This window comes from Ranitomeya imitator, chromosome 8 (assembly GCF_032444005.1).
Source record: "Ranitomeya imitator isolate aRanImi1 chromosome 8, aRanImi1.pri, whole genome shotgun sequence".
Lineage (NCBI taxonomy): Eukaryota > Metazoa > Chordata > Amphibia > Anura > Dendrobatidae > Ranitomeya > Ranitomeya imitator.
In genome coordinates this window covers 41,549,876-41,694,054 of record NC_091289.1, presented here as the reverse complement: position 1 = coordinate 41,694,054, position 144,179 = coordinate 41,549,876, and the positions used below count along the sequence as shown (strand labels likewise).

Sequence of the window (144,179 nt, the reverse complement as noted above, 5' to 3'; positions counted from 1 at the left end):
GGATCAAAGCATTAGGTGGAGTTAAGTAGAGAAGCACCTAACGACCTCACCAGATCACCTGAGGGAGGAAACTCAGAAGCCGCAGTACCACTTCCCTCCACCAACAGAAGCTCACAGAGAGAATCAGCCGAAGTACCACTTGTGACCACAGGAGGGAGCTCTGCCACAGAATTCACAACAGCGGACCTTCTCAGGACATTCGGGGCCTATTCCCACTTTCCAGAAGGGGAAGCCGGACAGAGAACTGTGTCAAGGTGGGTCGGAACCCATGAAAGCTGCGGAGCCGGACAGAGTATCTCAGGGGTCAGGGGTGCCAGGCCAGAATGGGATAACTCAGGCTGAAAAAGACTTGACTGTAACATCGTATTGTGCTGTAGCTAAGATGGAGAGTGGACTGTTCAGTAAAGTTCATTTGATTGAAAAGGTTCAGTGTCTCCTGTTCGATGTGCGGCCGATCCAGGATCCGGAAGGGTGGAGTCAGTGACGACTTCCAGCAAAACCATGAGTGTAATCCAATTCACACAATGCACAAGGGAGATGGGACATTTTTTACTGGTGGGGTGCCGCAGTGTGGGAACACAGAAGCACCTCACACATGACTACCGCCCTGCACACCTTACAACTTGGTGTAGCCAGCAGGATCAAGAGTCCTCACTTACAGAAAGTGGAGGAACCCCTGAAAAAGCTAAGATGGCGATTGTCGAGGGACCTAAGATGGCGACCAAAGCCGCTAAAATCAGAGGGCGCTCTGCTCGTCGTGGGCATCCATGGAGCAAAATGGCGCAAAAGAGGAAGTATGCCTGGAGATTATGTCCCATTGTGAGCGGTGCCTGCCCCAGATGGGCTCGACGAAAGAAGATGAAACCTTGACCATTGCTGTGAGTGACTGGAGAACAGGCGGGGACTTGCACAAAGTGGGCAGGTCAGCCTGAAGGAGCCCTACCCTCAGAAGAGGCAGAGCAATGGAAGAGTATACCTCATGCAGATCTGCCCGGTGCCATTGTTGGTGAGACAGATGAATAGTGAGCAGGTAGAGATGGAGCATCACAGATTTCCTCTGCAGAGAGAACAGTAGCTGGGGGTCTGAGGGCACGAGGAGCACTTGCTGTTCTGCAAGTTGAACAACTGAATTTGCCTGAAGTTGCCAGTTACTGAAGTTGAACAACCAGAGACAGCATAGACCTGCTACCAAAATTTGAGTGTTACGCACCACACGCATAGCACAGGAGAATCGGGACATCGTTTACTGTATTTGTCAGGTGCCAGGGTGTGGGAACAAAGCAGCCCTTTGCCCATGAATACCACCCTGTGCACCTTACAGGGAAAGAACAATGTGTAGCAATTTGAGGCCCAGATGATCTGCTGGAGCGCCTCATGGAGCCTAACCATTTCAGCGACATTATTTTAAAGGCCCTGGTAGGATCGAAACGTGTTATGCAACTTTGTCCTATACACTCCCAGCACATTTGCCTTTTTACGTTTGTCTGCTTTCACGGAAAATAAAAATATATTGCATCACATAATACAAGAGTGTGCGGTGAATTTCTCCTGCCTTGTTGAAAAGGGTCACACACCCTGTTCCACCAGCACCTCACAAATACGACAATCATTTGATATCAAAAGTTAGTGGGGCAGCTTTCAGAACTTAAGGTGAGCCTGGGAACACGGACAGTAAGTATAAGTGGCAGTAAATCAGATAGCCACCCCTGATTAACATTGATCTATCTATTTATCTATCTATCTATCTATCTATCTATCTATCTATCTATCTATCTATCTATCTATCTATCTATTATCTATCTATTTATCTATCTATCTGTCTATCTATCTATCTATCTATCTATCTATCTATCATCTATCTATTATCTATCTATGTATCTATGTATCTATCTATCTATTATATTTATCTATCTATCTGTCTATCTATCTCGCTATCTCTTAAAGGATTTCCAGGCTTGTCATAAATTGTAGAAATCATTCTACGTGACTGCAGATTGTGAAATCCTTACAATGTGCAAAATGCACACTGTCAGGATACCCCTCTATTACCAACTTGAGCCAGCAGTCATGTGGCTACTATTATGTGGCTGGCATACTTGTGGTAACAAGTCAACTACGTCTTATCAGCAAATTCAGGGACGTGTATGGGAAGCTATCCGGCACGTGACCACAAGCATGCAAATTGCGGTCACGTGACACGTTAATCAAGCTGAAAGTAGATGAGAGCGCTGACAGTGCTCATATTACACACTGCCAATTCTGCAATAACATAGAGTGTTTGCAGAATTTTATGTTTAGCCCAGAAACCCCATTTGACATGCATTTACTTATTCAACTTATTGATAGATACAAGTACGGTGACAACTTCAAAATTAGATTTATTTTGAAATCATACCTCTTCAACATCTGCAACCCTTTAAGAAACTATCTTATGTTGCTAAAACAAAGTTACAGTACATTAAGCAACCTTTGGGCTCTACTGTTAATAAGGTACATCTCCCATAATGCTAATAATAAAAAGGCTTGCCAAAGGCCAACATTTCCTAACTATTACAGTGTTCATATAAATCATATCAATACAACAATATCGGGTATAAGACTTTGGGCCAAAAAGCTGAATGCACTTAGAATGTTACCTATGACAGAATATTGCATTGCCTTTTACTTGGTTGTTAACCTTTCCTATTGTAGAACCTGACAAGTGTTATTATATTTAAATTATGAGCTGCAGTAAAATGTAACTCTCATTTCAGGAGACTTTTGACATTCTAGAGACATTTCAAAATGTTTACTTGCTAAGATCCCACCAATAACTAAAACAAAGGGGAACAAGTAATCAACTGAGTGCTGCTCTACTCCGACCCTAAAGTGGTCTCCATTGACTTTTCATTGAGTCTGTCTTCAGTATTGGAGGAGACCAGAGGTTAGCTGCGTAATTCTGCTGTCTGATTTTAGCAATCGGTGGAGATCTCAGCAGTCTTTATGCCTTTCTAGCTCTCCAATAGTAATTTTGAACCACAGAAAGTAAGGCTCTTTTTATGGAGTCTGGCTGGGGTGCCAAGGGCCCAACAGTAACACTGATTCAGATGGCCCACTATACAGCTAAGTGCAAATTTTGTCTGATCTTTGTGTAATTGATGGACCCCCCACACATGACAATAGAGAATCCCAGAAGTGGCATTAATGGCAGGATTAATGATACATGTTCATACCCTGGGAGGTGGTCTGGCAGTTTATGGTGTACTGGCCAAGCACTGTTCATTTCATGGGATGGGGGACTGGAGGCCCACTTATGTATAGGAGCCTACATATTCTCTATTCCCCCATGGATATTCTCTATTCCCCCATGGGCCAGTGCAAACCTGAACCTTTGTATGCAATATTGCACATAACACAATCTTTATTTAAGGGGACTAGTAGCCCACCTTAATTACTAGGCTTCTGTAAAGCTAAATAAGTTGCACAATTGATGTGTCCACCAATGCGCAAAATGCACAACTCATGTTATGCATGCAACTCTATCAGTCTGTTATGACTCTGTTGTCGGATATCTCAGGACCAGGGGCTCCTTCCCTGCCCCTAGTGCTAGGGAGCCCTAACTATCCATGCTCCCTGGATTACTTCTAATGGTGAAGATGACGGGGCCACGTACCTTGCTGAGCTCCTGAATCCACCCTTAATCTGTTCCCTTCCCTACCCAGAGAAGTGGGTAGTAGTAGTGTATAAAAATACACAAACCAGACTACCAAGGGAAGACGTACAAAGATAAAGGAAAATACCAATCACACTATGTATTCTTGTATGTATACTGCAGATATCCCTTATTATGTACTGTCACTTTATAGTATAAGGTCTTGTCATATCACTTTCTCCTTATTTTGTTGCTTTTATCTTTTTGATATTTATTGTATACTAGATGGTGGCCCGATTCTAACGCATTGGGTATTCTAGAATATGCATGTCCACGTAGTATATTGCACAGTATATTGCACTATATTGCCCAGCCACGTAGTATATTGCCCAGTCACGTAGTATATTGCCCAGCCATGTAGTATATTGCCCAGTCACGTAGTATATTGCCCAGTCACGTAGTATATTGCCCAGCCACGTAGTATATTGCCCAGTGACGTAGTATATTGCCCAGCCACGTAGTATATTGCCCAGTCACATAGTATATTGCCCAGCCACGTAGTATATTGCCCAGTCACGTAGTATATTGCCCAGCCATGTAGTATATTGCCCAGTCACGTAGTATATTGCCCAGTGACGTAGTATATTGCCCAGCCACGTAGTATATTGCCCAGTCACATAGTATATTGCCCAGCCACGTAGTATATTGTCCAGTGACGTAGTATATTGCCCAGTCACGTAGTATATTGCCCAGCCACGTAGTATATTGCCCAGTGACGTAGTATATTGCCCAGTCACGTAGTATATTGCCCAGCCACATAGTATATTGCCCAGCCATGTAGTATATTGCCCAGTGACGTAGTATATTGCCCAGCCACATAGTATATTGCCCAGCCATGTAGTATATTGCCCAGTGACGTAGTATATTGCCCAGTCACGTAGTATATTGCCCAGCCACGTAGTATATTGCCCAGTCACGTAGTATATTGCCCAGTGACGTAGTATATTGCCCAGTCACGTAGTATATTGCCCAGCCACGTAGTATATTGCCCAGCCACGTAGTATATTGCCCAGTGATGTAGTATATTGCCCAGTCACGTAGAATATTGCCCAGCCACGTAGTATATTGCCCAGTCACGTAGTATATTGCCCAGTTACATAGTATATTGCCCAGTGACGTAGTATACAGCACAGAGCCACGTAGTATATTGCACAGCAACGTAGTATACAGCACAGAGCCACATAGTATATTGCCCAGTGACGTAGTATATTGGCCAGTCACGTAGTATATTGCCCAGCTATGTAGTATATTGCCCAGCCACGTATGTCACAGGTTAAAAAATAAAAAATAAACATATACTCACCTTCCGAAGGAGCCCTTGTAGTCATGTCGCCTGTGTGCGGTGCACTCGGCAGCTTCCGATCCCAGGGTTGGTAGCGCAGGACCCATGATGACGTCGCGGTCACATGACCGTGACATCATGGCAGGTCCTTGTCGCATACCATCCTTGGCACCAGAGCCTGCCACTTGCATGGAGCGGTTACCGTAGCGTGGCGAGGAGCGGGAAAGGCGGCAGAAGGTGAGTATATAATGATTTTTTATTTTTTAATTATTTTTAACATTAGATCCTTTTACTATTGACTCTGCATAGGCAGCATCAATAGTAAAAACTTGGTCACACAGGGTTAATGGCAGCGGTAACGGAGTGAGTTACCCGCGGCATAACGCGGTCCGTTACTGCCAGCATTAACCTTGTGTGAGCGGTGACCAGAGGGGAGTATGCGGGCACTGACTGCAGGGAGTAAGGAGCGGCCATTTTCTTCCGGACTGTGCCGTTGCTGATTGGTCGTGGCTGTTTTGCCGCGACCAATCAGCGACGTGGATTTCCTTGACAGACAGAGGCCGCGACCAATGAATATCCGTGACAGACAGAAGGACAGACAGACGGAAGTGACCCTTAGACAATTATATAGTAGATATCCTTATCTAGTCTTTGCCACCTTTATATAGTGTGGCAAAAAAGATATCACTCTATATTCATACATTCTTATGTATTATTAATGTTTATGAATTCTCCTCTTTTTGGTATCTTTTTCCTAATGCACTTTTCTTTTTCAGATGCACATCAGCAGTGCGCATGTGGGCTGTCCTCCCCCTGTTCTCATCCTTGGTCACGTCATCCAACGATGTTGCCCTGCACATGTGATCCAGTGCTCCACTCATGTTACCTACTTGGGTGGTCCTTCTAGGGCTTGAGTCACCTTGATGCTTCTGAAAATGTTGCTCGGGGTGGGCGGCGTCTGCTTACGCCAATGCATACTGGTGTATTTCCACTTTACTATCAGAGATGCTCTTTGATTGGTCACTGGTTTATATTTAAAGCTACTACTTTATGTGCGAAGCCAATCCCCCCCCCTCGAAGAAGGCAAGCACCAAGAGGCATGTAGGGGACTTGTCACACATCTCCTAGCTTTGGTATTTACAGTGCCTTGCAAAAGTATTCGGCCCCCTAGAACTTTTCAACCTTTTCCCACATATCAAGCTTCAAACATAAAGATACCAAATGTAAATTTGTGGTGAAGAATCAACAACAAGTGGAACACAATTGTGAAGTTGAACGAAATTTATTAGTTATTTTAAATTTTTGTGGAAATTCAAAAACTGAAAAGTGGGGCGTGCAATATTATTTGGCCTCTTTACTTTCAGTGCAGCAAACTCACTCCAGAAGTTCATTGTGGATCTCTGAATGATCCAATGTTGTCCTAAATGCCTAAAGATGATAAATATAATCCACCTGTGTGTGATCAAGTCTCCATATAAATGCACCTGGGTTCAGGGTTCTGTTTGAAGCACAGAGAGCATCATGAAGACCAAGGAACAAAACAGGCAGGTCCGTGATACTGTTGTGGATAAGTTTAAAGCTGGATTTGGATACAAAATGATTTCCAAAACTTTAAACATCCCAAGGAGCACTGTGCAAGCAATCATATTGAAATGGAAGGAGTATCATACCACTGCAAATCTACCAAGACCCGGCCGTCCCTCTAAACTTTCTTCTCAAACAAGGAGAAGACTAATCAGAGATGCAGCCAAGAGGTCCATGATCACTCTGGATGAACTGCAGAGATCTACAGCTGAGGTGGGACAGTCTGTCCATAGGACGACAATCAGTCATACACTGCACAAATCTGGCCTTTATGGAACGATATGTTTGGCGTAAAGGCAACACAGCTCATCACCCTGAACACACCATCCCCACTGTCAAACATGGTGGTGGTAGCATCATGGTTTGTGCCTGCTTTTCTTCAGCAGAGATAGGGAAGCTGGCTAAAATTGATGGTAAAGATGGATGGAGCCAAATACAGGACCATTCTAAAAGAAAACCTGTTGGAGTCTGCTAAAGACCTGAGACTGGGATGGAGATTTGTCTTCCAACAAGACAATGATCCCAAACATAAAGCAAAATCTACAATGGAATGGTTCACAAATAACCGTATCCAGGTGTTAGAATGGCCAAGTCAAAGTCCAGACTTCAATCCAATTGAGAATCTGTGGAAAGAGCTGAAATCTGCTGTTCACAAACGATCTCCATCAAACCTCACTGAGCTCGAACTGTTTGCCAAGGAAGAATGCGCAAGAATTTCAGTCTCTCGATGTACAAAACTGATAGAGACATACCCCAAGCGATTTGCAGCTATAATCACAGCAAAAGATGGCGCAACAAAGTATTAAGTTAAAGGGGCTGAATAATATTGCACGCCCCACTTTTGAATTTCCACAAAAATTTAAAATAACCAATAAATTTCGTTCAACTTCACAATTGTGTTCCACTTGTTGATTCTTCACCAAAAATTTACATTTGGTATCTTTATGTTTGAAGCATGATATGTGGGAAAAGGTTGAAAAGTTCCAGGGGGCGGAATACTTTCGCAAGGCACTGTATACTTTTCTCTATTTCATTTTGTCACTCTTTGCATGGCTATAGGATTTATGCACTTGTATTTACACTCATATTGTGGAGGTTTATTATTGAACTACTTTCTATGGAACTGAAATGATTGATCCCGCCATATTATCAGTGTTCATGTAATTTTTTTACCTATACATATTTTTTGAGTTACATATTACCATTTATTCATCTTACCAATTGCTGGGGATGCCGCCCCTTTTACATTTTTTGGTACAACTGTTTGTCAAATTTTTAATATAACTTAATAAAGATTTATTCTTTTATCATTGTTTTTATTATGTGGTCTTTCTGCACCTTTTGTTATATGATTTATGAACTTTGTGGAGCATAGCCCCACTAACAGTCCTATTCCTCTAAGTACATATATATATACATCATGCATTTTTAATGTACTTCTACAAATTGTTCACTTTTGCTTATCATAGACAACAAAGTGGAACACCGATGAGTGAAGGAAGGAAAAAACAAATAGCAGAGGATGAGGAAATGCACACAACCGAAAAACCAAGCAACAGTCTTTAGATAAACACTCCAAACGCCTCCTCAAACAACCAACTACTCTAGCTCCAGAGCCAGGCAGCAAGAAACTAACACTGGCATCCTTGATATCCAGAGGCAAGTATTTATAGGAGAGAGGAGTGGCCAACACTGAACAGCTGTAACCATCAACACTGGAAAGCTCTAGCAGCTCTAAACTGAACAGTTTAACTCCTGAACTGTTAGCAGAAACCTGCATGGTTTAATATGATAGTTAGGTGCTTTAATCAGTGCAGGAGTGTGGGAAATCAGACGCAGCGGTCTTCTGGCAAGGCTCTGTGGCAGTAAACCCGTGACACAGTAAAGCTGTGAATCCTATTGTGCTACTTGCTAGCAAAAATAGACAGACTGTACTGTATAATGATTGCACCCACTGAAAAGAGCCCACATTGCATAGTCTGCAGGTGGAGAGAGTAACTAACACGGGCTATTTATTACTATGGAGGAGAGCAACAGGACAAAATCTGCAGAGGTAGGGAGAGGTAATTCCTCACAATTAGCACGTGTGCAATGACTGAGCCACTGGCTGGGCTCACTATGGAGGGACATAACTAAGTGACTACAATGTATTCACAAGAGCCTCTGATGGTGAGGATGGGATTGGGCATTTAAGGTAGTCACAAGGTGCCACTCCAGCTCAGTCCCTAGCAATTGCCCGGCGGGTGAAAGGCAAAACATACGAAGCACAGAGGGCAAAGAAGAAATAATGGACAGACAGTCCAAGGACAGGGCAGGAAGCATGCACAGGTTCAAAAAATGAGGCTGTTATCAGGAGCAGAGAGCTTAGAGAAAACAAGTAAATGTGCCGGATCGGTAAACGAATAGTCAGAACAATAATACACCTTGACAGGAAATTAGTGATGAACTGCAGCTAGGTCCCAAGCTCAGACAATGTGCGTAGGGAGGTGCTGCCTAATATATACACTGCTGGCACGGGATAGGCCAGGGAAGCAAAATTCTTCAGAACATAATGGTTTAAAATTTCGACAGTATATATCCGTACCTCTCTGTAGCTGGTGGAGACTTTCCAGCAACAGGAAGATGTAGCAGTGCTGGATGTGTTGCACGAAGCAGCTCAGCGAGAAGGTCTGACAGCGGGAGAAGCAGAGCGGTGCACGCAGTGAGTGGGACGGCGCTTACAGCCAGTGCGTGTCACTAGCATGACAGTGTGTCACCTTATTGGCCGTGGAAAGGGAAACGGTAGAGGAATGAAGCTGTGCTGGTACATTAGAGTAAGTTAAGAAAACAGCATCCTGACCTTGGAGACCTCACATCCAGCAAGTATTTCTGGGAGCAACAGGTCTGAATAAGAAAAGTGGGTAGCTAGGAACAGGAGCAAACTAAATATCAGAGGGTTTAGAAATGAAGGGACGGTGATTGCAACTTTTTAAAATCATTTATTCCCATAAAATACACTGACAAAATGTGTCGACTTGCAATATTTTGATTCAGGAACTAACATCCATCATTGCGTACAATGTCCCTCGATGTCTTCCATTATCTTTCAGACAGACTGTAGGACTATGTGACCCCTTCCAATTGTTTCACAATGAATGGCGAGATGGCGACAGCACCAGGACATTTAGAAATACAATTATATTTATGAGCTGCATTTATCACAATGATAGCCTCTTTCCTCATCAAGGACAGGAGGAGATTCTGGAATCTGAACAGGGGAACATCTCTCCGGAGCGGCGTCTGCATCGTTTCTATTTAAAAGCAGATTCTGCTAAGCTTGGAAACGTCTGATTCCAAACCTGGCAGGACGCAGGAAGCTGAGATTTCACACTAACAAATTAACAATATAATGCTGACACCACAGATTGATTTAATCACAACTGCAACAAACAGGACAAGATCCAGTTGTTGGCTGCCAGCTCTTCCCAAAATGAGAACCAATAGTCTGTTCTGTTTCACTTCCCTCCCACGTCTCGGGGGGTTATGTAGTTATTGGGTCTTGTTGGGCAACACAAGAGAGTGAGTGCAACGAGTGATAGCACTCTCCACCAGCCAAGACCCAATGATAACACAACTTTATATCTTCCTCATATGGAGGGCATGTTTCAGAATATACTAGATATATCGGTCTATACTCGATTTATTATATACATTGAGGGTTAAAGAGTAAAACTATTATTTTACAAATTAAAGAGTCATTCATTGGTGAAATTCTTATATAATTCTGATATTTAACAATGGCTTTTCTTCAGTATAGCCTTCATACTGATATGGGGTGTCTTCCAGGGAGCTCCAGCAATAAGTTCTTATCAGTAAGGGAGCCCAGTAGCAAGAGTTTAATTCCCCATCAGTGTCACCCCAGGGAACATCAACCTGTATATGGCTTCTATGTACAGGTCCTTCTCAAAAAATTAGCATATAGTGTTAAATTTCATTATTTACCATAATGTAATGATTACAATTAAACTTTCATATATTACAGATTCATTATCCACCAACTGAAATTTGTCAGGTCTTTTATTGTTTTAATACTGATGATTTTGGCATACAACTCCTGATAACCCAAAAAACCTGTCTCAATAAATTAGCATATCAAGAAAAGGTTCTCTAAACGACCTATTACCCTAATCTTCTGAATCAACTAATTAACTCTAAACACATGCAAAAGATACCTGAGGCTTTTATAAACTCCCTGCCTGGTTCATTACTCAAAACCCCCATCATGGGTAAGACTAGCGACCTGACAGATGTCAAGAAGGCCATCATTGACACCCTCAAGCAAGAGCGTAAGACCCAGAAAGAAATTTCTCAACAAATAGGCTGTTCCCAGAGTGCTGTATCAAGGCACCTCAATGGTAAGTCTGTTGGAAGGAAACAATGTGGCTAATTTTTTGAGAAGGACCTGTATATCCATGAGATGTCTATGGAAGGTGTGAATATGTGGGGTCCTCCAGTGCAAGTAACACTCATTGTAATTACTCTATTCTACAGCTAATAGTGAATAGAAGACCAAGCATGAACGCATTGAGAATGTGTTTTTCTTTTAATCCAGGAAATCCCTTTATAGGGGTATTTCAAAAACTAAAGGGGATAACATGTGGATTGCTGTGGTCTGGCTGCTGGGACCTCCAGCAATCCTGAGATCAGGCCTCTGGATGCCAGAGAATGGGAATCTGTAGCCCTGTCCTGGATGGAGAGGATGTGCTAGATCTCCGTTACGAAGGAAAACCAAACAACTAAATAATTTGGAACCCTAGAGCAATAGAAAACCAAGCCAGAAAAAAACAAGGATCCCTAAAAAATAACTTTTAATCCCAATAGTTTAAAATAGAAGACTTTATATATCACATATAATAATTAAGTACAAAGTGTACCTAAAGAACCCTATAACGGACTACAATAAATCCTGCCTGTCAGTGGAGGTTGGCACCCTAATTTTCCGCGGTTGGCGCCCCCACTCCTCGACGGCTCACCCTTTTAAATCCCTAAAAAGGCCTGTGATACAAGAAACCTAGTGAGCCCTGAAGTACAATCCTATACTGTTGACTACCTAACAGTGGAGGTTGGCACCCTAATTTTCTGCAGTAGGCGCCCCCACTCCTCGGCGGCTGACCCTAGGGTCCCTGACAGTCCCTATAATAAGGATAGACAAAAGATAATGTCCCAAATACACCTCCGATACCCGTGAAAAAAACACAAAAAAATGGAAAAATGAAAAACAAAAAAATAATAAAAAGAAAAATCGATTGCTGTTACAACTTTATATAGCAACATATGGTGGGTGTAGCATAGCAATATATACCACCACAGAAATACCCTTACAGATAGCTATAGTTGTAACAGGGGTCGAGTTCCCGCTTCTGCACAGGGGAAATCTCGAGCCACCTCCGCTGCGGTCTCCCATTCTTGTCCAGCCGCAGTGGAGTCTGCTCAGCAAGGACGTCGGTCCCAGCGTCTTGCTCATTCTCACTCTGTTCTGAGAGTTACTGCTGCTTCTCCAGTCTCTGCTATTAAAGTCTGTGCTGGTCAGCAGCGAGCGGACTTCTCTGGGACTAAGTCCTTGTCTGCACGTACTGAGCATGCCCAGCGTAAGGTCTCCCGTTGGAGATCGAGGGTCATGTGCTCAGGCTCTGCAGCACATTCCATTGGTCCTCTTGGCAGGTCCTAGAAGGGCAAAAGTGCTGTGGCCACTTCCTGTGCTGCTGCTATATAAACTGCGCATGACCGCACGGCCATGCGCTAATATTGTCAAACAATTGCTAATGTGTGTATGTTGTGAGTGCAAGTCGTCCTTGGATACCCCTACCCTATAGTATGACTGTTCGCGGAAGGTGTATGGCTGCTACCTAGCGCCCGACTTATCCTACAGCACTAGTCACACATTATAGCGTCCAGTTGCTGTGACCGCCAGTACGGCGCCGTGCACTTCCTCTGTGCTTTCCTTACCCAAGCCTGGGTGGTTAGTGGCGTTCGTCAGTGCGGCACTGCATGCTCTTCTGTTTCATTTCACACCCAGTTGCGGTGTTGCGCCAGCAAGGGTCTAATCGGACTTCAATCCCAGTTGGGGTTGAGTTCGCTGACTACTTGCTCGCGCTTTAGGTGCGGTGCCGCGGTCCTGTGCCTTAACAGGATTGCTTCTTTCACGCTGGGTGAGGTTAACCCACGCGTGTATACTCTAGTGTACCGCCATATAGTCTGCTAATTGCTAGCAGCAGGTTTTCACCTGCACGGTGGACCCTGGACTGCGAACGCATCTATACCATCTGTTTTGGTGCGTTCCGCCAGTCCTAACAGAATACTAGCCCCAGGGTCTGGCTAGTAAAATGGCGGATGACCAGCGTTTACATCGGTACATCCAGCAGCTGGAGGGAAGGTTGGCGGCTCTTGAGCGTTCAACCTCAGCTGTGGATGTTACTGCTGTCGCTGTTCAGGCTGCAAGTGTGTCTCCTGTACCGACGCTATCTCGCCTCCCGCTACCAGAGAAATTTTCTGGTGACAGTAAGTCCTGTAGGGGTTTCGTGAGTCAGTGCTCAATACATCTCGAGCTTCTGGCCTCTCGTTTCCCTACAGAGCGGGCTAAGGTGGGCTTTATAATTTCCTTATTGTCGGACAGGGCGTTGCAGTGGGCTACGCCGCTGTGGGAGCGTGGCGATCATGTGGTGTAGAGTGCTCCGTTATTCCTGAGCACTCTGAAACAGGTCTTTCTAGGACCTCGTGTCACCCATGACACGGCGCTCCAACTGTTGGCACTGACTCAGGGCTCGTCCTTGGTCAGCCTTTTTGCCGTCCATTTCCGCACTCTGGCATCTGAGCTGGAGTGGTCGGATAAAGCCCTTATCCCTATATTTTGGAGGGGGCTGGCTGACCACGTTAAGGATGCTCTGGCCACTAGGGAGATTCCCGCCACACTGGAGGAGTTAATAGCAGTATCTACTCGCATTGACCTCCGTTTTCACGAGCGGAGGTTAGAGCGAGCCCAGTGTAGGCAGAGGTTTCGGCTGGCTCCCACCTTCGCCAAACCTTTGGAATCTCCAGTCCAGGCTCCTGAGTTCCAGGAACCTAAGGTGGTGTCACGAGCGGAATCTAAATCCCAGACCGCTCGTGCACTCCAGGGTTGCCATGTTTGCCAACAGTCAGGACATCTTGCCACCAGATGTCATCAGCGGTCGAGGAAACGTCAGCGTCTAGTGGTAGTAGGTGGAGGTGCACTAGACACTGCGACGTTTGCCTCCAAATTGTCCTTTAAGGTGACAATTACCTTTGGCTCATCCTCCCACTCGGTAGACCTCTGCGTGGATTCTGGGGCGGAGGGCAATTTTATGCCTTCTGCCTTCGCCCAACGTCACGCAATACCCCTGGTTATGCTATCTCAACCAGTAACGGTACGAGTGGTGAATGGGTCGACACTCCCCGCACAGATAACACATCAGACCATCCCTGTTACTCTGTCCCTGTCGCCATCCCATCAGGAGATTATTTCTCTACTCGTCATTCCTGAGGGTATTGATGAGGTCCTGTTGGGGATACCTTGGCTACGGTACCACTCTCCTCACATCGAGTGGTCCTCAGGCAGAATTCTGGGATGGGGTGAATCATGTGGGGGTAGGTGTCACCGAGAGTGCGTTCAGGTTGCTATTACTGAGGTACCCGCAGATCTATCATCTCTCCCCAAGCAATATTGGTCTTACACAGACGTGTTCTCCAAGAAGGCGGCGGAGACCCTTCCGCCCCATCGCCCCTATGACTGTCCTATCGATCTCTTGCCTGGTGCGGAGCCTCCCTGGGGTCGAGTTTATCCATTATCTCTCCCGGAGACGGAGGCCATGTCTCAGTACATTCAAGAGAATCTGGCAAGAGGGTTTATCAGGAAGTCAGTGTCACCTGCTGGGGCAGGGTTCTTCTTCGTGCAGAAGAAGAATGGGGAGCTACGTCCATGCATAGACTACAGGGGTCTTAACGCTATCACCGTTAAGAACAAGTATCCTTTGCCCTTGATATCTGAGCTCTTCGATAGGCTTCGGGGAGCAAGGGTATTTACTAAATTAGATCTGCGGGGTGCTTACAACCTGATTCGCATCCGTGAGGGGGACGAATGGAAAACGGCGTTTAACACCAGAGATGGGCACTATGAGTATCTGGTGATGCCCTTCGGGCTCTGTAATGCCCCAGCCGTTTTTCAAGACTTTGTCAACGACATCTTCCGGGATATGCTTTCCACCTCAGTTGTAGTCTATCTGGATGATATTTTCATCTTTTCTCCAGATATTGACTCCCACCGGAGAGATGTTGGCAGAGTCTTCGACCTCCTACGGGCAAACTCTCTTTACGCTAAGTTGGAGAAGTGTATGTTTGAGCAAGAGTCTTTGCCGTTCCTGGGCTATATCATCTCCGCCCAGGGATTGGCTATGGATCCTGCCAAACTACAGGCTGTGATGGACTGGCAAGAGCCCCATTCTCTTAAAGCGGTGCAGCGCTTTATGGGGTTCATTAACTATTACCGCCAGTTCATTCCCCACTTCTCAACTCTGGTAGCTCCCTTGGTAGCCCTCACCAAGAAGGGAGCGAATCCTAAATTGTGGTCGGAAGAGGTCTCCAAGGCCTTCACTTCTATTAAGTCCCACTTTGCTAGCGCTCCCATCTTACATCGTCCCGATGTGGATAAGCCATTCCTAATGGAGGTGGATGCCTCGTCCGTTGGTGCTGGAGCAGTCCTCTACCAGAAGGATGCTCAAGGTCGGAAGCATCCATGCTTCTTCTTCTCTAAGACTTTCTCACCAGCAGAGAGAAACTACTCCATCGGGGATAGGGAGCTGCTAGCAATGAAGTTGGCCTTTTCAGAGTGGAGACATCTTCTGGAAGGTGCGCGGTTTCCCTTCCAGGTTTACACTGACCACAAAAATTTGGTCTACTTACAGACAGCCCAGCGGCTAAATTCTCGCCAAGCCAGATGGTCCTTGTTCTTTTCCCGGTTCCACTTTTCTCTTCATTTTCTCGCCGGGGAGAAGAATATTCGTGCTGATGCTCTCTCTCGCTCCCTTATGTCAACTGAAGAGGAGGAAGAGGAGCCTCGGCTTATTGTTCCCTCTGAGAGCCTGAGAACCGTAGCACCGGTTTCGCTTGAGTCTGTGCCTCCGGGCAAGACTTTTGTGCCCATTAATTTGCGACCGGAGGTTCTCTCTTGGGCTCATTCGTCCAGAGTGGGTGGACACTTTGGGACAAAGAGGACATCTGAGCTACTGGCGAGGACGTACTGGTGGCCGCATATGGTCCGGGATGTCAGGGATTATATTCTGGCGTGTGTCTCCTGCGCCAAAAATAAATCTCCGCGTCAAAGGCCAGCTGGGTTGCTCTATCCCTTGCCGGTGGCAGATAGGCCCTGGGAGATGGTCGGGATGGACTTTGTCGTGGGTTTGCCCAAGTCTCGCGGCTGTACCATCATTTGGGTCATCACCGATCATTTCTCGAAAATGGTGCATTTGGTGCCGCTACCACGGTTACCTTCTGCACGGGCCTTGGCTGCGTTGTTCATTAAGCACATCTTCCGCCTACATGGTATGCCTGACAAAATTGTCAGTGACCGGGGTCCCCAGTTTGCGTCTCGGTTCTGGAGAGAGCTGTGTCGTCTTCTCAGTATTGAGTTGAATCTCTCTTCCGCTTATCATCCCGAGACGAATGGGTTGGTAGAGAGGGCCAACCAGACCTTGGTCACATACCTGCGACATTTTGTTTCAGCCAGGCAGGATGACTGGGCATCCTTGCTATCTTGGGCAGAGTTTGCACTGAACAACGCCGTAGCCGACTCCACTGGACAAACCCCATTCCTCCTCAACTATGGTCAGCATCCACGGGTACCTGTGCCTATGCCCGTGTCTTCCGCCGACTCCAGAGTGGCAGACTGGGCTGTGGAGGCACGGGATATTTGGGACCGCACTCAGGATGCCATTCGGGCCTCTAAGGAGAGAATGAGGTCCTCCGCCGATGCTCATCGGCGCCCCGCTCCGACCTTTGCTCCTGGCGACTTGGTGTGGCTCTCCGCCCGTAACATCAGGCTGCGAGTTGAGTCCACTAAATTTGCTCCTCGCTACTTGGGTCCTTTCAAGGTCCTCGAGCAGGTTAATCCTGTGGTCTATCGTTTGGCCCTTCCACCACGCCTGGGTATCACCGACACCTTTCATGTGTCCCTCTTGAAACCCGTGTATATGTCCCGGTTCTCCGAGTCATCTGCTGGGACATCGGGTTCGTCTTCGGACGATTATGAGGTGAACGCTATTTTGGGGTGCAAGGTGGTGCATGGTAAAAAAATTTATTTGGTGGACTGGAAGGGTTATGGCCCCGAGGACAGGTCCTGGGAGCCTGTTGAGCACATTCGGGCTCCGCAGCTCATTGCTGCCTTCGAACGTAGCGAGGCCCAAGGAGGGGGGCCCTAGGAGGGGGGGTAATGTTAGGGGTCGAGTTCCCGCTTCTGCACAGGGGGAATCTCGAGCCGCCTCCGCTGCGGTCTCCCATTCTTGTCCAGCCGCAGTGGAGTCTGCTCAGCAAGGACGTCGGTCCCAGCGTCTTGCTCATTCTCACTCTGTTCTGAGAGTTACTGCTGCTTCTCCAGTCTCTGCTATTAAAGTCTGTGCTGGTCAGCAGCGAGCGGACTTCTCTGGGACTAAGTCCTTGTCTGCACGTACTGAGCATGCCCAGCGTAAGGTCTCCCGTTGGAGATCGAGGGTCATGTGCTCAGGCTCTGCAGCACATTCCATTGGTCCTCTTGGCAGGTCCTAGAAGTGCTGTGGCCACTTCCTGTGCTGCTGCTATATAAACTGCGCATGACCGCACGGCCATGCGCTAGTATTGTCAAACAATTGCTAATGTGTGTATGTTGTGAGTGCAAGTCGTCCTTGGATACCCCTACCCTATAGTATGACTGTTCGCGGAAGGTGTATGGCTGCTACCTAGCGCCCGACTTATCCTACAGCACTAGTCACACATTATAGCGTCCAGTTGCTGTGACCGCCAGTACGGCGCCGTGCACTTCCTCTGTGCTTTCCTTACCCAAGCCTGGGTGGTTAGTGGCGTTCGTCAGTGCGGTACTGCATGCTCTTCTGTTTCATTTCACACCCAGTTGCGGTGTTGCGCCAGCAAGGGTCTAATCGGACTTCAATCCCAGTTGGGGTTGAGTTCGCTGACTACTTGCTCGCGCTTTAGGTGCGGTACCGCGGTCCTGTGCCTTAACAGGATTGCTTCTTTCACGCTGGGTGAGGTTAACCCACACGTGTATACTCTAGTGTACCGCCATATAGTCTGCTAATTGCTAGCAGCAGGTTTTCACCTGCACGGTGGACCCCGGACTGCGAACGCATCTATACCATCTGTTTTGGTGCGTTCCGCCAGTCCTAACATCGATTTCTCTTTTTTTCTTTTTATAATTTTTTGTTATTCATTTTTCCATTTTTTTGTGTTTTTTTCACGGGTATCGAAGGTGTATTTGGGACATTATCTTTTGTCTATCCTTATTATAGGGACTGTCAGGGACCCTAGGGTCAGCCGCCGAGGAGTGGGGGCGCCTACCGCAGAAAATCAGGGTGCCAACCTCCACTGTTAGGTAGTCAACAGTATAGGATTGTACTTCAGGGCTCACCAGGTTTCTTGTATCACAGGCCTTTTTAGGGATTTAAAAGGGTGAGCCGTCTAGGAGTGGGGGCGCCAACCGCGGAAAATTAGGGTGCCAACCTCCACTGACAGGCAGGATTTATTGTAGTCCGTTATAGGGTTCTTTAGGTACACTTTGTACTTTTATTTTAAACTATTGTGATTAAAAGTTATTTTTTAGGGATCCTTGTTTTTTTCTGGTTTGGTTTTCTATAGATCTCCGTTACATTCATTTTCTATGGGACAGTTGAGCATTTGCATAGATAATGAGTAAAGCAGAGGAGGAGCATGCACACGGATAGTGGTATATCGCTAATGGCGGAAGATCGCGTGGCTACTATGGGACCCGTAAGTTGTGGTCGCCTTGACTCCTACCTGACCAAAGTCTCAATTTTATCAGTATCTGCATACTCAATATGCAGATACAGTTGAATACAATGGTGCAACCTATGCCACCATTCAGCTTGGGCGTTTGAGGATAGATCTGCAGCAGGATCCCTGAAAGTCCCAGTAGTTGGACCACTAATTATCAGCAAATGAAGCCCTACCCAATGGATGGGCGGCAACTACATTTTTGGGGAATAACTCTTTAATACGCTTCTTTGAAAACTAGCAGCATTTACAAGAAATCATTTTGAACACTAAATATAATAATAGAAAGTGGCTTCTAACCATTTATTGTAAATGTCTATTTAATTTTTTAAGGTACTTCTCCCTCCAGATAATACGTCATAGACACAGATGTGTCAACGCTTCACGTTTTAAATCTATGTATAAAAAACCCCACCAAGAATAAAATCAGTTCCTGTACAAGATTTCCTGTATTTCTCTTCCTGCAATATAATAAATCTTATCTCCTGGAGTAATACAAATCTCCGGATCTCACTGTAATGAGCCTGAACCTCCGTCCCTAAGCTTTTGGCCAGAAATGTCTTCCTCTGAAGGCTCAATGACTTGGAAATCCTGACAGAGATGTTCCCCAATGACAGAAGTCTCCAGGGGTCACTTATTTAGAGTTTCTCTGATCACCTTTGTTTCAAGTCAGAATAAAACAGACTGGGACAATCCCTGCACAGCCGATTTTCCAGTAAGTTTGCAAAAGCGAAAACAGGGGATTATATGATAAAACATCTAGGTGGTGGGTCAATGTGACAAATAACATCTGTATACATGGACCTACAATAGGTCCTGCCATTTAGAGTTAGGCTACATTCACACATATCACGGGGTTACCGCGACAGTGTGGAGCCAGAAGACTGCAGCAGCTGATTGCTCCTACTGCAGTGCTGAGAAGAAGCACTTCTCCTTCGTTTTAAATAGTGTATATTACTTTTGGCAGAACAGAGGTTAATCGACCATGTTGGAAAACTCTGAGCTCGCAGTTGAGCTCAGTTAGCCATTCCCTTCCCCTTTATAATCTAAGCTCTGATGCAAATCCATGTCAGAGCTAGCATTTGCTGCATGGCTTCAGGAGGAAGAGGTGTTCATACGAGAAGGAGTGTTTGAGAAGTTATTTGTGACTGTTGCGTGGTTTGTAAATGTGGTAATTCCCTTTCCTTCTCTACTTTTGATTATTCCTTATCCTCCACTCCCCAGTGCATTCCTCTGTTATATGTGAGTTATTATTTTGTATGCCTGGAGTTTTCTGTTAACCCTTGTTTGTGTAGCTTTGTTTGTTGGGTTGGTTTACCGCAGTGCACAATAGCACCCCTCTTCCTACGGTGAGGGACGAGAACCGACGGAGCGCTAACTCAGTAAATAAGGCAAGGATGGCGGCCCCGGCATCTTTACCTTCAGAAGTATCCCAGGGAATAGGACAAGTTAGGGTGCCCCCTAGTGGTAGGTTCAGAGAAGGAGCCCCTGGTTCCGGGTCACCCGACATACATCTGTTGTGTACGTTCATGCGCTGTCTGTTTCTTTTCTCGGACACTGACCCATTGGTATTGCATTAATCATACTGACCAGCAAATAAAAGCTATGTCACATGGTAAATGCTGTGAAAAAAATAACCCTAACGGCAAAAATTTGTTTTTTCAATTTTTGTCATCTGCCATTCATTAATTTATTGAACACAGTTTTGGGGTCAAAATGGTCACTATAGCCCTTGATCGATGCCTTGATGGGGTATAATTTCCCAAATAGGGTAACTTCTGGGGAATTATCATTTTTATCATTACACTAATATGTCAAGTGCTCTATGATATTGCGACTAGAAACCATTCCAGAGCCTTGTTGTGTGCCCAAACAATAGTATACAACCACATATCGGGTATTGCCATGCTTGGGAGAAATTGTGCAATGTATTGGGGGTACATTTTGTCTTCCTTCTTCTTGTACAACATTGGTAATTTTGACCTAAACAGCATAATATTGTAACAAATGTGGTATTTCATTTTCACAGCCCACTGGTAATGTGTGAAACGAAGGTAGAGTAAAAATGTTCACTGCACCCCTAAATGAATTCCTTAAGGGGTGTGTTAGGCACCGAGATTCTCCCTCTGCACAGGAGGGATTCCAAGCCTTGTCTTCTCCTGCTATAGTAACTGGCTATTCTCAGCAGCGTGCAGTCACTCCTGAGACCAGATTTGGCTCTACTGAGCATGCTTGCTGGTCAACTTCTCATTGGTGGTCACGTGTCACATGCTCAGGTCCTGGTCTGGCTCCAGATTGGCCAGTGAGCAAGGTCCTGTCTGATTGACAGAAATTATAAAAGGATCTTTGGCGCACCTGTCAGTGCGCTAAGATCATTTCTGTTTGGTGTGTTTGTGGGACCTTTCGGTAGTGTGGACTCTGCTGCATGTGTTAGGGCAGGCTCAGTGCCTTTAGAATTCCAGCTTAACAGGAGAGGAGCTTGTGTATTTGTACTCAGAGCAGGCGCTAGTGTCTTTAGAATACCGGCCCCTCCGGTGAGGAGTTCTGTGTGTGTATGGAGTCCACTACCAGTTCCCTTACCTCAGAGTAAATGAACTCCTATGAAGTCAACTCAGTGCGAGTCTGTTTAGTTCGCTGCAAGTCTCTTCATTGACCTTTTAGCTGCAGTGTACCATCTCTGCATGGTGGACCTCGGGTGGCGAATACACTTCATTATTATAATTTATTTAGTGCGTTCCGCACACCGTAACAGGGTGTACATTCCAAAATGGAGTCACTAACGTGGGGTTTCCATAGTTTTGGTACCTCAAGGGTTCGGCAACCATTTCAGCAAAGTCCAAAAAGCAAATGTTCCTTCCTTCCTGAAGCCTGCTGTGCGTCCAAACAATAGTATACGGCCACATATAGATTATTACTGTATTCGGAAGAAATTTTGTAAAGAAAACTTTTTTCTCATTTTACCTTTTGAGAGAATAAAAGATACCTAAAACAAAATTTTTTAAACAATATGCTTTTTAATTTTCTCAGCTTAGTGCTGTAAAATTTAAGAAACACCCATGGGATCAAATGTTCCTCAACTCATAGGTTAATTCTTGAGAGGTCTAATTTCCAAAATGAGGTTATTGCTGTTTTGATACCTCAGAGGCTTGACAAATCCAACCTCAGGGGCTATTCTAACTATTTCAGCAAAATCTGTGCTTTAAAAGACAAATGGCGTTCCTTCCGTTCTGAACCCCACTGTGTGTGAAACCAGTGGTATACAGCTGTGGCAAAAATTAAGAGACCACTGCAAAATGCTCAGTTTCTCTGATTTTTCTCTTTATTGGTACATTTTTGAGTAAAATGTAAATTGTTCATTTATTCTATAAACTTCTGACAACATGTCTTCGAATTTCCAAGCAATAATTTTTGTATTTTTTTTCTGACAAAGAAAAATGGTCAAAATTTTTTAAAAAACCCAGTGCTTTCAGACCTCAAATAATGTAAAGAACACAAGTTCATAATCATTTAGAAACAACAATACTAATGTTTTAACTCAGGAAGAGTTCAGAAATTAATATTTTGTGGCATAACCATGATTTTTAATCACAGCTATGTGTCTTGACATGCTTACCACCAGTCTTTCACACTGCTTCTGGGGCAAAAATTTACGTAGTTCTTCTTTGTTTGATGGCTTGTGACCATCCATCATCCTCTTGATTACATTCCAGAGGTTTTCAATGGGGTTCAGGTCTGGAAATTGGGCTGCCCATGACAGGGTTTTTATGTGGTGGTTTCTTTATTTTTGCCAAACCCGTATAACCCCATAAATGGTATTGCAGTACGTGGGAGAAATTTTGTTAGAAATTGTGGGATTCTTTTTCTCCTGTTCTAGTGAAAATGAGAAATTTGGTATTAAAACTACAATTTAATGGGAAAAATAGAATTTTTAATTTTTTCATTTAATTTTACGCTAATTCTTGTGAAACACCTGAAGAGTTAACAGACTTCTGAAACAATATTTTAATTATTTTACCAAGTGCATTTTTTTCAAATGGGATGATTTGCTGGGGGTTTCAAAGTAACTTGAGAACTTAAACAGGCGCCAAAGAAAATAAGTTTTTGATAGTTTTTTGAAAATGTGAAAAATTGCTTATAAATGTATAAGCCATCTAATGCTCCCCCCAAAATAAAAATGATGCCAACATAAAGTAGACTATTTTGTGTGGCGTGACATGTTTTAAGGGCAGAAACATTAAAATGTGACAAGTGCAATTTTTTTTCAAAATTGTATTGCAAATTTCAGGTTTTTTTTTTCAATAATTTAAAAACATGTGGACCTCAATTTACTATTAACATAAAATACAAAGTGGAAAAAAAACACTGAGAGCCACAAGGACCTTCTTTAAAGCCACTTTTGAGCAATAAGCTACGTGATGCATTCAGTTTGATAGCGCACCCATCAAGAGGATACTTTATGGGCTTATGACTGAGTTTACTATCGACTCCAAGTATCCCGGGCAGCAATTCTAGTAAAATTGACAAGGCCTTTTAAAATTTCGACATAAAACTATAAAATGAAATAACTTATATAGAAACTGCAGGGATTGCCTTCAATCTCAGCGATTTAAATACGTATTGGTTTATAGGGAAAAAAACAAGTGGATAAAATTATTATATGACATGCAGCTGACGACACTACTGCGGGGTGTATTTTCTCTCGTTCATCATTTTATATGATGCAAACACCAAAGTCTTGTTCTGTCAGCTGCGGAAAACATGTTGTTCTGAGGTTCTGTACTTAATAACTACAGTAAGTCTTAACAAATGCCGAAAGCAAAACATATGTAGTTGTTTTGGTTCTAGAACCTTAAATTCTAATATGCCAAGCTAAAAGGTTAGTGGTTATACAAAAATGATGGCACAGATCTTGATGGTTACACTTCAACGTTGAGGCTTTGAGCTTGGCGGTTACACAATAACATGAAGATGTGAAGTGTGACGTGAAGCTGGAAAAAGTCAGAGAGTTTGAAAGTGCAAACAATTAACTTTTACAGTCTCTTTAACAAATACAGCAGGCACTGTCCACTGGTAAATAGCACAGCCCCAAAACAATGTTTTTGGGGGGCTGTTACATTGAGTACCTTGTAGTAGGCTACACTCAAATTAGGCCATTGATCCTTTCTCCCAAGCAATGTTTTCTTGCAGGTCACAACAGAATTTGTATACACATACTCCCCCAGCATGTGTCCTGGAGTCCTTGTTGTCTCAGACCACAAATTATATCAACTCCTGGTCACAGCTGACTACATGATCTGACCAAGGTGGAGCTCGTCATCACATGCCACAGTTCTTAACACTTTGTCGGACCATAGAACCACTTCTCATTCCAGATCATGGTCATTGTCGCTGTCTTAAGGTCTTAAGGCTCATCACAGGTGGTTGCAGGCAAGGCAAACCGCAGCAATCATAATAAGTGGTCACCTTAGGGCTTAGTTACCTCTGTCGCCATCACATTGGTCTATAGTTTTGGCCATGGCATTCAAGGAAGCCATCTATTATTGTATATAAATACCATTATATCGACCCTTGGCTGTTTCCGCCTCGTGATCTCAGCATGTTGCATCCAGACACCTGCATTACATTTATATACAGTGTCCTCCCTTAAACATAAAACATTGTTCCTTATAACTGTCCCTTTTTAATTTATACAATGTCAAGGTGTTATTATTATACTCCGTGTGGTTTGTATTTGTTTAGTGGGCATTATGTGTATTCATTTTCCTTGTGATGAATGGGGTATAAATACTATTTGTGAGTGAAATGCCCTAGGTTGGTCACAACATGAAAATGCAAAATTCTGGGTTGCCTAATATCTTTAGAATTTGCCAGATGTCCCTTTCCTTAAAGTTGCCAGGTATAGTTGCATGCCTAATCACCATGAAAATATAGCCTCACATCTTACATGGTGGTTTAGTGCAAAAATAAACTTTATATGACCAATGTAATAATTGCATTTGCTTGCACGCTAAACAAGCTTTATAAATTACATTGCACTCATCAAACTAGCAGTACTGATATTTCAGTCATTTCATAATTTGCTGAGTCTTGCAATAAATAGAGAGGTCACTCCTCGGAGGACTTGCTTGTTCCAGACAGTTTAGGCCATTGCTGCCATTGTTCTATCATAACTTTGCAATAATAGCCCTGGGAGACTTATTACAAAATTATCATTTATTACTATTTATTTATTCTCCGGGGGGGGGGGTTCTTGTGTGCTCATGTTGACATATCGCGTTGTAGTTTAATTGAGAAGATAACGCTGCCTTTCATTAACACAGCAAAAAATGCTGGAACCCTCATCCAGACTTGATATGGAGAAATCTCTGGAGGCAAAAAACAAACACTATGCTGCCTTGCAGTTTTGTTTCTACAGTATCACTATGCGGTAGGCATTTATACCAAGCTTGATCGTCAAAAGTGGCCATCAGTTTGTGACCTCACCATCCTCTATAGGATAGGTCACCAGGATCTGTGTCACTCCTGAATGGGAACCTGCTATGTCTGTGTCTTCTATCAGCCTAATTCACTTAATGTGCAAAAACTCAAATTGTTTTTTCGCGCCATGCTACATGATATAATGCTTAAAAAACAATGGTCTTTTATAATGGATCAGAACCTTATTAAAGGGAACCTGTCACCTGAATTTGGCGGGACTGGTTTTGGGTCATATGGGCGGAGTTTTCGGGTGTTTGATTCACCCTTTCCTTACCCGCTGGCTGCATGCTGGCCGCAATATTGGATTGAAGTTCATTCTCTGTCCTCCATTGTACACGCCTGTACTAGTAATCTTGCCTTGTGCAGGCATGTACTACGGAGGACAGAGAATGAACTTCAATCCAATATTGCGGCCAGCATGCAGCCAGCGGGTAAGGAAAGGGTGAATCAAACACCCGAAAACTCCGCCCATATGACCCAAAACCAGTCCCGCCAAATTCAGGTGACAGGTTCCCTTTAACTGTTATTATCACATTGGACACTTAAGGCCACCTAAACGTCAGATAAAAGTCTACCTAACCTATTGATTTTGGAGTGATCAGCCAAGCATCTAACATGAATAGTGACCTCCTGACTCTCCCCCGATAGATGATATCGAGACAGACGAATCAAGCCTGTTAAACTTCAACGTCCAATCCTTTTGTTGGGAGCAGAGATAAGCCGGTGCCAGATGAGTCTGGCAGCAGCTCTCTCACAGATAATACAAGAACACTTGGCCAAGCTGAGCACTCTTGTGTATGGGGGAGTCGGAAGAGAAGACAGTTGGCAGAACGGTCATTAGAACTCCAGCTCTCTAACATTGATGGCCAACTTCTTTAGGTTTATCTGCACTGATATAAAATATCTGATTTTGCTATATTTAAAATGAATGATATTCCATGAATCATATCACAAGGAAACTGAAGATTTTACACAAATATGTCAAGTACTGTCAGAAAAGAGTGAAATGGCTCTAGTGATATAAATAAGAGAAGGGGGCCAAGATACACAATTGCTAAAATGGATAAGAACACCAGAATCTTAGGGTACCGTCACACAGTGGCATTTTGATCGCTACGACGGCACGATCCGTGACGCTCCAGCATTGTAACAATATCGCTCCAGCGTTGTAGACTGCTGTCACACTTTGCAATGTAAGACGCTGGAGCGATAATTTCATGACGTATGTGCGATGTAGAAGCCGTTGGTTACTATGCGCACATCTTATACAATATCGTGCACACCTTTGTTACACCATGCGATCATGCCGCCACAGCGGGACACTAGACGACGAAAGAAAGTTTCAAATGATCTGCTACGACGTACGATTCTCAGCGGGGTCCCTGATCGCAGGAGCATGTCAGACACAGCGAGATCGCTGGAACGTCACGGATATATCGCTGGAACGTCACAAATCGTGCCGTCGTAGCGATCAAAATGCCACTGTGTGACGGTACCCTTATGGTTGAGAAACAGTCAAGGGTATAATTAAGGTTAAAGGTACCGTCACACTAGACGATATCGCTAGCGATCCGTGATGTTGCAGCGTCCTGGCTAGCGATATCGTCCAGTGTGACAGGCAGCAGCGATCAGGATCCTGCTGTGATATCGCTGGTCGGGGCAGAAAGTCCAGAACTTTATTTCGTCGCTGGACTCCCTGCAGACATCGCTGAATCGGCGTGTGTGACGCCGATTCAGCGATGTCTTCGCTGGTAACCAGGGGCCGCGCTTAGTAACCCGATGTTTACCCTGGTTACCATCGTTAAAGTAAAAAAAACAACCACTACATACTTACCTACCGCTGTCTGTCCTCGGCGCTCTGCTTCTCTGCTCTGGCTGTGAGCGCCGGGCAGCCGGAAAGCAGAGCGGTGACGTCACCGCTGTGCTTTCCGGCCGCTGTGCTCACAGCCAGAGCAGAGAAGCAGAGCGCCGGGGACAGACACGGAAGGTAAGTATGTAGCGGTTGTTTTTTTTACTTTAACGATGGTAACCAGGGTAAACATCGGGTTACTAAGCGCGGCCCTGTGCTTAGTAACCCAATGTTTACCCTGGTTACCGGCATCGTTGGTCGCTGGAGAGCGGTCTGTGTGACAGCTCTCCAGCGACCAAACAGCGACGCTGCAGCGATCCGGATCGTTGTCGGTATCGCTGCAGCGTCGCTTAGTGTGACGGTACCTTAAGTGGGCCCCATTGCAAAAATTTAAATGGGTCCACTTGCGCTTTAACACTTGCACTCCTAACCAGCTGGAAGATGACAACCTTATCATGTTTGTCTCCTTACCATGATATCTAGACTAAATCCCAATAGTTTTGTTTCTATGTGTAGAGGATCCATGCACAAAATGAAGCCAACACAGTAATCATCTAATAGCCCCAAGTCCTTCCAGCAATCAGCTACAAGAGACATGTAGTATTACATAATATATTATACATGCAGTGACAAAACCGACAGGAGAAGGAGTTAATGCTCACCAGCGGTTCTCCTGTCTGACTCAGAGACTGGATCATAGATGGGGAAACGCCTTTAAAATAAAGGCTGCAGTCATGTTGTTTGGGACCCCTTTTCTGGGGTCTCCATGTAAGTGTAGGCTTCCAGATTTTGGTTAAATGTTTCTGACACAGCAAGAAGTTGCTGCCTTTCAGCCATATTAGCTACTGTTACTGTTTGCCAGCCAAGCACAGAGCAAGCTAGACTAATTTTATATTTTAAGCAACATATGTACCAGTAATTTAAGTTTGTTTTGTCATGCAACTTTGCATAGTACCTGTTAGGCTCACTTGGTGAGGTGGATCCACTAAGCCTCAGGTCCAGGTGGGCACATGGGCCCAGGGCATGGGTGCAACTTTCCAGATGACACATGGAACCGTGAGGACTTGGAAATCGCAAATCTCTGGAGCAGTAGGGCAGATGAACAGGAATCCAGCAGAGCTGAATGAAAGTTGAAGCACAATTAAGTACAGAAGGTGAAGACCGCCAAACATAGGACTTTCGAGTCTCAATCCCAACACACATGTGTGTGTCTTGGTGGGCCTTATAGGTCTAGGGAGATAATGTCATTGAGCCATGTCAGGCAATTTCCAAAACCCGATGTGGAGCACATCAAGTAGGGTGGACCAAAGGGTAGGAAGGACACCTGGGACAAGTAAGTGACAGTACCACATAAATTACAGTATTTTCTAATTTTCCAAGATAAAAATACAAAATAATTTTGCAAATGGAGGACAACATGTCAATGCATATAGTACTTATTTTGCACATTTACACACACAAGTACATCTAGACCACAAATGTCAAACTCTGGCCGGCCGGGTGAGTATATTTGGTCTTGATGATGGGCGGGTCACCCAAGTATATTAGGCACACAACGCCGGACGAGTCCCACTCCCAACACTGCACTTTCAACTATATCAGCATCCTAGATGCCGATACAGTTGCAAGTAATGATAAAGGAGGGAGCCCGCTGTACCCATATGTGCAGAGGATCTGGAGACACCATGAAGAAATGTGTGTCCTATTATACTGTATGGAGCACTATATGGGGCCAATATACTGTATAGAGCACTATGTGGGGTCATTATACTGTATGGTTACAAGACCCTAACTAAAGACTATAATAAAACTTAACTTTTAATCAACTAATAATGACAATTAAAACCTGCTGAGTTAGTGTATATCCATCAGCAAGATATTTTGTAGTAGTCTAATATATTCAATTTATATCTGGTGTCTTTTGTAGTATTAATTAATTATGTGGGATTGGTGCGGCCACTACCTAAACCCTTAATCAGATTATTTGACACTGCTAACTCACTATTAAAAATCATTCCTATGCCAATATAGGGTCATGTTGCCTTATGGCAAATTGTTAATTATGTGCCTAACCCTATACTGATTATCGAACAGCAATTGTGTTAATAATTATACTGTATGGAGGACTATGTGAGCCAATTATACCATATGGAGCAATATATTGGGCCCATTATACTGTATTGAGCACTACATGGGGCCATCATACTGTATGGAGCACTATGTGGGGCCATTATACTTTATGGAGCACTATGTGGGGCCACTATATTGTATGGAGCACTATGTGGGGCCACTATATTGTATGGAGCACTATGTGGGGTCATTATAGTGTATGGTTACAAGACCCTAACTAAAGACTGTAATAAAACTTAACTTTTATTCAACTAATAAGGACAATGAAAACCTGCAGTATAATGACCACTTTTTGTGGTCATTATACTGCATGGAACATTATGTGGGGCCCATTATGCTGTATGGAGCACTTTTTGAGGCCATTATACTGTGTCGAGAACTATGTGGGGCCATTATACTGTATGGAGCACTTTTTGTGGCCGTTATACTGTATGCAGCACTATTTTCTAACAACATTTTTTTTTTCACAATTCTTTGAAAAAGCAGTGATGGTAATAAATAAGTGAAGCTATGCAATGCTTACTTGGACCTTGTCCTATGCGGTTGCCGCTTCACACAGGTAGTGCTTTTCTCTCTTTTTTCCTCTTACAGCATCAGGGAGTACATTGTTCTGGCAAGAGTGGCAACAATGTCACTGGTCTTAACTGTGAATCAAGCAGAAGCGCATCATCCCCTATCAAGCAGAAAACAACCCCTCTAAACCTGCCATCTAAGTAATTCGTCCTCATTAAGTAAGATATGACATGAGGTCTGTACCAGGACACTGCTACAGGTGTCATTCAAAATTATAGGAGAGGAGTTGGGGGGCGTTCAGTGCAGAGAGCCCCAGACTCAGTAAGGAAATGTCCAGTGGACACAAAGTCTAGTACAAACTTCATTTTCACGGTAACACAACTAATACAACCATCCACCTGACAAAACCGCTGATGGGCTCACTTAAAGGTAATAAGTCAGCAAGATTAACCTTCCTAAGCCATCTATATGGGCATGCAAGTCATAAAAATTTGAATTAAATGTTACCATGATGTCTGCGATCCAATGTGCTATTCCAGAGAAATCCACTTTTTTCTTTATATGTAAATGGGCTGCTAAGATCTCATTGATCTGCACAAGAATCTGCCTACAGAAATTATTTTGAATGAAAGGAGCATCACCCGTGTGAGACATGTAATAGCTATCTTTGCTGATCTCACTGCAAAGCTGTGTGGGATTATAACTAGCACTATACTGTAAAGCTGAATTTTGTCCCATTATAAACACATCTGCAGCTGCAGTTGTCCCCTCATGGTCCTTCAGCTTCCCTTTCACATGCATCCAGTGTGGAGTGAAGGGCAGTACAGCATAGCTGACAGCTCTATGAGAGGAGAGCTGCAGCCTTAAATGTGTTTGTAATGAGACAAAGTTTAGCTCTGCTGTACTGTATTTGTTGTAATCAGGCACAGCTCTGCAGTGAGATCAGGATAGCAGACTGACAGTCATTACATGTCTCACTCTAGTAATACCACCTTTAATTTAAAATAAGCACTGGATTAATGTTCTCAAGAAGATCGATCTATGTCCGGCCCATAGATCTTCAATGCTCACTTGCATGTAAGAAAAATGTGGATTTCTCTGGAACAAGACATCGGATCGTATATATCAAGATATAATTTTAACTTTCTTTGACCTGCATGCCCGTATAGACGGCTTGTTAGGGTTGATCCTTTTTTAAATATATCATATACCCTAATTCTAGATGCATGAATAAACCACTTGGGGAAGCATACTGATATATATCGCTATTATTAAAGAAGTTATCTACTACTAGGACAACTTCCTCTCATACCCCTCACTTGGCCCTCATAAAATAATGAAGCCTATACTCACCCTGTGCCACTGTGGTTCCCGCGGTGTTGGCACTCCATCTCCCAGGGCTCCCATGTTGTTGTTGTGACATGTGACACTGGCGCCCAGTCAGCGCTAGCGTTACTATCACCGCCTCCAGAAAAAGCAGAAAAAGGAAGCCCAAGATCAGCTCCAGCCAGGACTTCCTCTTCATGCTCGGGAGAGCGAGTGAGTACACCATGGGAGGTGAGTATAGGCTTTATTATTTTATCGGTGTCAAACATTTTTATTTAGAAGAGGTTGTCCTATTAGTGGACAAACCCTTTAAATGTAGTGGAAGCTGGATAAATTTGCATGAGGATCTTGCAGGCATCAGCAATTACAGTAGTTATACAAGGAGGGGAGGTAATTCAATACATTACACGGGAGTTATGTGCCCTGTCTCTATGATCGATATACCACAAGGTTCTATGACAAATCCTTATTCATCTGCACAGATATGTGAGTTTGACTCTATCGTGAACAGATTTATTGCAAAAACTAAATCCTAATTTAAAATTAACTAAAATTGAACACTCACTAAATGGTCTGATGAAAATTTTAGGTTAGCACGCTTCAAAATTTTCTACGCAGTCACCGCAGTTGATTTTAATCAGAAAAGAAGGACGCAGCAGCACTCTATAGAGACCAATATATATTTGCAAACACAAAATCCTACTATACAATTGTCTAATGGTCACTTTTGTCTGTCTTTCTGTCTGTCTTTCTGTCTGTCTGTCATGGATATTCATTGGTCGCGGCCTCTGTCTGTCATGGAATCCAAGTCGCTGATTGGTCGTGGCAAAATGCCCACAACCATTGCCATGACCAATCAGCGACGGCCACAGTCCAGCGGCAATATGGCCGCTCTTTCCTCCCCGCAGTCAGTGCCCGCTCCATACTCCCCTCCAGTCATCCAGTCAGCCCTCACACAGGGTTAATGCCAGCGTTACCGGAACGCGGTGTAACGCACTCCGGTTACGCAGCTATTAACCCTGTGTGACCAAGTTTTTACTATTGATGCTGCGTATGCAGCATCAATGGTAAAACGATCTAATGTTACAAATAATAATAATAAAAAAAGTTATTCTCACCCTCCGACGTCACGTCCAGTCCGCCGGCAGGTTCCAGTGCTAAGGATGCTATGGGAGAAGGACCTGCCATGATGCCACGGTCATGTGACCGCGATGTCATCACAGGTCCTGCGCGCCTGCGTGAGAAGGACCTGCCATGACGTCACGGTCATGTGACCGTGACTTCATCACAGGTCCTGCGCGCCTGCGCGAGAAGGACCTGCCATGACATCACGGTCATGTGACCGCAACGTCATCACAGGTCCTGCGCTCATAGTCATACCAACCCTGGGACCAGAAGCTGCCGCGTGCACCGTACACAGGACCCAGGACTAAGGTGAGTATATGTTTGTTTACTTTTTATTTTATGTCACTGGCCAATATACTACATTACTGGGCATGGGCAATATACTATGTGGCTGACCAATATACTACATACTACGTGGCTGTGCAATATACTACATGGCTGGGCAATATACTACGTTGCTGGGCAATATACTACATGGCTAACAATTAAAACACACTAGTGCGCACAGGGTAAAAAATAAAACCAAAAATATATATATATATATATATATATATATATATATATATATATATCTATATCAATATACCTTAATAGATAAATAAAACTACCCCAAGGACACCCAGTGTGTAAGTATCGTAGTGAGGCACTACATATAATGAAGGGGAAATTTCAAGCTCCACATAGAAAAAAATCCCATAAAAACAATCAAAGCAAGGATGTGGTCATAAAAAATGTTTTATTAGTTACATAAAACTCAGACTATACCATACAATAGAGCACCCCCTGGATAGTGACTGGTGGTCCCTGGAATCGGAGTTATATATATAGTAAGTGTCCCCTTATATTGCCCATTGGCTCATGCACTTTATTGTTTGTTGCCGCTAATGCGGTGTTTGGTTGCTTCACATGTATGCACTATTTGCACATTATATTGAGTAACGTTTACACCCCCACTCTCGCAGATTTCTGCTTTTATCCGACACTTTTTATTCATAGTTGGTTTTTATTCTCCCATTTTTTTTTGTATTTTTATGGGCCATATTGGCATGACATAACAGACACAGGATTTACATATATGGACACCATTTAACTACAGGCACTTATACATATATTTATATATAATTTTGATACATTTTTTTTTATATATATATATGCATTTTTTTGCTCTATTGTATGGTATAGTCTGAGTTTTATGTAACTAATAAAACATACTACGTGGCTGTGCAATATACTACGTGGCTGGGCAATATACTACATTGCTGGGCAATATACTACGTGGCTGGGCAATATACTACGTGGCTGGGCAATATACTACGTGACTGGGCAATATACTACGTTGCTGGGCAATATAATACGTTGCTGGGCAATATACTACGTGGCTGGGCAATATACTACGTGACTGGGCAATATACTACGTAGCTGGGCAATATACTACGTGGCTGGGCAATATACTACGTGGACATGCATATTCTAGAATACCCGATGCGTTAGAATCGGGCCACCATCTAGTCTAACATAATTGCTGAATAAATTGTACCAAAAATGTAAAAAAAAATTTAAAAAAAAAAAAAAAAAAAATACTTGCAAAAAAGCGCATAAATTGGCCAGTTCATGTGAGCCCATCAACCGCGACAAGGTGACACTTCTTTCTCTGATGGGTCCTGTCAGCCTAAATACGCCTTTTTGTTTTATGCAGTTGATTTCAATGTCACATTGGTCATAATTATTTCGTCCTGGAGATTATTGGCGATTCAGTATCATGGACTCACATCTATCGATATTAGAAAATTATTTTGATTGGATTACTTTTTTTCAAGGAGATTGTCTCACATTTTATAAATTTGTGAATGTTCTAAAGTAAAATAAGCATGACTTAATAGTTGATTCCATTTTCTCTTGTGGTCTCTGACATTCCATCCATCATTCACTGACCAGTGTAGCCCGTCAATGGCCGCAGTTGGGCAAACCTGTGAGGCTAGTGATTGTTGAGCATGATCAGATGAATAATGTGCGGGGGCACCATCACATTAGGCACAGCATGGGATTGATCTGGTAAGCATCGCCTTTTTTTTATTAGAACATTCACTACTTTTCTGAAAACTTTTTTAAACTTTGACAAAATTCCTTAAAAATTAACATCGGTCCATGATATGCCACAGTTGCAGGCTAGAAAGAAGAGTTTCATCTCTACCAAGTCCAAGAACAAATATGTTTTTCGGATTATAGACCTTATCTGATCCTGGAAGAAAGTTGCTGGTGGAAATGCTGCCATTATTATTCTGTATTTAAGGTACCGTCTTTCCATATAGTGCACACCTGATTAACTTTAATGTATGAAATTATAGTAGGGGGTTTTATATAGTCATGCTGTATAGGAGATTACAGTGCTTGGTACATTGCTACCTTATTTGACTCGTTTGCTATTTTTAAGTTGACCAGGGCAAACCACAAAATGCCCCTTATTTCAGTGTTTGCTTTACAATTTAGGGGAACAGGGAAATATTTTGGATCATTTATTCTTTTCAAACCAAGAAAATTCCACTGAGACTTTCACAATAAGGAAGGTTGTCGTGAACTGAAACGAAACATAAATACATTGGGTACGCAGCGAGAACTCAGCCTGTTTCGTCGTAAAAAAATGAATGGAATTAATCGAGGAGAGACATATTTTCGAGATTCCATTGTTGAATTTGGCAAGTGGAAGAGAGCAGTGGTGAACCACTGAGAAGATCTATGTCATTCCTGTGTGTGCGGGGGAATTTGTAGTCACCGCAGAAAGCTGGGGACTTTGGAGGGGGTCTGCGTCGCAGGTCCCCATAGACTGGAAAGCTCTAACCCTCTTCTCTTCACATACACTCACATTAAAATCCGTGACATCGACATTATATCTGACTAAAGCTTTGTTGGGGTATATTTACGGTCTGTATGCTTGGTCTTTCCAGCCTTAGTAAAATCAGCTGATGTTCTTGGGAAATGCATAATGAATTTCCCACAAGTTCTTCCAAAAAAAAAACCCCAGACCTATTATATATCAAGAGGTGCTTTGCTTTCATTCATTCATTCATTCATTCATTCATTCATTCATTCATTCATTCATTCTTTCTTATCTTTTCTTATATTTCTTTGCATACATGAGAGCCAATTTAATAAGAAGCCATTTTATTATTATTATTTATTGTTATAGCGCTATTTATTCCATGGCGCTTTACATGTAAGGAGGGGTATACATAAAAACAAGTACAATAATCTTAAACAATACAAGTCATAACTGGTACAGGAGGAGAGAGGACCCTGCCCGCAAGGGCTCACAATCTACAAGGGATGGGTGAGGATACAGTAGGTGAGGGTAGAGATGGTCATGCAGCGGTTTGGTCGATCGGTGGTTACTGCAGGTTGTAGGCTTGTCGGAAGAGGTGAGTCTTCAGGTTCTATTTGAAGGTTTCGATGGTAGGCGAGAGTCTGATGTGTTGTGGTAGAGGGTTCCAGAGTAGGGGTGATACGCGAGAGAAATCTTTATCCCATTAGTATGTTGGGAGGCTCTCGGACAGAAGGAAGATTCAACCTCTGCCTACTTAGTGCCAATGGTCTGATTTGACCTTGGCATCTCAGAAGCCTGAAGCAGTCAGCCTATGTAGGGCGGACTTCTCAAGTGATTCCTGGTCTATCTCATGAAATTCACTCCATGCCATGCTTGGCAAAGCGGCTCCAATGTTCAACACTTCAAAGCTACCCTGCATCTTAGCTCTGAAAATTAGCATAAGGTGAATTCTACACTTTGATTAGCTTGATGATATCTCAGAAAGATTGAGGTAGTTGAGGAGAAGTTAGAGGGGTGTGCAGTACCGAGGAGAAGCAAGTGCTGCTGGCAAATGTAGTTTTAGTGGTGTGAGAATAGAACCACCCATTCAGCTATGTGAACCTAAACAGACAATGGGACAGATAAAGATGAAAAAGGCACAAAAGTACAAGAAAGAAACGTTAGGTTGTCTGTACATTAGCAATACGTATGCATTTACTGTGCTATGTGAAAAATAATGTGGAGTCCTTCGAAGCACCCGCAATATATCCGCCCCCTGCTTTTTCCTTTTTCCTCCTGAGATTCTGTATTAAGAGGCATCTTTTCCTCTGCCGAATCAGAGGAGCGCACGGTCACTCTTGCTTTAGAACATCACTTACAAACTCTAATGGAAAGAGCTTGTCAGTGCTGCAATCTTTGCCTAAAAAAACAGCAAACCAGCCATCAATGTCGTCTAACCTAAGCATCGAGGAGTGCACGATAAAACTAAAGTCCCTACGTTCTTACAAGTAGTTTGCAATTTTACTCATGAACTGCCCTTTAAGTACTATAATCGAATCGTTAAAAGGATAAAACTAGTGCATCACCCACGCACTTTGCATCTTTTTTTTAAACTCCCCTGTTCTCACATACACGGTCTCCAGGTGGTCTTTGTTTTTTGGTCCATATCAATGGCATGACATATTTAACATGTGATCACAGCATGTGAACACTGACCTTAGAAGTGATGGGTCAGCCATGCTGATGTATCCACTGCAGGAACTGATTGGTTTTCTATGGCCACATGTGACTTATACCACTTCATTGCTACAGAAAAAATGTTATACTAGGGGGTTTTGAGAAAACTGTGGAAAAAAAAACATTTAAAACAAATTCCATGCATTCATATATGTAAACATTGCAAAGCCATTGAACCGATTTCACGACTGGGCATCATTCTATTGCTGGGCATTTTTCCCAAACCTATAAAACTTTTTTTTCCCACAGATCAGGGACTTTTAATTGAGATTTTTCACAAAGTTAATAGTTCAATTGCAAGACAAGAATGATATGAGATGATATGCTAGTGGTTGGTTTTGCTCTCGTACAGTAGTAAAGTCAGTAGCAGCTATGACCACAATATGCAGTTAGTATTTCATGACACAGAACCACAATAACTCCTCTGCCGTAAAACAGTTTTCTCATAAAAATGTTGATGCTCGAAATATTTTATGAAATGATCTTATGAGAATTGACAAAACAGAATTTTTATTAAAGGGCTGGTTTATTTAGCAGGATGCCACGACACCTGGATCAAGGGAGCAAAGGTGATTTTTTTTTGAAGATTCAGTAAATCAGATCAGAAAATGTTCAGAAAATAAGCAATTTAATATTGTCCTTGTCATATGTCACTTTGTTTGAGAACACTACTTTATAAAGCAATGGACAACTTACATATTAGAAAGTACTCTTGAACTACACACTATATGCCAGCTCGGACTGGCCAACAGGAGAACAGGAGAATCATCCGGTGGGCCCCTATGCAAGAATAAGCTATTTACCCCAAATATGAGCAGTAGTTGACCAATACATTAATTCACTATGTGCAGATAAAAGCAGTATGTCATCATTCATTAAACAAATGACCTAGTTTATTATTATATAGAAGCAGAAGTAAATTTGTGAAAGACGGTAATTTAATTTTTGCATTAGGATGAACAGTGGGTCCCCCAAGTCAATGTTACTGGTGGAACCTTGCCACCCTAGTCTGACACTGACTATGCAGCGCCCCAGAGACCTGGTCGTTGCAGTATGACGCTCTGCCGCAAAGGGGAGTAGCGGTACGTCTGATGGCACTAAAGGAGTTCTCCTGACCAGGTATCACCAGAACACATTACACTTCACACTCCGGCCACTAGGGGGAGAAAAAGGCTTTATTTATTGGGCCACTCCTCACACTGGTAAAACTAGGGGTTGGATAGGAAGTTAGTCAGAAGCTGACTGGGTTGGATTCAGGCAACATCCCGTGGCAGGGGGTGTTGCAGGGAGAAGACACAGGGGGGTCCCTGTCAGGCGTGGGAACCTGGCAGGTGCCTAGCGAACAGAGCAGAACGTAACAGAACCGCGCCTGCACTACCTTGCGGCGGTATCCTAAGAAAGAGACACGAAGGGAAGGATATTGTGGAACAGTGTAAATGAGATCAAGCAAAAAGGAGAGCCAGTAGGAGTCGTGCCGTGAAACTGAGGCAACATCCTACTGAGGCGCGTAGCCGGTGGCCGGAACACCGCGGGAGTAACTGACTCTAGGCCTTACTTCGAACTCCGCAGGACAGTTAATTATAGGTTGGCTGTCTACCTTAAATTTCCTACGAAGACATAGGGGGCAACATTGGGAGAGGGGCGTCTCTAGGGTCCCGGAAGACCTCCAGGCCTTCCCGTCATACGGGTGCGTCCTAGCCATAACATACCTGGGGGACGAGAAACTAGTAACATCTGGAACTAAAGAGAGAGAGAGCTGTAGAGAACGAACGAACGAGAACAGCAGTTGTGAGGACTATTCCGAATGCTCAGCAGGGTAGGACTACAACATACAGGCGCTAGTGGTAGGCAACAATTTCCATCTGCGAAGGAAACTCTGGAAGTGCCCATCGGACCGGCCGGTCTCCGATAGCCCTGTTAAGCGTGCTCTGGATTGAGGATCCTGAAGTCTTCAGTAAAGAGGTAAAGAGACTGCAACCTTGTGTCCTCGTTATTGTCTGCACCTCACAACATCACCATCCACCTTACTGGGAAACCCTGGGGACATACTTCACCTGTGGGAAGGTATACCATCCAGCTGCCATTCCATCACCCCAGAGGACCCCGCAGCAGCGTCGGTCACCCTGACCGAACACCACAGGTGGCGTCACGAACCCCTGACAGACTGCACCACCTTTATTGGACGCCCCTTAGCAGGGTCGCGGACCGGGTCTAGCCAACGTGACAGCCTCAGAATCGAACCAGAGAGGCCCGGTACCGAGAACTCGTGGCCCTGTGTCAGGGGGCGCTCCACTATATGGATAAAATTATAGGGACACAGTTTTGACGGCACATACAGATGAACCGCTGCACAATTGTGAAACAAAATCAGAAGTTTTGTCCACATGTGACCAGCCGCACAGTCTGGGTGATCTATAAAATCCGGCCTCTTGCCATGCAGTCTGCCTGTTAGGTGTCGAGTTCCCGCCTCTGCACAGGGGGAATCTCGGGCCATCTCTGCTGCGGTCTCCCATTCTTCTCCTGCCGCATTGGAGTCTGCTCAGCGCAGATGTCGGTGCCAGCGTCTTGCTCAGTCTCACTCTGTGCATAGGGTTACTGCTGCTTTTCCAGCTTCTACCATTGAAGCCAGTGCTGGGCAGCGGCGAGCAGATGATTCTGCCCAGGGCAAGATCTCTCAGTGGAGATCTAGGGTCACATGCTCTGGTACTGCAGCAATTCCATTGGTCCTTCTTTGAAGGGTCCTGTACGTGCTGCAGCTATTTAAGGCTCACATGGCCGCACGGCCATGCGCTAGTGTACATTTGTAAATGTGTGTGTGTTGTGAGTGAAAGTCGCTCTTTAAATAACCCTCCCTATGGGATGACTGTTCGCGGAAGGTGTATGTTTGCTATCTAGCGCCCGACTTATCCAACAGCACGATACACACTAATACAGCGTCTAGTTGCTGTGTCCGCCAGTGCGGCGCTGTGCGCTTTCACAGCGCTTTCCTGACCCAAGCCTGGGTGGTTAGTGGCATCCGCCAGTACGGCACCGCACGCACTCTCGTGCATTCCTTTGTTATTATTTTGGTTACGCTGACACCCTAGTTGCAGTGTCGACCGCAAGAAGTCTTCACAGACTCAGATCCCAAGTCTTTGGACTGAGCTCGGAGACTCCTTGCTTGTGCTCTTGTGTGCGGTACTGCGTCCCTGTGACTTAACAGGGTTCACTTCCTTCACACAGGGTGAAGTTAACCCGTGTGTATTCACATTGTACCGCCATATAGTCCGTCATTACTTGGCAGCAGGTTCCATCTCTGCACGGTGGACCCCGGGCTGCGAACGCACCTTATTCTACCTATCTTATTATTTGAAAAATCAAGCTCTTCCTATGGTAAAAAATCCAAAAACCAATCAGGACAAGGATATAATCATAAAATATAGTTTTATTAAATTCCACATATAAAATTACAAGAGAAAAAATAATAAAAAATAATTAATTATCAATATATATGTAACCAAATTATTACTACGGGCCCCAATACAACTGGCTATTTATAATCTAAATCAACATAAGGTCACTACTCAATCCTACCACCTATTGCTAATATCAAAAATATATATATCAAGAATTCTCAGTTGAATAAAAAGTGAAAAAAAGTGCAATGTGCCTCAGTGCAATAACACGCATGTAATGTAATGGGTATAATTGCAATAATTTGCAAGAAAAAATAAGGTGCTGTTATAAAAAGTGTAAACACAGGACGGGTAGGTAGAAGCGAGAAGACACTTACTCTGATTATTTCATATGTACTCCACTGTGGGTAGCCAGGACATTTAGGGGCACCCCGACGCGCGTTTCGGACGCACTTGCTCCTTCGTCAGGAGGACACCCCCTGACGAAGGAGCAAGTGCGTCCGAAACGCGCGTTGGGGTGCCCCTAAATGTCCTGGCTACCCACAGTGGAGTACATATGAAATAATCAGAGTAAGTGTCTTCTCGCTTCTACCTACCCGTCCTGTGTTTACACTTTTTATAACAGCACCTTATTTTTTCTTGCAAATTATTGCAATTATACCCATTACATTACATGTATGTTATTGCACTGAGGCACATTGCACTTTTTTTCACTTTTTTTTTCACATTTTATTCAACTGAGAATTCTTGATATATATATTTTTGATATTAGCAATAGGTGGTAGGATTGAGTAGTGACCTTATGTTGATTTAGATTATAAATAGCCAGTTGTATTGGGGCCCGTAGTAATAATTTGGTTACATATATATTGATAATTAATTATTTTTTATTATTTTTTCTCTTGTAATTTTATATGTGGAATTTAATAAAACTATATTTTATGATTATATCCTTGTCCTGATTGGTTTTTTGATTTTTTACCATAGGAAGAGCTTGATTTTTCTATACTTTTGGTAGTGGTTCACTACATCACTAATGCACTGGGTGTTCTCAGGGTCTTTATAGAAAAAATTGATTTTATTATACTTATACAGTGGGGCAAAAAAGTATTTAGTCAGTCAGCAATAGTGCAAGTTCCAACACTTAAAAAGATGAGAGGCGTCTGTAATTTACATCATAGGTAGACCTCAACTATGGGAGACAAACTGAGAAAAAAAAAATCCAGAAAATCACATTGTCTGTTTTTTTTATCATTTTTTTAGCATATTATGGTGGAAAATAAGTATTTGGTCAGAAACAAACAATCAAGATTTCTGGCTCTCACAGACCTGTAACTTCTTCTTTAAGAGTCTCCTCTTTCCTCCACTCATTACCTGTAGTAATGGCACCTGTTTAAACTTGTTATCAGTATAAAAAGACACCTGTGCACACCCTCAAACAGTCTGACTCCAAACTCCACTATGGTGAAGACCAAAGAGCTGTCAAAGGACACCAGAAACAAAATTGTAGCCCTGCACCAGGCTGGGAAGACTGAATCTGCAATAGCCAACCAGCTTGGAGTGAAGAAATCAACAGTGGGAGCAATAATTAGAAAATGGAAGACATACAAGACCACTGATAATCTCCCTCGATCTGGGGCTCCACGCAAAATCCCACCCCGTGGGGTCAGAATGATCACAAGAATGGTGAGCGAAAATCCCAGAACCACGCGGGGGGACCTAGTGAATGAACTGCAGAGAGCTGGGACCAATGTAACAAGGCCTACCATAAGTAACACACTACGCCACCATGGACTCAGATCCTGCAGTGCCAGACGTGTCCCACTGCTTAAGCCAGTACATGTCTGGGCCCGTCTGAAGTTTGCTAGAGAGCATTTGGATGATCTAGAGGAGTTTTGGGAGAATGTCCTATGGTCTGATGAAACCAAACTGGAACTGTTTGGTAGAAACACAACTTGTCGTGTTTGGAGGAAAAAGAATACTGAGTTGCATCCATCAAACACCATACCTACTGTAAAGCATGGTGGTGGAAACATCATGCTTTGGGGCTGTTTCTCTGCAAAGGGGCCAGGACGACTGATCCGGGTACATGAAAGAATGAATGGGGCCATGTATCGTGAGATTTTGAGTACAAACCTGCTTCCATCAGCAAGGGCATTGAAGATGAAACGTGGCTGGGTCTTTCAACATGACAATGATCCAAAGCACACCGCCAGGGCAACGAAGGAGTGGCTTCGTAAGAAGCATTTCAAGGTCCTGGAGTGGCCTAGCCAGTCTCCAGATCTCAACCCTATAGAAAACCTTTGGAGGGAGTTGAAAGTCCGTGTTGCCAAGAGAAAAGCCAAAAACATCACTGCTCTAGAGGAGATCTGCATGGAGGAATGGGCCAACATACCAACAACAGTGTGTGGCAACCTTGTGAAGACTTACAGAAAACGTTTGACCTCTGTCATTGCCAACAAAGGATATATTACAAAGTATTGAGATGAAATTTTGTTTCTGACCAAATACTTATTTTCCACCATAATATGCAAATAAAATGTTAAAAAAACAGACAATGTGATTTTCTGGATTTTTTTTTCTCAGTTTGTCTCCCATAGTTGAGGTCTACCTATGATGTAAATTACAGACGCCTCTCATCTTTTTAAGTGGTGGAACTTGCACTATTGCTGACTGACTAAATACTTTTTTGCCCCACTGTATATTATATATGATACAAATTTTACCTGAACAACATTTGTGTACTTTTACTATCTTATTATTTGGTGCGTTCCGCTAGCCCTAACACTGCCTTTACTAATATTTGTGAAAGAATAGGCCATTCTAAAGAGTTCACCAATACCATTTTCGGGGAAGGTCAGTTTGGAGCGCCCCGTCAGGGCAAGGGGGATACTCGGTACCGGGTCCTGCGGTTCACAGGGGGATGTCACGGTGGCTGACCCGGTCCGTGGCCATGGGACATCTGTATAAAAGGGAAAGGTCTTTAAAGGGATAAGGTTTATGTTCGTGATGGTTTGGAGGCAATTCCAGAGTCCCCTTGTCTAGGTGGAAATCAATAGCCTTCCCTTGCGCTGTAGTTGTGTAGTCCCTTACTGCATAAGCTTCAAATAAGGTCCTCACAGATGTTGTGTCTCTCTCTCTGTCCCCCGTAGTTGGATAGGACAAAACCCGTATGACTGGTGGCTTGAGGTGGTTTATATGGACTCTAGTATGCCCTAGCCTCTGAGGGGTGCCACTGTGCCTCCTGGGTGTAAGTGCAGACAGGTAACGTGCAATTAGCTGTCCTGTCGGTCTCTGAAGTAAGGCGTAGAGGTCCATACTACCTCGGTGTTCCTGCTACTGGTTATCTGCACCTCAGAAGGAGGCAGCCTTCTCAGGGCTGGTCCCCTTCTGGTATCCTCTCCTGTGCTTTGCTTTCCTGCACGCTCACTGCAACGTATTCTGCTTTCTGAAATGTCTCTTCTGGGAGCTGCAGCTCTTAGGGCATGCACAGCTCTGTGGACCCTCTGTCCTCCTCAGACGAATGTCTGGAACTTTCTAATATTCCCTACAGACTACCAGTTATATACAGTGGGGCAAAAAAGTATTTAGTCAGTCAGCAATAGTGCAAGTTCCACCACTTAAAAAGATGAGAGGCGTCTGTAATTTACATCATAGGTAGACCTCAACTATGGGAGACAAACTGAGAAAAAAAAATCCAGAAAATCACATTGTCTGTTTTTTTATAATTTTTTTTGCATATTATGGTGGAAAATAAGTATTTGGTCAGAAACAAACAATCACGATTTCTGGCTCTCACAGACCTGTAACTTCTTCTTTAAGAGTCTCCTCTTTCCTCCACTCATTACCTGTATTAATGGCACCTGTTTAAACTTGTTATCAGTATAAAAAGACACCTGTGCACACCCTCAAACAGTCTGACTCCAAACTCCACTATGGTGAAGACCAAAGAGCTGTCAAAGGACACCAGAAACAAAATTGTAGCCCTGCACCAGGCTGGGAAGACTGAATCTGCAATAGCCAACCAGCTTGGAGTGAAGAAATCAACAGTGGGAGCAATAATTAGAAAATGGAAGACATACAAGACCACTGATAATCTCCCTCGATCTGGGGCTCCACACAAAATCCCACCCCGTGGGGTCAGAATGATCACAAGAACGGTGAGCAAAAATCCCAGAACCACGAGGGGGGACCTAGTGAATGAACTGCAGAGAGCTGGGACCAATGTAACAAGGCCTACCATAAGTAACACACTACGCCACCATGGACTCAGATCCTGCAGTGCCAGACGTGTCCCACTGCTTAAGCCAGTACATGTCCGGGCCCGTCTGAAGTTTGATAGAGAGCATTTGGATGATCCAGAGGAGTTTTGGGAGAATGTCCTATGGTCTGATGAAACGAAACTGGAACTGTTTGGTAGAAACACAACTTGTCGTGTTTGGAGGAAAAAGAATACTGAGTTGCATCCATCAAACACCATACCTACTGTAAAGCATGGTGGTGGAAACATCATGCTTTGGGGCTGTTTCTCTGCAAAGGGGCCAGGACGACTGATCCGGGTACATGAAAGAATGAATGGGGCCATGTATCGTGAGATTTTGAGTGGAAACCTCCTTCCATCAGCAAGGGCATTGAAGATGAAACGTGGCTGGGTCTTTCAACATGACAATGATCCAAAGCACACCGCCAGGGCAACGAAGGAGTGGCTTCGTAAGAAGCATTTCAAGGTCCTGGAGTGGCCTAGCAAGTCTCCAGATCTCAACCCTATAGAAAACCTTTGGAGGGAGTTGAAAGTCCGTGTTGCCAAGCGAAAAGCCAAAAACATCACTGCTCTAGAGGAGATCTGCATGGAGGAATGGGCCAACATACCAACAACAGTGTGTGGCAACCTTGTGAAGACTTACAGAAAACGTTTGACCTCTGTCATTGCCAACAAAGGATATATTACAAAGTATTGAGATGAAATTTTGTTTCTGACCAAATACTTATTTTCCACCATAATATGCAAATAAAATGTTAAAAAAACAGACAATGTGATTTTCTGGATTTTTTTTTCTCAGTTTGTCTCCCATAGTTGAGGTCTACCTATGATGTAAATTACAGACGCCTCTCATCTTTTTAAGTGGTGGAACTTGCACTATTGCTGACTGACTAAATACTTTTTTGCCCCACTGTATATGGGGAGTCAACTAGTAAATAGGATCAAAAGCTCCCCCTGGTGGCCTGGAGTATGAATGTGTTGCATGCTTGTGGTACCTGGATGCAGTTATCCTTCCTTGCCTCCAAACGTAACATCACTCTCCACTGTGAGAACCAGGACCCTGGGGCACCACACTTTTCTTTTACAGCATGACTGTGTCCTTGGCAAAAAAGCAAGGTCCATAAAGGAATGTTTGGGGTGAAATTTCTGAGAAGAATATGACCGACCGCATAGAGCTCTCAATCCTATCGAACATCTTTGGGATGAACTAGATTGGAGATTGCAAGCCAGACCATCAAGAACATCCGTGTCTGACCTCACAAATGCTCTTCTGTGTCCCAAAGTCATCTCCAAAATTTAGCAAAAAGCCTTCCTAGAAGAGTGAAAGCTGTTGTAAAGAGGAACCAACTCCATATTACTATCTATAGATTTAAGTTTTGATGTCATAAAAGCTCATCTGGATTGTGAGCCCCAATGGGGACAGGGCTGATAATGTCTGAAAAGTGCTGTGGAATTAATAGCGCGATATAAGTGAGCAAAATAAATGTAAAAATGTAGTGTAACATGCATATGGTGTATTGCTGGCATGTCCCTAGTCTTACTAAATATTTTACTAAACGTACAGCTCTGGCAAAAAATAAGAGACCACTGCAAAATGTTCAGTTTGTCTGATTTTTCTCTTTATAGGTATATTTTTGAGTAAAATGTAAATTGTTCTTTTATTCTATAAACTTCTGACAACATGTCTCCGAAGTTCCAAGCAATAAATTTTGTATTTTTTTCTGACAAAGAAAAATGGTCAAAATAAAAAAAAAATCCCAGTGCTTTCAGACCTCAAATAATGCAAAGAAAACAAGTTCATAATCATTTAGAAACAACAATACTAATGTTTTAACTCAGGAAGAGTTCAGAAATCAATATTTTGTGGAATAACCATGATTTTTAATCACAGCATTCATGCGTCTTGGCAGGCTTTCCACCAGTCTTTCACACTGCTCCTGGGGCAAAAATGTAAGCCGATCTTCTTTGCTTGATGGCTTGGGACTATCCATCATCCTCTTGATTACATTACAGAGGTTTTCAAAGGGGTTCAGGTCTGGAGATTGGGCTGCCCATGACAGGGATTTGATGTGGTGGTCTCTCAATTTTTGCCAGAGCTGTATATACTGTATAAATACACTGTATATAAATATATGTGTGTTTAGGTTTATCGTCAGCCATTATACCATACTTTTTTTTATGGACTGCATATTGTGATTTATGTGCTTTAGTTTATGCATGCATTGTTACTGAATACTAGTTCATATTTACGGTATACACATTTTATTAGCTTTAATGTTTGCACTTTAATATGAGCATATATTTGCACCTTGCTTAAAGGAGTTGTCCGGTCTAAAATGAAGAGTCTGTGGTCACTCTGTGCGACTGCAGACTAGTAAACCCCTCCCAGCGCACGCACAATGTGCTGCGAGGATTCGCCAATGTCTGCCCCGAGGACAGTGGTTGAGTATGCGATATGCTAGAACCTGTCTAGTGGGCACGGCCCTCGCTCACTACAAGTATTACGAGGGAGGCCGTATCCATTAGACGGGTGCTGCCTAGGAGTGTGCATATTGCGTTCTTGACTGTCGTTTCCGGGGCACCGTCGGTACGCAGGCACGTCTGCCATGACTGCAGACTTGTTCAATTTAGACCGGACAGCCCCTTTAATATCTTGCACTATTCTCATATAAAACCTAAGATAGAAACAAAATGAACATATACCATATATTTCAATCTCCAAACGCGACTGATAAAGAAAAAATACTTTCTTTAGGTCTTCAAGTGGACGCCTTTCATAAAGAGAATATCCAAGATGTAAATGTATTTTCCCAAAGTATTGGATATAAATTAATAGGAAGACGTCACTCAGTGCCAGGCAGCTGCTGCCAAGGCAAGTAGAATGCACAAAATTAGAGTGTATAGAGTGCACTAAAACTATGAATGATCCCTGTGATACAAAAATGAAGCTAGAGGAACCGTACATGCAGATTGTATGCAATGGCAGAGGCTGATAACTAAATAGGAAATTGATTGGAAGGGAATGCAGTAAAAAGAAATATATCTATGGTTTACTGATCTTTCTGCACATGGGTATATACACTGTGGGAATATACAGTGGGGCAAAAAAGTATTTAGTCAGTCAGCAATAGTGCAAGTTCCACCACTTAAAAAGATGAGAGGCGTCTGTAATTTACATCATAGGTAGACCTCAACTATGGGAGACAAACTGAGAAAAAAAAATCCAGAAAATCACATTGTCTGTTTTTTTAAAATTTTATTTGCATATTATGGTGGAAAATAAGTATTTGGTCAGAAACAAACAATCAAGATTTCTGGCTCTCACAGACCTGTAACTTCTTCTTTAACAGTCTCCTCTTTCCTCCACTCATTACCTGTAGTAATGGCACCTGTTTAAACTTGTTATCAGTATAAAAAGACACCTGTGCACACCCTCAAACAGTCTGACTCCAAACTCCACTATGGTGAAGACCAAAGAGCTGTCAAAGGACACCAGAAACAAAATTGTAGCTCTGCACCAGGCTGGGAAGACTGAATCTGCAATAGCCAACAAGCTTGGAGTGAAGAAATCAACAGTGGGAGCAATAATTAGAAAATGGAAGACATACAAGACCACTGATAATCTCCCTCGATCTGGGGCTCCACGCAAAATCCCACCCCGTGGGGTCAGAATGATCACAAGAACGGTGAGCAAAAATCCCAGAACCACGCGGGGGGACCTAGTGAATGAACTGCAGAGAGCTGGGACCAATGTAACAAGGCCTACCATAAGTAACACACTACGCCACCATGGACTCAGATCCTGCAGTGCCAGACGTGTCCCACTGCTTAAGCCAGTACATGTCCGGGCCCGTCTGAAGTTTGCTAGAGAGCATTTGGATGATCCAGAGGAGTTTTGGGAGAATGTCCTATGGTCTGATGAAACCAAACTGGAACTGTTTGGTAGAAACACAACTTGTCGTGTTTGGAGGAAAAAGAATACTGAGTAACATCCATCAAACACCATACCTACTGTAAAGCATGGTGGTGGAAACATCATGCTTTGGGGTTGTTTCTCTGCAAAGAGGCCAGGACGACTGATCCGGGTACATGAAAGAATGAATGGGGCCATGTATCGTGAGATTTTGAGTGCAAACCTCCTTCCATCAGCAAGGGCATTGAAGATGAAACGTGGCTGGGTCTTTCAACATGACAAAGATCCAAAGCACACCGCCAGGGCAACGAAGGAGTGGCTTCGTAAGAAGCATTCCAAGGTCCTGGAGTGACCTAGCCAGTCTCCAGATCTCAACCCTATAGAAAACCTTTGGAGGGAGTTGAAAGTCCGTGTTGCCAAGAGAAAAGCCAAAAACATCACTGCTCTAGAGGAGATCTGCATGGAGGAATGGGCCAACATACCAACAACAGTGTGTGGCAACCTTGTGAAGACTTGCAGAAAACGTTTGACCTCTGTCATTGCCAACAAAGGATATATTACAAAGTATTGAGATGAAATTTTGTTTCTGACCAAATACTTATTTTCCACCATAATATGCAAATAAAATTTTAAAAAAACAGACAATGTGATTTTCTGGATTTTTTTTTCTCAGTTTGTCTCCCATAGTTGAGGTCTACCTATGATGTAAATTACAGACGCCTCTCATCTTTTTAAGTGGTGGAACTTGCACTATTGCTGACTGACTAAATACTTTTTTGCCCCACTGTAGCTCATCAGGGACCTCTGCTTTGGCCCAAGCAGGTGGCTATGGAGTCACAACGAACAATAGCAGGCTAGCGAGTTCCACACAGGTATGTGTCAGGTGTATTTATTGTACACATTTGCCGTACAATGTTACACGTGCCAAACATGAAATAAAATGTCTAAGGCCGTCTGGCCACTAACTAACAACAAGATACTAACTGCAAAATAAACCTATACAACAAGAAAGAAGTTTGTGCAACCTTACTGTGTCAGCTCCCAGACCAGCAGATGAGAGACTGAGATCCCAGCAGTTCCTTGATTATATCAGCTGAAGCAAAAGCTGGATCGTATGTGTGGAAGGGAAGCACCAGAGCTTTCAGGCTGATCACTAAAGAAACCAGGACCGGATTACAGAGAAATAAACAGCTTCACAATCAATACCGTGATACATATGAAATGAAACGGGGAGAAACATATCTGTTTTCTAGTACTTCTCCCCTTGGCACCTCACATACCCCCTTCCTTTGTTCGAGCCTGTAGGGTCGGACACGATGAGTCACTAAGCAGTGTGTTCTGGATAACGCATCTGCATTCCCGTGCGCTGCGCCTGCCCTGTGCTCAACGGAAAAGTTAAAAGGTTGTAATGCCAAGAACCAGCGTGTCACCCTCGCATTGCCCTCTTTTGCGCGGGCCATCCATGTTAGGGGTGAATGGTCCGTTACTAGCCTAAATTGGCGACCTAGTAAATAATAGCGTAAGGTGAATAGGGCCCATTTCACAGCCAGGGCTTCGCGCTCAACCACGCTATAATTCTCTTCTGCCCTGGTAAGCTTCCTACTCAGATAGCTTACTGGGTGTTCCTCGCCATTCACTTCCTGTGACAACACTGCACCGAGGCCGACACCAGAGGCGTCCGTTTGGACAATAAACTCCCGTTTAAAGTCAGGGGCAACCAACACTGGTTGGTCACAGAGGACCGTTTTCAAATACTGAACGGCCTTCTCTGCTTCTGCGTTCCACTTTATTGTGATAGATTTTGAGCCCTTGGTAAGCTCTGTGAGAGGGGCCGCGATGGTGGCAAAATTTTTAATGAAGCGCCTATAATAGCCAACGATCCCTAAAAAGGCTCCGACCTGTTTTTTGTTGACCGGTCGTGGCCAATTCTGAATAGCGTCCACTTTATTGGTCTGTGGCTTTACGACTCCTCGCCCTATGCTATATCCCAGATAGCGAGCCTCTTCCAATCCCAAGGTACATTTCTTAGGATTGGCAGTTAACCCAGCAGTTTTTATCGAGTCTAAGACGGCTTGTACTTTTGACAAATGTGTGTCCCAGTCATCACTAAAGACAATGATATCGTCCAAGTATGCGGACGCATACCGGACGTGGGGTTTAAGGACAATATCTATTAGACGTTGGAAGGTGGCTGCAGCACCATGCAACCCAAATGGCATATCACGGTACTGGAACAGTCCCTGGGGCGTTACAAAGGCCGTTTTCTCTTTGGCTGAATCCGTGAGGGGAATCTGCCAATAACCTTTTGTTAAGTCGATAGTAGATATGTACCTGGCCGAACCCAGTCTCTCTATAAGTTCATCAACTCTCGGCATCGGGTAGGCATCGAATTTTGATACCTCATTTAATTTCCGAAAATCATTACAAAACCTAATAGTCCCATCGGGTTTGGGCACTAGCACGATTGGGCTAGCCCAATCAATCCGGGACTCTTCAATGACTCCAAGTTCTAACATTTTCTCGACTTCCTGGGCAATGGCTTGTCTCGGAGCCTCCGGAATTCGATATGGTTTTAGTCGTACACGGACCTGTGGATCAGTAACAATATCATGTTTAATTAAGTGAGTACGACCAGGAAGCTCTGAAAAAACCTCTGCGTTTTTCTGTATAAATTCCTTAGTCTCTCGTTTCTGACTTTCGGATAGTGTCTCTGCAATACCCACCTCTGGCAATGCTACCTGGGGGTCATTTACCACAGATGGGGGTGCCCTACGAGGTCCATCATTAAGGGTGGCTTTTGTCATTAGACTCTCCCTATCCCGCCAGGCCTTAAGCAAGTTTATGTGGTAGATTTGTTCGGTTTTCCTCTTGTCTGGTTGATATATCTTATAATTCACTTCACCTATTCTCTCCAACACCTCGTATGGGCCCTGCCACTTCGCAAGAAATTTATTTTCTACAGTGGGTACTAATACTAACACCCTGTCTCCGGGTTGAAAGACTCGTGTTTTAGCCGCTCGGTTATATACCGTGCTTTGGGCCTGTTGCGCACGTTCTAAACATTCTTTAACTATTGGCATGACCGCCTCAATTCTATCTTGCATAAGCATTACGTGTTCAATTACACTGCGATAAGGAGTCACCTCTTGTTCCCAAGTCTCTTTAGCAATATCTAACAGGCCTCTAGGACATCGCCCGTAAACTAACTCAAAAGGCGAAAAGCCTGTGGAGGATTGGGGTACTTCCCGTATAGCGAACAGGAGATATGGTAGGAGAGCATCCCAATCCCTCCCGTCCTTATCTACCACCCTTTTCAACATTCCCTTCAGGGTTTTATTAAATCGCTCCACCAACCCGTCAGTCTGAGGGTGATATACTGAAGTACGCAAGTGGGAGATTTTTAGTAGCTTACACAAGTCCTTAAGTATTCGAGACATAAAGGGGGTTCCCTGATCTGTTAGTATTTCTTTCGGAATGCCGGTGCGAGAAAACATATTAACAAGCTCCTTTGAAATTGCTTTCGCATTGGCATTCCGCAGAGGCACTGCTTCAGGGTAACGAGTGGCATAATCTAGTACTACCAAAATGTACTGATGTCCCCTGGCAGATTTAACTAATGGACCCACTATATCCATTGCTATCCTCTCGAAGGGCACCTCTATTATTGGTAAGGGCACAAGGGGGCTTCTAAAATGTGACATAGGTGTGGTAAATTGACACGTAGGACAGGACTGACAATACCGGGTCACGTCCCCCCCTAGACCCGGCCAAAAGAAACGCTGCAGAATACGGTGTTTTGTTTTTTCTCCGGCCAGGTGTCCCCCCAAGGGATGTTTATGTGCCAGTTCCAAAACTACCTGGCGAAAGGACTTGGGCACCACTAGTTGCTCTACCGCCACCCCCCGCACTTTGTCTATATGATACAGCATACCCTGTTGCACAGCTAGGTGTGGGAACTCATTTTGAGCCCCTGGGTACAATGGTCTTCCCTCAGAGACCTTTACATTTTCCCATGCCCTTGCCAGAGTAGGGTCTTGGTGTTGAGCGGTCCCGAACTTACCACGGGCCACCTCAAGACCTGGCATTTCTATAGCCTCCTCTGGTTCACTTGCGTCGCCTGCATATACAGCCAGAGGTGAGTCTACAGATTCTGGAGTTACCTCTGAGATGGACTCCCCCCCCTCTTGCTGCAATAGCTCAAGGGTTAGCCCCACGGCACCCTCCTCAACTAGAGTGCTCATGCCATTTTTAAGGTTCCACAAGTCCCAAAATAAGGGAAAGTCTCTCCCCAATATTACATCATGTCCCATAGACTTTAGGACTGCCGCTTGATGTCTTTTGGTTCCTACTGGCGTGGCAAGGGTGACCCAGGCAGTGGGGTAGTTTTTTATATCGCCATGGATGCAACTAATGCCCAGGGTTGAGTTCGTTAGGGCTCTAGGGTCCACCAAACTGGCATGTACCAGAGTTACTTGACTGCCGGAATCCAAGACGGCATTCACACTATGGCCGTCGACCTCGAGGCAACACACGTGTCGTTCATTTCCTGTGAGGACCTCTGCAACACAGACTGACTGTACATATAACGAAAGACGTCTCATAGCGTTACAGTCCATTGGCTCTGTAGTCATTGGGCAGTTAGCTGCTACATGGCCAAGCCCGCGACATCGCCAACATTGTATAGGTCCTTGCTTCCTCGCCGGAGACGCCTGATAGGGTCTGCTGAATTGCTGTGAGACTGTACCGCCTCCATAGTTCTTTGTGGGTCTGCTACCCTTTATTGCAACGTTCTCTTCTTTTGAAGATGAAGTAGGTCTCGCAGTATTTTCTGGCGATTTCTTGGGAGCCCAGCGAGGTGATAACGTCCCTTGGAGTAGGCTTTCGGAAGCATTGTAGCGTTCGACCATATTCACCAACTGGTCGGCTGTATATGGGTCACCTTGTCCAACCCACCTCTGTAACTTAGGGGGCAAGGACCGCAGGTACTTGTCTAGAACAACACGTTCCACCATCTCTGCAGATGTCAAAATCTCTGGTTGCAGCCATTTTTTTACTAGATGGATAAGATCATGCATTTGTGAGCGGGCTGGCTGATCTTCCACAAAAGTCCATAAATGTACCCTCTGTGCTCGTACATATGTGTTTACTCCCAGCCTTGCCAGGATTTCGCTTTTTAATTTGGTATAGTCCATAGCATCCACTCCACTTAAATCGTAATAGGCCTTTTATGGATCTCCACTCAGAAATGGCGCAACCACTTCAGCCCACATGTCCACCGGTAAATGCTCACGTTCTGCAATACGTTCAAATACGGTGAGATACGCTTCTACATCATCGTCAGCAGTCATTTTAAGCAGGGTTTTTTGTATGGCTTTCCGTGCACCAGCAACACTTTGTGCATGATCCCTCTCATCTCGGGGCTGCCGAATCAAAGCCTGCTTCATTGCATTCAACTGCTCTTGCTGAATCTGGTTTTGCTGGTCCAGGGCTTGCTGGAAGTAAGTATTGGTCTGCTGTTGTTGCACATTTGCCTGCAATAACTGTTTCACTAGTTCCTCCATATTACTGGACTCTTGGCTCTTCAAAAGCACATGAGCTTTCAGCCAGGACATACACAGAGCACTTTATCTGCAGTCACAGTCCAACAGCCACTATGCCCGCATTCTCAAAACCATTTGTGGGAATATAGCTCATCAGGGATCTCTGCTTTGGCCCAAGCAGGTGGCTATGGAGTCACAACGAACAATAGCAGGCTAGCGAGTTCCACACAGGTATGTGTCAGGTGTATTTATTGTACACATTTGCCGTACAATGTTACACGTGCCAAACATGAAATAAAATGTCTAAGGCCGTCTGGCCACTAACTAACAACAAGATACTAACTGCAAAATAGACCTATACAACAAGAAAGAAGTTTGTGCAACCTTACTGTGTCAGCTCCCAGACCAGCAGATGAGAGACTGAGATCCCAGCAGTTCCTTGATTATATCAGCTGAAGCAAAAGCTGGATCGTATGTGTGGAAGGGAAGCACCAGAGCTTTCAGGCTGATCACTAAAGAAACCAGGACCGGATTACAGAGAAATAAACAGCTTCACAATCAATACCGTGATACATATGAAATGAAACGGGGAGAAACATATCTGTTTTCTAGTACTTCTCCCCTTGGCACCTCACAACACATAGAATAACATATTGAAGACACATAGAAGTAAGAAAATAAAAAGACTAATAAACACATAGAAAGGTGAATGGTTTTTAGAAGACCGGTGGAATTTTGGAACTTTTCGCCAAGTGACGGTATAATAGCTGACTCATTAAATTAGTTGGAGTTTGGATGCTTTAGTTGTAAAACATAATATATCGAGGTATCTGTTCTAGTTCAAAGGAGATGGGACTTTGATCAAAGGATTTCTTTTGCTTGCTATTTTTGAGTCAAAAAGCAAATTTTCTTTTCTCTTGTAATTGTCAGCTGTTTTTAGACTACATACATGCACATGGCGTCCTTAAGATGACAGCGCACCAACCGAATTTTCACACCTACAGCCACTTCAGGAAAACACTGATGGCTTTTCCTGTGGTTTCTCCATCGTTCTTGCAGAAACTCCATTCTTGCAGAGTATAGAGAGCAGGCGGCTTCCAAGTGAAAACTCGAAGAATGAGCATATCATTTATTTTTACCATTTCAGGGGCTACGAACCCTGAAGTGGTTAAAAGATGCTACATATGACTGAACATGTGCACAGTAATGTTGTCCTGACTTTGCTGTGCATTAAATCCATTTACGGGGTGCTTTTTCAGGTGGATTCCGCCTGAAAAATACTCTTTGTGCATTTACCCATAGGCTATGTGAAAACAATTTTTTGGTGAGTTTTGGTAACAGAAACTGAGTGGAAACTGTCGAGATCTTAAAACTCCTCAAAATCTTGCGTTTCCACTCAATCTGCAATTGCAGATTTGTGAATACTCACGTTGGGCACATTGCACGCTGTGAGAATCTCTGATGATGGAGTCAGGAGTGGCAGGCGCATGACCACAAGCATGTGATTTGCATATGTGCAGTCACGTGCCGACTAGATGGGCGCAGCCTAGCTCATTGCAAGTGTATTGAGCGAGGTCGGATACAGTCTAGTCTGAATGTGGCTTGAAGTATACCCGCTCTCAGTGCTGGCACCAGAGAATCCCCACAGCGAGAAGTGTGCCCGATGTGAGGATTCACAGTCTGCCGTCACATGACTGCAGACTTGTACCTTGAATGAATTCTCATTATGTTGCCTTATACTGTTTATCCCTTAAGATATTATTTTTTTAAATTTATCATGTAACCAGATTATATCATTATCACTACATTCATGGTTTATTATTATTATTATTATTATTTATTTATTTATATAGCACCATTGATTCCATGGTGCTGTGCATGAGAATGGGTTACATACAAATTACAGATATCACTTACAGTAAACAAACTAACAATGACAGACTGATACAGAGGGGCGAGGACCCTGCCCTTGCCTGCTTACAATCTACAGGATTATGGGGAAGGAGACAGTAGGTTGGGGGTTGCAGGAGCTGCGGTATTGGTGAGGCGGTAGCTACGGTAGTGATGAGGAGGCAGCGGGGTCAGTGCAGCCTGTAGGCTTTCCTGAAGAGATGGGTTTTCAGGTTCCGTCTGAAGGATCCGAATGTGGGTGATAGTCGGACGTGTTGGGGCAAAGAATTCCAGAGGATGAGGGATATTCGGGAGAAGTCTTGGAGGCGGTTGGGTGAGGAACGGATAAGTGTGGAGGAGAGAAGAATCTATAAATCCCTATATCAAATTTCAGAGCGGTCATATAGACAAAGGTGTATTAACTGAGGTCTGTACTTTTGGAACTTTACTAATACCCCAAGGACGAAATGCCAGGTATAGTACAATCTCTGGAATAAGACCTTAAGTGGATCTATCACCAAATTTCACAAATTGCATGCATTATCGCATAGATATGTTAGACCTCATGAGGCTGTTGTACTTTCTTAAACAAATCCATATAAAAATGATTCTATAATCCTTTTTTAAAACTCATATAAAGCCTGACAGCTTCTCAGTGTCCCTCCTCCCTGCTGCTGCTGAGGTCTCACACTGCTCAGTACAAGCTGCAGCTGTCAGGGAGGCTGGATGGGTAGAGACTGAATCAACAAAGGCTCATGAGCTCTTTCACTCTATAGCTGAACTCGCAAAATGCACATTTGAATATCAGGATGATACATTTATTCTGACATGGTTTTTCAAAGTAGCTACACCATCCTCCTCAGATCTAAGATCAATTTTCTTTTGTATGCAGTTCGTATTGTGAAATCTAGTAACAGATCGCCTTTATGAAAGTATAATATCTTGGTCTTGTTCCTTAAGACTCTCAAATATGGAACCGTTCACCACAATCTCCAAGTTACTTGTGCGACAGAGCTGATTCCTTTGAATGTTCTGTGGTTGTTCCTCAGCAGTACAATAATGGAAAATAGATGGAAAGCTTTCTATGCGTTGTGCAGGGTATCGGGGAATCACAGGCAGCTGTTCACAATTGCAGTGTGGCTGTTTCATGTGGATGCAGTCTAAGGGAATGTACATAATGAGTTTTTGGAGAAGTTTTTGGAACAGAAACTGAGTAAAAAGTCTCCAAATCCTCCTAAAAAATACAAAACTCATCCAAAGCTTGGAATTTCTGCTCAGATTACGCCCCAAAAACTCAACAAAAAGACTCAATGTGTACACAATATTCACGGATGTGAGGATAATTCTTATCTATTACTTTTGTGGTTGTTTTAACAATATACATTTTTTATTCCACTCCTTGTTTTGGCTTACAAATACGGATTCGGAACGTTTGAACATGACCTAAGCCAGTGATCTGAATTAAGTCTAAGTGTCAGCTCAACGTATCAAATTCTCTTGACTGCCACCTAAGACTATGTGCACGTGTTGGTCAGTATTTTTTACCTCAGTATTTGGTCAGTTATTTTTACCTCAGTATTTGTAAGCCAAAACCAGGAGTGGAACAATCAGAGGAAAAGTATAGTCGAAACACTTCACCACTTCTGAATTTATCACTCACTGCTCCTTTTGGCTTAGAAGTACTGAGGTAAAAAAAAATCATCAAATTCTCAACGTATGAATGTGGACTTAAAGACGGAAAAATGCAATATTTTTTTTTACCTTAGTATTTCTAAGCCAAAACCAGGAGTGGAACAATCAGAGGAAAAGTATAATAGAAACTAGAAATACATTATCACTTCTGTATTTATCACCCAATGCTGCTTTTGGCTGACAAATACTGAGGTAAAAAAATCATTAAATTCTTAACGTGTGAATGTGGCCTTAAAGACAGAAAACCCCCACAGGTTTTTCAAGAAGCGTCCACTTAAGGCTGGGATCAGACATGCGAGAAATACGTCTGAGTCTCGCAAGGTAATACCCGGCATTGCCGACGTCACTCAGGAGCGGAGAGTGCGGCCGCATATCAATACATGCGGCCTCACGCTCTGCCCCTGAGTGACGGCGGCAATGCTGGGCATTACCATGCGAGACTCGGACGTATTTCTCGCATGTGTGATCCCAGCCTTAGGCCAGTCTCACACGTCCAGATAATTCCGGTACCGGAAAAATCGGTACCAGAATTATCCGTGTCCGTGAGCTCACGTAGGCCATCCGTGTGGCACACGTGCGGCAGCCGTGTGCCGCCCGTGTGCTGGCTGGGTACCACACGGAGCGTGCAGGAGACAGCGCTAGAGATAAGCGCTGTCCCCTGCATCTGGTGCTGAAGCCGCCATTCATATCTTCTTTTTTTTTTTTTCGTGTTTAAAATTAAGATCCCTGTCCCCACCTCCCTCCCACCCCCTGTGCGCCCGCCCACTGTTACTAAAATACTCATCCGGCTCCCTTGAAGCGTCCTCTCTGCGCCGCACCTTCTCCTGTATGAGCGGTCACGTGGTGCCGCCCATTACAGTCATGAATATGCGGCTCCACCCCTATGGGAGGTGGAGCCGCATATTCATGACTGTAATCGGCGGCACCATGTGACCGCTCATACAGGAGAAGCTGGCGCTGAGAGGAAGCTGCGAGGGAGCCGGGTGAGTATTTTATTAACAGCGGGCGGGCGCACAGGGGGTGGGAGGGGGGGAGGGGACAGGGATCTTTATTTTAAACACTAAAAAAAAAGTTTTTTTATATCTTCTCTCCAGCAAACGCTGCTGCAGCGAAGATATGAGATGCTTCAGCAGCAGGCTGGGGGGACAGCGCTTACTGTAGCGCTGTCTCCTGCACGGCACACGGACTGCACACGGACAGCGTCCGTGTGCGGTACGTGTTTTACACGGACCCATTGACTTTAATGGGTCCGTGTAATCCGTGCGCTCCCACGAACACTGACATGTCTCCGTGTTTTGCACATGGACACACGGTCCGTGAAAACATGCTGACATGTGCAGAGACACATTGATTTCAATGTGTCTACGTGAGTCAGTGTCTCCGGTACGTGACGAAACTGTCACCTCACGTACCGGAGCCACTGACGTGTGAAACCGGTCTTAGGGATATGTCCACATGTTATCTTCTAAACGCTGGTTTACCCGCATGGGTTTTAAAGCAGAAGACTCTCTTCAGGAAAACGCTGGCGGTGTTTTTCCTTGAACGTTTTCTTTGTTGCCTGTGTAGCTGTCTTTGCGGGGGCGTTGCAGTTGGCATCTCTTTTTTATTTTCATATAATATACTGAAGAATGATCAGGTTATGTCTATTGGCCACTTCACAAATTTCAAAACCTGAAGTGCTTAAAAGAAGTGAAAAGAGGTGGAACATATGCACAGCAAGCCGTCTATTGCAGTACATATGTGCATTTAATTTTTAGGTTTTTAGCACTTTTTCAGGGTTCCGGGCAGAATACACCTGAAAAACATGTCATTTGCATTTACCTTTAGGAAACATTCGTTTTCCTTCAATATTCTCCTCAAAAACGTCTGTGTGAACTTATCCTTATTGAGAATTTTCAGGATTGGACAAGAAGGACCTGTTAGGCTATGTTCACACAAAGATTTGCAAAACCGATGAGATTTTTATTCTAGTTGGAATTGCTTCAGGAAACTTTTTGGAGAAGTTAATCTTTTCCTCCAGCTTTTTCTTGAAGTGGTTTTGAAGAGTTTTTGAAGAATTTTGGAAGAGTTTTTCTTTTCTAAAGTGTTTTTTTTTACAGCCTTTTACTTTGACACTGCCTAGTTTGGAGCAGATTTCACCATGATCCGTTACAAAGAAGTCAAATGCCCTTTTCTTTTCTAATGGGCATTTTTCTTGAAAAAAAAAAACAACTTTCAAAAACGATATATGGACAGCATAGTGCATTTTCTATAGAAATGACTAAGATGTTTCCATATTTTTTTAGGGGGATTGTACAACAGATCTGCTCCAAATAACTGCTCAAAAGAACTGTGAAAACATAGCCTTAGGGTGAGTTACATACACGTCTTTAAAGGGAACCTGTCAGCAGAATTGTGCTCAGTAACCTACAGACAGTGTCAGGTTGGTGTCGTTATACTGAATAAAATGATACCTTGGTTGATGAACTCCGTCTTGTGGTTGTTGTTTAATATTCATTTTCAGTTTTGAGTTAATGATATGCTCGTGCCCCGGGGCGGCCTGTAGGGGTCTTCATGTGGTGTTTTGATTAGGTATTCATGTGTATGGCTTCTGACAGGTCACTGATCCCTCACCGACTTGCCCCCTAGTTTATATAATGAATAGCGGGCAGCGTCATTTTCAAATTGATTTTTTTCTGGCTGAATAACACGAAGAACAGATATTATTTTTGGCACATGAAACATGTGATTATGCTGCAGAGCAGGTGCCACGGCTGGCGCCTGCCTGCGGAAGGTTTTTTTCTTTTAAATATGTACAGATATTCATTATGCAAATTAGGGGGAAGATCACTGAGGGATCAGTGACCTGTCAGCAGTCTGCATTATGAATATGTAATCAGAGCACCACATGAAACCCCCCATAGGCCACCTCTGGGCACAAGCATATCATTAACTCAAAACTGAAAATAAAGATTAAACAACAACCACAAGACGGATTTCATCACCAGATATAATTTTAATCAGTATAACAGCACCAACCTGACACTGTCTGTAGGTTACTCAGCACAATCCTGCTGATAGGTTCCCTTTAAGATACCAGAAGAACTGTTGCAGTTTCCTTAAAGGGGTATTCCCATCTCCAAGATCCTATTCCATGAGGAATCCACCTAAAACAGTTCCCGTTTGCACATATCCTAATAGGGACCTTTACTATTGCAGAACATAGGCTAGGTTACATTTTTTGGAGTATCATACTATGCGTTTTTTCGAACCAAAAGACTTGAGGGGGCAGATTAAAATAAAAATCAGAAGTCTAGATTATGATCGTGGATGGCAAAAATAACTAAGATCCGCTTTTTCGTAAAATATTTTAATATTAAAAGTCATTGTACATGTGCTTTATAAACCAGTTGCATAAAATAGACCAGTTATATGAAAGCTTTGCGTCTTTTAAGGCTCTATCACAGTAATTGTATCTGCTGTTACTGTTTCCCCTCATAAAAATAGTGCAAATTGTAAAAATACGTAATTGGAAAATAAAAAGGTTAGTTCGGTACAGGTCCCTATGGATCTCTTGCAGGAGTGGTGGAGGTTTAAGACGGGTTATTATAATTCTATTACAGATGCCGAGGTTTCCAAAAATACTTTGTCGAAGAGTTGTAGATCTTTGGCAGGTGTGGTTGGACATTTAGAACAAGTCCTTGCAGATCTCTCGGAGATTTGGGTGGAGATTTTGCACAAGTCTTTATTTTTTATTTTTTTTAGTTGGAATTGAATATATAGTAATAATGTATGTTACGTCTCTGTATATATCCTTATCAACTTCTTGTAGACTTGTGTGCAGACTCGGTACAAGTCCTTGCCAATCTCACTCGGATGTCGTTGAAGGCAGAGAAGTCTTCGTACTATTTCTATTTCAGCTCTAGGTGGAATTTTATCAATATAAATCCTTGTAGATCTCTTGCAGGAGTGGATGGAGACTAATTTCTCCTTCCGTTTTCCTTATAACTTGCCAGTACTGGACGTGCTCTGTCACTACTTGTCTAAGGTCCGTCATCTTTTGTAGAAGTTTAGCAAAGAGCTGAGAGGAGTCCGGGTGGTTCAACTTGAGCTGCAGTTCAAGGGCCTGTAGCAAAGTGTCCTGAATATCTTCTATGGGCTTCACATTCACTAATCCAGGGCGATCTGGCAAAGAAGAAGATGAAAAGAAATTAATCCAAGGTAAATGGTCTAATATTGATATTTGTGGCCATAAAAAAGTCATTATGCTGCACTGTAAAAGCAATAAAAGTGCAATGGAAAACAATGAAACCATTCACACAATCCATATACACAAGTACGTAAGTGATAATGACATGACTCGGACTTAACCCCTTAACGCTACATGATGTACACCACTGCATCTGCGAGATGAGTGGCAGGGGCGCGGAGCTACTGACTAGTCTAAGCTTCAGAATGAGATTTTCTTTCTACCTAGAGTTAGGTCTCATTCAGACATGTGATTTTTGCATACAAGTGCAATTCGTGTTTTTCACGGATAGCACTCGTACCAGTAATTAGTCTTTGGGAAATTCATGTGTCCGATTTTTTCCTTTGGACCGAGTGATTTGGAGGGCAGTATTGGGCAAGTCTGATTTTTATCCGAAAGTCATATCAAAATTGGTAATGCAATTCAATGACTCCGCAAAAAAAATCAGATGACATCTGAATGCAGTTTGATTTTTACGGACTCTCAAAATTTAGTAGGTGGAGATTTTTTAAAATTTCTCCACACTAAAGAATATCGGACCACACTCGGGCCACAATCGGACCATACTTGGACCACACTCTGACTACACTCGGACCACACTCCGACTACACTCAGACCGCTCTCGGACCATACTTGTACCACACTCAGGCCATACTTGGACCACACTCCGACTACACTCAGACCGCTCTCGGCCATAATCGGGCCACACTCGGACCATACTTGTACCACACTCCGACTACACTCAGACCACTCTTGGACCATACTTGTACCACACTCAGGCCATACTTGGACCACACTCCGACTATACTCAGACCACTCTCGGACCATACTTGTACCACACTTGGACCAAACTTGGACCACACTCTGACTACACTCAGACCATACTTGTACCACACTCTAAAGCCAATTAATGACATTAACGCCAGTGTTCACTGCCAGTGATATAGCGTTGACCCTGGTGCCAAGTTCTATTAATGCTAGTGCAAAATAGTATCTGCAGCGGCCAACAGCTGGCAAGCCACATGCTATGGGTCCGGATGGCTACATGTGGCCCAGAGTCACTGGTTGGGACATAATGGCTTAACTGGTTGCATCTGTTTGAGAATAATCTGGGGCAAACCTTTTATCTTAGAACATTTACTGTTTCTAAAGGGATTGTCCTCTTCAGGGGATATTTTTTTTTGACTGAGTATGTAGCCCGCCCCATACTCATCAGGTGATGGCTGAGTATTACAGCCAGGACCTGCTCCGTCCCGCGATTGTTAACCTGTTAAATGCCGCTGTCAATCTCTGACAGGGGCATTAACAACACGCCACTACGGGGGCACGTTATTCTATGCGTCTATCTATGTGATTGTGACGTAATCACCAATGGATTGCCATGACAGCAATTCCCTAATTACAATAAAGATAATAATTTTTTTTTTTAAATGTGGTATCATTGCGTTCATAAAAGTCCGATCAATCAGAAAATAACAATTATTAACCCAATCGGTAAACACTGTAAATAAAAAAAAAAGTCAAAAACGCCCAAATTACGCTTTTTGGGTCATTGCAATACCATATAAAAGCGACCAAAATGTCATATCTATGGCATAGTACTGCAAAGTACTGCAGTGCGCAGGCGCTGGGCCTCTCTGACCTTTCCGGCGCCTGCGCACTGCAGTACTTTCCTCTGCCCTCAGCAGGGCAGACAAAGTACGCCTGTGCCGGAGCCGCGGCGTGAAGACCAGAAGAGGACGTCATGGAATGAAGATGGGAGGCGCCGGAGCGGACCTGAGACACCCATCTGACCGGACCGCAGCGGGACCGCCCCTGGGTGAGTATAATCTAACGTCTTTTTCTCCTCTTTCAGGTAACATCGGGGGCTTATCTACAGCATTACAGAATGCTGTAGGTAAGCCCCTGATGACTGTGAGCTTACCTCACCATCGATTTTGGGGGTGACAGGTTCCCTTTAAAGCTGACCAGTGACATGGTCAAAAGAGGTCAGTTTGTGCTCTTATTTTATTTCTGCTACTCAACTGAATATCCCATTCTTTGTTTTTACTTAAATCTGCTACATGGTTCCAGAGATAATAGGCTTTTTATTTAAGGGCGGTACTCACAGGATCCTCTGGGGCGTATCTTTAGGCTCCTCTGCATAATTACCCAGTGAGCAACGGCCCTTTTGAAAAGACAAGAATAATTAGCCCTAAATAAAAAGGCCCATATCTCTGGAACTGTAGGTCGGATTTAAACAAAACAAAAACTGGAATACTCAGGGGTGTGGTGGTAATAAATTAGGAGCAAAAAGTGACTGGTAACTTTTTACGTGGTGACAGGCCCTCTTGAAATCAAATCTCTCATCATATGTAATAATATAAACTGCATACATTATCGAACAAGTCTCTTAGGCTACGTTCACATTTGCGTTCTGCCGGGCTGCATCGGGCGCAGCTGCGGCGACGCATGCGCCATGCGCCCCTATATTTAACATGGGGGCGCATGGACATGCGTTTGCATGCGTTTTGCGATGCATGCATCTTTTTTGCCACAAGCGTTAGGGCGCAGAGGACGCAGCAAGATGCATTTTTTTTGCGTCCAAAGTCCGGCCAAAAAAGGACGCATGCGCGCAAAACTATGCGTTTTGCATGCGTTCTTGTTTGCGTTGTGCGTTGCGTCGCCGACGCAGCAGCGCACAACGCAAATGTGAACGTAGCCTTAGACCTGATGTACTTTAATTTGAAAATGCATGTGAGAATAGCTGGATAATTCAGATATTAAAAGGAGTCTAGCAGGACTCAAAATGCCCATTGTAATATCAGACAGGGAAACTTTCAGAATAGATTATACAGCCATTCTGACATCAAATTTAAAAGTAAATACATAAGACTCATCAGGTCTGAGAGATTAATAATGTATTTGTATTTTGAAATCTGATGACAGATCTGCTTCAACAATAAATACTGAATTACAAAATATATTAACTTGAATAATTAGGCAAGAATCACTAGATGCATGGCCGGACAGAGACAGAAGAGGGCCCCTGTGTAAGACGAGAATGTGTGCCCTTCCCAGTCCAATAGTTCATCACCTTTTTAAGTAATGCTTGGGAGTTGGGCATGGACCATCTTACCTCTTTCCTTATTTTTATATTTCTGAGATCACAGTTGCAATTGATAACATTCTATTTGGAGGGACGGGGGAGAAAAGAGACAGAGGCAGAGCTCCCCTCTCCACCTGCATAAAATCTAATAGGCACCAACTGTCCTCCCCTATCTCAGTAATGTAAAAATCTGTCTTCATTGAAGACAGATTTTACCCGTAAATTTAGAGTTTTGGAAACTAAAAATGTGTCTTATAATAATACATATTGCTCTTGTAGCTTTCCGATATCTTACAAAGTTGCTTATCTTCATGTGAACTATTGATTTATAAAATAAAAATGGAAACAATGATTTATATAGCATGCTGGGCAGATTTGCAGGTCATCTTCATGTTCCCCACATGATTTTTACGTGGTCATATAAACTGTCCTTTTTCCTTAAAATACAAATAAAATATACCTCAAGTATTTTATGGCATATAATAAAATGTTAATATTTTATAGTCTATAATTTGAAAACACTCAACATTTCCTTCATCATCTACTTCTTCGTAGATGAGTCTGGTTTGAACTTGCTGATTGTATTCTTTCTACACCTGAAAAGAAGTACACCCAGTGAACTTATCCTGAAATGACATTGCTTTCATCTGACGCTTACTAGATGGTTACACTTTAACAAATTCTCCTTCTCTGCCTAACATTGATGTCATATCTCATAAAATCTACCAAGTAGAGCTGGGAACCATGCCATGCACGCAAACCACCCACTGGCACAAAACATGTCTTACCTCCACTAAGTATGATGACAGCTACGAAAATGGCCAAGTCACTGTCATCCAATTCTAGGGCGTTAAATCTTATGGCAAATTCAAACTTGGGCTCCATAAATTCACCAAATGGTTTCCTCAAGCTCTTGAGAAACTCTCGGGTCATGAATCCTTGGCCGTCGGCGATGAGAACCCCATCTTTATTCATGAGAGAGGCCAGCATTGTAAATATGATCTCATGGACACCATACTTTAGGAGAGTTACTTGGTCATTTAGGTCAAGACTGACAAATCCTGGAATGTTTTTGGCAAATTCAGTGATCTCCCGGACAGCTTCCACTGATCGAGATTGACATCTTTGGAAAATGCGAATTGCAACTTCCTTATTTTGCTCCATGTAAGGAGTCAAGTACTGACACTTGATTTGATCTTCTCCCATCATCAGTGAGTTCATATCATAGATCACCACAGGCTAAAAGAAGAAGCAAAGACATTAAAATGACTCTTGTGTCCTCTACTATTTCCCACAGATATGTTCTATTTAGATATATTGCTTTCCTAATCTCTATAGGCTGGCCCATTTTTGAAAACTAGCAAAATCTTCAATGATTTGGAGAAAATACTTGTGCGCATCATGGCCCCATGTCAAAGGCCGGATAAGGCTACTTTCACACTAGCGTCGGAATTCAGCCCGTCGCATTGCGTCGGGCCGAGATTCCAACGCTAGTGTTGTTAGCACCGCACAACGGGTGCAGCGGATGCATTCTCCGGCGCATCCGCTGCCCCATTGTGAGGTGTGGGGAGGTGGAGGCGGAGTTCCGGCCGCGCATGCGTGGTCGGAAAAAGTGGTCCGTCTGGAGCAAAAAACGTTACATTTAACGTTTTTTGCTCCCGGCGGTCCACCACAACATGGCGCAACCGTCGCACGACGGTTGTGACTTGTGTCAATACGTCGCAATGCGTCTGTAATGTTACGCTATGGGGCAAAAACGCATCCTGCAAACAACTTTGCAGGATGCGTTTTTTTCCCTAAACGACGCATTGCGACGTATTAAAAAAAACGCCAGTGTGAAAGTACCCTTAACCCTTTTAAGGACTGAACTCACAGTTGCCAATTTATTAAGAGTGGCATTATGCACATCAGCCTTAGTTAAGGTATTGCTGGAGAATGATATGCCAAATTCATTAATACGAGTAAGCTACTTAAAGGGGTTATCTAGGACTACATAATTTTTTCACTACAAACCTAAGAAGTAACAGGCAGATTGCTACCTACCTACCTGCCTATTGCCCCCAGCGCTGATATATGCTGGCACAGAGCGATCAAAGACTTCTCCTGCTGCCAATTCTGTGGCTTCCGCTGACATCACGCTGACAGAACAGCAGCTTCTCATCCACACTGCTTTGTTGAGGGGTGTGACTGCCGATGTCATGCTGATTGACAGCTGGCTCCCTGCTGCCTAGCCGCAGGATCTGGCTGTCAATCAGCATGATGTCATCAGTCATGCCCCGTTACGTTACCATAGCAGCCCAGAAGAAGAAGAGCTATTCTTTTGACATAGAGCAGCTGCATTGCTGCCAGGAGAGGTCAATGACTGCTCTGAGCTGGCGCCGGGTAGAACAGGAAGGTAGTTGCCACTGTTAGCAACTACATGCCTATTAGTTTTTAGGCCCATAGTAAAAAAAATATATATAATAGTCCTGGCCACCCCATTTACAGAATTTGGCACATCGTCTCTGTGGAACGTGACTACATTCGTGTCATATTCCCGTCAGGGACTAGAGTAATTCTGGCATAAGAAATGCCACAACAACTTTAACAGGCAAGAGTATCCACACCCCAACTCTTCCCCAACTCCTCCAATTTTGGTGGAATTACTTCAAACTTCCGTGAAAACACCAAATGTCGTGGAGTTGCACAAAAATTTTTGTGAATTTTCAAAGCGTTTTACAACAGTTTTCTGGCGTGAAAGCTTTGATGAATCATCCCCATAACATATTATTACTTGGCTGTAGTCATGCGATGGCCTTGGCCTTTGCTATATCTACTGTATATCTCTGCTCTGGACATATATCAGAGTTTTTCTACACATCTTAGACTGGAAGCCCAAGATAAAGATAATGCATGACCTTGTCTAAATTTACTTCCTGTATGTAATAATCGCAAACTTCCAAAACTGGTCTCAGTTATATAAAAAGGAAACAACCTCTTGAAATTAATTCTGGATATGGCTAAACCTACACAGCAACATGACATCGCATCTAATGAATTCCTGTGAGGTTGCACCTCCTGCTCCTAGAGTCGAAGGTGTTTCTAAATGTGTGGGATTTTCTGTTGCTGGTTGCCGGTCGCTTGCCAGAGACTTCAGTGAATCTTCTAGGCAATTTGGCCATTTTTGTAACAGCAAAATCACAACTCTAAGATAGTTGCATGCCAGCAAGTCCGCAGACAAGCTGCACAACTGTTTTTTGTTGCACGACTTTCCAGAGATTTGCTCTAGCGTGACAGACATCCGTGTAGCCTCAGCCTATTCTTACAATAGTAGAAAATACAATGATAGTAAATCATTTACACTCGTAACTCCCACTCACCGATTTATCTGTTGTCCTTCCTGTCAATATGGCTCTGGCCTTAGCTTTAGTTAAAGGGAAGGACTTGAGATATGAGTCATACAAGTGCTTGGCCAGGACTCGCTGATCAGCGCACTCTGGATTTAGCTGGTCAATGTCGCTGGAAATCTCAGCCAAAAGCTTCTCCTTCTCAGCCTGCGGCATCCGTCCAAACCTGATAGCTAAAAACACATTTTTTTTTTCTGTTACTAGGAGTGAGATTATTATTAGCATTATGGAGAGACACCGTATGGTGGTAAAACAAGAATGTGGTGTCATAAAACATGCCATAAATGCATTCAGCATATACTGAGGTGTGTTTTTCATACAATATCTCAGCACAAATAATGTTTAATTATCGCAATAAATTTATTGAACTTCGATGACCCCATCTTAAAACTTTATGAAAAGTATAAGTAACTGATAAATGAGACATCTCACTATTTTATATATAAAACGCTAGGAAGAAATCACATTTTAAGCTTTGACGTAACTCAAAAAATATCTGTGGAATTTATTTAAATAAAACAAGTAGCCTTACATATTGTTTTGAAAAGTCTGTGCAGTTAAATAAAAAGAATGTACAAAAATGACTTTAATATAGTTCTTCAGGTTTTTCATATTTTTGATGGTAACTATAGCATAGTATTATTTTTGCCATTGAAAAGTTACTCTTGAGTTGTTTCTTGAGCAGCTCAGAACTCTACCTTCTCCTAACTTCATGGTTTCTGGCAGAGCAGACTCTCCTCCTAAAGTGGCAGTTCTGGTGATTACCCAAGCTGAAGTATTAGTAGAACTATAAAGCTCAGCACAAGGTCTGCTGTAAGAGCGAGTGGGAGGTAGATGAGTAGCTAACTGTTCTATAGAAATCAGTTAGCCGGAGAAAGGTGGCTGGTATGTTAATCCCTCTCCTGGAATGTAACTACTGTGTAGTCTCAGCCAGTGTCTGGGCAGGCACTAGTGGCCTAGCTCCACTGGAACCCGCTGTACACTATGAAAGATAAAAGCTGCCATTGCTGGAGAATGACAGCAGATAGAAAAAGCATGTCAATCGCAAACTTGATTATTTTCATACTGTCTCACTATCTAAAGCAATTTAATAACTTGCGAATAACACCTTTAACAGAAAATCTTAAAGAAACCATGGCAGAATCCCCAAATAATTGAAAGAATAAAGCCTGTTAATTGTGAAGAGCAAGTATTACACAGGATAATGTTTATGTGATTCAGTCATTCTTTAACCGCATAACTTAAGAACTAAACCAACACAGATTAATTACCGTAGTTTCCAGTTTATATAAAATGTCACAAATTAGCTGAGCTACCTCAGTGCAGGACACAGGCATAATGTACAGTGATATATATATATATATATATATATATATATATATATATATATATATATGCAGCATGAATAATAAAAAGATCTAATGTCAAAAATAATTTAAAAAAATTAAAAATAGTTATATAATCACTCTCCGGTGGCCCCCCGGATTGAAGCGACCGGTTACCGACACTCCTTACGACGCCCCGGTGACCGCTCCATGCATTGGGGTCTCGCGAGATGATGTCGTGCGGTCTCGCGAGACCGCTACGTCATCATCTCACGAGACCGCAATGCACTCTTCAGACCGGAGCGCACGAGGAGCGTCGGTAACCGCTTCGATCCGGACGGCCACCGGAGGGTGGGTATATAACTATTTTTTATTTTAATTCTTTTTTTTAACAGGGATATGGTGCCCACATTGCTATAGACTGCATGGGCAGTGCAATATATTACATGGACTGTGCAATATACTACGTGGGCTGTGCAATATACAACGTGGGCTGCGCAATATACTACGTGGGCTGCACAATATACTACGTGGGCTGCACAATGTACTACGTGGGCTGGGCAATATACTACGTGGGCTGCGCAATTGACTACGTGGGCTGCGCAATTGACTACGTGGACTGGGCAATATACAACGTGGGCTGCACAATATACAACGTGGGCTGCGCAATATACAACGTGGGCTGCGCAATATACAACGTGGGCTGCGCAATGTACACCGTGGGCTGAGCAATGTACTACATGGGCTGAGCAATGTACTACGTGGGCTGGGCAATATACTACGTGGGCTGTGCAATATACAACGTGGGCTGTGCAATATACAACGTGGGCTTCGCAATATACAACGTGGGCTGCGCAATGTACTACGTGGGCTGCGCAATATACAACGTGTACTGCGTGGGCTGTGCAAGGTACTGCGTGGGCTGCGCAATGTACTGCGTTGGCTGCGCAATGTACTGCGTGGGCTGTGCTATACACTACGCATACATATTCTAGAATACCCGCTGCGTTAGAATCGGGCCACCATCTAGTATATATATATATATATATACAACTCTGTCCTGGGTTTTCATTATCTTGATCCCAACATATAGCATTGTATCCTCATTAAAGATGTTATTTAGGCACAATTGTTATTATTTTTTTAACTTAAATGAATGTTTTAGGACTAAAAATGATTTTTGCATTTGGGTTTCATTAGACATTTTACAGTAATTTTGCTCCTTTTCTCCCTAGACATTCAACTCTGATGTGGTCTCTGGTCATAAGAAGAGCTCAGAGAAAACATATTAACTATATACAAGCTCTGTCATAGCGAGCTCGCTGACTGGTACTCGGTTAACTTATTCAGCAGCCAGCTATAGACAGTGCAACCCAGAGGTTACAGAAGGCAAACGGTACAAAATTCTTAATAATATCCAACTGAAGAAATGTTTTTAGTCCCCAAATACATGCATCAAAGTAAAAAAAAAAACTTAAGGTGTTGCCTACAGCAACTAATATGTTCCAGGTATTATTTTCCAGTAAACAGTAACCAATCACATTACAGTTTTGTATTTTTATAATTCAGATTGGAAGGCAGTAACCTTATACATAAATATCCTGAGTATTGCTGTGACTGTAAATCGCCATATTTGTGACAACGGCCGCCATGAAGCTGATATATCAACATCCTATTGTTTAGTAATATGACCTGAAATAATATGGACGACCTCTCCAAGATCTAGAGTTAAACAAACAGGAAACGTCTCCCTTAAAGACAATATAAACTGCCAACCCGAAAATGTGATCTGCACAAATATGTCCTGATTTATTGGTCATTTGACCATGTTGTTGCAATACCCACAGCAGAAAACAAGACTATTTTCCTACAGTCCAGGATCGACGCCAAAAAAGCATCTTGTGTGGGTCCTGGTATGATCTGTGGCATGTAGTAAACAAAATGCCGCCCTAAAACTGAACCCCGAGGCGAAATCCACAGGAATTGAAACATATACATTTTTATCTATGATGTGTCACTTATTGGGCTGCTTTCTACATTGATCTTAAAGGGCTAGGGGGATATTTGCAATCCTCATGTCTTGTCTGTTTTACTTTGTTATTCTTCTTTTTAACCTTTATATTTAATAAAGATAAATACGGTATTTGTATTACATATATGCCTCTTAACTTATTAGGATTGATTTGTTATGCCGGGTGATCATGGAGCGCCCCCACGTCAGGGCAATGGGGTACTCGGAGCCGGGCCCTTCTGCTGTTCTCAGCGGGGAGGTCACGGTGGCTTGACCCGGTCCGTGGCCCTTTGAGGGGCGTCCAATAAAAGGACAATAGTTTATAGTATAGTGTTCGTGACGCCACCTGTGGTGTTCGGTCAGGGTGACCGACGCTGCTTAGGGGTCCGCTGGGGTGATGGAATGGCAGCTAGATGGTATACCTTCCCACAGATGAAGTATGTCCACAGGGCTTCCCAGAGTGTAGATGATGACGGTGGATGTTGTAAGGCACAGTGAATAACGAGGACACAGTGGGTGCAGTCTCTTTACCTTTACTGCAGGTTTCAGCATCCACAGTCCAGGGTAGGGACCACAGGGTAGGCAGAGTCTGGCCGGTTTGAAGGCAAATCCAGAGTCCCCTTATCCAGGTGGAAATCAATAGCCTTCCTCTAGCGCCTGAGTGTTGTAGTTCCTCTGAGCAACTCAGTGAGGTCCTCACAACTAATGTTGATGTTAAGTCTCTTCTCTCTGTCCCCCTTACGGATAGGACAAGCCCATATGACTGGTGGCCTGAGGCTTTTTATAGGGACCCTAGAGACGCCCCGGCCCCCACAATTTGCCACGCTGCCTCCTGGGTAGATGGTCGGGCAGCCAACGTGGATTTAACTGTCCTGCCAGTCTCTGAAGTAACGGCATGGAGTTCCTTACTCCCTCGGTGTTCTGGCTACCAGTACTGCGCTTCAGAAGGAGGCAGCCTGCTTCTAGTTGGTCTCCCTTCTGATGTTCCACTCCTGTTGCTATGACTTCGTTTCTCACTAACTGCGCACACTTACTTTCCTTGTCTCCTTCTTGGGATGCTACCGCATGGGATGCAGGCGCAGCTCCGTGTACCTTCGCCTTCCGCAGGCCGCAGCCTGGAGCTGGCTGGAACTCACTCCAACCAGCCTCTGCCAAACTCGGTCGGGACACACTGACTGTCTCCTACTCCCTCCAGACTTCCTAACCAACCCACCAGTTTTAGCCAAGTGTGAGGAGTGCCCTAGTAGATAGAAGCTTAGCTCCCCCTGGCGACTGGAGTGTGAAATGTATGTATGTGGCTGTGATACCTGGACAGAAGATCTCCTTCATTGCCTTCAGACATAACATCACTCCCCCTGGTGGAAGAATAACATTACTGCAACGACCAGGACTCTGGGGCGCTGCAATCACTTTAATACTAGGTACTTGAGGTATTATTTATTATGGGCAATTTTTTAGTTATTAGTAATCGAGTACGGACATAACATTGGTGCAACCTGTGCAGCCGCTCGGGCCCAACGGGAGCTACTGGACTGCAAAGGACCCATATAGTGTTCTTGCACAGGGGTCTTCTTATGTCTGTGTCCGCCAATGTTACTAATAAGCATATATGAAGCTGTAAGCTCAGCTCAGGCGACCCACGGTCAATCCGGGCACTGGAGACCGTATATAGACTGTGAAGTACACCCATCTGAATGGGGCGCAGAGGGGCTGCAGTCACTGTGCGGACAAAGAGCAGCACTACAATCAACTGACTGTGCAGGAAACGTAAGCAGAAGGTCCTTGTGTAAGAAACAGTTCAAAATCAAGAAAAGGTAAATTAAAGAAAATTATATACAATATATATTCAAAAATAAGTTGCTGTCACATTTAGCAAATCTATCTATTATTTATTATCTGTCTATTATCTGTCTATCATCTATCTATGTATATTTCTATCATCTATCTATTATCTATCTAGCTATCATTTATCTATTTATTATCTATCGATCTATCTATTATCTATCTATCATCTATCTATCAATCTATCTATATATTATCTATCTATCATCTATTATCTATCATCTATTATCTATCTATCATCTATCTATCATCTATCATCTATCTATCTATCTATTATCTATCTATCATCTATCTATCATCTATCTATATATTATCTATCTATCTATCATCTATCTATCATCTATTATCTATCGATCTATCTATTATCTATCTATCATCTATCTATCATCTATCTATCTATGTATATTTCTATCATCTATTATCTATCTAGCTATCATTTATTTATTATCTATCGATCTATCTATTATATATCTATCTTATATCTATCAATCTATCTATTATCTATCTATCATGTATGTATCTATTATCCATCTATTATCTATCTATTATCTATCTATCTACTTATCTATTTATTATCTATCTATTTATTTATCTATCTATCATCTATCTATTATCTATCTATCTATCCATCATCTATCTATCTATCTATCCATCTATCATCTATCTATTATATATCATCTATCTATTATCTATCATCTATCTATTATCTATCATCTATCTATCTATCTCTCTATGCATCTAAGAAATAGAAATATGGGCTAAATAAAATAGCTCCTTGTTCACAGACAGTGGTGTGTTGCTTCCTTTTTTGGACTACTACCTATCTATCTATTATCTATCTATCTATCCATCATCTATCTATTATCTATCTATCTATTATCTATCTATCTATCTATCCATCATCTATCTATTATCTATTTATCATCTATCTATCTATCTATCTATCTTATGAGTGAGGGTTATTTGTATCTGAAGCTCACAAAAGTTTATCAGATGCCCCCTAGTGGTGACATGATACTTTTTTTTCCTAAAAATATGACTTGCCAAAAGGTCATTTTGACCTCTTCAGAAGGGACTTCTGCAGGTCCAGGATTATTTCCATGCTAACTAACTTTTTTTTGTTAGCTACTGTAGCAAACCTGGAAACATTATAAATTGCCGCTACGTGTCAGAATAGTCAGTACAAAGCAATATTGGTTTAGACATTTGTGTTTAAGATATCTGTATAAGATAACACATGGTTCTGCACCCATTAAAAAAAAAACCCATTAACCTTTCAGTGAAGTCTGCTGGAATTTTTGCTGATACAAAGGACAATTTAACATGTATTTTATCTCAGGCTATTTGTGTTCCTGGCACGATGTTAATGTGGAATGAATTTATAACAAACCCATTAATACTAAATTACAGGTCTATTTATCAGCACATTTTTTTTCTGGACCGGTCACACCGATTAGGGACATGATGACTTTACTAGGGCTAACTCCATACGAAATGCAAACAGAAAATATTAATAACTGAAAAATGATTTATCAGGAGTCCACACCTATTTGGTTGTTTGCTCGAGAAATACATTCATCAGCGTTTCCTCATTGGATTATATGCAATCTGACTTAAAGGGGTTTTCCAAGAACTGAAAAGAAAGGACGAAATGGCTAAAAATAATAAAAAAAAACCCTATACCTGTCTCCAGCGTTCCCATGTGCTTTCCACCGATCTTTATTCATCCTCCATCAATGATTGATAACATCCCCATCTACCCAAGTGACCGCTGCAGATAATCAATGCACTCAGCTGAGGCCAGCGATGGGCTGCAGCAGTCATAAAGGTAGAAGAGGACATCACCATTACAGAAAGGTGAACTAAGCACTGAGGCTGGATCACCATCAGGTCGATATGGTTCTTTTGTCATTTTATGCCATTTCCTCAAGTTATTCCTTTTTTGGTTCATTTGCCAAAAAAAGACCTTTAACCCCTTCATGACCCAGCCTATTTTGACCTTAAAGACCTTGCCGTTTTTTGCAATTCTGACCAGTGTCCCTTTATGAGGTAATAACTCAGGAACGCTTCAACGGATCCTAGCGGTTCTGAGATTGTTTTTTCGTGACATATTGGGCTTCATGTTAGTGGTAAATTTAGGTCAATAAATTCTGCGTTTATTTGTGATAAAAACGGAAATTTGGCGAAAATTTTGAAAATTTCGCAATTTTCACATTTTGAATTTTTATTCTGTTAAACCAGAGAGATATGTGACACAAAATAGTTAATAAATAACATTTCCCACATGTTTACTTTACATTAGCACAATTTTGGAAACAAATTTTTTTTTTGTTAAAAAGTTATAAGGGTTAAAATTTGACCAGCGATTTGTCATTTTTACAACGAAAATTACAAAACCATTTTTTTTAGGCACCACCTCACATTTGAAGTCAGTTTGAGGGGTCTATATGGCTGAAAATACCCAAAAGTGACACCATTCTAAAAACTGCACCCCTCAAGGTACTCAAAACCACATTCAAGAAGTTTATTAACCCTTCAGGTGCTTCACAGCAGCAGAAGCAACATGGAAGGAAAAAATGAACATTTAACTTTTTAGTCACAAAAATTATTTTTAGCAACAATTTTTTTATTTTCCCAATGGTAAAAGGAGAAACTGAACCACGAAAGTTGTTGTCCAATTTGTCCTGAGTACGCTGATACCTCATATGTGGGGGTAAACCACTGTTTGGGCGCACGGCAGGGCTTGGAAGGGAAGGAGCGCCATTTGACTTTTTGAATCAAAAATTGGCTGCACTCTTTAGCGGACACCATGTCACGTTTGGAGAGCCCCCGTGTGCCTAAAAATTGGAGCTCCCACACAAGTGACCCCATTTTGGAAACTAGACGCCCCAAGAAACTTATCTAGATGCATAGTGAGCACTTTGAACCCCCAGGTGCTTCACAAATTGATCCGTAAAAATGAAAAAGTACTTTTTTTTCACAAAAAAATTCTTTTAGCCTCAATTTTTTCATTTTCACATGGGCAACAGGATAAAATGGATCCTAAAATGTGTTGGGCAATTTCTCCTGAGTACGCCGATACCTCATATGTGGGGGTAAATCACTGTTTGGGCACACGGCAGGGCTCGGAAGGGAAGGCGCGCCATTTGACTTTTTGAATGGAAAATTAGCTCCAATTGTTAGCGGACACCATGTCGCGTTTGGAGAGCCCCTGTGTGCCTATGCATTGGAGCTCCCCCACAAGTGACCCCATTTTGGAAACTAGACCCCCCAAGGAACTTATCTAGATGCATATTGAGCACTTTAAACCCCCAGGTGCTTCACAGAAGTTTATAACGCAGAGCCATGAAAATAAAAAATAATTTTTCTTTCCTCAAAAATGATTTTTTAGCCTGGAATTTCCTATTTTGCCAAGGATAATAGGAGAAATTGGACCCCAAATATTGTTGTCCAGTTTGTCCTGAGTACGCTGATACCCCATATGTGGGGGTAAACCACTGTTTGGGCGCACGGCAGGGCTCTGAAGGGATGGCACGCCATTTGGCTTTTTAAATGGAAAATTAGCTCCAATCATTAGCGGACACCATGTCACGTTTGGAGAGCCCCTGTGTGCCTAAACATTGGAGATCCCCCAGAAATGACCCCATTTTGGAAACTAGACCCCCAAAGGAACTAATCTAGATGTGTGGTGAGGACTTTGAACCCCCAAGTGCTTCACAGAAGTTTATAACGCAGAGCCATGAAAATAAAAAAAAAAAATTATTTTCTCAAAAATGATCTTTTAGCCTGCAATTTTTTATTTTACAAAGGGTAACAGGAGAAATTTGACCCCAAAAGTTGTTGTCCAGTTTCTCCTGAGTACGTTGATACCCCATATTTGGGGGTAAACCACTGTTTGGGCACATGCCGAGGCTCGGAAGTGAAGTAGTGACATTTTGAAATGCAGACTTTGATGGATTGCTCTGTGGGCGTCACGTTGCGTTTGCAGAGCCCCTGATGTGGCTTAACAGTAGAAACCCCCCACAAGTGACCCCATTTTGGAAACTAGACCCCGAAAGGAACTTATCTAGATGTGTGGTGAGCACTTTGAACCCCCAAGTGCTTCATAGAAGTTTATAATACAGAGCCGTGAAAATAATAAATACGTTTTCTTTCCTCAAAAATAATTATTTAGCCCAGAATTTTTTATTTTCCCAAGGGTAACAGGAGAAATTGGATCCCAAAAGTTGTTGTCCAGTTTCTCCTGAGTACGCTGATACCCCATATGTGGGGGTAAACCACTGTTTGGGCACATGCCGAGGCTCGGAAGTGAAGTAGTGACGTTTTGAAATGCAGACTTTGATGGAATGCTCTGTGGGCGTCACGTTGCGTTTGCAGAGCCCCTGATGTGGCTTAACAGTAGAAACCCCCCACAAGTGACCCCATTTTGGAAACTAGACCCCAAAAGGAACTTATCTAGATGTGTGGTGAGCACTTTGAACCCCCAAGTGCTTCACAGAAGTTTATAATGCAGAGCCGTGAAAATAATAAATACGTTTTCTTTCCTCAAAAATAATTATTTAGCCCAGAATTTTTTAATTTTCCCAAGGGTAACAGGAGAAATTTGACCCCAATATTTGTTGTCCAGTTTCTCCTGAGTACGGTGATACCCCATATGTGGGGGTAAACTACTGTTTGGGCACATGCCGGGGCTCGGAATTGAAGTAGTGACGTTTTGAAATGCAGACTTTGATGGAATGCTTTGCGGGCGTCACGTTGCGTTTGCAGAGCCCCTGATGTGCCTAAACAGTATAAACCCCCCACAAGTGACCCCATTTTGGAAACTAGACCCCGAAAGGAACTTATCTAGATGTGTGGTGAGCACTTTGAACCCCCAAGTGCTTCATAGAAGTTTATAATGCAGAGCCGTGAAAATAATAAATACGTTTTCTTTCCTCAAAAATAATTATTTAGCCCAGAATTTTTTATTTTCCCAAGGGTTACAGGAGAAATTGGACCCCAAAAGTTGTTGTCCAGTTTCTCCTGAGTACGCTGATACCCCATGTGTGGGGGTAAACCACTGTTTGGGCACACGTCGGGGCTCAGAAGGGAAGTAGTGACTTTTGAAATGCAGACTTTGATGGAATGGTCTGCGGGCGTCACATTGCGTTTGCAGAGCCCCTGGTGTGCCTAAACAGTAGAAACCCCCCACAAGTGACCCCATTTTAGAAACTAGACCCCCCAAGGAACTTATCTAGATATGTGGTGAGCACTTTGAACCCCCAAGTGCTTCACAGACGTTTACAACGCAGAGCCGTGAAAATAAAAAATCATTTTTCTTTCCTCAAAAATGATGTTTTAGCAAGCATTTCTTTATTTTCACAAGGGTAACAGGAGAAATTGGACCCCAGTAATTGTTGCGCAGTTTGTCCTGAGTATGCTGGTACCCCATATGTGGGGGTAAACCACTGTTTGGGTGCACGTCGGGGCTCGGAAGTGAGGGAGCACCATTTGACTTTTTGAATACAAGATTGGCTGGAATCAATGGTGGCGCCATGTTGCGTTTGGAGACCCCCTGATGTGCCTAAACAGTGGAAACCCCTCAATTCTAACTCCAACACACCCCTAACCCTTATCCCAACTGTAGCCGTAACCCTAATCACAACCCTAACCCCAACACACCCGTAACCCCAACACACCCCTAACCCTAACCACAACCCTAATTCCAACCCAACCCTAGCCCTAAGGCTATGTGCCAACGTTGCGGATTCGTATGAGATTTTTCAGCACCATTTTTGAAAAATCCGCGGGTAAAAGGCACTGCGTTTTACCTGCGGATTTACCGCGGATTGCCAGTGTTTTTTGTCCGGATTTCACCTGCGGATTCCTATTGAGGAACAGGTGTAAAACGCTGCGGAATCCGCACAAAGAATTGACATGCTGCGGAAAATACAACGCAGCGTTCCCGCGCGGTATTTTCCGCACCATGGGCACAGCGGATTTGGCTTTCCATATGTTTACATGGTACTGTAAACCTGATGGAACACTGCTGCGGATCCGCAGCCAAATCCGCACCGTGTGCACATAGCCTAATTCTAAAGGTATGTGCACACGCTGCGGAAAACGCTGCGGATCCGCAGCAGTTTCCCATGAGTTTACAGTTCAATGCAAACCTATGGAAAACAAAAATCGCTGTACACATGCTGCAGAAAAACTGCACGGAAACGCAGCGGTTTACATTCCGCAGCATGTCACTTCTTTCTGCGGATTCCGCAGCGGTTTTACAACTGCTCAAATAGAAAATCGCTGTTGTAAAACCGCATTGAAATGCGCAGAAAAAACATGGTAAATCCGCCATAAATCCGCAGCGGTTTAGCACTGCGGATTTATCAAATCCGCAGCGGAAAAATCCGCAGAGGACCAGAATATGTGTGCACATTCCTAACCCTAACCCTACCCCTAACCCTAACCCTACCCCTAACCCTACCCCTACCCCTACCCCTAACCCTAACCCTAGTTCTTACCCCAACCTTAGTGGAAAAAAAAAAATTATTTTTTTTATTGTCCCTACCTATGGGGGTGACAAAGGGGGGGGGGGTCATTTACTTTTTTTTTTTTATTTTGATCACTGAGATAGGTTATATCTCAGTGATCAAAATTCACTCTGGAACGAATCTGCCGGCCGGCAGATTCGGCGGGCGCACTGCACATGCGCCCGCCATTTTGGAAGATGGCGGCGCCCAGGAAAGAAGACGGACGGACCCCGGGAGGCCAGGTAAGTATAAGGGGGGGGAGATCAGGGCACGGGGGGGGGGGCGTCGGAGCACGGGGGGGTGGATCGGAACACGGGGGGGTGGATTGGAGCACGGAGTGGGGGATCGCTGTGCGGGCGGGTGGGTCGGAGCACGGGGGGGGGATCGCTGTGCAGGGGGGGGATCGCTGTGCGGGGGGCGGGATCGGAGTGCGGGGGGGGTTTGTTTGGAGCACGGGGGGTGTGATTGGAGCACGGGGGGAGCGGGCAGGAGGACGGGGGAGCGGAGCACAGGACCGAGGGGAGCAGACCGCAGATCGGGGGGCTGGGGGGGCGATCGGAGGAGTGGGGTGGGTGCACATTAGTGTGTCCAGCCATGGCCGATGATATTGCAGCATCGGCCATGGCTGTATTGTAATATTTCACCATTTTTTTAGGTGAAATATTACAAATCGCTCTGATTGGCAGTTTCACTTTCAACAGCCAATCAGAGCGATCGTAGCCACGAGGGGGTGAAGCCACCTTCCCTGGGCTAAACTACCACTCCCCCTGTCCCTGCAGATCGGGTGAAATGGGAGTTAACCCTTTCACCCGGCCTGCAGGGACGCGATCTTTCCATGACGCATATGCTGCGTCATGGGTCGGAATGGCACCGACTTTCATGACGCAGCGTATGCGTCAAAGGTCGGGAAGGGGTTAAGACACATATAATAATAATAATAATAAGGGTTTCTGCAGTAAGGTAATTTTAATAAACGATTGGTATGGTAGAGGGATACAGAGATGTATAGGACATATTTTGTAATAACATTTTTAAAATACCACTATTTGTGTCACTCAGTTTGGGCATATAAATCTCATGTAGGGTAGTCCTTCACAAAGGACCCCCTCTATGTGCCGGGGAGGTGGGGGGTAAGAATGGCTTTCTCTCAGGCACATTTATCCATTGCAAGGTTTGTTCCATATATGTTTGTTTTTTTGTGTTACATGTGGACACTTGGCTTCATGGAGCAAGCCATTTAATCTTGCAGAATGCAGAATTTTGGAAGGATGGAAGGCGCAATGTGTTATCTGCGGTGTGGAGCTTGGCAGCGGAGTCTGGAAGCTAAGTGTTGTGTTTATTCCTTGACCATCTCGTGCTTGTCACTTTCCCCTGCGTTTGTTACCATTTGCAGTAGTGAGACTAGCACTCTTTCCGGCCAGTGCACTTTTCAGGGCAGTGTGAGAGGTGACAGCAAGGGATGAGGTTCATGACGGTGGTGGGTGGAAGGACCCACTTAGGGCATTAGGGGAGTGCAGGGACAGGCTCAGGTTTGAGATCAGGTGGTAACCATCCCTCATTCCCTATCGGTAGGGCCTTCCTCTCCCCTATACCATCCCATTGTATGTGTGTCGTTCCATCCGCTGACCGACCCCCTGTGGGGTCGCTTTATATTTCATGAAACTCCAATAACAACAATTCTGCCTCTTAGATGCCACTGACAATTGTGAAAGTGACATTTAAAAGGTTAAAAAGGGGGTTAAGTTTCTAATCCAAATTTCCCCCACCCCAGCATCATGATTTCAATGACACTGCTGAAGCCTACTTAAGACCCCCGTGTCTGCCATGTTTGCATGCCTGTGAAGCCCAGCCTGTGTCCACGCTTCATAGAAGATGGGTAATTTTACTATACACTGCAATGTTATAGTATTGCAGTGTACTATGCAGCCGATCAGGTGGCAGGTTCACAAATATACATACAAACCCAATAAATACAGTACATCATGTTTAACAGGGGTTACAAGGAATCTGTCATTAGGTTTTTACTACGTAATCTGAGAGCAGCATGATGTAGGGGATGAGACCTTGATTCCAGTGATGTGTCACTTGGTGGTCTGATCTGTTTATCTCTGCTGCAGGTCTTGCAGTGCTCAGAATGATGAGCTCTGCATAACCTCGACCTTACCACTGATTGGCAGCTTTCTGTGTACACTGTACACTTAGTATTTCTTGCCGCAGCTGAATGATTTACATCTGTTAGCCAGCATAAGTACATGTGGGGATTCCCTAGCAACCAAGCAACCCCCACATGTACTTATGCTGGCTAACAGATGTAAATCATTCACCTGCGGCATGAAAAACTAAATCTCCGAGCACTAAAAAATACTCGGCGGACCCTCAAGCATGCTCGAGAAATCTCGAGTAACGAGTATATTCGCTCATCACTAACGCCTAGTCATGTAGTGATAATCTCCTGCTGATAAAACATTCATTTTACTGAAACAACAACAAGCAGTTCAGAAAAACATAAAGCTGGTATCAGGGTCTCTGCCTCTACATTATTCTGCTCTCTCAGATTACATGACAAAACCCTGCTGACAGATTCCCTTTAAAGGCTGAAGATGGAAGCCTGCTTAATTGCTGTCCGTTGATACTATCTGTAACATTAAACAGAACAGTTTTATGTCCAATTATTGCTATCCGGTTTGTTCCACGCAGCCTGGGATTCAGGACACAAACCACTAAATGGGTGTTGATTCTAAAATAAATCACCATATCACACATGTATTATATGGGTACACTTCTCACAAAGGCTGCCGTAACGCACCATGGTCAGATGCAAAAAATACAACAGCCATTACTAATTACCATTACAATTCTCAAAACCTTGGTGAATAGACGTTATATTATAATGCTGCAGAATTTACCCAAGGTTTGTCCATGTATCACCATAGACGATCATAGTATTTACTAAGTGTGAATGAATATTTTCTATCCAAACAATTAGATCTGATTGATTTTCTGTTACAGGAGGACAATGGGAAATGATCAGCAGAATGTTCTTTAAGTCAATCATTCAAAGGTCATTCATCTTCTAACTTTAAAGCTCTTAAAGGTGACAAAAGGGAGCAAGAAATCCGAGGCCTCCATTAAAAAAAAATCCATACGGGTGTGCGCTGAGGTTTCTGTAACCAGTTATGTGCACATATAGCTAGCGCTTAATTTTATAGTTTTTTTTTATATAAATTAAAGTTTACATGGACAGATTTCGACCAATAAGTCAATCATTTAAAGAGGTTGACTTAAAGAGTCATTAAACTATCATTTGTTTATTAATAACTTTATCCAGTATGGAAAGTTATTAAAACTTTGCAAATCACTTGCCAATTTTTTTTTTTTCAACAATTGAAAAAAAAAAGAAAATGATTAATGTTCTCATGTTTTTAGACTATTTACAAATACTAAATAAAAGATAGCATAAAATCTGAAAAAGTATTTAAAAAGTTTTGATGTTTTCAACTTTTAAACACTAGGGGGAGCAGGTGCTGAAATTTGCCATGAAAATCTAGAGCGCTGCTAGCTCGCATTACGACTGCAGTAAATGTGGGCGGAGTTTGATCTCACGTGTCTGGCTCCTCCCCTTCTGGGTGTTTGTAAAAGGATAAGGGAGAATTAAGTTTAGGATCCAAGCAAACTACATTGAGATGAATACGGTTGACTGACTCCATACAGTTTACATATTGTTGGCTGTACACCCCTAGTCTGCATACAAGATGCAACCAGCTTTCGAATAATTTGTTTTGCATGTTCGCTGGTCCATTGGTAACATGGGCACGTAAACGTGTAAAAGGGCATTTAAATGGATCCAATTTATTATAATAGACTAAAAGATATAAAATGTGAAATTATTTATTTCTATGGTTCTCCTATAAGAAAGGTCTAATTCATATTTGCATAGATTTCAATCCACAGGGTTCCTTGATATTAGAGTAAAGCCTCATTCATATGTCCGTGTTGCACGAACGTGTGCCATCAAGTCCAAGTTCACACTAGCAGTATTTGCTCAGTATTTTATATCAGTGTTTGTAAGCCAAAACCAGGAGTGGAACAATCGGTATAATAGAAACATATGCACCACTTCTGCATTTATCACCCACTCCTGGTTTTGGCTTACAAATACTGATGTAAAATACTGACCAAATACTGAACAAGTGAACTTGGCCTAAACGTAATGGAGACCTGTCTGTTTTTTCCGATATCAAGGATGAAAAGTGTCAATATAAGTCTTTGCTTCCGTGAGAAACAATTACAGCACATGGATGGCATCACTGTGCCATCAATTATCTGTCTGTCCTTAACATCGCAAAGGATTGGGAAGCTTTGTCATTTAGTTATTCATGCATCCATGAAAAACTGATGGTAAAAACAGACACTGATGACACACTGATGGTAAAAATGGACACACGGACCAAACACTGATGACACAGATGGTAAAAATGGACACACTGACCAAACACTGATGACACTGATGGTAAAAACGGACACTGATGACACACAGATGGTAAAAATGGACACACTGACCAAACACTGATGACACTGATGGTAAAAACGGACACACAAATCAAACACTGATGACACACTGATGGTAAAAATGGACACACGGACCAAACACTAATGACACACTGATGGTAAAAACGGACACACGGACCAAACACTGATGACACACTGATGGTAAAAACAGACACACGGACCAAACACTGATGACACAGATGGTAAAAATGGACACACGGACCAAACACTGATGACACAGATGGTAAAAATGGACACACAGACCAAACACTGATGACACACTGATGGTAAAAACAGACACACGGACCAAACACTGATGACACAGATGGTAAAAATGGACACACGGACCAAACACTGATGACACAGATGGTAAAAATGGACACACAGACCAAACACTGATGACACACTGATGGTAAAAACAGACACACGGACCAAACACTGATGACACAGATGGTAAAAATGGACACACGGACCAAACACTGATGACACAGATGGTAAAAACGGACACACGGACCAAACACTTATGACACACTGATGGTAAAAATGGACACACTGACCAAACACTGATGACACACTGATGGTAAAAATGGACACACTGACCAAACACTGATGACACAGATGGTAAAAATGGACACACGGACCAAACACTAACACACTGATGGTAAAAACAGACACACGGAACAAACACTGATGACACACTGATGGTAAAAATGGACACACGGACCAAACAATGATGACACACTGATGGTAAAAACGGACACACAGACCAAACACTGATGACACACTGATGGTAAAAATGGACACACGGACCAAACACTGATGACACACTGATGGTAAAAACGGACACACGGATGTCATGCTTCCAATGGCAGGGAATCACAAAAGGACAAGCACCAACGAGCTCTAGGGTGATGGAACCTGAGCTGACCGCGACCCTAAACCTGAACACACAAATAACAATAGCCGGGGAACGTGCCTACGTTGATCCTAGACGTCTCGCACCAGCCGAAGATCTAACTTCCCCTATTAGAAGAAACACAGACCTCTCTTGCCTCCAGAGAAATACCCCACAGAAATAGCAGCCCCCCACATATAATGACGGTGAAATGAGAGGAAGGCACATACACAGTATGAAAACAGATTCAGCAAAATGAGGCCCGCTAAAACTAGATAGCAGAGGATACAAAAGTAAACTGCGCGGTCAGCAAAAAACCCTTCAAAAAACCATCCTGTAATTACTTGAACTCATGTTCCAACTCATGGAACATGAGGAGCAATTACAGCCCACTAGAGCAACCAGCAGCAGAGAAACAATTATATGCAAGCTGGACAAGACAAAAATAAAGCAAAACGTGGAACAAGAAAATCAAAAACTTAGCTTGTCCTGAAGATTACTGAAGCCAGAAGCTGAGGTAACAAAACACTCTGATAACCTTGATAGCCGTCGGGGAAATGACAAGAAAGCCCGGTTAAATAGGAAACTCCCAAATCCTAATAGAACAGGTGGACACCAGAGACAGCAGAACACAAATCACCCAGTACCATCAGTAACCACCAGAGGGAGCCCAAAAACAGAACTCACAACACACGGACCAAACACTCATGACACACTGATGGTAAAAACGGACACACGGACCAAACACTGATGACACAATGATGGTAAAAACGGACACACGGACCAAACACTGACACACTGATGGTAAAAACGGACACACGGACCAAACACTCATGACACACTGATGGTAAAAACGGACACACGGACCAAACACTGATGACACACTGATGGTAAAAACGGACACACGGACCAAACACTGATGACACACTGATGGTAACAACGGACACACGGACCAAACACTGATGACACACTGATGGTAAAAACGGACACACGGACCAAACACTGATGACACACTGATGGTAAAAACGGACACACGGACCAAACACTGATGACACACTGATCCTAAACACTGATTACACCACTACCATTTTATCACATATGTGATTAAACATGAACATGTGAATGAACTTTTATTAAAAACAAATTAAAAATTAAAATTGCCATGGTCAACACAAGGACGGGCGGTCAGTCAGAAGATGCATTGCTAGTGGTCTCTGAAGCCATCCCCAACTCAAACAAAAATGGTTCTGTGAACCAAGAAGCATCTGACCCCTATGAAATTGGCTTTTCGAAAAACCCCTTAGCACATCCCTCTAGAACCTAGACCAAATTTATCAAAGCAGAGAACAGAGAAGTAGGCCTGGTTGCTCATAGCAACCAATCACAAATCAGCTTTTATTTTTCAAGTGCAGTGTACAAAATAAAAGCTTATTTCTGATTGGTTGCTATTGGGAACAAGGCCTATCTTTCTGATAGACAGTTTTGACCCAATACTTGTGACAAAGAAAACATGGGCAAAAAGGAGAAAACACGCAAGCCCAGTATCATAGTAATATTATAATTGTCTATAAACCTGTTGACCAAGAAATCAAGACTTTGCTTGATTTAGTGCCCTGTCAGTAGGCCTTAGGGGCTGTATTGACATCCTCAGTCCTTGCTTGGCCTGTTTAGTGTTTGCATTACTGCTCAAATGATGTTTTAAAAGCATTGTCCACTCAACCCGCCCAACCAGTTTCACTTCTTGTCATAACGATGAGATGAAGGAATGAGGTAATTCCTGCCAGTCTCCTCCTTTCTAGCAGGCCATTCTGGTGTGGGCTCCTTCATAATGACTCTGTATTTTACGCCTTAGCAAGCATTGTCATGGACCCACGCTGTTATGAACATGCACTCTGCGCTCCAGGAGGAACAAGTCCCTTCACAAATTATCAATTTCAACTTTTTAAAGTTAAACAAGAGAGAAAATTTCCAGGGCGGCAAACAGAAAAGGTCAAGGTGAAAACCTAATGGAAAATTATCTAGACATACCTAACATACTAAAAAGCATAATGTCCACAAACTCACATAGTATCTGCTTCTGTCAGGGTTGTATATGTTCGTTTGTGCACAAAAAAGTATGTATACTGTACATATATGTATAAATAAATTATATATACAAGTACGTGTGTGTGTACACATATATATATATATATATATATACATACTTTTTTATGCACAAATTATACATATATGCCTATAAATAGAATACAGTAGCACGTAAGTTCAGTAAAAAGGTGGTTTATTGCTTTCAACATATGTGAGATATAAATAGCACCATTTCGGCTTTTCTGTAGAGGCTATAAACATTTCTAGAAAGATTGAAATGTTTCAGTCTATCGCTCGCATGTTTTGGAAGCAAAAAACGTTGCAACTGGAATTTTTTGGGCGTGTTGCCTTATTCTATTTTTTTGCATATATCTATTATAATGAGTGTGTGTGTATATATATATATATATATATATATATATATGTATATATATATATATATATATATACTGTATATATACACACATGGACACACACATATACAATACAGACCAAAAGTTTGGACACACATTCTAATTTAAAGATTTTTCAGTATTTTCATGACCATGAAAATTGTAAATTCACACTGAAGGCATCAAAACTATGAATTAACACATGTGGAATTATATACTTAAAAAAAGTGTGAAACAAGTTAAAATATGTCTTATATTCTAGGTTCTTCAAAGTAGCCACCTTTGGCTGTGATGACTGCTTTGTACACTCTTGGCATTCTCTTGATGAGATTCAAGAGGTAGTCACCGGGAATGGTTTTCACTTCACAGGTGTGCCCTCTCAGGTTTAATAAGTGGGATTTCTTGCCTTATAAATGGGGTTGGGACCATCAGTTGTGTTGGACAGAAGTTTGGTGGATACACAGCTGATAGTCCATACTGAATAGACTGTTAGAATTTGTATTATGGCAAGAAAAAAGCAGCTAAGTAAAGAAAAACGAGTGGCCATCATTACTTTAAGAAATGAAAGTCAGTCAGTCAGAAAAATTGGGAAAACTTTGAAAGTGTCCCCAAGTGCAGTTGCAAAAACCATCAAGCGCTACAAAGACACTGGCTCACATGAGGACCGCCCCAGGAAAGGAAGATCAAGAGTCACCTCTGCTTCTGAGGATAAGTTGATCCGAGTCACCAGCCTCAGAAATCGCAGGTTAACAGCAGCTCAGATTAGAGACCAGGTCAATGCCACACAGAGTTCTAGCAGCAGACACATCTCTACAGCAACTGTTAAGAGGAGACTTTGTGCAGCAGGCCTTCATGGTAAAATAGCTACTAGGAAACCACTGCTAAGGACCGGCAACAAGCAGAAGAGACTTGTTTGGGCTAAAGAACACAAGGAATGGACATTAGACCAGTGGAAATCTGGGCTTTGGTCTGATGAGTCCAAATTTGAGATCTTTGGTTCTGACCACGTGTCTCTGTGTGACGCAGAAAAGGTGAACGGATGGACTCTATATGCCTGGTTTCCACCGTGAAGCATGGAGGAGGAGGTGTGATGGTGTGGGGGTGCTTTGCTGGTGACACTGTTGGGGATTTATTTAATATTGAAGGCATACTGAACCAGCATGGCTACCACAGCATCTTGCAGCGACATGCTATTCCATCCGGTTTGCGTTTAGTTGGACCATCATTTATTTTTCAACAGGACAATGACCCCAAACACACCTCCAGGCTGTGTAAGGTCTATTTGACCAAGAAGGAGAGTGATGGGGTGCTACGCCAGATGACCTGGCCTCCACAGTCACTAGACCTGAACCCAATCGAGATGGTTTGGGGTGAGCTGTATAACAGAGTGAAGGTAAAAGGGCCAACAAGTGCTAAGCATCTCTGGGAACTCCTTCAAGATTGTTAGAATACCATTCCTGGTGACTACCTCTTGAAGCTCATCAAGAGAATGCCAAGAGTGTGCAAAGCAGTCATCAAAGCAAAAGGTGGCTATTTTGAAGAAACTAGAATATAAGACATATTTTCAGTTGTTTCACACTTTTTTGTTAAGTATATAATTTCACATGTGTTCATTCATAGTTTTGATGCCTTCAGTGTGAATGTACAATTTTCATAGTCATGAAAATACAGGCACGGTGGCGCAGTGGTTAGCACTGCTGCCTTGCAGCGCTGGAGTCCTGGGTTCGAACCCCACCAAGGACAACATCAACATCTGCAAAGAGTTTGTATGTTCTCTCCGTGTTTGCGTGGGTTTCCTCCGGGCACTCCGGTTTCCTCCCACATTCCAAAGACATACTGATAGGGAATTTAGATTGTGAGCCCCAACGGGGACAGTGATGATGATGTGTGCAAACTGTAAAGCGCTGCGGAATATGTTAGCGCTATATAAAAATAAAGATTATTATTATTATTATTAAATGAGAAGGTGTGTCCAAACTTTTGGACTGTAATGTATATGTATGTATTTACATATTTTTGGAGTGCTCCCTTTCCTATTATTGTTTTACATCTACCTACTGTAACATGAATATATATATATATATATATATATATATATATATATATATATATATATATATATAATTATTTTTTATTTTTTTATATTTTGGGGAGGGCTGATATATTCCATTTTTTTTACTGCTCTTATGAACTTGAGTTTGCACCCATCCAAGTTGGATTTGACTCAAAGTGCCGTTTCCCATTATTTATTTTTATCATTATTTATGTTTTTATAAATGTGTGTCTGTGTCTATTATGTATAGTATTGAGCAACTGATCATCCAACTCACCATTATGAGACATCCCGACTGCCAGACACTTCTGGAACCTGCAGTACTGACATTTGTTGCGACTTTTCTTGTGAATACGACAATTGAGCTCACATCGTTCATAAATTAACTTCAACCTTATTGTTCTTCTAAAAAATCCCTGGAGAGAGGAATATTATCATTTTTAATATGTCGGTAAAAGAACAAGAAGGGAATGGTTTTCATTTTGCCTTTTGCTTTTGCTATGTGAAGTCCATTATACAACCAGGCAGCTTTGTAGCACAAATGTGTGCTATCCGTTATTTTTATGGATAGATCACAGTTCACACGTCCTATATTTTTGAGGAATGATTGTCCGCAATGCCTCCTCCGTCCAAAAAAAAGGAGACATGTCTTACTTTGATCCCCAAAAAAAGATGTGTGAAACCGGCCTTATAAATGAAGCTGTAGAGGATATTTATGTGATGCTTTAATTAGCTATCATAGAAATTAGTACATCTTAACCCACTGCAAAAAGGTAATCAATACACATAGAAATATCTAATGCTATAACAGCGGCTTTTTGATAGTTTCCATCTAATAACAAAAGTTTTCGTTTTTTTCAGAAAGCAAAACAATTTGAAACGCGAGGAAAAAATACCAAAAACATGCAATTCTGATATTTTATAAAGACGTCTTGTTTTACGATGACTGATTTATCCAGACCTTGATTATTCTGATATAATAACCAATAACTAATTCAATGGATCTGATTTATTAAAATGTAAATCCTAGAATATCAATATAAAGAACATTAAACCTAACTACGGTAATTGCTAGATGTAGAGCAGATGTACATCAATATTTGGTGACTAAGAAATTTCATTAATCAGAATATTATTATTATTATTTTTTTTATAAATAGTTGATTCTAATTAACCAAACATAAAAGGATTTTTTTTCTACTGGAAATTATTTGTGCCCAAATAGGAAGGCATATGTCATTATTACACCAATATAATTCTGAGCTTCTGGCCATATTTCACAATATTTTATTATTTTATTTATATATGTGCTTCTTACAGACAACATTGATTTTTTTTTGCATTTTTTTATTCCCTACAGCAAAGACTTTGTCTAGTGCAATCAAAAGAGTAAACGAGCTGTATCTAATTTTCCAACTGTTTACAATGGAAAACTAAGTGAATTACATGAGGTCATCAGCCTAGGACCACACAAGCTTTAGCTTTGTTATTGGAAGAAGACAAAATGAAGTGACTGTGCTAATAAAGTACTGAATAATATGATACAGGGCATTAAAGGGAATGCATGAGCAACATCTTACATCCCAATCTATTTATTTGTGAATGTAGCTCTTTCAAAGACAAGTCCAGCAATACCTTACAAGGCCAGTTCATTCCTTCCATCACTGAGTAATCAGCGTTTGAATTGATATGCAAAAGACTATGGTAGATCTGAAGCATCTATGATGCGTGACTTTAGGCAAAGGTCTTCAGAGTCAAGCAGTAGGAGGAGCTGGTGGGTGGGGAACAGATCTGGAGTGACAGAGGCTTCAGATCTGTCATAGCCATCTGTATATAAATTCAAACGCTAATTTCTCAGTAACGGAAGAACAGTCTGGCCCTTTAATAAGTGACCATGTTGATATATAAGAACTCCAGTGTAAATTTTCCTTAGGTAACATGGCTTCATGTTTACAACTATCATAGTTTTCATGACTAGTGATGAGTGAACGTGCACAGATAGGGTGTTATCCGAGCATGCTCGTGTCCTGAGTGTCTTCGGCGTGCTCGAATAATATGCTCGAGTCCCCGCAGCTGCATGTCTCACGGCTGTTCAACAACCACAACACATGCAGGGATTGCCCAACAAACAACCGCAAGACATGCAGCCACGAAGACTCGAACATATTATTCGAGCACGCCGAAGTCACTCGGTTAGCGCCTGAGGATAACTCCTTATCCAACCATGTTCGCTCATCACTATTTATGACTATGAAAGTTTTTGAAGGTGTTAACTTTATGCAAAAATTTAAACTCAACTTTGGGCTAAACATTTCCCCAAAAAGTTTTACTTAGCCCCACCGTCCTCTATTGGGTGCAGTCAGACAGCCAAGATCAGACCGCAGTGCACGGACCGGCCGGTGGCTCTCCCGACCTGAGCGTTACAGGTCGGAAGAGCCGCTGGCCAGTCCATGCAATGCGGTCCAGTTTTACCGGAAAACAATTTTATAAATGTTTCTGAAATACTTTTGTATGAAATCTTTGCACAAGGAATAGTTTACAATTCTGTTATATTGATAGACTATCCCAAAACATTAAAAAAATGTATTATATTAACCAGGGAGTTTCCAGAAATGTCTAATTAATGGCACCCATAATATGATCATAAAATTAATATTACTCAATAATTATTCAATCATATAATTACAGCAAATATAACACAAATATGTTACCTTACAGCCTTCACATGCATGGACCCCGTAATGGAATCCCGAGGCTTTGTCTCCACACACGCGGCATTCTATGGCAATGAAGGAGTTGGAGGCCTCGTCCTGAGATTTGGTAAACGACTGTGACTTGTCTGAGTAGTAAGGTGGAGAAGGAGGCTCCAATTTTATTGTGTCTGAAGTAAAAGAAAATGGAAAAATAAATCATTGCTGGAAATGTCGCCTTTATGATATGTTTTATTTACATGAAGGCAACTATTTCGCGTTTTTCCTCGTAGTCGATAAAACTGTTTGTTAAAATCGTTTAAATACAGCATGAAATCAAAATAAGGCAATGTAAAGTAATTACGTAGAGCATTTCTAAAAGTATCAGCAAGGGCACCTCTTTTTTTGTGTTTATTGATTTTTTTTGGATTGAAACCATGCTCTACGTATAGCATAGTTTGTGCAGTTTGTGGCATTTTTCCTCTATAAACCTCTATTGTTATTTCTTCTCTGTTCAAACAATTTGTGTTGCGTTGTCTTGGTGGCTATTTTGAAATTAGATATCATGTGATTCTTAGAGGAATTTTTGGATTTTCATTTTATCTCAAGACTTGTAATGTTAAACATGCAACTTAAAACTGCAAACATAAATACAGTGCAGAAAATAAGTATTTGATACACTTCGGAGTTTGTAAGTTTTCCCACCTAAAAAAATGGGGACGTCTGTAATTTTTTTCGTAGGTACACTTCAACTGTGAGAGACAAAAACTAAAAATAAAATCCAGAAAATCACATTGTATGATTTTTAAATAATTAAATTGCACTTTATTGCATCAAATATGTATTTCATCACCTACCAACCAGCAAGAATTCTGACTCTCACAGACCTATTAATTTTTCTTTAAGAAACCCTCCTACTCTGCATTCATTACCTGTATTAATTGCACCTGTTTGAACTTCTTACCTGTATAAAAGACACCTGTTCACACAGTAACACTCCATCCTCTCTACCATGACCAAGACCAAAGTGCTGTCTAAGAACAAGGGACAAAATTGTAGACCTGCACAAGGCTGTGATGGGTTACAGGACAATAGGCAAGCCACTTGGTGAGAAGGCAATGACTGTTGGCGCAATTATTAGAAAATGTAAGAAACACAAGATGACTGTCAATCGTCTAGGGCTCCATGCAGGATTTCGCTTTGTGGGGTAAGTATGATTCTGAAAAAGGTCAAGAATCAGCCCAGAACTATGGTAGGACCTGGTCAATGATCTGAAGAGAGCTGGGACCACAATGTCAAACATTACCGTTAGCAACACACTGCGCCGTCATGGATTAAAAACCTGCAGGACACATAAGGTCCCCCTGCCCATGCCAGCACATGTCCAGGCCCATTTGAAGTTCACCAATAACCATCATGATGATCCAGAGGAGGCATGGTAGAAGGTCATGTAGTCAGATGAGACCAAAATGAAGCTTTTTGGTATCACCTACTTGCCGTGTTTGGAGGTAGAAGAAGGGTGAGTACAACCCCAAGAACACCGGCCCAATCATGAAGCATGGTGGGAGAAACATCATACTTTCGGGGTGCTTTTCTGCAAAGGGGAAAGGACGGCTGTACCGTACGGAAGGGATGATAGATGGGGTCATGTATTGCAAGATTTTGGCTAACAACCTCCTTCCCTCGGTAATAGCATTGAAGATGGGTCGTGGCTGGTTATTCTAGCATGACAAAGACCCAAAATACAAAGCCAGGGCAACTAAAGTGTGGCTCCGTAAGAAGCATTTCAAGGTCCTGGAATGGCCTAGCCAGTCTCGAGATGTGAACCCAATAGAAACTCTTTGGAGGGAACTGAAACTCAATGTTGCCCAGTGACAGCCCTGAAACCTGAAAGATCTGGAGAAGATCTGTATGGAGGAATGGGCCAAAATCCCTGCTGCAGTGTCTACAAACTTTGTCAACAACTACAGGAAATGTCTGACCTCTGTAATTGCAAACAAAGGTTTCTGCACCAAATATTAAATTCTGTTTTTCTATTGTATCAAATACTTATTTAATGCAATAAAATGCAAATTTATTGTGTAAAAATCATACAATGTGTGTGAAGTTATTCATTTAATTATAAGGAAAGGGCTGCAAAGCAATATGTGTCGCGTCAAGTTTATCTCAGTGTCGCGCTGCAACATCGCAACTAATGATTTCCATTTGTGTCGCATTGCACCTTGCGACCTGCTGCGACTCCGACACAGTCGTAAATGTTTCCAAATTGGTTCTACTTTCTGTTGTACGCTTCCAACTTGCCATAGACTTTAATGCAAGTCGCATACATCTGCGACTTGCATGCGACATGTCTGCCTATGACTGAGTCTCGCCAAAGCATTTCTTAGAGAAGTCCAACCAAAAAACATCAGTGCAACGTGTCTGCGACTTGAAGGTATGCAACTTTTTTATTAGAGGAGTGATTTTGCTATTAAAAAAAATTGTCAAATCGTAGACAAGCAATTCTCAGTCGCATGCAACTTTCAGCAAAGTCCATGGTTAGTGAGTCACGTGTGTCCTGCAGCCAGAGACTGAAAATCCTATACATTTGCAAACATATGACGTTTCTGTTGCAATCACAGTAGGTCGCAGGTTGCAACATAACACCATAGAAGATCATTAGATGCAATATCTTATATGCAATGACAATTTCAGTGCGTGCAGCTCTGGCCTTATACCGTCTTTGTACATGGATGATAGTAGGTACACACTGTTCTGTCTTGCAGAAGATATGAAGGAGAAGACCATGGTGTTACGGGGGATAAATGCTCATAAGAGGCCTGTGTGACTCTCATATTATGCATTCATGATCTTTGTGGCAATATCCCAAAAATGGTAATTTAGCCGACGCATATACTACAGTAAAATAAATCAGATATGATGCAAACTTGCACTGGTGGTGATTGAAATAAGCCAAAATTAGTATGCTAGTGTCACGCTATGACAGTCTTCGGTAAGGAAGGGGGACCTCAAACTGTCACCGAAACAGTGACCCTAACTATCCCTGTCCCGGGGGTACACTTGAAGTTAAAAGCCTGGGACATAAATATAATCCAAACAAGACACAAAGACAAAATAGGGATATCAGAAAGCAACAAACATGCAAACACTCACCAAAGGTAAAGGTGTATATGGGGAAAGATAGGAATGTAAAAAAAAACACCATAAGAGGAAAAAACCTCCACTATTCTTGACAAAAAAAACAGTACACAGGCAGAGATGCTTACCTGTCCAAGACCTCCAAACAATAACACTAACCAAAGTGCAGCGGACCCAAGTTAAGATGGTGGATGAAAGATGCACAGGTGCAATAATACCGATAAGGCAGCCAGCCTACAATCAGGATTTGGCCGCCTGGCACACCTGTGCAAAACGATCTGTATGTGGCATGTTCACACAGAAGTGGAAAGCATATGGCTCAAGGCCTATTAATGACGACATGTAGCGAGCCAGCCATTACTATAATGCATCCTGTGTGAACAGAGGCCACAGTTTACAGAGCCATCCTAGGGCCCAGCTGCACCCTGAAAAAATAACGTGCCCAAAAACATAACAATGTATGCAAGGTATTGGTTGGTATTATGGCCACAATACTTAAGCTGGCAAACCACGTCAAGGGTCCTTACGTATTGCCAGATTGGAATGTACCAACCAAATGGGAATAGGGACCAGGAGATAAACACACAAGTACTACAGCAAACTAAAGATCACTACTACAGCAACTCCACTCCAGCCATTTAGCTTAGCACTCAGCACAGGAAGACGAATCTCCAGTAGCAAGAACAAATTCCTATTCAGCATAGCTTCTCCAAGGATCTAGGAAGCAAAGTGTTCACAGGCAAGGCAGAGAGGGTCTGGCCAGGTTTTACAGAGAGAGGTAATGACCAGATCAGAAGCAGCTGAAAATGGAGCTGCAAGTTTCTGACCAGCATAGAAAGGGTCGCTAGCCTCTGCAGCACCAATGGAAACCAAATCCATTTAATATGTGACACAAACACACAGGCTAAGCGGAAGATCTGCACTTAACAATACATTGTGATCTTCCACCCACAGATCTCCCAGGAGGACGTGACACGCTCGTGACCGCCAGTTTTCAATAAAGACACATTAAACGTAACCATGCAGTCTAGCCATTCACCCTTGTGTACCAACATAACCATCCAGTTTTAACATTTGTCCCTTTTAAGTTACTGATGCAATTTTCAGGCCTTCAGGATATATATAAGACACCACTGTTTAAATTATCCGGTACATTATTGAGCAATTATATTGTATTATATGAAGGTAATAATTATACAAGACTCCAGAGAACAATCACGAACATGGAATGAGTCAGCATACTTTGGCAGTCTTGTAGTTTCAGCTCATACTTATAATCAGCGTCCATTTGGTCATTTCGGCACAGGAAGTTCTTATCTTCTAGAATGTCTTCATATTGAGCCGCAGAAATACTTGTAAAGTCCACCGTTGCAAATGGCTTAATGTCAAAGTCATGGGAATGGCTCTCAATGGCAGAAAGGTCTACTGAGCTCATGCCAAAATTCATCCCCCAAAATGGCATCTCCGTGTCGACCATGATTGCTGGTTCCTGGAAGAGAGTAAATAGTCTGTTAAGAGACTGTGAAAACTATGTGTCGTTTCATGGCTAAACGCATAGGATTATTCTGCGATTGAAACAGACTGTCTGTTGAAACGTCAGACACTCTGGTATATAATTTTGGATAATTTTGTGTATCGCGGGATGGCAGGGTACACAAATGAAGTTGAGTTGAAAGTAGGGGGTTCTTTATTTTGGATTCTCATCTTTGAGCCAGAGAGGAAAGCAGTTACCAAAAGCGATTCTCTTTCTGGAGGACCTGTCCTGTCCTGCAATGAACTGCTAGGATTCCCGCATGCTACAGTTGATTGCAAGGGGCTCAGTACAGTTGAGTGGTTTGGGGAGGTCATAGGGGCAGTTACCCTGGGTGCCAAATTCTATGGGGTCACAAAATGTTACCCTAACCCGTTTACATTGTCTACTGACTGGGTAGTGCCAGTAAAAGCTGCTTTTTCCTGCTCGCTGGCAAGCAGCTTCTTTGTCACTTTGTTCGATGCTGAATAGTCCTATGCAGAGTGCAGCAGCCGGGTTGAGTTTTTTATCATCTGCTTTACTCTGCAGAGGCAGCAACCAAGATGAAGATCACTGTATAATTAAGTGAGCTTGGTCATCTCAGTCACTGCCTTTGCAGAGCACAGCAGCCAATGACAAACCTGTTTCGAATTCTGCGCTCTGCATAGGAATTTCTGTAAACTGGAATGACAGAGCAGCTACTGAGGTTAGGGCTAGAGTTAGGGCAGGGGTAGGGTTAGGTTTAGGGCCGCTGTAATAAAATAGTTACATTAAGTGCAATTAAAAACTGTTTTCTAAAAACGTATAACGGATTATTTTTTACGTTTTGTGCCAAATTTTAGAAGAAAGAAAAATTACAGAGATCCAAAGGGCAAACTATAAATACATTAGTAGTTTTATTAAAATGCTTGGGGAATAACAGATTAAATAATCGACTATTAGAAGGGTGTGCTAATAGTCCCTGGTATAAGGGGGGGCAAATACTTGCCTTGGCCTGGTTGCTGGCAGCCCATGCTATGCCACTGGCTTTGTGCAATCAGCTAATTATCAAGGAACTTTTCTAACGAGAAGAAATCTTTTAAGTAAGTGCCCATCCTACAAATTTACCAGTTTTCCAGTTAGCATGATATATAAAGGACTGTTGTAAAGTATGATGTAAAATCAGTGTTATTGAGGATGTCTTAAATGAATCCTGCTTGCTAATGGAAGGTACACAGTGACAAAGTCAACTTATTTCTTAACATCCACTATTTCCATCCTTTCTATTACAATATACTGTGTGTGTCATCCGATAAGGTGCCACATATTGCATAAAAAGGCATATGAGATGATTACATTTTGCCTGTTTGATTGTATAATTAAAAAGGTGGTCCCAAAATTCGAATTTTATCACATAACGACAGTATAGACTGATCACTAAGGGTCCCACTGCTCAGATTCCTACTGATCTGTGTCCCTCATGATAGGGATCTTTTAGTTCCATTGCATGGACAACCAATGCTGCATTTGAACAAGACACACGAGACTCCAGTCCTTTTGTCAACTGGGTCCAAACAGTGCACAACCCCACCGATCAGACCCTTGAACACAAAGAACACGCATGCCAACAGGTCTGCCATGAACTGCCATGAACCTAAATCCAGTGCCAATATAGAGAAAGCTCCATAAACGTGGTTGATTACCGTAAATCAACACTATTTACTATATTGTACGAATATAAATAATTATATATATATATATATACATATATACAGTATATATAAAAGTATCATGTCAACAACAAAAAAGCACATCAAGATCCCGACCATGGTGATGGCAATGATGATACACACCAAAGGGTAGAACAAACATGACGTGACTCAGAAACAGAAGCACAAAACATTCCAGTACAGAATATATTGAAAAATACTAAAATAGGAATATCTGGCATATACAGTATAGTTGCTGTGTTATGAAAATAAAAGGAGATGTGCTCAATTAGCCTTGGGCAGTGCCCCTCCATGACTGCCAGGGCTAGCATGTTAGCACGTATGTTTCCCATCTCTGCCCTACAGCTGGCCATAGACATGACACTTTTCCAGTAGACCATGCCAATTTCGAGTCTGTGGCAGACACAATATGAACTGACCATAGTCACACCGGAGCCTCCAGTGTCCCAGTGAGGGGATCGGCAATCAGTAAGAAGCACTCCATGAAGCAAAGAGCGAAGGTCACCCAACCTTCTAATCCTGCATTTTACAACCCAAGTTTGTCCATATGCTGCAACCCAATCTAGCACAAAAAGCCAATCAACAGACTTAGATTGCAGATTTAGTTTCTGAATGTGAAATCTATAACATGGTTCCCTACATACCTTGTACCAATTATAATATTGGTATGGGGCTGCTGCACTTGCACCCCCTACAGCTACACCTGTGAGGCTGCTACCTACAACTACGCCTGTGAGGCTGCCCCCTACAGCTACACCTGTGAGGCTGCTCCCTACAACTATGCCTGTGAGGCTGCCCAATACAGCTACGCCTATGAGACTGCCCCATACAGCTATGCCTGTGAGGCTGCCCCCTACAGCTACGCCTGTGAGGCTGCCCCCTACAGCTACACCTGTGAGGCTGCTCCCTACAACTATGCCTGTGAGGCTGCCCAATACAGCTACGCCTATGAGACTGCCCCATACAGCTATGCCTGTGAGGCTGCCCCCTACAGCTACGCCTGTGAGGCTGCCCCTACAGCTACGCCTGTGAGGCTGCCCCCTACAGCTACACCTGTGAGGCTGCTCCCTACAACTATGCCTGTGAGGCTGCCCAATACAGCTACGCCTATGAGACTGCCCCATACAGCTATGCCTGTGAGGCTGCCCCCTACAGCTACGCCTGTGAGGCTGCCCCTACAGCTACGCCTGTGAGGCTGCCCCCTACAGCTACGCCTGTGAGGCTGCCCCCTACAGCTACGCCTGTGAGGCTGCCCCCTACAGCTACGCCTGTGAGGCTGCCCCTACAGCTATGCCTGTGAGGCTGCCCCATACAGCAGCTACACCTGTGAGGCTACCCCCTACAGCTACACCTGTGAGGTTGTCCCCAACAGCAACGCCTGTGAGGCTGCCCCCTATAGCTACATCTGTGAGGCTGCTCTCATGTAACTTCCTGGCTGTTGACAACAAAGGAAAGTATGTTGAATTTTAACATGAATATGGGCACTATCATGAGTCTGACACTAATCATTAAAATGTCACTGGACATACTATAAGCTGGCATGTTGGCAATAAGGTGGGCACTATCGGGGATCACTGTATATCGTTACCTGCATGAACTGGAGTCAAAAAACATTACATTTTTTTCACAAGTCAAAATGAGCTTTTTTGACATTTTTGAAAGTTTTGGCATTTTTCAAAAAGTTACAAAGCACCAGTTACTTATCTATAATGGTAAATCCTGCCATATTGCCTAAATTAATCATCATCCAACGTAAGATCGATCATGCCTCTATTACAGAAACACAATGAAGAAGACTGTGCATTCATGTAGCCCTATTCGCTGAATTTTTTGGGATTTACAAAGACGTTTGAGCCAACAATTCTCTTGCAAATGTGAGTTCAAGAAAATCATGGTTCTCTGTAAAGACACCAGGTAAGCACATATTCTTATTGGCATAGTATGAAAGCAATTAACTCACAAGAAAGAGCCACACTAATAAGCAGCCATCTTTGCTCCTACAAAAAAAAGAATAGGATCGTTGTACATCTATCAGGATGAGAAGATGGTGGAGGTCTATAGGTCTCCAAGGTTGTGGAGGTACTAGTCGACATGCAACACCATTAGGTCATCATGTATTTTCTTTTAGTATAATTGGCAATCCGTGAGAAGTCTTGTCACAAAGTTATTCCGAGAATTGTAGAGTAGGATCCAGAAGCTACTCCCGAGAATTTTGCTTGAGCAGAAACAACCAACTTGTTCCTCAATCCAGTGAGTCACTAAAATTGGCACCCGATACTTATGTTTTCAGCGCCAATACAACAGAAAATAAATATTTCAGCATCAAATCTGAAGTGGTTACTGGACAATAATTCCAGAAGAAACTGATAAACAGCTGTGGCTAGGACTTCATCTTAACCTCTGTCCCCATTGGAACGCTATCAAAACTAATTATGGACCACGCGCATTCGTCATCATCAGATGCCATATGACTGGTACCAGGAGAAATTCGAGAGTAACTAAGCTGCTTGCGTGGTGGTCAGTCTAATGACCGATGATGTGTACACCATTCTAAACACCAGTTGACTTTTATCCTAATTAGAACCCAAATGTGAGTGAGTCCTTCCCATTATATATGTGGATGTGAAGAACCAAAACGCTAAAATTATATGTATCTGTAGTGCGGGGATTGTGGACGGAAGTTTTTTGGTTACTATGTTCAACATTTAATTTTAATTTTTTTTTTTGCACAATTTTTACAAATGTATTTTTTATTAAAGGGGGCTCATATTGATGGCCTATCCTTTCAATAAATCATCGATATCAGATCAGTGGGGATGAGGCGCCCTGCACTCCCACCGTTCAGGTTTTCTCTGTGCCGGCAACCGACGAAAGGGATCAGTTGTGGAGCTGAGCAGCACAGCTCCATCAACTGTATAGTGGTAGCGGCCGAGTACTTCACATCTGCCCCTATTACAATGAATAGGGATTGATCTGCAGTACCCCGCTGTGGCCACTATACAATTAATGGAGATGTGCTGTTTTGCTCTGCAACTGATCACATCCCTTTGCCACCAGCACTGAAAACAGCTGATAGGCATTGTGCTGGATACTGCTCTGATATTGATGACCGATTCTTAAGGATAGGCCATCAACATAAGAGTACTTGACAAACCCTTTAAGCAAAAACAACCATTGGCCTAAATTTAAAGAGTAACTGTCACTTTTATTTTTTCTTCATAAATCCATAGAGCACATGAATATAAGAAACTTTGTTATATATATATCTATATAATCGTCCAAGGGTCACTTCTGTCTGTTTGTCTCTCACGGAAATCCCGCATCGCTGATTGGTCGCGGCGACGGGCACAGTCCGACCGCAAATTCGCACCTTCCTATTCTCCATCAGTGCCCCCTCTAGTCAGCGCTCACACAGGGTTAATGGCTGCGTTATGCCACAGTGTAACGCAGTCCGTTAACGCTGCTATTAACCCTGTGTGACCAACTTTTTACTATTGATGCTGCCTCGCGAGACCGCTACGTCATCATCTCGCGAGACCGCAATGCATTCTTGGGACCGGAGTGTCGCGAGGAGCATCGGTAAACGCCTGGCCTGGATCCAGGGGCCGCCGGAAGTTGAGTATATAACTATTTTTTATTCTAATTATTTTTTTAACCTTCCTCTAGTGTTAGGGTCGTGACTGACCTGTTTTAGCTTTTAAATGCATACAAATTGTACATACATTTGTTTATTGCATCAAGACTTTTTGACTTTTTCAGGAACTTATTGTTAAACAAAATACAATAAAATAAAACTATTTTACTAAATTGTAAAATGCTCTTATTAAAATTCTAACATTTGTGTTGTTGGGGTCAATTTCGACCCAGGTCTAATATAAGAGTAAAAAAACAATAATAAGTCCCAAAACTGAACTCATAAACACAATATAAACCAAAACCCCACAGCCAGCTCTACCTCCAACAACTTGAGTTTGGGACATGTCCAGGCATGTATGGCCAAATCAGCTTAGAGTTGGTACTTTGCAGAGTATAGTTTATATTATTCTCTTGAGGTTCATTTGACAATATTTTTATATTGAAAATGAAGGGTATGCTCCCACTGCGTGGGCTGTGTTATATACTACGTGGTCTGTGCTATATACTACGTGGGCTGTGCTATACACTGCGTGGGCTGTGTTATATACTACGTGGCTGTGTTATATACTACGTGGCCTGTGCTATATACCACGTGGGCTGTGCTATATACTACGTGGGCTGTGCTATAAACTACGTGGATGTGCAATATACTACGTGGCTGTGCTATATACTACATGGCTGTGCTATATACTACGTGGCTGTGCTATATACTACATGGGCTGTGTTATATGCTATGTGGGCTGTTATATACTATGTGGCTGTGTTATATGCTACATGGCTGTGCTATATTCTACGTGGGCTGTGTTATATACTACGTGGCCTGTGTTATATGCTACGTGGCTGTGCTATATGCTACGTGGGCTGTGTTATATACTATGTGGGCTGTGTTATATGCTATGTGGCTGTGCTATATTTCTCTGCTGTATCTGGGCATCATGAATCGTGGTATGTGTTAAAGAGGGGGCCCACTGAGACTCTTTCGCCCGGGGCCCTCAAAAACCTGGAGCAGGTCCTGGCTTCACTGATTGGTCACGCCCGGCCGGCCGCGAACAATCAGCAACAGGCGCAGTCTGGCTGCGTATTGCGCGCTGAATTTGAACCACGCTTCGCTAATTGGTCGCACTCGGTTTGCCGAATCCTGTGTATAAATTGCATTATTCTGAAAACTTAATAAATAAACTACATACATATTCTAGAATACCCGATGCGTTAGAATCGGGCTACCATCTAGGATATATATATATATATATATATATATATATATATATATATATATATATCATATCAGAGAAATCCCCTTCTTTCCGCTCCTGAACTGATCATTAATTCTCAAAATTCTCAAAACTCTGTCTTTCATGAACAGATTGTCCCATTATTGAGGCAAGATATGACAGTTGGTGCTCATAGCGTTCTATGGAGAACTGTAACTGTCATTTCAGGAGAACTTGCAGCCTCTAGCTCCTCCCTTCTCTATAGAATTTTATAGTCATCAACTGTCTTCTTCTATCTCCGGAATGGGAAATCTGTCTTCACTGAATACAGATTCTACCCATTAATCGAGAATGAAATGTCTGCTCAGGAGGTGAAAGAAGAAGATTTTTCTGATAAGATATGTTACAAAGTTGCTTATTTTCATGTGTACTATTGATTTATGAAATAAAATTAAAATCACTCTTTACGTTATCCACAGACTTTTGCCACGAGAGTTTGAATAGCAACAAACTGGTGACTTGTAGTCTAACCACATGCAACTTCCTTATCGTTTTTGCTTATATATCAGACTGCTATAGTTATTGGAACAACAAGTAGACATGCAACCCTCATGTAATGCATTCCCATGGACTGTCACTGTCATGTTACAGACGGGATCTTCAGTCCAAAGAAGCAAAGGGCGTGAGATTCGTAATGATAATCTGACATACCAGTGTCACTTGTTCTTTCAAATTCATTGTATTATTTTACCTTTGTGGTTTATACAATGTAATACGCGGCACATTCAAGACACCAATTATAGAAACTTCTGTTTGACAGGATGTTCGGCTCCTGAATACCTGCTGCAAACTTTTGACCTCAAAGCTGTATCTGCAAACTTTATAGACCATAATTATACAGCAAAGAGAAAATGGAGAGAAAGGCCAGATGAGGCTGAAACGTTGCCTTGTCTAGTTGTCTTCTTGCTGTGACCCATTTTTAATATTATGGAATAAAGATTTAAGTTTTTATAAGGATTTGCCTTCTGGTGCCTCGATTTCCTTGGAGTTTTGAATGATCCTGGACCTAGCATGAGGCCCATAACCACATAATTGCCAGATGGTGCCGGTGAATTATCTATGGGACTGGAGAGCGGCGGCTTCAACTGCTCCCCCGGCACTGACTGATAGCCTGCCCTAATGCTCCCAGTAGTGCCAGGCAGATTCAGAACACTATTAACCTGCAGATCAAACCCATATCTTCAGGTTAATAGCGTTTTTTTTTCATGTGACAGGCATTTAAAGGGATTGGACACTGCTTTTTTTTAATTGTTGACCTATCCTTAGGCCTTAGGATAGGCCATCGATATCTGATAGGTGTGCGTGCGGCACCCAGCATCCCTACAGATCAGTTGTTACTAGCGGCGGTGAAGGCCAAAAGTTCTCAGATGCTGCCATAACACAGAATCTCCATTAAAGCTATAGTGGCCATGGTCAGAAACCACAGATCCACCCTCTATTGATTGAAATAGAAGGGGTCTGCAGTACATGGCCACGACAACTATGGAACATTTGGCCACCGACGCTGTAACGGTCTACCAGCAGGTGTTGGTCGCATCCCCACGGATCGTATAGTGATGGTCTATCCCATGGATAGGCCATCAATACAAAAGTAGTTGCCATCATCCGAGAACTTTTGCCCACCGACGCTGTAACAGTTGACTGGCAGGTGTTGGTCGCATCCCCACAGATCGTATATTGATGGTCTATCCCAAGGATAGGCCATCAAAACAAAAGTAGTGGCTATCATCTGAGAACTTTTGCCCACCGACGACATAACAGTCCACCGGCAGGTGTTAGTCACATCCCCACCGATCGTACATTGATGGTCTATCCCAAGGATAGGCCATCAAAACAAAAGTAGTTGCCATCATCCGAGAACTTTTGGCCACCGACACCGTAACAGTCGACCGGCAGGTGTTGGTCGCATCCCCACCGATTGTACATTGATGGTCTATCCCAAGGATAGCCCATCTATACAAAATTAGTTGCCATCATCCGAGAACTTTTGGCCACCGACACCGTAACAGTCGACCGGCAGGTGTTGGTCGCATTCCCACCGATCGTACATTGATGGTCTTTCCCAAGTATAGGCCATCTATACAAAATTAGTTGCCATCATCCGAGAACTTTTGGCCACCGACACCGTAACAGTCGACCGGCAGGTGTTGGTCACATTCCCACCGATCGTACAGTGATGGTCTTTCCCAAGGATAGGCCATCTATACAAAATTAGTTGCCATCATCCGAGAACTTTTGGCCACCGACGACGTAACAGTTGACTGGCAGGTGTTGGTCGCATTCCCACCGATCGTACATTGATGGTCTATCCCAAGGATAGGCCATCTATACAAAATTAGTTGCCATCATCCGAGAACTTTTGGCCACCGACACCGTAACAGTCGACCGGCAGGTGTTGGTCGCATTCCCACCGATCGTACATTGATGGTCTTTCCCAAGGATAGGCCATCTATACAAAATTAGTTGCCATCATCCGAGAACTTTTGGCCACCGACACCGTAACAGTCGACCGGCAGGTGTTGGTCGCATTCCCACCGATCGTACATTGATGGTCTATCCCAAGGATAGGCCATCTATACAAAATTAGTTGCCATCATCCGAGAACTTTTGGCCACCGACGACGTAACAGTTGACTGGCAGGTGTTGGTCGCATTCCCACCGATCGTACATTGACGGTCTATCCCAAGGATAGGCCATTAACACAAAAGTAATGGCCATCATCCGCGAACTTTTGGCCACCGACGCCGTAACAGTCGACCGGCAGGTGTTGGTCGCATCCCCACTGATCGTATATTGATGGTCTATCCCATGGATAGATAGACTATCAATACAAAAGTAGTGGTCATCCTCTTTAATGATTTATTAAAAACTATATTTTTTTTCTTTCCTTTTTTTTTTCTTTTTAAATCTTCCCCATTTATAACACACCTGAGATGAGTGTGCATGTGTCTGAGGGATCTGGAGGAAAAGCTGTTGGCCTATGGCTGCATCCAAAGTTTAACCCATCTCAAATCATATTGTGTCACCGACCACGTCTGATTGTTGTTTTTTTGCTGACTCTTCAAACTGCCCATTTGTTGAGCAAGTTTCTTTTGTGGCTTCGAACGATTTTGCTTTCTTCAGCATCATGATGTCAAGAATGTATTTGCAGCCAGTGCAATCACAAAGCAAACTTCATGCTACATAACGCACACTGTCTGCTAAGACCGATAATATATAACTTACACTTCTTGTACTCTATTAATTTGGCATATTGCCTAGAAATATAATAGCTAAACATGAAATGCACATTGACCTGGCAGGTTTCCCAGATGTACATATATATGTGTTCATTCACGTCTTCAAATAAACTCAAATAACTCTGATTATTTTATATGCCTAAAGGACTTTACGTAGTTGCATCCAACAATGCAGCCGTGCTTTCCGGTCATTAGCTTGGATTTTACAGTTTGCATTTAGAATTGGTCAACATTTGTCATAAAACTGCAATGAAGTTTATAAATAATAATCTGGAGCTGCATTCATAATTCAGCTTGTCGCTAATGGAAGAATTCATCATAACTTGTAGCTCAGCTACTAAAAGTTAGTTTTTCCTGCATGAAATTACAGCACTTGTGTAAAGAAAAAAGTTACTAAAATCAAAATTGAGCACCGTCCCTGTGTGGACACTGAAATCAACAAATAAAGCTGGAAGATTTCAGCTCTAAAGCATGTAAAATTGTAAATACAGCTCTGGACTTTAATGCAGGCTGTAACTCTCAGCATTCTATGGCATTTCTAATTATTAACTGTTAAATACAGTAACTGTTGTGTTTTAAATGAAACCTTCTGATTCATGCTGGCCAAACCATGGGCAGCCTGAATTGGACACTGGCTGCATTATTGTTGCCCTGTATGTTTTACTCTGAAACGCTGCGGTGTTTCAGAGAGTACATATGCAAGGAGATGGACATACTGTTCAAGTTCCAAGATGTGTATAATATAATGTGTATTATGTGAATTGTGTTGTGGTGCATTGTAGTCTTTTCCACTGTGTGTTGAGAAAGCTGTGTTCTGCCCAGCATCAGAGAGGGAGTAGGGTAAAATGTTGGGACTAGCCCATAGTGGGAGGGGATAAGATGAAGGGAAAGGAGACAGTTTCCTGTCAGAATGTTAGATAGGGCCTGGAGTACATAGAGAAAGGACCTAAGGTCCCATTTGAGCATTCTTGGGTGTCCCTAACTGAGAGGAGACTGAAGGAAAAGAGATAGCGAGATCTGAAGCATAAGTGAGTAAGAGACAGAGTGATCTATTAGAGATGGGTCCTGGAAGAGGACGCCTAAGTGAAAGACCCAGAGCTTATAACAATTGTAGGTAACGGGCCTTTAGGACTGAGTTCATGAGACAAATAAAATATCCCGAGCAGGAATTCCAGAGCATCAGCATCGGAGGAAATAAGTACAGACCATATTGTCACATTAAGGGGAAGGAGGATGCGGAACCATGAGTTGAGTTTAAGAGTCTTGCTAAACAAAATTGTAGAGTCTAGGTGGGTTGTGGTGAAGTAGTGAGAAACAATGGAGACAGAGGACAAGTAAAGAGGAAAGGTGAACAATAGAGGACAGAGGGAAGGACACTGTGGAAAATGCTTTGAGTTGTAAAGGAAGCCTTCATAAGACTGTGTACCCGCTATCTCTTTTGTATATGTTTCCTACTAAGTTCCCGTTCAGTAAAATCTTAATATTCAAATGGTGGTCTCGCTCATGGAACTGTTTAATACCTGGTTCTTGCAAACCAGCGAAATCAATCACATGAGGCCTGCATGAGCGTAGTGCCATCACAACACAAGTCCACACACCCAGCCAGGACCCCCACTTTCATGTAACGTGCCGGGCAGTGGCGTAACTTGAAACTCATGGGCCCCAATGCGAAAGCTCCAACGGGGCCCCCAAACATTTTAAATCTTTAATAGCAATAGTCTTTTTCTATAGGCCAAAGGGACTTTTACGGACCCCTAGGCTCCAGGGCCTGGGTGTGATTGCAACCCCAGCACCTGTTGTAGTTACACCCCTGGTGAGAGGGCATGAGGAGTACCTCGCCCTTGGCTACCGTCCCACGCCATGTTACACTTACTTTGACTAGGTGTGACTAGTCCGTGGTAGGTACCTGTTGGCTTCTCCAGACTCAGAACCCCCTAAACTAACACGTCTCCCCTTATATATACATATAGGGAGAGACCTGTCACTCTTGGGGAGCAGAGATGGGAGAAACTGTCCGGGGCCCGGCCTCAGACAAGTCATGCATAGATGTTGTCTCTGAAGCCCTGCAGCGATTCAGAGAAAAACATGCACGGCTACACGTAGCTGATCCATGCTGCCCAAGGTTCGGGGAGCTTGCATCAGATCCCAATATCCCCTTTAATTAACCACATTAATAAACATGTAATTTAGAAGATTTATGCATTAAAGTAACATTTTCTGCTTCAATACATGTGTTCAGCAAATGCTCATTTATTGGTTTATTGATTCCCAACCAAAGTTCACTGAGAAGAGTGCAGTTATTTGCAGCTTGCGATAACAGGTCACCTCTGTAGTCCCGCTACGCTTGTGCAACACGTATAAGCTATGGAGGCTTTTGCACGTTATTCCTGGAATATTTTAAGCTAGCCCGGCCAAGGCCGCACCACAAAACCCAATTAAATGCCAATTGGGACCCCAGGAAGAACTGAGCCCGGCTACCCCAACAGGTACCGTCTTGAGATACATTATCAAAGCAGGAAACAAATTAAAGGTTTTTGTTGGTTTTTCCTTGGAGGCTTTTACAGGTTCTACATTGGTCCTCAGGAGCTTCAAGTTATCCTTATGAAAATGTCCATAGATTATTAACATCATCCAGATACTCACAATCTCTAAACACAAATGCTTAAAAGCAAACCTGACAACGAGCCAGTGATTTCCTTAAAAAAACCTTGATAACAAACAGAATCCTGTTCACTTGATTTCACATGTACATAGACAATAAGACATCCAGGACTCGAGTCCCCCCGCTGTTACTCCTACTCAATAATGTTTTCAGAAATTATTTCAAGCTTCATGAGAAGCTCAGTGTGTACAGATTATTAGGATATAACCTTTCCCTCACTTTTCTTATTTTAGTATCCAGTTTACACGTAATTGTCCCTAAGGGAGATGGTGAACTTCCTTTATGTGAAGGAATATGGCAAGGGATCATTGGGATGACTCTAAAACAGGACCTCAAAAAGACAAATTATAAGATGGTGTGTAATCCTACAGGAAATACAAGGGGAAGGATAGATAGATAGATAGATAGATAGATAGATAGATAGATAGATAGATAGATAGATAGATAATAGATAGATAGATAGATAGATAGATAGATAGATAGATAGATAGATAGACAGACAAGCTTGAGAAAGGTCCATATCCTGGACTGAAACGTCGCACATGGGCCAATAAATCACACATATTTTTTCTATTGGAGTGCTGCCTTCATTTTTTTGGACAATAGATAGATAGATAGATAGATAGATAGATAGATAGATAGATAGATAGATAGATAGATAAATAGATGAACACAATGAAGGCAGCACTAGCAAATTAGGAAAAATGAAAAATGTAATAGCCCATAGTGACGGCAACATTTTGTTCCAGTCACTATGGGCCGTTAAATTTTTCTTTTTGCTCCTACATTTTTTCTATTTAGATAGATAGAAGGTAGGCAGTACTCCAAGTAATTTGTACAAAAAGTTTGGGTACTTTGTATAAATGTCCCCACTTTTGTTAAACACTTTACTTGGAGTACCGCCTGCCTTTTTTTATATTTTAAATAGTGGCCCTCAGATTGATGTTCAGAGACTTGTACCCAATATCCCACAGCGTAGCTGGTACTATTTCTTCTTGATAGATGCATAGAACAATAAATACATAATAGATAAACAGATGATAGAATGATAAAGAAATAAAGATAAAGAAAAGAGATAGAAAGTCAGTCTGCTATCTATAATGTATCTCTCTTAAATCTATCTATCTATCTATCTATCTATCTATCTATTTATCTATCTATTATCTATCTATCTACAGTGGGGGAAATAAGTATTTGATCCCTTGCTGATTTTGTAAGTTTGCCCACTGACAAAGACATGAACAGTCTATAATTTTAAGAGTAGGTTAATTTTAACATTGAGAGATAGAATATAAAAAATAAAATCCAGAAAACCACATTGCATAAATTATATAAATTTATTTGCATTTTGCAGTGAGAAATAAGTATTTGATCCCCTGCCAACCATTAAGAGTTCTGGCTCCTACAGACCAGTTAGATGCTCCTAATCAGCTCGTTACGTACATTAAAGGCAGCTGTCTTACATAGTCACATTTATAAAAGACTCCTGTCCACAAACTCAATTAATCACTCAGACTCTAACCTCTACAACATGGGCAAGACCAAAGAGCTTTATAAGGATGTCAGGGACAAGATCATAGACCTGCACAAAGCTAGAATGGGTTACAAAACCAGAAGTAAGAAGCTGGGTGAGAAGGAGACAGCTGTTGGTGCAATAGTAAGAACATGGAAGAAATACCAAATGACTGTCAATTGACATCGATCTGGGGCACCATGCAAAATCTCACCTCGTGGGGTATCCTTGATCATGAGGAAGGTGAGAGATCAGCCTAAAACTACACTGGGGAAACTTGTTAATGATCTCAAGGCAGCTGGGACCACAGTCACCAAGAAAATCATTGGTAACACATTACGCCGTAAAGGTTTAAAATCCTGCAGTGCCCACAAGGTCCCCCTGCTCAAGAAGGCACATGTGCAGGCCGTCTGAAGTTTGCCAATGAGCACCCGGATGATTCTGTGGGTGACTGGGAGAAGGTGCTGTGGTCAGATGAGACAAAAATTGAGGTCTTTGGCACTAAGGGTATGTGCACACGTATTCTTGAGGTCTGCGGATTTTTCCACAGCGGATTTTTGAAAACCGCAGGTAAAAGGCACTGCGTTTTACCTGCGGATTTCCTGCAGAATTACCGTGGATTTACCGCAGTTTTTGTGCAGATTCCACTGTGGTTTTACACCTGCGGTTTTCTATTATGGAGCAGGTGTAAAACCGCTGCGGATTCCGCAGAAAGAATTGACATGCTGCGGAATGTAAACCGCTACGTTTCCGCACGTTTTTTTCCGCAGCATGTGCACTGCGGATTGCGTTTCCCATAGGTTTACATTGTACTGTAAACGCATGGGAAACTGCTGCGGACCCACAGCTGCGGAAACGCTGCGGATCCGCAGCAAAATCCGCAGCGTGTGAACATAGCCTAACTCTTCTCGCCGTATTTGGAGGAAGAGAAATGCTGCCTATGACCTAAAGAACACCGTCCCCACTGTCAAGCATGGAGGTGGAAACATTATGTTTTGGGGGTGTTTCTCTGCTAAGGACACAGGACTATTTCACTGCATCCATGGGAGAATGGATGGAGCCATCTACCGTAAAATCCTGAGTGACAACCTCCTTCCCGCCAGGACATTAAAAATGGGTCGTGGCTGGGTCTTTCAGCAAGACAATGATCCAAAACATACAGCCAAGGAAACAAAGGAGTGGCTCAAATAGAAGCACATTAAGGTCATTGAGTGGCCTAGCCAGTCTCCAGACCTTAATCCCATAGAAAACTTATGAAGGGAGTTGAAGCTTCGAGTTGCCAAGCGACAGCCTCAAACTCGTAATGATTTAGAGATGATCTGCATTGCGGAGGGGACCAAAATTCCTCCTGACATGTGCACAAACATCATCATCAACTGCAAAAACGTCTGACTGCTGTGCTTGCCAACAAGGGTTTTGCCACCAAGTATTAAGTCTTGTTTACCAGAGGGATCAAATACTTATTTCTCACTGCAAAATGCAAATAAATTTATATAATTTATACAACGTGATTTTCTGGATTTTATTTTTGATATTCTATCTCTCAATGTTAAAAGTAACCTACCCTGAAAATTATAGACTTTTCATGTTTTGTCAGTGGGCAAACTTACAAAATCAGCAAGGGATGACATAATTATTTCCCCCACTGTATCTATCTATCTATCTATCTATCTATCTATCTATCTATCTATCTATCTATCTATCTATCTATCTATCTATCTATCTGTCTTTTGATTATTTTATTTCAGAAGTAACCTGAAAGTCTTTCTGGAAAATATGTTTGTGATCAATGATACCAAAGATAGATCTATGTAATTAACACACAATTTGCCTTACGTTGTGTTATCTACTGTATACTTCGCTTATAACCTTACATTTACATCATAGTCTACAATTCCCAGAGATCTGGATATTTTCTAACTTTGCTTTGTCACCCGACAACTTACTCCGATGTCCTTGAACTGAGGCTTAAATGGACAACAGGAAACTTAAAATGGAAGTTATTGGCTGGGGAACAGCATTAGTGGTTATTTTAATTTTTCTTTCTGCAGGAGAAAGTTTACAGGACTTGTGTGCATCTTGTGAGCCCAGAAGTTTTGAAAACCCCATGATTCCAGGAAAGGGCCCCAATGAACTGAACAACACAGCCGAAATGTTCTTCGGCCACATGCAAATACTCTTCTTTGACTTGTTAGAAAAAAATTACAAAGATAGCCAGGCGATAACGACGGCATCTCGATGGTTCCAACAAATTATGTCGTTCTTCACTATATATTTCGAAGCATAGGTCCACCAAAAAGAAACCTATTTTTGTACGTTAGGAAAATTGACAACCAAAAGTGTCCTATCGTACTCTAAATATCAGAAAGTGAGCAATTCTTTCACCAGATTAGTTTGTAGACACAGGCCCACACACCCCATACCAAAATCTAGGGTTTCTGACCCTGAGACCTACTGGTTTTGGCCAAAAAATACCTAAAAAATTGCAGCAAAACGGTATGTCCAATGGATTTCACAAGAGGCTTGTTGGGTTATTTGTCTACTATATTTCTGAGCTAAAGGGAAGGTGTTTTCCGTCTAGCTTTTACCACCAGTGTTTGCTAAATACATTTGTCTCCATCACATTTGAGTCTTTGTTCTTGTTCTCCAGAGAGGTGTGAAGCTGGAAGCCATGATTATACAAGCGCTATTTGCACAGGGCAGGACAGCATCTTGCGTGTGAACTTGTGTTGGTCTTGATAATCATCTGTATGGCCCATTACAGTTTGACCAGCTTGTGATTTGCTGCCCTGGACACACCTATTATCCAGTTCCTCAACCATAAAATCTGCGGCGCTAACCAGTTAGATATCTTTATCGAGTTATTTTTTTTTCTCCTTCTTGTCAGGAGTTAGTATGCTTTGTATTTACGTTCTCTTTTTATAGAATCATTTCTTCGAGTTATACATTAACCTCGCTGTGGGTAGGATGCGGATGGCTTCCTGTGTTTGGCAAAGTCTACAATTCAAGAATTTGCAGGTGAAGAGATTTCAAGGAAAAAAAGTTCATTAACTCCCAAACTTTTTTTTTTTTTAAATGCAACAAGAAGGTATTATAAAAACCTAAACTATATATCTGACGAAATATTACACACTAGAAAGATTTGGATGGAGGAAACATATTATAGTGAGTTGTGCTCAATAGTATGAAATGCTGAAACGTCAGACAGTTAAGGCTCATTTAAGCGTCAGTGATTTTTGTGGCTAAAAAACTTGATTTGAAGGCACACTGTCACCTGGATTTGGAGGGAACAATCTTCAGCCATGGAGGCGGGGTTTTTGATTCACCCTTTCCTTACCCGCTGGCTGAATGCTGGCTGCAATATTGGATTGAAGTTCATTCTCTGTCCTCCATAGTACACCCCTGCGCAAGGCAAGATTACCTTGTGCAGGCGTGTACTATGGAGGACAGAGAATGAACTTCAATCCAATATTGCAGCCAGCATGCAGCCAGCGGGTAAGGAAAGGGTGGATCCTTTTTTTATCACTGAATTCTACGGAAAATGGATCTGTTATCTAGCCATCTGTTTTCTTCCATTTGAAACTGATCCTGAAAGCAAAAAACGGATCCTTTTCAAACGTTTCAATGTTAAAAAAAAACTGATCCAGTTGAAATCAGGTTTTTCAGCCGGACAAAGAAAGTTGTTTCTGCACAATATTTTTGTCAACTGATTGCTGCTGGATCCGTTCTAATGAATGATTACTGCCCATCTGAACATAGCCTTAGTGAATATCAGCCCTAACTAGATTGTGTCCTAGTAAAGTCAAGTTCATATATCATCTTGACCATATGTCCGGGACTCCATGGATTGATACGTTTGAACCCACCAAAAATGGGATTTGGATGTGCCTTGGGAACAGCCATAAACTTATCAGATTCATTCCAAAACATGCAACTCTGGACTCCATTTAAGCTTTTTTTTTTTTTTGCCGAATCCATCATTGAAGTTGTATACAGTAGTGAAGTCTACTGAGCTATCGTTTCTGACGTCAAAGACTGTGTGGTAGATCGGCTCAACCGGCTACACACGGAGGTAGGCACAGGAAGCGCTGTCTCTTTAAATCTCTCACTGGTTTATTAAAGGTGCTGCATAAACTAGTGCAGAGCTAGCAAAAATAATCAAGGCCTTTCTGGCCTAAGGGAAAAACATAACATACAGCACAGTCCAAGTTGTTGCGGAGATCTGCCCGCTCAGGAAAAAAATCAACATACAATGGTTCAGCTTTCCTTATCAGGACACAGCACTGGAGTTCCACTCTCCAGCCCTATGAACACTGAATGCCTCAGAAGGCTGACTATTTATATCCTAAACCACACCCTGGGGTAGAGATAAGGTGGACAACCACAGTTAGCTGTCCACAAAAAACCAAGCCCAAAACATGGCTGATTAACCCCTCTCAGCACTTAGTGTGTTGGAGAAAAACTTCTAGGTTTCAAATCACTGAAGCTAATAGCCTCAGTGAAACATGTCGCCTCTCCAGTACTTTGCCAGTGACTTTGTCACAATGAATATGTCTGAAAAAAGCATGGTTTGTACACCATTTGAAATTGAAGTTTATGGCTCTGTCTGAAGCATGTCCAAATCCTGTTTTCAGACAGAACCTCCAAAGTAGTCAGGAACTCCTATACCCGGTCTTAGAGACTTTTACAGACTTAGAAAACATAGCTGTATTTGTATTTTTTACACCATTCTGTGCCAATAAAATGTGGTAGAAGTCTTTTTTAAACATGCTAGGTTCACAAACTGACATATGGATTCATATGCATCAAAACATGTAAAGCTATATTATAAAAAGAGGGTATGTTACACAGTTATAGTTTATAAATCATGGCTGTAAAGTAGTGCTGACCTCTTCACAGAATTAAAGGGAACCTGTCCCCAGGTCTTTACCAACTAATCTGAGAGCTGTATAATGTAGAGACAGAGACACTGTTCCAGCGATGTTTCACTTACTCGGCTGCTTGCTGTAGTTTTTATAACATCTTTGTTTTATCAGCAGGAGATTATCACTAGAGAAATAGTAATCCTGTCGCCAGGTAGTCCTTCAAAGTATTTAGCTCTATATAACTCCGCCACCCACGTCTGATTGGCAGCTTTCTGCCTATGCACAGTGTAAATAGTGAGCTGTCAATCATTGGTATGGGAGGGGCTATACACAGCTCAGCATTCAGAGAACTGCAGCAGATAAATTAGGGATTTTATCAAAATTACAGCAAGCAGTTCAGTAAGTGATACATTGCTGGAATCAGGGTGTCTGCCCCTACATCAAGCAGCTCTTAGCTGGGGTAGCAAAAACCTGGTGACAGAATCAGATTCTCTTTAATAGTAAGCCTGTGTCTTCACTAAAAAAATTGCAAAACAGGTAAAAGACAAAAATAAGGGGCATTTTGGACTTTGCGCAAAAATTCATAAATAGCGTGCGCCATTTTGAAGAATTTTGAGCTAAGAACATCAATGAATACCATAAGACAGAACGAGAGCAGTGACTTCAGAAAAACTCAGTGATGACTGGGGTCCTTAGACTACATATAAGGAACTTGTGGCCTCCATTATTAACCAGTCACAGTCATGCCTTTAATCCCATGTCGGAAAAAGGTCAGTGAAGATGAAATTTAGAAAATGTATCTCAATATTTTAACTTCATTGACCTTTTCCCTACAATCAATTATATTTGAATCCATTGTGAAATACAATCCTCCTACACAATAAATGATGTCATAAATGAACTGTAGGCTCTTTAATAACAGCGTGGATGTGATGTGGTTAATGTAACTTCCCAAAGTTTTATAGAAAGGGTTCAAGTGAATATATAAAACGGAAATGTCTGAAACCTGCTGGTTTCACAATTCACGAATGACGAATGAAACATTAAAAACGTGGGCAGAACCTGATGACTATGTGGTTTGCTAATACCTAAAAGTCACTAGGTTATTGTGCAGCAATATTCATATTTATCATAATGTTATTGTTTCATTAAATATTGCAATTAAAGTGAAAAATAAAGAAAAATTATTTTACTATATCACCATAAGTCTTGTGGCACACGGAATACTAAACGTAAAATCTGCAGTCTACAGAAGGCACTGCTCATATCAGTTACAGCCATTTTTTCTAGGTCAAAAACGGAAAATCATAATGATAATTCTTTAAAAAAAAAATAAAACATGATACTTGATACTATTTTTCATATAGAAGTCACTGTGGCAAGCAGATGATTTTTCTGTAAGAAGCAATAGCTAGACAGACTTGACGGAGTGGTGGCTGCAGAGGTGATGTAGTATTACATGCCGATTATTCAGATGCGAGTTTCGGATATTGTCAGTTTCATGACTAAATCCCCCTTTATACTTTAGATAGCTGTCATTGGAACTATGGTTCGGATGATCGTTCGGATCATTGACTTTTCCTCTTCCTCAATTTGCTATAAGTGAGCTGAGAGACATCACTGCTCTTCAGAGTCTCCGGATCACTCTATGTTCTATGCATGAGCTGAGAGACATCACCGCTCTTCAGAGTCTCCGGATCACTCTATGTTCTATGCATGAGCTGAGAGACATCACCGCTCTTCAGAGTCTCTGGATCACTCTATGTTCAATGTATGAGCTGAGTGACATCACCAGTCTTCAGAGTCTCCGGATCACTCTATGTTCTATGCATGAGCTGAGTGACATCACCGCTCTTCAGAGTTTCCGGATCACACTATGTTCTATGTATGAGCTGAGTGACATCACCGCTCTTCAGAGTCTCCGGATCACATTATGTTCTATGTATGAGCTGAGAGACATCACCGCTCTTCAGAGTCTCCGGATCACTCTATGTTCTATGCATGAGCTGAGTGACATCACCGGTCTTCAGAGTCTCCGGATCACACTATGTTCTATGTATGAGCTGAGAGACATCACCGCTCTTCAGAGTCTCCGGATCACACTATGTTCTATGTATGAGCTGAGAGACATCACCGCTCTTCAGAGTCTCCGGATCACACTATGTTCTATGCATGAGCTGAGAGACATCACTGCTCTTCAGAGTTTCTGGATCAAATTATGTTCTATGTATGAGCTGAGAGACATCACCGCTCTTCAGAGTCTCCGGATCACACTATGTTCTATGTACGAGCTGAGAGACATCACCGGTCTTCCGAATCTCCGGATCACACTATGTTCTATGTATGAGCTGAGAGACATCACCGCTCTTCAGAGTTTCCGGATCACACTATGTTCTATGTATGAGCTGAGAGACATCACCGCTCTTCAGAGTTTCCGGATTACACTATGTTCTATGTATGAGCTGAGAGACATCACCGCTCTTCAGAGTCTCCGGATCACACTATGTTCTATGTATGAGCTTAGAGACATCACCGGTCTTCAGAATCTCCGGATCACACTATGTTCTATGTATGAGCTGAGAGACATCACCGCTCTTCAGAGTCTCCGGATCACTCTATGTTCTATGCATGTGCAGCGCCCCAGAGACCTGGTCGTTGCAGTAGTGTCGCTCTGCCACTAAGGGGAGTGATGGTATGTCTGATGGCACTAAAGGAGTTCATCTGACCAGGTATCACCAGCACACATTACACTTCACACTCCAGCCACTAGGGGGAGCAAAAGGTTTTATTTATTAGGCCACTCCTCACACTGGTAAAACTAGGGGTTGGATAGGAAGTTAGACAGAAGCTGACTGGGTTTTGTTCAAGCAACATCCCGTGGCAGGGGGTGTTGTGGGGAAGATTCAGGGGGGTCCCTGTCAGGCGTGGGAACCTGGCAGGTACCTAGCGACAAGGCAGAACGTTACGGAACCGCACCTGCACTACCTTGCGGCGGTATCCTAAGAAAGGACACGAAGCGAAGGATATTGTGGACAGTGAGAAACAAGATCAAGCATAAAGGAGAGCAAGTAGGAGTCGTGCCCGGAGAACGGCAACATCCTACTGAGGCGCGTAGCCGGTGCCCGGAACACCGAGGAAGTAACTGACTTTATGCCTTACTTCAAATACCGCAGGACAGTTAATTATAGGTTGGCTGTCTACCTTACAACACCTAAGCAGAGCAGACATAGGGGGCAACGCATGGAGAGGGGTGTCTCTAGGGTCCTGGAAGAGCTCTGAGCCTACCCGTCAAACAGGTGCATCCTAGCCATAACAAACCTGGGGGACGGAGAATAGAAAGAATGAGAAAGAACTAGAAAGAACGAGAACAGAAGTTGTGAGAACTATCCCGAATGCTCAGCAGGGAAGCACTACAACACACAGGCGCTAGTGGTAGGCAACGATTTCCACCTGCAAAGGGAACTCTGGATGTGCCTTCAGACCGGCCGGTCTCAGACAGCCCTGCTGACAGTGCTCTGGATTGAGGATCCTGAAGTCACCAGTAAAGAGGTAAAGAGACTGCAACCCTGTGTCCTCGTTATTGACTGCACCTCACACCATTGCCACCTACACCACTGGGAAGCCCTGGGGACATACTTCACCTGTGGGAAGGTATATCATCTAGCTGCCATCACATCACCCCAGTGGACCCCAAGCAGCGTCGGTCACCCTGACCGAATACCACAGGTGGCGTCACGAATCCTTGACAGACTTGTATCATCTTTTATTGGACGCCCCTAAGCAGGGTCACGGACCAGATCCAGCCACCGTGACATCCCCAGAACTGAGCCAGAGAGGACCGGTACCAAGTAACCCGCGGCCCTGCGTCTCGAGGCGCTCCACATGAGCTGAGAGACATCACCGCTCTTCAGAGTCTCCGGATCACACTATGTTCTATGTATGAGCTGAGAGACATCACCGCTCTTCAGATTCTCCGTATCACACTAGTTCTATGCATGTGCTGAGTGACATCACCGTTCTTCAGATTCTCCAGATCACACTATGTTCTGTGCATGAGCTGAGTGACATCACCGATCTTCAGAGTCTCCAGATCACACTATGTTCTATGCATGAGGTGAGTGATATCACCGCTCTTCAGAGTCTCCGGATCACTCTATTTTCTATGTATGACCTGAGAAACATCACCGCTCTTCAGAGTCTCCGGATCACTCTATGTTATTTGCGTGAGCTGAATGACGTCACTGCTCTTCAGAGTCTCCGGATCACACTATGTTCTGTGCATGAGCTGAGAGATATCACCGCTCTTCAGAGTCTCCAGAGCTCTCTATGTTCTATGCATGAGCTGAGTGACATCACCGCTCTTCAGAGTCTCTGGATCACTTAATGTTGTGTGCATGAGCTGAGAGATATCACCTCTTTTCAGAGTCTCTGGATCACTCAAAGTTCAATGCATGAGCTGAGAGACATCACCGCTCTTCAGAGTCTCCAGAGCTCTCTATGTTGTATGTGTGAGCAGAGTGGCGTCACTGCTCTTCAGAGTCTCCAAATCATTACATGTGCTATGCGTGAGCTTGAAGTCTCATTTACAGTGAAAGCCTATAGGGTCTTGTCCTGACGCTCCATAGAGTTACACTGTAAAAGCCAATTACTGGTCACACAGATCGCAGTGTGACTTGGAGAGTGTGAAGATCGGTGATACTGACATCACTCAAAAGAGGCACTGGACACTGAGAAGACGGCAGTAGATGAGAAGATATTAAGACACTCACTAAACTACATACACATGTACATATATTTAGTGGGACAAGAAAAGTTCTTGGGAGGGCTTCTTAAAGTCTGCTAATTGTAAGACTTTCCCTATCTAAGAACTGCAAGACAGTCACAGACACAGTAAGCATAGTAACATAGATACAGTACCGTGATGTAACTAGCCGTCACTAGAAGTCACATGTAACTGGTCACACACACCACAACCAACGTCTGCTAGACATCAGATGTGACCTTCTCCAAAGTATATGTACTAAAATCATATCCTGAATTCATTGTACAGTGCAGCAAAACCTTTTAATTACAGGTTCATGTCAAAATTATAGTCATGTAAAAATCAACATTACAGGCAAACTAATGGTCTTGGATCAAGGGTTATATTCCCGACAGTATTGTAACCCTACTAAGACGTTGTATAAAATGTAGCCACATTACAGTGGTATAAAGTGAAGTGAACTTTTTTTTTCTATATTTCCATGAAACAGTTGCAAAGAAAGCCCCTTGTCGTCCATTAAGTGGGACCCCAACAATCACAGGAATAAACAACTAAGCGCTCCGGGCCTTTAATGTACATTAGAGATTTTAAAAAGTTTCATTTACTCTAAATCCTATAAAACTAAATCGGACTACAATGATCATATTATCTTCCCATTGACTTTAATATAAGAGTCATCATCACTTGAGTGAAACGATCAATTGATATTGAAGAAGCCATTCTGTTTCAGACTTATAAGGCACATCCATTTTATACAACATATTAATCTCTTCTGACATGCCGAGCCAAGGCGCCACTTCACTACCAAACAACCAACCGTTTCCTATTCCCAAAGAAATATAAATTATGACTTTTGAGCTTTCCTGGCACCATTTTTCCAGAGGTAAGTGGTTCATCTACTGGCCATATATCTCATTTGCTAAGCCAGCACTGCTTGTAATGTGAACGTGTAGGAGAGAGACTTAGGTCCTCTCTCAGACTCATGCAGTTGGCAACAAATCTTTAATTGATCGATTAACATAAATAAGATGACTTATACTTTCCTTACGGCATGGTAGCTCTTCCCAGAGACATTATCAAAATGAAACTTGGTCCATCCAAACAAGTCTTCAAAACTGCGGTGAGGCTGGAACTTTAGCTGAGATCTAGGCTAAGGTCTCAAAATGTCAACAACGTGTTTGAAAAGCTAATAGGAAACTGTGAATGTAAGGAAGCCGTATGCTATATCAGTATGGAAGAATATATGTCATCAAGTATGCCATTTTTCTTATCAACGGCATTCAGGCTCAGATGGGCTATTTCCCAGAGTGACGAGATAGATCCCATAGACCTACTGTACAAATGTAATGTTAACAGAAGACTCTCTAGAGTCCAGGGACAACTTACTTCTACTATTTCATACATAATGAATATGTTTAGTCCATTGTTCGTCAAAAAACATAAGTTACCAACAAAAGGTGTATGAGGTCTCTACAATCACTGGACTCAATAAGTAATTTCATAGTTTTATATCATGATAATAATAAAGATATGGTGACATCAAAATGATCAGAGTAGACAGTAGAGACCTGGTACAGCAGAATAACTTTCTTCTTACTGAAACATAAACATAAAACAGATCTCGGAATTATGATCATTCTTTTTCCAGGAGAATGCATACAGTAGAAGAGGCCGATTAGCAAAAGTGAACTCCTTTTCCATTTGCTATTTCATCCCCCACAACCAATTCAGTAAGAGGAACCTGTTCTTCTTCTTCCCTTATCATGTAGATGAGAGAAAGTGTCATTCTAAGGGCTCATTCAGACGTCAGTGATGTTTCTTCTACAAAAAAAATGGCAAATTTTTTTCAAAGATGAAAAGTGGACAGCACTCGTATGGCACACGGATAGCATCCAAGTGCTGTCCTTTTTTTCCCCCAGACTCATAGACTTCCATTGATTCGTTTGATACGTGAGTTGGGTCAAAATTGTCTCCATGTTTCGGTGCAGATCACTTGGTCCACAATTCTCCCCTCTCAGACTTGTTCACAATATAATATCTATTGAAAAGGCAAGTGATTCCCACTAGGGTAGATCCACACAACTGCTTTCTATCCATTCGAGAGAAACGGTCTGATCAGACTTTGATCAGAGTGGCGTCAGTTTTTCTCCACCTACTCCATTCTGTCAGACCATGAAATTCGGACCACACTCGGATGTCATCTGAGTGAGGTCCGATGTTTTTTCACGGACCCAAAGGCTTGCATTGCCATTTTTGATCTGATACTTGGATCACAATTTGACATGTCTCCAATTTTTTTCCTTGGACTGCTCGGTCTAAGAAAAAAAAATTGGACCTGAGCACAGCCCCATAGAATATCATGGGCGCTAGTACTATCCCTGAAAAACACGGACAGCACTCATCTGATAAAAACGAGCCCTTTAGCTGAGATTTAGTTACCTAGATCTGTTGAGATTCAGTTATCTATCAATAACCGAACTCCATGAAGAAAGGGATGTGGCCACTTCTGAGACACATTACCTTTCCAAAACTGGGAAAGCTTAGAACCTCTGGCACCCCACAATTTGAGCAATATCACATATTATATTCATGTTATATTTTATACCACTGATCTAAAGTACTAATTGGGAAAGGTAAAAAAAAAGATGATGGAGTTTCGAGCTAAGTACTTGTGTGATCGTGGAGAAAACCTGACGACCCGAAGAACATCAACAAGGGAATTTGTCTTTCCCTAATTGAATATTAATGATGTTATTCCGAATCTGATGGTTTTAATCTTTGACATCCATTTAGGATGAACATTTCGTAAATCTATAAAGATATTGACTATATTTACCCTTAAATTTTGTCAACCTCAGAATCAGGTCAAGCATGGCCATTGGGTTCTTGAAAGATAGATCATCAAGACTTTATGTCAAAACTAATGTTAAAAAGTTGTATTTTGTGTCTCAAAGGAAACCTGAAAATAAACCCATTTTGCTGGAAATACCTGATTTTGCACAACGTTCTACTGTTGGGTATAAATGTATTCATTTTCAGGCTGGAGGCTAGTGGACAAACATATTAATTGTCAGACTGGAGGCTGGTGGAGAGCCTTTCTTTGATGGCATGTCATGGATTCCTAGAATAAGACTAAGTGGAGTTTGGCTCTTAGCTAAGGTCCACCTGTTTGCTTGTTCTTCATCTAGAACAAACAGGAACCTGAATGTCAGAGAAAAACCTGCCTAACCTCCTAATCATTCATAGATGGCAGGAATGTGACACTACGAGCAGTCAAGTGTAAGACATCATCACGACAAGGTCTCATCAGTTCGGAGAGAGCAGAGAGCAGACACTTGTGCTCACGCTGCGGTCGGTATAAAGTCTCCTGGCACGGAGACGATCATTGTGACCTACTGTAACTCGTAGGGCGGAATACGCACTCGTTTGACCTGAACTGCTGATAGGGTTCAAAGGGTTTCTATGTATTGATTTCGGTAGGACTCATATAACAGGGGACATGTAGTGCTCACACCTGTCACCGGTCGCTGATAACAGGATTTATACATATTTTGCTTGTCTATAATATATAGATCAGATAAGTCCACAGTTCTTCATGGACTAATATCTAGGATACACTATAGCAGAGGTCCCCAACTCCAGTCCTCAAGGCCCACCAACAGGTCATGTTTTCAGGATTTCCTTTGCATTGCACAGGTGATGCAATTATTACCTGGGCAAAACTAAGGAAATCCTGAAAACATGACATGTTGGTGGGCCTTGAGGACTGGAGTTGGGGACCTCTGCACTATAGTATATATAGAGAATGGTTATGACAAATGACCCAGAAGCTGTGATCAGGGACCATTCTGCTCTAATTAAATAATCATTTTATAGGATAACATTCCGGAATCTAACTTTTCAATAAATCTCGAACATCCTTTTATTTCTTAATACAAAAGAAAAAAAAAATTCTCTTGCAACATTTTCCTTGACAGAACATGTCAGTGTCTGTCCTGATTGCAAATCGCTCAGACGCGCACGTGGGTTCCCCAAAAATTCACTTCCTAAATCGCTTTTACATCATGTGACCCGAGAAGTGAAAACTCTGCAAAGTATTCCTGCTGATTCACGTGAAGAATGTGATTTGTGACAACACGGGCCGAAAAAAAAAAAAATAATTTGATTTTGATTTAAACTTCGGTGTTTGATTAGAGGCACGTTCGTTGTATGAGAATAACAGACTACAATGTATCCCTAAGATAAATTATATAAATATTGCTATGTATTGCTAATTTCCCAAATGTGGGCACCTTCCAGTTCTTATTGCCACGTCATATTTTATCATTACGCATAATAATAATAAAAAAAAAAAAGAGTTTATGTATTATTTTTGCTATGATCAGGATGATTTATGGCATAACATATTGGTATGTTTGGTGTTTGCCTGATCAGGTGGGGGAATGTATCTGTGTCTATACAGTTGTACAGAAACAGCAAAGAGAATACATAGAAAATAATATTCATATTATATAACCGCGATCTTTAATCTTTGTTCACTGTAGATAATCTGGCTAATCTGTCATTACAAATACATCGCCCGAGACATTACTACATTACAAAATAGGTAAAGTGATAGTGAGAAAACCAGTCTGCTGCAATCAGGCTGTAACCTGGACACACGGCATCCCATATCAGCCCCATTACTGACTGGTATATATCACCTATCGCAGAAACACCCTGACCAGTAACGACCATTACATACCGACCTCCATCCAGACCTAGTGACCAGTAACGACCATTACATACCGACCTCCATCCAGACCTAGTGACCAGTAACGACCATTACATACCGACCTCCATCCAGACCTAGTGACCAGTAACGACCATTACATACCGACCTCCATCCAGACCTAGTGACCAGTAACGACCATTACATACCGACCTCCATCCAGACCTAGTGACCAGTCTCCTGTCCTCAGCACATCGTCCTGAGCAATGTGTAGACTGAAGAACCTACATATCTCCATCTAAAGTCTCATTCATAGGTCAATATTGTTCATCAGTATTTCATCAGTATTTGTATGCCTTGACCAGGAGTGTCTCTGGGGCCTCATTCACACACCAGTATTTGGTCAGGATTTCATCAGTATTTGCACAAGTTCAGTATTTGGTTAGTAGTTCACATCAGTATTTGGTCAGTATTTCATCAGTATTTGCCCACATTCAGTAATTGGTTAGTAGTTCGCATCAGTATTTTATCATTATTTGCACACATTCAGTATTTGGTCAGTATTTAACCTAAATATTTGTAAGTCATAAATAGGAGTATCTCTGAGGCCTTATTCACACATCAGTAATTGGTCAGTATTTCATCAGTATTTGCACACGTTCAGTATTTGGTCAGTATTTCACATCAGTATTTAAAAGCCAAAACCAGGAGTGGAACAATTAGAGGAAAAATATAATAGAAACACGTCACCACTTCTGTATTTATCACCCACTCCTGGTTTTGTATTACAAATACTGATGTAAAATACTGACCAAATACTGCTAGTGTGAACATGGCCTACAACACAGAACAGGTGTCAATCTTTCAGTTACAGTTTTTCTCTGTACGTTTCACTCCTGGTTTTGGCATACAAACGCTGATGGGAAATACTGACCAAATACTGATGTGTGAATGAATCCTAATGATTAGTGTTGTAGCCCACAATAAGGCCTCTTCACACATCAGTATTTTGCATCAGTGTTTGCATACCAAAGCCAGAAGTGGAACTTAGGCCACATTCACACCAGCAGTATTCGGTCAGTATTTTACATCAGTATTTCTCAGCCAAAACCAGGAGTGGGTGATAAATACAGAAGTGGTGATGTGTTTCTATTATACTTTTCCTCTATTTGTTCCACTCCTGGTTTGGGCTTACAAATACTGATGTAAAATACTGACCAAATACTGCTAGTGTGAACGTGGCCTACTACAGAGAAAAACTATAATTGAAAGATTGACACCTGTTCTGTGTATCTGAGACACTGCTGCAAATACTGATGAAATACTGATCAAAAATACTGATGTGTGAATAAGGTCTAAAAGACATGTTGAGCTGACCAGTACAGTACAGCTGATGACTTACAGTAAATCAATTGCTCTTCGTTCTCTCACCCCTGTGTATTAGAACACTGTTATAGCGTTAAGAAAAAAAGTGTATAGAATCTTGAAATAACACAAGTGCAACAATGTTGCAAAATTGTAAACAAAAGCCTAGAAAATACAGAATACTATGGATCATGTAGCAAATACATCCATGGGATTTTTACAGACAGTCATCTGTAAAGTAACATTTGACTATGTACTCTGATCATAATATGTCATTGGGAATCTGGGTGTCCCACTAATATTCAGATTGAACTGGTCAATGCTGTGATCTATGTTATATTAAAGATCAGCTGGGGTCACATTTCCCAGACCTCCATCATATCTAACAGACAAGTTATTAAAGAACCAGAAACCCCCTTTCTATCACATGCGACAGAAGGGAATTAAAGTGCCAATGTGTCTGTAATAGAATGTAAGAAGGTGGATGTCACTGACCTGCAATGGTTGTCAGTCAGTAGGACAGGCGGGCTATCTTGCAGCTCAGCAGTAGTCAGCCATAAGCTGGCGGCAGAGTCCAGACTGGATGGGATAGTGTCCACTTCATGAAGTGAGGACCCTTCAGTCTCCACTATTCTGTCACTTGTGCCTCTTCCCTCTCATCAGACCCTGCCAGTACTCCTGTCAAGCTCTCCAATGTGTGTCACTCCCCTTCCCTGTGTCAGATCCTCCCTCTCCCCACCCCAAACCCTCCTAGGCCCTGGAGAGAGCACATTACTGACTGTCCTGTCTGCACTGAACTATCAGCCCCTGACTGTCTGATCCCAATGCTTGTAGGGTGCCCTGAGCAATTCCAAAATCTGTCAAATAAAGCTGATTAGAAGATGCTGCCACCTACTGGCTCAGAAGTTTCTTTCTTTAATCAAAATTGGCATTTATATAAATATATAGCAGATGGAGAGATGGCGGAACAAATGCCCCGGACCCCCTGGTGCCGGAGGGCAGTCACCCTGCTTTGTCCGCGCTATTTAAATAAAAGAACAGACGCCTGTCCATAATGTAATCAGAAAAGATAACAATGCTTTATTGATTCGCAGTACATTACAATAAAAAACATCTGCAAATATACAGGGATACTATATATAGAAGACAGAGAACCTAATGGTAATCTACAGCAATAAGTGCCATGTGAGCGTAGTACATAAGATGTAGCTATCAGGAAATGACATATATATGGTTAGAACTGCAGCCTTGTAACGTGGGGGTCCGGGGTTCAAATCCCACCAAGGACGACATCTGGAAGGAGATTGTGTGTTCTCCCCGTGTTTGCCTGGGTTCTCCAGTTTCCTCCCACACTTCTGATAGGGGATCTAGATTGTGAGCCCCAATGGGGACAGTGATGATGATGTCTGGAAAGAGCTGTGGAATTAATGGTGTTATATAAGTGAGTAAAATAAATACATAAAATAACTATACATCATGTATATACTCAAATACTGCAGGTACGGGGTTAATCTGTAGGTTAATAGTATTCTGATCCCGCCTGGCGCCTGCACTTAGACCCTCGATCGGCCCGGGTAGGTGCTCGGATTCAATATTGGCATCGCTTACACCGAAGAATAAAAGGTAAAAATCCAGCACTCACAAGTGGATGAAAAATTAAAAATGACTTTATTGTAGAAAAAATAAGTTATAAATGTAACATATGGAAGACAAGGAATCAATGACACGTTCAATCACGGTGTGTATTCTTAATTGTAGCACTGTAAAGCCCCCGTCACACAAAGCGAGATCGCTACTGAGTCACAAGTTTTATGACGCAACAGCGACCTCAGTAGCGATCTCGCTTTGTGTGACACGTAGCAGCGACCAGGCCCCTGCTGTGAGATCGCTGGTCGTGTCGGAATGGCCTGGACCTTTTTTTGATCGTTGAGGTCCCGCTGGGTAGCACACATCGCTGTGTTTGACACCTTACCAACGACCTCGCTGACAGGTCGTCCCTCATTGAGGTCTGTTAATCGTCATGAAATAGCTGCCATGTGACATCGTTGTACAGGTCGCTACAGGTCGCCGCATCGCTGCTGCGTCGTGGGGGAGATCTCACAGTTTGACATCTCACCAGCGACCACATAGCGACGCAGCAACGATCCCTGACAGGTCGTATCGTTGTCGGGATCGCTGTAGCGTCGCTAAGTGTGACGGGGCCTTAAGAACACATGCCGTATTCGAGACGCGTCAGTTACTGCTTTGTCTTTCGTGTGCTGCATTTTTACTTGTTTTTTGTACCATAAAGTCACTTTTTCATCCACTTCAGAATAACTGATTTTTACCCTTTTCTCCCACAAAATTACATATGGAAGATGTCATGCCATACAGATTAAACTGTCAGGACTCGGAGTCCCCTGGACAAGCGTTTTGCTTGGTTTCCTCAGAAGAGCTAAGAGAACCAGCCAACTGAGCTCTGCTGCATCAGTCACACTCATCCACGGTGTACTGACTAAAAGCAGAGGAATCTGACACTGGTAAGCGTTCCATCCGAGGGTCAGCTTAGTGTGATCCGATGAGAAAATTGTAGCTCAGATGAGAAGATTGAGAACAAAATGTATCCTTCTTCTCCATTCTGTGAGCCTAGGAAAATGGGACTGCACTCGGATGTCATCCGAGTGCAGTCCATAATTTCCATGCACCCATAAGCTTGAATGGGTGAGTGGCATCCGATTTACCTGCAGATTGCAGCATTCTATGATTTTTTGTCATGCGACTCGGTATGAGAAAAAAATGCAGATCTGCCCTGCCCCATAAAATAATGATAGTAAGACATAAGATAGTAAAACATAAGATAGTACTCAGCCAATGTATACGCTCGAGTCCTAATACTAAGCATTTCTGATTTTTATAACACCCCCTCTCAGTGCCAGAATGGGACTCAAATTCATCGCTGACAATTGAAAGCACAGTATATGTGCCCCATATTGTGCCTCCACATAGTAATAGTGTCCATTCGGTGCCTCTAAATAGTAATTGTGGCCCCTTCTGTGCCTCCACAAAGTAATAGCTCCCCTATTGTGCGTCCATATTGCTATATTGCCCTCCTATGCCTCTATATAATCATTGTTCACCCTTTGTACTAGTAATAAAGGCCCCTATTTGCATCCATATAGCAGTAGCTTCCCTTTTGTGACTCCATATAGTAATAATACCCCCCTGTGCCCCCTGTGCCTCCATTTAGTAATAATGCAACCCTGTGCCCCCTATAGTTATAATGCCTTCATATAGTAATAGTGCTTTCTTGTGGAACGCCCGGTAGGGCCATGGGGTACTCGATACCGGGTCCGGTACTTAAAGGGGATGCCTATTTAGTAATGATACTCCCTTTAAACCTCCATTCTTCCATATAATTATCATGCCCCCTCTGTGCCTCTATGTACAAACTGTGCCTCCATTTAGTAATTGTCACGGGTTTACCGCGACAGAGAGGAGCCAGAAGACTGCAGCGTCTGATTTCTCTTACTCCTGCACTGTTTAGAAGCACTTCACCTTCATATTAAATGGTGCAGTTTTCTTTTAGCAGTGCAAGAGTTAATCTGCTCCATTGAGAGCTCTTGGAAGCTTTCCTGCATTAAGGTTCTCAGCTGTTCACTGTTAGCCACTCCCCTCTCCTATATATTCTGGGCCTTGGCAAGCACTCATTGTCTGAGTTAGCTTCATGCTGCATGGTTAGGAGATGGTGGTTTGTTGTTGTTTGAGAAGGCGTTTGGTGGATTTATCTGAGACTGTTGCATGGTTTCATTTGTGTGCTAATCCCCTCCTTCTCCTACTTTGGTTTTACCCCATCCCTCTCTCCCCGGTGTTTACCTCTCTTGTTTATGTGAGTATATGTGTATAATTGGTATTTATTCTTTATCCTTGTTTGTATTACCTTGCTATTCTGGTTGGTGTATTATGGTACATTACTACCCTGACAACAGAGTCATGACAGTAATAGTAATATTATTGTACCTCTGTATAGTTATAGTATTCCTCTCTATGTCTCAATATGATAATAGACCACCATTGTATCTTCATATAGCAATAGTGCACACATATGCCCCCAGATAGTAACAATACCCCATAGTACCTCCATGTAACAGTTGTGCCTCCTTTATGCCACCATGTACAAATAGTGCTTCCCCTATTCATCTATATAATGATAGTGGCCCCTTCTGTACCTCCATTTACTGTACCAATTTTGTGCCTCCATATAATAGTAGTGCCCCCTCTGTGTTTCAGTATAGTAGTCATGGCCCCTGTGTGTGTTATGGGGTTACTGTGACAGAGGGGGGCCAGAAGATCGTGGTGTCTGATTTCACATACTCCTGCACTGATTAGAAGCACTTCACCATCATATTAAACAGTGCAAGTTTCTGTTGACAGTGCAAGGGTTAATCTGTTCAGTTGAAAACTATTGCTTGATGCTTTATGTGTGTGTGTATATCCTCATCCTCTCCTATTTGGTTTTTACTTCCCGGTGTTCCACTCTGTTGTTTGTGAGTGCATATTTTTATTATTGGTATTTTCATTTATCCCTGTACGTCTTCCCCTGTTTGTCTGGTTTGTGCAATCATATACAATACAACTCTCTACTTTCCCAGGTGGGGGAGGAGAAAGATAAAGGTTCATTTAGGAGCTCAGCAAGGCATGTGGCCCTGGCATCTTCACCATAAGAAGTAATCTGAGGAGCAGGGATAGCTAGTGCACCTCTAGCTTTAGAGGTAGGGAAAGAGCCCCTAACCCACGGATATCCTGTAACAGTGCCATGACAGTGTTACTCTATAAAGTTGTAGTGACCTCATTGTGCCTCTATGACGTAACAGTGCCTACATTGTGCTTGAATCAACATGTGGGTTGCTAGACTGAATGACAAAGCAGGAGGTCGGTGCTCTCTGCTCGGCCACATTTTTAACAATAGCACTTGGAGATGGGTGTAACAATGGTGGTTGCAGAGAGTGTGACCGCCACCGAGCCTTTAGGTGCATCTGAGGAGGTGTATTACTATCTGAGACCTCTATAGCATATTGAATGTACATCCCATGAATGTCTGATACATGCTGATTCCTTTTTCCACAAGCCTCACCTACTGGAAGGATGAAAGTCCCTGTTCACACTCCAGAACGGGTTCAGATTCTGCATGCAGCTCCCTCCATTGTACTGTACATGAGTCCCATGCTGTTCAATTAAATGAACAGCTCTCTTTTTTTGAGTTCTGGTCCCACTTGGATTTGAACCCCCAACCTGAAATGTTGTAAGCAGTAGCAAAATATGTGAGCCGCAGCCTGCAGCGACATACAAAGACATATAGTACATCTCTATGCATTAAAGCATTTCTATCTACCGGTATTCTAGAGGGAAAATAAAATTCCTATAAAATTATCAAACCGTAATGAAAAAATTTCATTTTTAATCCACTTTTTAATAAAAATAAACATCACAAGTTAGCAAATTCCACAGACATATTGTGACGCTGTAAGAATCTGGCTGCACTCGGATGTCACCCGAGTGCAGTCCTATTAGAGCATGTAGATTCAAACAGTGAAAAACGGAGAGTGGACCCACTGGACCGTGATGACGAACCCCTCTCGGACGAGCCGACCAGGTGGACCGCCCCCTATACAGGGAGAGTTAGGGGCAGGCCCGTGAGGGACTATCGCCACGGAAGCTGGAGGGTCGACTGAGATCAGATGGGAACACAGCAGGCACAAAGGGAAAGAGGGAACAGAAAGGAACTACTGAGACAAGGGAGAAGATGGGAACGCTATGGAGGCACGGAGGCTGGCAGGACAATATGGAGACACCGAGGCTGACGGGAGCAAGGAAAAGATATAGGAGCCGGGCAGGTACCGCAGAGGAAAAGGAACTGAAGGAACAAGGCAGGAACACAGGAAACAGGCAGGCACTGCAGAGGGCGGAGGAGACCCAAAGTCAGAGAGCTAGGAACGCACAGAGACCACAGGTGGCCAGAAGCACTTGTAAACACAAATGAACATCAGGCACAGAGAAGCAGCAGGAAGCCGTTTACATAGCAGCATGGGAGCTACTTCCGGGTTACAGTCCTCCAGGATGACGGAGAGGACAGGAAAGAGCGCCAACAGAGGAATCAGATGTGCGCATGCGCAGAGCTGAATGCGACGCGCGCGCGCACCCGGCGAGCTGCAGTGGGGAGAGGCGGCGGCAGCAACGGCATGACACATATCTTGTATCGCTGTAATCATAACAACCTGCACAAAACCTATGGTGATTGCAAAATAGCGTAAAAAAAATGGCGTGATTGACTTTTTTGTCCATTAAATGGGTTATCCAGTCTAACACTACAAGTCTGCAGTCACTCTATCTCACTGCAGACTTGTGAATCTGCGGTGCGTGCAATGTGAGGATTCACCTGTCTGCAGTCACATAGACTTTAGTAGTAGCGGTTTTAGACCGACAATCCCTTTTAACCCATAAAAAAATGTAATAAAAAAACCAAACGCCGAGACCGTGTTCACATGTGGCGCTCACATATTGTTTTTTATCTGCACATTTTCTGCAAGTGCCTGCACCACACTGCGCAATACCAATCTTTTCTAGATTAAGGAGCGTTTGCCTTTTTCCCCTTATTTGATGCATTTTTGGTGCAGGTTTGAAGCAGCTGTTTTAATGTTCTTTTTTATTAGTACAAAAAGGCTTTGATTTTGCTGCTCTTAAAAATGCAATGGCATTTTTCTGCATGCATTATTTTCAGGCTCCACATAGAAGCTCATAGAGACAAAAAGTGCACAAAAACAGCACAGCTCAGCAGCGTCTTTAGACGCATCGGGGGCTGGAGTTTTCATGAAATCACATCAACCAGTATTATAAAGGACAGTAGGCAGGGGCATAAATTACACAAAGTCCTGTCTATGCCATTCTCTAAATACTTGAAGCTATGTACTATAAAAAGAACCTGTTAGCACAATTTAATAATCGTATTGACATAGCTGTTATGGGGCTGTAATACAGATTACATTGATACATTTGGTGAAGAAATCCGCTTTGTGGCTTTTCTTTAATCACCATTTGATGTTTTCCGCTAATTAGATTTCGGTGCACAGGGGCCGGACTGTGCACTGGGTCTTCTCCTCTCGGTCTAAAAACGGACACCAAGCAGAATCCAAAATAATCAGTGGGACCCCTCTGCTTCCGTCAGCATCAGTTATGCAACAGATCTATTTTGGGGATGAATTATTTGTTCCAAAAAAAGAAATTATTTGTTCGAAATGTAAATGTAAAGCTTAACTAGACTCCAATGGGACCCCCATCCAGAGTTCCTTCCTGATACATATGTCCCCCATTTTGCTGCTGTTCTCTAATGCCTAATAACCCCCCCCCCCCAGCATTCTACTCACCCTCCCCTGCTCCCACATTGTGCAGTGCCCTCTTCTTTAGCCGACACAGACGCTTGCAACTGACATCGGCGTAACTGCCAAGGGCAACATATGATGTCACTTCTATGGGTCAGCTGCTGGCCTGGTGCGCTGCATGTATTTGAAATGTGAGGCGTGTGTGCTCCATGTGTCTTGTATAAGCGCTGCATGTATGTGTCTAATGTATGAGCAGTGTGGGTAATATATGAGCAGTGTGTATTGTATGAGCAGTGTGTATTGTATGAGCAGTGTGTGTATTGGATGAGCAATGTGCGTGCTGTATATGTCTAATGTATGGGCAGTGTGGGTAATGTATGAGCAGTGGGTGTATTGTATGAGCAATGTGTGTGCTGTATATGTCTAATGTATGAGCAGTGTGGGTAATGTATGAGCAGTGGGTGTATTGTATGAGCAGTGTGTGTGCTGTATATGTCTAATGTATGAGCAGTGTGGGTAATGTATGAGCAGTGGGTGTATTGTATGAGCAATGTGTGTGCTGTATATGTCTAATGTATGAGCAGTGTGGGTAATGTATGAGCAGTGGGTGTATTGTATGAGCAGTGTGTGTATTGTATGAGCAGTGTCTGTATTGGATGAGCAATGTGTGTGCTGTATATGTCTAATGTATGAGCAGTGTGGGTAATGTATGAGCAGTGGGTGTATTGTATGAGCAGTGTGTGTATTGTATGAGCAGTGTGTGTATTGGATGAGCAATGTGCGTGCTGTATATGTCTAATGTATGGGCAGTGTGGGTAATGTATGAGCAGTGTGTGTATTGGATGAGCAATGTGCGTGCTGTATATGTCTAATGTATGAGCAGTGTGGGTAATGTATGAACAGTGTATATTGTATGAGCAGTGGGTGTATTGTATGAGCATTATGTGCGCTGTCTGGGTCTGATGTATGAGCAATGTGTGTGCTGTAAATGTCTAATGTATGAGCAGTATGGGTAAGGTATGAGCAGTGGGTGTATTGTATGAGCAGTGTGTGTGCTGTATGAGCAATGTGTGGGGTGTACAGGTCCTTCTCAAAAAATTAGCATATAGTGTTAAATTTCATTATTTACCATAATGTAATGATTACAATTAAACTTTCATATATTATAGATTCATTATCCACCAACTGAAATTTGTCAGGTCTTTTATTGTTTTAATACTGATGATTTTGGCATACAACTCCTGATAACCCAAAAAACCTGTCTCAATAAATTAGCATATTTCACCCATCCAATCAAATAAAAGTGTTTTTTAATAACAAACAAAAAAACCATCAAATAATAATGTTCAGTTATGCACTCAATACTTGGTCGGGAATCCTTTGGCAGAAATGACTGCTTCAATGCGGCGTGGCATGGAGGCAATCAGCCTGTGACACTGCTGAGATGTTATGGAGGCCCAGGATGCTTCAATAGCGGCCTTAAGCTCATCCAGAGTGTTGGGTCTTGCGTCTCTCAACTTTCTCTTCACAATATCCCACAGATTCTCTATGGGGTTCAGGTCAGGAGAGTTGGCAGGCCAATTGAGCACAGTAATACCATGGTCAGTAAACCATTTACCAGTGGTTTTGGCACTGTGAGCAGGTGCCAGGTCGTGCTGAAAAATGAAATCTTCATCTCCATAAAGCATTTCAGCCGATGGAAGCATGAAGTGCTCCAAAATCTCCTGATAGCTAGCTGCATTGACCCTGCCCTTGATGAAACACAGTGGACCAACACCAGCAGCTGACATGGCACCCCACACCATCACTGACTGTGGGTACTTGACACTGGACTTCAGGCATTTTGGCATTTCCTTCTCCCCAGTCTTCCTCCAGACTCTGGCACCTTGATTTCCGAATGACATGCAAAATTTGCTTTCATCAGAAAAAAGTACTTGGGACCACTTAGCAACAGTCCAGTGCTGCTTCTCTGTAGCCCAGGTCAGGCGCCTCTGCCGCTGTTTATGGTTCAAAAGTGGCTTTACCTGGGGAATGCGGCACCTGTAGCCCATTTCCTGCACACACCTGTGCACGGTGGCTCTGGATGTTTCCACACCAGACTCAGTCCACTGCTTCCTCAGGTTCCCCAAGGTCTGGAATCGGTCCTTCTCCACAATCTTCCTCAGGGTCCGGTCTCCTCTTCTCGTTGTACAGCGTTTTCTGCCACATTGTTTCCTTCCAACAGACTTACCATTGAGGTGCCTTGATACAGCACTCTGGGAACAGCCTATTTGTTGAGAAATTTCTTTCTGGGTCTTACCCTCTTGCTTGAGGGTGTCAATGATGGCCTTCTTGACATCTGTCAGGTCGCTAGTTACCCATGATGGGGGTTTTGAGTAATGAACCAGGCAGGGAGTTTATAAAAGCCTCAGGTATCTTTTGCATGTGTTTAGAGTTAATTAGTTGATTCAGAAGATTAGGGTAATAGGTCGTTTAGAGAACCTTTTCTTGATATGCTAATTTATTGAGACAGGTTTTTTGGGTTATCAGGAGTTGTATGCCAAAATCATCAGTATTAAAACAATAAAAGACCTGACAAATTTCAGTTGGTGGATAATGAATCTATAATATATGAAAGTTTAATTGTAATCATTACATTATGGTAAATAATGAAATTTAACACTATATGCTAATTTTTTGAGAAGGACCTGTATATGTCTAATGTATGAGCAGTGTGTATTTTATGAGCAGTGGGTGTATTGTATGAGCATTATGTGCACTGTATGTGTCTGATGTATGAGCAGTGTGTGTGCTGTATGTATCTGATGTATGAGCAATGTATCCATTGTATGCATCTACAGTTATATGAAAAAGTTTGGGCACCCCTATTAATCTTAAGCTTAATGTTTTATAAATTGTTTTTTTTTGCAACAGCTATTTCAGTTTCATATATCTAATAACTGTTGGACACAGTAATGTTTCTGCCTTGAAATGAGGTTTATTGTGCTAACAGAAAATGTGCAATCTGCATTCAAACAAAATTTGACAGGTGCATAAGTATGGGCACCCCACCAGAAAAGTGACATTAATATTTAGTAGATCCTCCTTTTGCAAAAATAACAGCCTCTAGTCGCTTTCTGTAGCTTTTAATGAGTTCCTGGATCCTGGATGAAGGTATTTTTGACCATTCCTCTTTACAAAACATTTCCAGTTCAGTTAAGTTTGATGGTCACCGAGCATGGACAGCCCTCTTCAAATGATCCCACAGATGTTCAATGATATTCAGGTCTGGGGACTGGGATGGCCATTCCAGAACAGTGTAATTGTTCCTCTGCATGAATGCCTGAGTAGATTAGGAGCGGTGTTTTGGATCATTGTCTTGCTGAAAGATCCATCCCCTGCGTAACTTCAACTTTGTCACTGATTCATGAACATTATTGTCAAGAATCTGCTGATACTCCGAGGAATCCATGCGTCCCTCAACTTTAACAAGATTCCGGGTGCCGGAATTGGCCACACAGCCCCAAAGCATGATGGAACCTCCACCTAATTTTACTGTGGGTAGCAAGTGTTTTTCTTGGAATGCTGTGTTTTTTGGCCGCCATGCATAACGCCTTTTTGTATGACCAAACAACTCAATCTTGGTTTCATCAGTCCACAGGACCTTCTTCCAAAAAGAAATTGGCTTCTCCAAATGTGCTTTTGCATACCTCAGCCGACTCTGTTTGTGGCATGCTTGCAGAAACGGCTTCTTTCGCATCACTCTCCCATACAGCTTCTCCTTGTGCAAAGTGCGTTGTATAGTTGACCGATGCACAGTGACACCATCTGCAGCAAGTTGATGCTGCAGCTCTCTGGAGGTGGTCTGAGGATTGTCCTTGACTGATCTCACCATTCTTCTTCTCTGCCTTTCTGATGTTTTTCTTGGCCTGCCACATCTGGCCTTAACAAGAACTGTACCTGTGTTCTTCCATTTCCTTACTATGTTCCTCAGTGGAAATTGACAGGTTAAATCTCTGAGACAGCTTTTTGTATCCTTCCCCTGAACAACTATGTTGAATAATCTTAGTTTTCAGATCATTAGACAGTTGTTTTGAGGAGCCCATGATGCCACTCTTCAGAGGAGATTCAAACAGGAGAACAACTTGCAAGTGGCCACTTTAAGTAGCTTTTCTCATGATTGCATACACCTGGCTATGAAGGTCAAAGCTCAATGAGGTTAGAAAACCAAAAAAAGTGCTTTAGTAAGTCAGTAAAAAGTAGGTAGGAGTATTTAAAACAAGAAAATGAGAAGGGTGCCCATACTTATGCACCTGTCAAATTTTGTTTGAATGCAGATTGCACATTTTCTGTTAGTACAATAAACCTCATTTCAAGGCAGCAACATTACTGTGTCCAACAGTTATGAGATATATGAAACTGAAATAGCTGTTGCAAAAAAAAACAATTTTTATAAAACATTAAGCTTAAAGGGAACCTGTCACCCCGTTTTTTCAAGAAGAGCTAAAAATAGCGTTAAATAGGGGCAGAGCTGGGCTTTACATTAGTGTATTTTGGAGCCTTTATTCCCCACCTATGCTGCCGAAATACCTTTGTAAAGTCGCTGTTTTGGGCTGTCACTCACGCTGGTCAGGTCATATGGGCGTGGTGACAGCGCTGTTTCTCCCCCAGATCTCCGTTGGTGGCGTAGTGGTGTGCGCATGTTCAAGTGGCGAATCCACTGCGCAGCTTGAAGGAAAATAGCGCGATCTGCGCTATTCAGCTGTTTATCGGTGGGCGTGGCCATCTTTGTGAGGCCACGCGTGCGCAGATGGTTCTTCTCGGCTTCCCGTGGCTTCAGGAAAATGGCTGCGGGATGCAGCGCGTGCGCAGATGGCGATCTCATCTGCCATTTTCCTGAAGCCGAGTTCGCATCTCGGCTGCAGGAAAATGGCCGCCGCGATCGCCATCTGCGCACGCGCGGCATCCCACGGCCATTTTCCTGAAGCCACGGGAAGCCGAGAAGAACCATCTGTGCACGCGCGGCCTCACAAAGATGGCCGCACCCACGATAAATGGCTGAATAGCGCAGATCGCGCTATTTTCCTTCAAGCTGCGCAGTGGATTTGCCACTTGGACATGCGCACACCACTACGCCACTAACGGAGATCTGGGGGAGAAACAGCGATGTCACCACGCCCAAATGACCTGACCAGCGTGAGTGACAGCCCAAAACAGCGACTTTACAAAGGTATTTCGGCAGCATAGGTGGAGAATAAAGGCTCCAAAATACACTAAAATAAAGCACAGCTCTGCCCCTATTTAACGCTATTTTTAGCTCTTCTTGAAAAAACAGGGTGACAGGTTCCCTTTAAGATTAATAGGGGCGCCCAAACTTTTTCATATAACTGTATTATGTGAGCAATGTGTGTGCTGTATGTGTCTGATGTATGAGCAATGTATCCACTGTATCCATCTATTATGTGAGCAATGTGTGTGTTGTATGTGCTGATGTATGAGCAGTGTGTGCGCTGTATGCGTCTAATATGTCAGTGCTGTGCAGTACATGCATCTATTAAGTGTGTGGCATGTACTGTATGTGTGTAATATATGAGCGGTGAGTGTGCTATATGTGTCTAATGTGTAAACGCTCTGTATACTGTATACATCTTATACAGGAGCGGTGTTTCCAGTATACATCTAGTATGGGGGGTAGGTGGTGGTAGACACCTTGGCTGTTAAAGGCCCAGAAATTCCGGATTGCTCCACCACTTCACGTAATCTGATAAAACATGAAACAACATTTCTCCTCTGTGCTAACAGGACTGGAATGTGCATCAGGTCTATAGCACCCATATATAATTAATTTGTGCTTTGGCAATCTGTAGTTTTGGCACAACTTATCCAAGCATCACCTAAAGAGAATGTACAGTAGAAATAAATGTCTTATCTTTTTATTCACTATGAATATTCAATGTCTGCCTAAAGGCTATCTGTGAGTTTTGGCAAATTGGTCCATAGAAAAATAAATAAGGTTAGCCACCATGAGCGGTAGATATCCATCAGATGTAAAGCAGCCAATTTGCTTTTTTTTCCTCGCCATTGTAGGTCTCCGTGATTGAATGTTTTCTTTCTCACTATACCTTCTGAATGGGCAGGTATGCTAGAGATATGCCCTTTACTGTCTACTAATAATTGTATGTCTCCACTGTTATTTCCTTCCCCTCTCACAGCATGTCTTCACACTGAGGAAGAGATTCTTTTGCAGCGACCCCTACTACCTCATCTTCCCATTCTATCATAATAGCAGTGGACTAACCACAAAAGATAGATTGCTAAAATGTCTTGGCATTTTGGAGAGCTACTCAGACATTGCATGTCATTCTCCCATCAGCTACTACAGAAATGTCCCTGATGAAGCATGGCGAAACGTGTAGGGGCACTGAGAAAATGAGCCATCTCCTCCTTCTTGGTAAGTGAGCTATTTTGTCACATGTTACTTACTTATTAATTTGTGACAAATTAAGTATTTCTTAGCACTGCACACTCCCAGTGTTGTTTGTAAAGTTTAATTCTCTTTAAAGGGAACCTGTCACCCCGAAAATCGCGGGTGAGGTAAGCCCACCGGCATCAGAGGCTTATCTACAGCATTCTGTAATGCTGTAGATAAGCCCCCGATGTTACCTGAAAGAGAAGAAAAAGACGTTATATTATACTCACCCAGGGGCGGTCCCGCTGCTGGTCAGGTCGGATGGGCGTCTCCAGGCCGCTGCGGCGCCTCCCATCTTCATTACAAGATGTCCTCTTCTGATCTTCAGCCACGGCTCCGGCGCAGGCGTACTTTGTCTGCCCTGTTGAGGGCAGAGGATAGTACTGCAGTGCGCAGGCGCCGGAAAGGTCAGAGGCCCGGCGCCTGCGCACTGCAGTACTTTGTCTGCCCTCAACAGGGCAGAGCAAAGTACGCCTGCGCCGGAGCCGTGGCTGAAGATCAGAAGAGGACGTCTTGTAATGAAGATGGGAGGTGCCGGAGCGGACCGGAGACGCCCATCCGACCTGACTAGCAGCGGGACCGCCCCTGGGTGAGTATAATATAACGTCTTTTTCTCCTTTTTCAGGTAACATCGGGGGCTTATCTACAGCATTACAGAATGCTGCAGATAAGCCCCTGATGCCGGTGGGCTTACCTCACCCGCGATTTTTGGGGTGACAGGTTCCCTTTAATTCTCTTCAGCTTGCCGAGAAGATTTTTTTTTACTACTCCTTTTACTGAGCAGAAGGATAAAGTTGGTATTACCGTTATTTACTGGGTTGTGGTTTTGTGTTGGCCACATGTGTTGTAGCAAACAGGGTATATTCACATTTTGTATATTCCATGTTTTTATGCAGCTAAAGCAAACCAGATTATTAACAAGACATTTTAAAGGAAACCTGTCAGTATAAAAATGCTGTCTTTACCGCAGACACAAATTTTTAGAGCAAAATGCAGAGAACTGATTCATATACAGCTCTGGCAAAAAATAAGAGACCACTGCAAAATGTTCAGTTTGTCTGATTTTTCTCTTTATAGGTATATTTTTGAGTAAATTGCACATTGTTCTTTTATTCTATTAACTTATGACAACATGTCTCCGAATTTCCAAGCAATAAATTTTGTGATTTTTTTTTTCTGAAAAGGAGAAATGGTCCAAATTAAAAACAAACAAACAAACAAACAAACAAACAGTGCTTTCACACCTCAAATAATGCAAAAAAACAAGTTCATAATCATTTTGAAGCAACAATACTAATGTTTTAACTCAGGAAGAGTTCAGAAATCAATATGTTGTGGAATAACCATGATTTTTAATCACAGCTTTCACTCATCTTGGCATGCTTTCCACCAGTCTTTCACACTGCTTCTGGCACAAAAATTTAAGCAGTTCTTCTTTGATGGTTTGGGATTATCCATCATCATCTTGATTACTTTCCAGAGGTTTTCAATGGGGTTCAGGTCTGGAAATTGGGCTGCCCATGACAGGGTTTTGATGCGATGGTCTCTTAATTTTTGCTAGAGCTGTATATATTTTTGTGGGAAAAGATTCTGTACCTCTAGTCAATTTATTCATTTAGGTCTTAGGAGTCCAGTGGGCGGTCCTACATCGTGATTGACAGCTATCTCAGGAAGCACATTCCTCTAGCAAAGGCTATCATTCCCTGAGTTGACAGCCCACTGGACTCCAAAGCCCAAAATGAATAGGAATTTAATGAGTAAATTACACGTTTTTAAGTTTTTGTACTAACATATTATGCTTTATTCCTTTGTAAAATGTATTACAATTGTTTCAACCAATAAAAGTGACATTTTCAATTATTTCATCCTAGAACTGTATTAAGTAAAGATCTGTACTTCATTGGATTTACATACAGCTCTGGCAAAAATTAAGAGACCACCACATGTAAACCCTGTCATGGGCAGCCCAATCTCCAGACCTGAACCCCATTGAAAACCTCTGGAATGTGATCAAGAGGATGATGGAAAGTCACAAGACTTCAAACAAAGAAGAACTGTTTACATTTTTGTGCTAGAAGCAGTGTGAAAGTCTGGTGGAAAACATGCCAAGACGCATGAAAGCTGTGATTAAAAATCATGGTGTCATGATCCAGGCCGGGGTTTGTTTCTGATTACTCTCTCCCCAGGATGGTCATGAGGGAGTTAATCTCCCCTGCCTCATTTTGGTATCTGTCTGGCTATTTCAGCTCCTTTGTTTCCTGCAAGCTGTGTCAGTTATAATTTCAGTCTCTGGCTTGAGCAGCTGGCCCCATTATACCCTGATTTGTCTTCTGCCCTTTTGCCTAGGCCCCGTTCCTGTTTTCCCCTGTGACTTCACTCGTCGTAGTACTCTCTCTAAGTGTTGTATACCTTTTGGTATTTGACTCGGCTTGTCCCCTGACATGTTTGATTGTCTTCCGTCTCTGGCTTTCCTGCTCCTGACCAGCTCTGACTTCTTTTGGCTTGTTTTCTGACTGCGTGTATTGCTGTGACCTCTGGTACTTCGTTCCCTCTCTGTTGCTGACCCGGCTTTTCTGACTGCTCTTCCGCCACCTAGTGGCTCCTGCCTGCTGCTCTGTGGTTTCTCTGTGAGTGTACCTATTTTCCTTCTCCCGCACCCCTGGTGGAGATTGTGTGCTACTGCACTGCAGCAGGCATTACATTATCACAGACCATATATTTAGAGGGGTTTATTCATTTTTTCCCCTGTCTATGGATCCGCTATGCAATCTGGCTGACCAGGTGTCCAGTTTGACGCAGATGATGTGGGAATTGTCGGTGGAACCCTGGCCACGTCTCTTACTCAATTACAGAAAGAGTTGACGGAGACGGTTAAGACGGTGCAGGGTACCGGCTCCCATGTTGTCAGCAGGTCTGGCGATTCTGTAGATGTCACCTTGCACTCTCCCGAATACTCGGTAAAGCTCCCTGACACCTTTGCTGGTGAAAAGGATAAGTTTTGCATGTTTACGGAGGGTTGCAAATTATTGTTTTCACTGAGACCTCGATCTTCTGGGGATGAGAGTCAGTGGGTGGGAATAATTATTTCCTTACTCAGGGAGAGTCCCCAATCTTGGGCTTTCTCGTTGTCCCCTACTGCCCCTGAACGTATGGTGGATAGGTTTTTTGAGGCCCTAGGACTTATCTATGACAAACCAGACCGTGTCAAGGTGGCAGAGGATACTATCATAGGTCTTGATCAAGGAAAGCTCTCAGCCGAGTGGTATTGCTCGGAGTTTAGACAATGGTCCCCAGAGGTCTTGTGGAACTTCTCTTCACTCAGGTGCCAGTTCCGGAGGGGACTGTCTGACCATTTGAAGGCGCTCTGGCTCTCCATCCACCACTTAGTTCTTTGGAGGAGGCTATGACTCAGGCCATCCGGATGGATCGAAGACTATGGAAGAGGGGTGTCATGCAGCGAGAAGGTCCTTTGCTTCTGAGTAACTCTGATGCTACCCCTCAGTCTGAGCCCATGGAGGTGGGGTCACCACTGTCAAGGAAAGGGAGAGGAGATGACATCGTGATGGGAGACTCTGCTTCTACTGTGGTAGTCTGGGACACTGGAAAAAGGACCGTGCCTCCTGTCCTCCTACTCCCAAGGTGCCAGGAAATGCTTAAGTCTCGGTAACTGTCGAGGAGGTTGGCCAGATGCTC

General features: G+C 42.8%; 1 protein-coding gene across 1 annotated transcript; it reads right to left on the bottom strand.

The window, feature by feature from the left end:
- Window positions 1-60,583: 60,583 nt before the first annotated feature.
- Window positions 60,584-127,499, bottom strand: PPARG (peroxisome proliferator activated receptor gamma). Its single transcript, XM_069736780.1, has 7 exons — window positions 127,182-127,499; window positions 96,686-96,932; window positions 92,327-92,496; window positions 89,893-90,031; window positions 67,926-68,125; window positions 65,355-65,805; window positions 60,584-61,414 (listed from the first exon to the last, which is right to left on the bottom strand). Exons 2-7 carry the CDS (start codon window positions 96,918-96,920, stop codon window positions 61,167-61,169), a joined length of 1,443 nt encoding a protein of 480 aa, XP_069592881.1. The 5' UTR covers window positions 96,921-96,932; window positions 127,182-127,499; the 3' UTR covers window positions 60,584-61,166.
- Between the last annotated feature and the right edge of the window lie 16,680 nt (window positions 127,500-144,179).

Bases quoted from the DNA above. Each gene is read 5' to 3' on its own strand.
- PPARG (XM_069736780.1), bottom strand. From the start codon at position 96,920: ATGGTCGACACGGAGATGCCATTTTGGGGGATGAATTTTGGCATGAGC. The intron at 68,126-89,892 runs GTGAGTTGGATG...ATGTGTTTTTAG, and splicing joins AGTCGGGATGTCTCATAATG to CTATCAGGTTTGGACGGATG. The intron at 61,415-65,354 runs GTAAGACATGTT...CTTCTTTGCCAG, and splicing joins TGTCATCATACTTAGTGGAG to ATCGCCCTGGATTAGTGAAT.